The sequence below is a fragment of the Macaca nemestrina genome, chromosome 20 (genome assembly GCF_043159975.1).
Source record: "Macaca nemestrina isolate mMacNem1 chromosome 20, mMacNem.hap1, whole genome shotgun sequence".
Taxonomy (NCBI): domain Eukaryota; kingdom Metazoa; phylum Chordata; class Mammalia; order Primates; family Cercopithecidae; genus Macaca; species Macaca nemestrina.
In genome coordinates this window covers 68,179,300-68,286,089 of record NC_092144.1, presented here as the reverse complement: position 1 = coordinate 68,286,089, position 106,790 = coordinate 68,179,300, and the positions used below count along the sequence as shown (strand labels likewise).

Genomic DNA, 106,790 nt, shown 5'->3' with positions numbered 1-106,790 from the left:
AAATAGATTCTGGGGAGATGTGCTCTGCTACAAGGGTTTGTGAAAAAGAATTAATTTCTTAATTACTGTATTTTTCAAGAATCTATATTATTTTTAAAGCAAAATTAGGAATGCCTTTATTCTCTAGATACCAAGATTTTTGGACACTCCCAAGTCTGGGTCTGCTTTAGTAAACATTATTAATTTGTTCCCTTAACCGTAAACATCTAGAGGTTAGGAATACCTACTTTTCTGGGAATGCAGCCCAGCCTCATTTTCCTAGTCCTCACTCAAAATGGAGTCGCTCTGGGTCGAATGCCTTTGACAGTCCTATTGCTTCTCCTTGTGGATGTTCACTTTGTGATGTGTCTTTTCTGTGGGTCTGTTGTAGTCCATTAAAATGTTTATTAAAAGTCGGGCGCAGTGGCTAACCCCTATAATCCCAGCACTTTGGGAGGCTGAGGCGGGCGGATCACGAGGTCTGGAGTTCGAGACCAGCCTGGCCAATATGGTCAAACCCCGTCTCTACTAAAAATACAAAAATTAGCTGGGCGTGGTGGCAGACACCTGTAGTCCCAGTTTCTCAGGGGGCTGAGGCAGGAGAATCGCTTGAACTTGGGAGGTGGAGGTTGCCGTTAGCCGAGGTCCAGCCACTGCACTCCAACCTGGGAAACAGCAAGACTCTGTCTCAAAAAAAAAAAAAAAAAAAAAAAAAATTAAAAAAGAAAAATGAGAAAGCAGATTTCCATTCAAAAATGTTGCATTCAAACCGCAACAATTTTTAATTTTGTTTAATTTTTACTAAGAGCCAGACACATAGCAGGGAAGAATGTAGTTACTTGTTATTTGCTCACTCCCATGGGGCTGATGGTGTAGTCTGAGGGAATGAAGATCAACCATGACATGGCCCTTCACACAGTGTTGAAGGAGTGAAGAAGTCACCAGTGGGGATGGAGCAGCTGACTCCTGAGGGGCTCGAACTGGCCACACTCTCTCACATCCTTCTGGCCCTGTACCCTCTCTGCTCTTTGCTGGACCTCGCTTCTGAGAAGGAGCAAGTGTTAGGCAAGTTACACAAAATTATGAGAGGACATGGTTTTGGACTGAGCTCCTGCTCTAGGCCTCATGAGACCATACCAAACCAAGACAGAGTCACTTAGGCTAAATGCCACATAATCAGATTGATACTTTAAGCAGGTAGATCCCTCAACAAACCAGATTTCCAGTCTATCTGCGTCAGCATAATAAGGAAGTCCCCTCTGCTTTAATCCCTACAAGAAAAGTAACCTAGTTAGTTAACTAATTAGCCTTTTCTCTATTGTTCTGTTTCCTTGTTCCCACCTTACAAAAACCACTATTCTACCATTGCCCGGTGGGATCCATCATTCTGTTTTGCAGAGTGGAGGCTGCCCAGATTCATGAATCACAAATAAAAGCCAATTTGGTCTTTAACCAAATTTGTTAAAATTTTTTCTTTTGGCTAGGTGCAGTGGATCATGCCTGTAATCCCAGCACTTTAGAAGGCTGAGGTGGGTAGATCACCTGAGGTCAGGAATTTTGAGACTAGCCTGGCCAACATGGTGAAACCCTGTCTCTACTACAAATACAAAAATTAGCCAGGTGTGGTGGCAGGTGCCTGTAAACCCAGCTACTTGGGAGGCTGAGACAGGAGAATCGCTTGAACCCAGGAGGTGGAGGTTGCAGTGAGCCAAGATTGCGCCACTGCACTCCAGCCTGGGCAACAGAGTGAGACTCCATCTCAAAAAATAAAAATAAAAATAAAATTCTGTCTTTTGACAGATGTCTTCACTCACCTGAGCAAGCGGCAGCTGCTGTGGGAACTCGATTAGGCAGCCTTCCAGGAGACCAAATCTGTCTTCTATTGGGAGTCCCAAAAAGCTGCCAGCAGCACCCCCTTCTCTGCAGGCAAAGAAGATACTAGGAGGATCTATTGCCTTACCCTGAACAGTGGCCACCAGTGTTGGAGAGGTAGGGGCAGGTGTGCAAGGATCTATTATCTTCTCTTTAGGGGAAGCCTGTGTGTTCTTTTTTTGTTGTTTTTTGAGACAGGGTCTCACTCTGTTGTCCAGGCTGGAATGCAGTGGTGCAATCTTCACCCACTGTAACCTCTGCTTCCCAAGCTCAAGTTATCCTCCAACCTCAGCCTCCCGAGTAGCTGGGAGCACAGGTGAGAGCCACCACACCGGGCTTTTTTTTTTTTTGCTTTTTTTTTTTTTTTGAGATGGAGTCTCGCTTTGTCGCCCAGGCTGGAGTGCAGTGGTGCAATCTTAGCTCACTGCAAGCTCTGCCTTCTGGGTTCATGCCATTCTCCTGCCTCAGCCTCCGAGTAGCTGGGACTACAGGCGCCCGCCACCACGCCCGGCTAATTTTTTGTATTTTTAGTAGAGACGAGGTTTCACCATGTTAGCCAGGATGGTCTCGATCTCCTGACCTCATGATCCGCCCGCCTCGGCCTCCCAAAGTGCTGGGATTACAGGTGTGAGCCACTGCGCCCGGCCGGGCTAATTTTTATAGAGACTGGATTTTGCCATGTTGCCCAGGCTGGTCTCAAACTCCAGAGCTCAAAGCAATCTTGTCTGCCTCAGCCTCTGAAAGTGCTGGGATTACAGGAATGAGCCACTGTGCCCAAACCTGTGTGTTCATTTTGGAGCCAGTCACTGGGCTCAGCTTTCCTCCTAGTTCTAATGGTATGGAATCTGTTATTTTGATGTCCTATTATTTCCTCTTTCCTCCTCATCTTCTTTTTTTTTTTTTTAATTTTTGAGACAAAGTCTTGTCTGTTGCCCAGTCCAGAGAGCATCACGGCTCACTGCAGCTTCAACCTCTTGGGCTCAAAGGATTCTCCCACCTCAGCCTCATGCCACCATGCCCGGCTCATTTTTGTATTTTTTTTTTTTTTTTTTTTTGTAGAGATATGGTTTTGCAATGCTGCCTAGGATGGTCTTGAGCTTCTGATCTTAAGCAGTCCACCCATCTTGACCTCCCAAAGTGCTGGAATTACAAAAACGCACCCAGTCTATTTTTTTTTTTTTCTAGTTCTTGTTTATCTCCTTGATTATAAGGTAGGAGTTTGTCTATTGCAGTAGTTCTTAAAGTGTGGGTCAGGGAGCCCTAGATGTTCCTGAGATCCTTTCAAGGTATCAGTGGGTTCAAAACTAAGTTCATAATAATAGTAAGATGTTGGCATTTTCTTTTGTTGCCAGAGGGCTCAGGAGGGTCACTGGATGCCAGTGGCAGTTGGTGTCCAGGTTCTTGAAGCCATCGCAGGAAAGAATTCAGGGATAAATCAGAATAAGCAGAAAAGCCAGAAGCTTTCATTGCAAAGTGAAAGGAAACACGGGAGACAAGTGTGAGGGAGTGGTTCCTGGCTCCTGAGTCACACCCAACGTTGTCTGCATTTCTCCTTTTATGGGTGTTTAATTATGGGTGGAATGGTCACTGGTATCTGGAAAAGGAGGGGATTTCAGGCACTGTGCTCCCCCCACCCCCACCCCAGTTACCACCCCCTTTCTCCCGTATTTGGGTTTGCCTGGAAGAGTCATGGACATGTCACCCTGACCAGTTTTGGCTGTCTTCTCTCCCTTATTTTGGGTTTTGTTATTCTGTGGTTTCTTTGCCTACTGCTTGTTTTAGTTGTCGTGTGGGTTTTTCCATTCTCCTGGACTACCCAGTGCTATTCCTCTCTCACTCTCATTTTCATGGGAATATACAATACAGTTGTCCAGAGGCTGCTGGATGAGTCATATTGTAACAGATGCAATGGGGACATGCAGCTATGGGAACTCAACTGCCTTCAGTGAAGCCAGACATTAAGGAGATTTGAAAAAATATCATACAATGCCACTCTTCTCCCTATTTCTGTTTTGGAAAATGCTGTTTTTCATAAAGTAGGTGATTTTTAAAAATATGTTGTATTAGTCATGTGGGCGCTGGTAACAACGTACCACAAATGGGGTGGCTTAAACAACATAAATTTATTGTTACAGTTGTAGAAGCCAGAAGTCTGAGATCAATGTGTTGGCACAGTTGGTTCCTTCTGAGGGCTACAAGAAAGTATATGTTCCATCCCTTTCCTTAGTTTTTGGTGGTTTGCTGCCAATCTCTGGCATTCCTTGGCTTGTAGATCTCTGACTTTGTCTTCAAATGGCATTTTCCCTGTGTATGTGACAAGCTGTCTGTCTCCAAATTTCTGTTTTTATAAGGACAATAGTCATAATGGACCAGGGCTCACTCTAATGATCTCATTTTAGCTCTTTAAAGATGCTGTCTCCAAGGCCGGGCGCGGTGGCTCAAGCCTGTAATCCCAGCACTTTGGGAGGCCGAGGCGGGCGGATCACGAGGTCAGGAGATCGAGACCATCCTGGCTAACATGGTGAAACCCCGTCTCTACTAAAAAATACAAAAAACTAGCCGGGAGAGGTGGTGGGCGCCTGTAGTCCCAGCTACTCGGGAGGCTGAGGCAGGAGAATGGCATGAACCCGGGAGGCGGAGCTTGCAGTGAGCTGAGATGGCGCCACTGCACTCCGGCCTGGGCAACAGAGCAAGACTCTGTCTCAAAAAAAAAAAAAAAAAAAATTAACAGCCAATATAGGCCGAGTGCGATGGCTCACGCCTGTAATCTCAGCACTTTGGGAGGCTGAGGTGGGCGGATCAGTTGGAGACCAGCCTGACCAACATGGTGAAACCCCGTGTCTACTAAAAATACAAAAATTAGCTGGGCGTGGTGGCGCCCACCTGTCATCCCAGCTACTCAGGAGGCTGAGGCAGGAGAATTGCTTGAACCCGGGAGGTGGAGGTTACAGTGAGCCGAGATCGCGCCACTGCACTCCAGCCTGGGCGACAGAGTGAGACTCCTCAAAAAAAAAAAAAAAAAAAAAAAAAAAAAAGCCAATACCTGGGGTTCATGTCACAGCTATGCAAATGCCATTCCCTGAAGGGTCAATCAACACATCTGACTGCATCTCCTCCTCCTCTATTTAAATTTCATGAGCTTTTTGCCCCTCCAGCAGGAATTACTACATCAATGTCAAGTGAACACTACTTTCTAAAGTTACCTTCACATAGGAACTATAACCCTCTAGCAGGATTTGTATAGTATGAGCACAATTTACCTTGTAGCTTTCAATTACAATTTTTTTTTTAAAGTTATGGGTGAATAAACATTCATTTTCTTACCCTATTCCTTTCCTAGATTGAAAACTCTTTTCTCTAGAGAAGGTTCTGCCATGCCATCTGTTCTGTGTTTGTTTTATGACAGGGTCTCATTCTGTCACCCAGGCTGGAGTGCAGTGGCACGATCTCGACTCACTGCAACCTCTGCCTCCTGGGTTCAAGCAATTCTGTCCTGCCTCAGCCTCCTGAGTAGCTGGGATTACAGGCGTGCACCACTGCGCCTGGCTAATTTTTGTATCCTTAGTAGAGACAGGGTTTCACCATCTTGGCCAGGCTGGTCCCAAACTCCTAACCTAGAGTGATCCACCTGCCTCGGTCTCCCAAAGTGCTGGGATTACAGGCGTGAACCACCATGCCCAGCCCTGCCATCTGTTTTTTTTTTTTTTTTTTTTTTTTGAGACAGAGTCTCGCTTTGTCGCCCACACTGGAGTGCAGTGGCACAATAGCTCACTGCAACCTCCACCTCCCGGGATCAAGCAATTCTCCTGCCGCAGCCTCCTGAGTAGCTGAGATTACAGGCATGCACCACCACACCTGGCTAATTTTTGTATCTTTAGTAGAGACAGGGTTTCACCATCTTGGCCAGGCTGGGCTCAAACTCGTAACCTAGACTGATCCACCTGCCTGGGTCTCCCAAAGTGCTGGGATGACAGGCATGAGCCACCATGCCCGCCCCTGCCATCTGTTTTTTTTTTTTTTTTTTTTTTTTTTGAGACAGAGTCTCGCTTTGTCACCCACGCTGGAGTGCAGTGGCACAATCTTAGCTTACTGCAACCTCCACCTCCCAGGTTCAAGCGATTCTCCTGCCTCAGCCTCCCAAGTAGCTGGGAGTACAGGTGTGAGCCACCACGCCTGGCCCTGCCATCTGTTTTGTTTTTGTTTTGAGGCAGTCTTGCTTTGTAGCCCACACTGGAGTGCAGTGGCACTATCTTAGGTCACTGCAACCTCCACCTCTTGGGATCAAATGATTCTCCTGCCTCAGCCTCCCGAGTAGCTGGGATTACAGGTGTGAGCCACCACGCCCAGCCCTGACGTGTTTTTCTTTTCTCTTTTTTTGAGACAGAGTCTTGCTGTGTTGCCCAGGCTGGAGTGCAGTGGCACAATCTTAGCTCACTGCAACCTCTACCTCTGGGGTTCAAGCAATTCTCCTGCCTCAGTCTCCTGAGTAGCTGGGATTACAGGCACCTGCCACCATGCCTGGCTCATTTTTGTATTTTTTATTAGAGATGAGGTTTCACCATATTGGCCAAGCTGGTCTCGAACTCCTGAGTTCAGGTGATCTGCCTGTCTCAGCCTCCCAAAGAGCTGGGATTAAAGGCATGAGCCACCACGCCCAGCCTGCCATCTGTTTTTAATCGTGGTGTTCTCAATTTTCCATGATGCATGGGTCTTATTAATTCTGATAATACATGGCATGACCTCAAAATTTCCTTGCAGCCCTGGGGAAGTTTCCCTTTTTCTTTTTCTTACTTACTTGTTCAATGTGGAAAGTAAAAGTTCCTCTTCAAAGTTTCTCTTCTTGTTAAAGAATAAATCATAAATGTTGAAAAGCAAGTTTCTTTTATAAACTAACTTCCTTGAAGCCTCCTTGCTTTGTGCTGTTAAGTGTTTGTTAAGCCCTATCCTATGTAGCTGTTAAACATGCTCACAGGCACGTAGTGTGTTCTATGTCCTCGTACCTTAACCACGATGTTTGTCCTGGATGTGCCCACAGGCACATTCCAGCTCACAGCCTATGCTCCTTCTGTATCTGGCATAAGCAACTTCCCCTTTTCCTTTGTCTTTCCATTACTTTTGCCTATTTTGAAAAGTTTTAAACGTTAGCCAATCTAGTGTTAGTTTAGACGGTGCAGTCTGGCTGCAGCCAATGGAGACATGACACAGTAGCAGGGACAAACTACGTAAGGAATAAAAATTGCTTCCCTACTTTGATCAGGTGTGCTCTTGCCATTGTTCCATCTGTGATGAGTACCCTTTCTGCAGAAAGTAAAAACGGCCTTGCTGAGAGAATTAAATTTATGTTCGAGTGCTATTTCTTTGCAGCACCAGGGAATGAGCCTTCTGTTTCTTAATAAACATTTTACATATAACATTGAACAATCTTACTTGTAAAGTCAAAGAGTCTGTTCTTGTTCTCATTGTTCTATTTTATCAAAATATCTGCATTATTTTTTATTTGTAACTCTTTTTTTGTTTTGTTTTTTTGTTTTTTTTTGAGACGGTGTCTCACTCTGTCGCCCAGGCTGGAGTGCAGTGGTGTGATCTCGGCTCACTGCAAGCTCTGCCTCTCAGGTTCACGCCATTCTCCTGCCTCAGCCTCCCGAGTAGCGGGGACTACAGGCGCATGCTACCACACCCAGCTAATTTTTTGTATTTTTAGGAGAGACAAGGTTTCCCTGTGTTAGCCAGGATGGTCTCGATCTCCTGACCTCGTGATCTGCCCGCCTCGGCCTCCCAAAGTGCTGGGATTACAGGCGTGAGCCACTGCACCCAGCCGATCTTGGCTCACTGCAACCTCCACCTCCCGGGTTCAAGTGATTCTCCTGCCTCAGCCTCCCAAGTAGCTGGGATTACAGGCGCCCACCACCACGCCCAGCTAATTTTTGTATTTTAAGTAGAGATGGGGTTTCACCATGTTGATCAGGCTGGTCTCGAACTCCTGACCTCACGATTCACCCACCTCGGCCTCCCAAAGTGCTGGCATTCCAGGCATGAGCCACTGCACCCAGCCTTGTAACCCTTTCTTGACTCACTTTTAGATTAACAAGATGCTTTAAATATTTGATTCTGCCTGGCGCAGTGGCTCACGCCTGTAATCCCACCACTTCGGGAGGCCGAGGTGGGCGGATTACTTGAGGTCAGGAGTTTGAGACCAGCCTGGTCAACATGGTGAAACTCTGTCTCTACTGAAAATACAAAAAATAGCTGGGCGTGGTGGTGGGCGCCTGTAATCCCAGCTACTTGGGAGGTTGAGGCAGGAGAATTGCTTGAACCTGGGAAGTGGAGGTTGCAGTGAGCCGAGATCGTTCCACTGCACTACAGCCTGGGCAACAGAGCAAGACTCTGTCTCAAAAAACAAAGAATATTTGGTTCCTCTGAATATCTATCTTTTCTGCTTTGTCTTAGATACCTTCTTTCTTTTTTTTTTTTTTTTTTTTTTTGAGACGGAGTCTCGCTGTGTCGCCCAGGCTGGAGTGCAGTGGCCGGATCTCAGCTCACTGCAAGCTCCGCCCCCCGGGTTTATGCCATTCTCCTGCCTCAGCCTCCGGAGTAGCCGGGATTACAGGCGCCCGCCACCTCGCCCGGCTAGTTTTTTTTGTATTTTTTAGTAGAGACAGGGTTTCACCGTGTTAGCCAGGATGGTCTCGATCTCCTGACCTCGTGATCCGCCCGTCTCGGCCTCCCAAAGTGCTGGGATTACAGGCTTGAGCCACCGCGCCCGGCCGATACCTTCTTTCATGATGGAGACTTTATCTTTTGCTCCTTGCCTGCCACCTATATTGAAGAGGCTATGAGAAAGCAGACAGGAAGCTCCACAGACAGGCGGGGCTGCTTTAAGAGTACGCTTTGCTTGAGGGTGAAGAGGGCGAGAACCAGCTATCAGGTAAAAAGTTCTGAAATGCCAGAATAAAGCAGCCCTTGCTACAGAGCAAAATACATCAGACTGGCCGGGCGCGGTGGCTCAAGCCTGTAATCCCAGCACTTTGGGAGGCCGAGACGGGCGGATCACGAGGTCAGGAGATCGAGACCATCCTGGCGAACACGGTGAAACCCCGTCTCTACTAAAAAATACAGAAAACTAGCCGGGCGAGGTGGCGGGCGCCTGTAGTCCCAGCTACTCGGGAGGCTGAGGCAGGAGAATGGCGTAAACCCGGGAGGCAGAGCTTGCAGTGAGCTGAGATCCGGCCACTGCACTCCAGCCTGGGCAACCGAGCGAGACTCCGTCTGAAAAAAAAAACAAAAAAAACACGTCAGATTCAGTTGTCCCCTGAACTAATCTTTTAGCATGTGACTCCTTCCCTACTTAACTTTTTGCTAACCCACAGCCAGATAGTTAATGCCAGGCGGGAAAAAAAAGAAATGGGGAAAGAGTCTGAGTTTCATGGACAGACCTTTCATTAACCCACTTTCTGGTCTATTAATCTATGGCTCTGCTGGGGGCTGCCACATCTGCTGCCACAGCTTCTCCTCACCTGACCCTGTCCAGCTTTCCTCATTCTGTATGTTTGGCTATTGGCTATACTTCCATCTGCTTTTTTTTGTTTTTTGAGACAGAGTCTCGCTCTGTCGCCCAGGCTGGAGTGCCGTGGAGTGATTTTGGCTCACTGCAAGCTCTGCCTCCTGGGTTCACACCATTCTCCTGCCTCAGCCTCCTGAGTATCTGGGACTACGGGCGCCCACCACTAATTTTTTGTATTTTTAGTAGAGACGAGGTTTCACCGTGTTAGCCAGGATGGTCTTGATCTGACCTCGTGATCCACCCGCCTCAGCCTCCCAAAGTGTTGGGATTACAGGCGTGAGCCACCGCACCCTGCACTTTCTTTTGTTGTTTTGTTTTTGAGACGGAGTCTTGCTTTTCGCTTTTTTGCCCAGGCTGGAGTTCAATGGCGCAGTCTTGGCTCACAGCAAACTCCACCTCCTGGGTTCAAGTGATTTTCCTACCTCAGCCTCCCGAGTAGCTGGGATTACAGGCACATGTCATGACAGCTGGCTAATTTTTTGTATTTTTAGTAGAGATGGGGTTTCACCATGTTGGCCAGGCTGGTCTCAAACTCCTAACCTCAAGGGATCCGCCTGCCCCGGCCTCCCAAAGTGCTGGGATTACAGGCATGAGCCACCGTGCCCACCCTCCCATTGGCTCTTATCCTGCTTAAATGTGCAGTAATAGCATGCACCGTGGCTCATGCCTGTAATCCCAGGACTTTGGGAGGCCGAGGCTGGGGATCACTTGAGCCCAGGAGTTCAAGACCAGCCTGGGCAACATGGTGAGACCTTGTCTCTAAAAAAAATAAATTTAGCCAGGCTTCATGGCACATGCCTGTGGTCCCAGCTACTTAGGCTAGGACAGGAGGAACATTTGAGCCAGGTTGAGGCTGCAGTGATCCCTGACTGCGCCACTGCACTCCAGCCTGGGCGACAGAGCAACAGCCTGTGTCAAAAAATAAATATAAATGTGGCCAGGCATGGTGTCTCACACCTGTAATCCTAGCACTTTGGGAGGCCGACGCGGGTGGATCACGAGGTCAGGAGATCGAGACCATCCTGGCTAACATGGGGAAACTCCGTCTCTACTAAAAATACAAAAAATTAGCCGGGCGTGGTGGCGGGCGCCTGTAGTCCCAGCTACTCAGGAGGCTGAGGCAGGAGAATGGCGTGAACCCAAGAGGCAGAGCTTATAGTGAGCAGAGATTGTGCCACTGCACTCCAGCCTGGGGGACACAGTGAGATTCCGTCTCAAAAAAATGAATGAATGAATGCAGACATGGCCTCTTCCACTTTCCCCACAACTGTCAATTTATGCTTTTTTTCTTTTAGGGAACATGTTGCTGAGTGACCAATTTAAATTATGTGCTTGTAACCTTCTGTGAACATACTATTTGGGCTCCTGTTTTCACACCACCTGATAAGTATTTTCCATATTAATATGCTGCCAGTTCTGATTACAATCCAACCAACTGAGCAACAAAGTTTAAACATAACCAAATCCCTGAAATATTCAGAGTCCAATATTTTGTTGTTTTGTTTTAGAGATATGGTGTTGCTCTGGTGCCTAGGCTGGAATGCAGTGGTGTGATCTCAGCTCACTGCAGGTGCGACCCCCCACCATCCTCAGGCTCAAGTAATACTCCTGCCTCAGCCTCCAGAGTGCTGGGACTACAGGTGTGCAGCACCACGCCCAGCTAATTGTATTTCTTTTGTAGAGATGGGGTCTCAACATGCTGCCCAGATTGGTCCCAATCCACTGGGCTCAAGTGATCTGCCTGGCTTGGTCTCCTAAAGTGCTGGGATTATAGGCATGAGCCATTTCGGCCAGCTCAGAGTCCTTTTTTTTTTTTTTTTTTTTTTGAGACAGTCTCGCCCTGTTGCCCAAGCAAGAGTGCAGTGGCATGATCTCAGCTAACTGCAACCTCTGCCTCCCAGGTTCAAGCGATTCTTATGCCTCAGCCTCCCGAATAGCTGGGATTACACACGTGTGCCACCACACCCGGCTAATTTTTGTATTTTTAGTAGAGATGGGGTTTTGCCATGTTGGCTAGGCTAGTCTTGAATGCCTGTCCTCAAGTTATCTGCCTACCTCAGCCTCCCAAACTGCTGGGATTACAGGCATGAACCACCATGCCTCACCAGAGTCCTTTTTTTTTTTTTTCTTGAGAGGAAGTTTCGCTCTTGTTGCCCAGGCTGGAGCACAATGGCTCAATCTTGGTTGACGGCAACCTCTGCCTCCTGGGTTAAGATTCTCCTGCCTCAGCCTCCCGAGTAGCTGGGATTACAGGTGTCCACCACCATACCCTGCTAATTTTTGCATATTTAGTGGAGACGGGGTTTCTCCATGTTGGTGAGGCTAGTCTCGAACTCCTCACATCAGGTGATCCACCTGCCGTTGCCTCCCAAAATTCTGTGATTACAGGCATGAGTCATTGCGCCTGGCCTGTATTTTTTTGTTTTAAGACAGAGTTTCGCTATGTCGCCCAGGCTGCAGTGCACTAGTGTGATCTTGGCTCACTGCAAGCTCCGCCTCCTGGGTTCACGCCATTCTCCTGCCTCAGCCTCCCAAGTACCTGGGACTACAGGTGCCCACCACCATGCCCAGCTAATTTTTTTTTGTATTTTTAGTAGAGACAGGGTTTCACCATATTAGCCAGGATGGTCTGAATCTCCTGACCTCGTGATCCACCCACCTTGCCTAACTAAGTGCTGGGATTACAGGCATGAGCCACCGCACCTGGCCCCTGGCCTGTATTTTTAATAGAGACAGTTTTGCCATGTTTGCCAGACTGGTCTCAAGCTCCTGACTTCAGGTGATCCACCCACCTCAGCCTCCCAAAGCACTGGGATTACAGTCATGAGCCACTGTGCCCACCCACCTGTGTGATTTTAGAAACTGCAGACTCCTGGATTCTACTACCAGAGATTTTTATTCAGTTGGCTAGAGTGAGCATCATAATACAATTTTAGTGCACACTCCAGGCAATTCTGATGCACATGGTCATGAAGCCCCACTCTGAGAGTCATGTTTTAGCCACTTGATTTCTAGTAAAGAGGGTATGGCAGGGAAATTTCCTATCTTGGTTATTATTTATTTAGAGAGTATCTCACTCTCATAAGGCAGCAGTGTGATGGCATGATCACAGCTCAATGCAACCTCCGCCTCCCAAGCTCAAGTGATCCTCCCACCTCAGTCTCCTGAGTAGCTAGGACTACAGGTATGCACCACCATGCTAGACTAATTTTTGTATTTTTTGTAAAGACAGGATTTTGTCATGTTACCCAGGCTGGTCTCAAACTCCTGGGCTCAAGCAATCCACCTGCCTTGGCCTCCCAAAGTGCTGGGATTACAGGTGTTGGCAACTGCATCTGGCTCCATCTTGGTTATTCAGAGAGTTTCTTGCCCATGAGCTTTCTCATGTTGAATAAGGGAAGTATCCTAACTGGAAACTTTTCCACATTAACATTCATAGGGCTTCTCTCCAGTATGAACTCTCCAATGCCTGGTAAGTTGACACCGCTGGCTAAAGGCTTGCTCGCAGTGGTCACATTCATAGGGTTTCTCTCCAGTGTGCGTCCTCTCATGTTTACTAAGGGTTGAGCGATCATTGAAGGCTTTCCCACAATCAATGCATTCATAGGGCTTTCCTCCAGGATGCATTCTCTGATGTTTAATGAGTCACTACTGCTGGCTGAAGGCCTTAATACACATCACACTGATAGCTCTTCCCACTGACAGGTGTCCTCTGGTGCATGATGAGGGGAGACCTCTGGCTGAAAGTTTCCCCACAATGACTGCACTCCTAAGGTTTCTCTCCAGTATGTGTCCGCCGATGCACTACAAGCTGAGATCGCTGCCGGAAGGATTTCCCACAGTCACTACATTCATAGGGTTTCTCTCCAGAATGAATTCTCTGATGGGAAAGAAGGTTAGAGCTCCCTGTAAAGGCTTTCCCACACTGACTGCACTCAAAAGGTTTCTCACCAGTGTGAGTTCTCTGATGCATCAAAAGGTAGGAGCTCCTCGCAAAGGCTTTATCGCACTGATTGCATTTGTACGGCTTCTCCCCAGTGTGAATTTGCAGATGCCTGATGAGCTGAGTGCTTCGATTGAAGGCTTTTCCACACTGGTTACATTCATAGGGCTTTTCTCCAGTGTGAGTTCTTTTATGTGCAACTAATTGATAGCTTTGGCTGAAGGACTTTCCACAATGAGTGCACTTGTACGGTTTCTCCCCAGTATGAATTCTCTGATGGATGACGAGGTTAGAGTTCCACCTGAAGGATTTCCCACATTCGATACACAGATACGGTTTTTCTCCAGTGTGAATTCGCTGATGCGTAATAAGTTTAGAACTCTGGGAGAAGGATTTCCCACACAGGTTGCACTCATAGGGTTTCTCTCCAGTGTGTGTCCTCTGATGTACAACAAGATCATACTTCTGGCTGAAAGATTTCCCACACTGAGTACATTTGAAGGGCTTTTCTCCAGTGTGGGTTCTTGTATGTGTAACTAACTCATAGCTTTGGCTGAAGGACTTTCCACAGTGAGTGCACTCGTACGGTTTCTCTCCAGTATGAATTCTCTGATGTACAATGAGGTTAGAGTTCCACCTGAAGGATTTTCCACATTCAACACACTGATACGGTTTTTCTCCAGTGTGAATTCGCTGATGCATAATAAGTTTGGATCTCTGGGTGAAGGATTTCCCACATAGGTCGCACTCATAGGGCTTCTCTCCAGTGTGTGTCCTCTGATGTATGACAAGGTCATAGCTCTGACTAAAAGATTTCCCACAATGAGTACATTCGAAGGGCTTTTCTCCAGTTTGTGTTCTCTGGTATATGCGCTTACAACAACAGCTGAAAGAGTTTCTACACTGATTACACACAAATGACTTATCTGCAGTCTGAATGATGTTACAGTCAGAAAAAGATGAGGCCACAGGGAAGGCAGCACAGCCATCCTCACCTCTGAAGGGGGTCCCTCCAGGGTCACTTCTTTCTGTTTGTACAAGGCACAGATTCTCAGAACAGGCTTCTCTGCATTCATCACACTCATACTGACTTTTTCCAAAATGCGCTGGCTTCTGTTCATTCAGAGACACACTGTGACTGAAGAGATTTCCATAATCCTTACAGTCATCACTTTTCTTCACTGAAAAAGTTTTACCATGAAAACAAAGGGAGGAACCATAGTTGAGAGAGTCACGACCAACAATATGTTCATAAGGGTTTTTCTTTCCTGTTTCAATGTTTCCAAGTTTACTCAAGTAAATGCTCTGACACAAGGCTCTAGCATGCTGATGATTCTCACAGTGCTTCCCACCTGCTCCATTTTTCTCATGATTAATGAAAGTTGAATTTTGTTTAAACTCTTTAACCTGTGAGTTAGGCTTAGTGAAACCTGTACGTGCAGGTAATGTCATAGGTAGAAGGCTTAAAGTAGAAGGTACAGAATAACTTCCCCCAAGTTCAGGCTCACAGTGTTCTCTTTGAGGAAACAGTCTCTCTGAGGTGAGTACCATGAACCTCAAGGAGTTGTCCTGGTGTTCCCTTAACTGGTTGCTCTGATTGTGCACTTTTCCTAATGACACCAAACAGGGTGGCTCCTCCTGTACACATTGTTTCACTTCCACGTGGTGGGACAGTTCTTCCCTAGCCCGATCTTTTTCAGAATTCAACCTATTCTCCTCAAGGGTAGTCTTCCAGTCTGAAAGAAATCCAAAATGCCTGAGTTACTGGAGAAGCATCAGACGGGGAGGGGGATGAAGGAGACAACTGTGTAATAGAGGTGTCTCTGGTTTGTTTCCAAGCTACAAACTGTAATCTGTATGCACGCTGTGAAAAGCACAGATGGATCAGCAAACATGGTATCAGTGGTAAAGTGCAAAATACACACAAACATAATAAAGAAGTGACTAAGTAACACTGGTCCCCAAATAGAGGGCAAAAGAATAAGCAGGGAGGGGCCAGGTGCTATGGCTCATGCCTGTAATCCCATAACTTTGGGAGGCTGAGGCAGGTGGATCACTTGAGGTCTGGAGTTAGAGACCAGCTTGGTCAACATGGTAAAACTCTGTCTCTAATAAAAATAAAAAAATTAGCCAGGTCTGGTGGTGGGCACCTGTAGTCTAAGCTTCTCAGGAGGCTGAGGCAGGAGAATTGCTTGAGCCTGGGAGGTAGAGGTTGCAGTGAACCAAGATTGGACCACTGCATTCCAGTCTGGGTGAGAGAGTGAGACCCTGTCTCAAAAAAAAAAAAAAAAAAAGAAGAAGAAGAAAAGAAAAGAAAAAAAGAGAATAAGCAGGGAGGTGAAGATAAAAAGAGAAATCCACAGAATAAACTGGGTCTGCAGGATATAAAGCCATTAACCATTGCAAAAAATATGTATGTTCTAAGCCCCTGGACCCTGTGAATGTGAACTTTTGGGAAAAAGAACTGTTCAGATGTGATTAGAATTTTATTATTATTATTTACTTATTTAGTTTTCTAGAGTCAGGATCTTGCTGTGTTGAACAGACCAGATAGCGGCACAATCATGGCTCACTGCAGCCTCAAACTCCTGGACTCCTGTGATCCTCCCCCACTGGCCTCCCAAAGTGCTGGGAATACAGCCAAGCCACCGTACCCTTCTGTGATTAATATTTTTATTTTATTTTATTTTATTTATTTTTGAGACAGAGGCTGGCTCTGTTGCCCAGGCTGGAGCAAAGTGGCACAATCTTGGCTAACTGCAATCTCCACCTCCCAGGTTCAAGTGATCCTCCTGCCTCAGCCTCCTGAGTAGCTGGGATTACAGGTGCCTGCCACCACACCGTGCTAAAAATTTTTAAATGGGGATTTTTTTCTGGATTATCCAGAGGGGCTCTAAATGTAATCACAAGTGTTCCCATAAGAGAAAGGCAGAGGGAGATTTGAAACACAGAGGAGAAGGTGATGAGAAGACACAGCAGAAGGTATCTGAAGACTGGAAAAGAATGCTGCAACCAACAGGAGAAGGAAAAGACAGAAATGCGTTTTCCATTTGGAGCATCCAGAGGGAGCACAGCCGTATCAACACCTTGATTTCGATCCAGTGACATTGATTTTGGACTTGTAGCCTCTGTAACTTTTAGAGAATAAATTTGCATTGTTTTAAGCCAGCAGGTTGGTGGTAATTTTTTACAGCAGCCACAGTAAACAAACACAGACTCCTAACTGGTGCTTAGTCCTAGAATATGTTTCTGCTCCACTTCTGGATCTCATAATTGCATCTCAAACATCAATACTGACTTCATATTCTTAATGCACCAATTCTACCATTTCTTCACGCTGCAAACAGAAAAAGTTATTTAAGCATTCCAGAATTGACCCAATAGACTCTCCAGAAAAGACTGTATGGTCTCCGACGCAGCATGGGCAGCATGACTGGCTGCACCTGGGCTTCACTGTTTGCCACTTCAGACAGGTCCTTAGCCTCTTAGAGGTTCACTTTCCTTGCTGTAGCCAGAAGAAAGAATGTTTATCCTACAAGATTTATTTTGAGGCATCAATGAATCACTATGTGAGCCTCACACAGTGTCTGGCACCGACATTACAAAACATGGTTGATCTTGCCATCCTTGTTATTGTGGTGGTGGGGATTCCTCACTGTTGAAGATACGGAGCCTCCAAAAATGAGTGGCAGAGGCTCCCAGCTTAGGATCCTTGTCCAGGTCCTAAAGATCCCTCCTCTGCTTGTCACTCTGTTCATTATGGTTGCATGGCACCACAGTCAACACTACTGAGGCCTACGTCAAGTTCCCATGAATCACTCTCTGAGCACATGAGGACACAAGGATCCTTTGGCAACACATTAACTATACTCTGTGGCCATCCCTTGACTTCTGAGAGGATTTTCCCCTCCTCTCAATCAAAACCTCTCTTCCCTCCTGGGCAAGACCCTTACATGCACCCAGCACCCTCACACCTGGTGCCCTCACACCCAGCACTCTCATTCTTGCATTGTCCTCATCCCAGCTCTGTGGTTCCTCTGGGAAGTCACTGTGGAATCCCTCATGGGAGGATGTTTTGAAAAGAAACAATAGCCCAATGAAGGGTATTTGAGGATGAGAAGCAGGCAAGAAGTCATTGGGTGGCTGAGTTGTGTCCGGGTTTTGCCTGGCCATGGAAAATCAGGTGAAGGACATTAAATATCTTGCAGTGGCTTCTCCATTAGGAGCATGAAATGAGGAAAGAGGCTGTCTTCACAGGCCAGTCAAGAGGGATGTCTATGCCATACAGAAAGACTGACAGTAAACAGAATCCAGAATGACATGATTGAGGTATGGTATGCAGGGCATGGCCCAGGGAGGAGGGTAGATAAGTAAGTGTGGGCCTTCAGAGGAAGAAATAACAGAGGCTGCAGGCGAGAGAGTTACAAGGAAGGAGGAGCAGGAAGACATGAGACAAATTCAGATAAACTCAACATCTCCAGCCTGGGGGAAACATGAGAGGGTGCTGTGAAGATACACATGATGCATGTTGCTTAGTGAAAGCAGTCAGTCAGAAAAGGTTATATAGTGAATGACCCCAACTATGACATTCTGGAAAAGGCAAAACTATGGTGACAGGATAAAGATCCATGGTTGCCAGTGAGGCAGGAGAATAGGGTCTGGGGGCAGGGAGCCTAAGGCTGATTCATGCTGACTTCATGAATTGAATCAAAAGTAAAACCCTAAATTTCCACGCCCACGTAACAAAGGGTCGGAGGCTACTCCCTTTGCAACTCCTCCCAACTTTCTGTGTTGCAGATGAAAAATGGAAAGGACCTCTGATTGGTTCCCTCCAGCAACCCATCAGATGTCTGCACAGAGCGTAACTTTGTAACTTTACTTCAGCCTCTGCTTGGCCACCTTCCACAACCAATCAGACTGGTCATGGGCCACTACTTCATACGATATAAACCAAGTAACCAATGGGAAGTATCTAGAGAGCATTTAAACCCCAGAAAATTCTGTGGCTATTGCTTTTGAGCCTTGCTTGAGCCTGCAGGTGTATTTTTGTTTCAATACATCTATGCTTTTGTTGCTTCTTTTGTTGCTTTGTGTGTTTTGTCCAATTCTTTGTTAAAAATGCCAAGAACCAGCTGGGTGCGGTGGCTCACGCCTGTAATCCCAGCACTTTGGGAGGCCGAGGTGGGCGGATCATGAGGTCAGGAGATCGAGACCATCCTGGCTAATACGGTGAAACCCTGTCTCTACTACAAATACAAAAAATTAGCCGGGCTTGGTGGCGGGCACCTGTAGTCCCAGCTACTTGGGAGGCTGAGGCAGGAGAATGGCGTGAACCTGGGAGGCAGAGCTTGCAGTGAGCTGAGATCGTGCCATTGAACTTCAGCTTGGGCAACAGAGTGAGACTCTGTCTCAAAAAAAAAAAAAAAGTAAAAGAACAAAATGCCAAGAACCTAGACACCCTCCACTGGTAACATATTTTGGTGAGCCAGCCAGAGGGAAGCTCGAAGTTTGGGGTTTCTTTTTCTTCTCTTTTTCTTTTCCCTTTTCCATATAGGGGAACCCTTTTCTCTCTCTTTTTCTCTTTCCAACTTATGGACCCTTGGTGGACAGCACCTAAGCATGAAAGCAACTGTAAGTTTCTGGCCAGCGCCACTCTCTGGTGAAACGGAGATTTCCGTGTTGAAGAGCCTGACCGCCACCACCCAGTTCGGGTGAAGGACCTTAGTCCTTTTCCTTTTTCTCTTTTTCAGTCTTTCAGCTGCCTTTTCCTAGTAGTTCCTTGGTAACTGAGGGAGGCTGGCCAGGGTCACCCTCCAGTGTTGCCTGAAGGCCAAGGCGTATATGGGGATGGCTGCCATGCCCAGAAGGGGAAAAGACTCTTTTCTATCTTTTCCGGTTATAGTCCCTGATCCCCATCTGTGATGCAAGTGGCAGTGGCAGCTCGTCCAGGGTGAACTCACGCATGTTTCCAGTGACTTAAACCCTCTTTTCTTATGTAAAATTCTCCTTAGAGTTAGCCTGAAAGGGCAAAAGATAATGTATCTCATGCATTTGACTTACCTTCTCTTACTCGATTTATTTGACTGCCTTAAGACCTTTGGGGTCCACAAGCTTCAGTAGACATTCTACATCTCAGACTTCCACTGAGGGGATCCCATAGCTTCATGGTCATTGCTTCAGCATCAATTTGCTTGCCCTGAACCCCATAGAAATTCTCAACCCTGGCCAGGTGCAGTGGCTCACCCCTGTAATCCCTGCAATTTGGGAGGCCAAGGCGGGTGGATCACCTGAGGTCAGGAGTTCGAGACCAGCCTGGCCAACATGGTGAAACCCCGTCTCTACTAAAAATACAAAAAAAATTAGCTGGGCATGGTGGCACACTCCTGTAATCCCAGCTATTCAGGAGGCTGAGGCAGGAGAATTGCTTGAACCCGGGAGGTTGAGGTTGCAGTGACTCAAGATCATGCCACTGCACTCCAGCCAGCCTGGGCAACAAGAGCAAAACTCCATCTCAAAAAAACAAAACAAGAAATTCTCAATCCCAGTCTTTTACATACCCCTGGATCTTTCCTTCATGGAGAATACCCCAGCAACCTTGGTACTATTAACTCTGCAATGTTTGGGAACCTCCTTAGTCCTGTGAGGAATGCAGGAAGATACATCACATTGAAATTGGTGGGATACTAAAAGTCTGGAATTACACCCAGAAACCAAAGGAAAGCTCACAGTAGACCATCACCACTGGAGGGAAAACATATAAAGCAGCACTGGTGCCCACCTAAAGACAGAGATGTCTGACACTCTAAGATTGGACCCCAAAGAGAGATCCCCTGGGGGATCCAACTCCAGACCTCAACCTCTCCAAAGGGGACACCCTAGGCTGAGGTTCTGAGGAATAGTACTACACCCTCCTTAGGATTTTCTCTCTTACAGACAGTAATAGGAAGCACTCTATTCCATCTATTCCATCTGACTCCCTGCTTGGCTGCATCCTTAACAACTGGAATAAATTTGACCTGGATAATCTAAGGAGGAAACACTTGATATTCTTGCAATACTGTTTGGCCCCAACATTGTTTGGAATCTGGTGTTTGCTGTTGAATGGGAAAGTGAGATGGAATTGCATGTATCCAGGCGTTTGTGCGGCTGTGGTTTTTTTTTTTTTTTTTTTTTTTTTTTTGAGACGGAGTCTCACTCTGTCGCCCAGGCTGGAGTGCAGTGGCCGGATCTCAGCTCACTGCAAGCTCCGCCTCCCGGGCTTACACCATTCTCCTGCCTCAGTCTCCCGAGTAGCTGGGACTACAGGCGCCCGCCACCTCGCCCGGCTAGTTTGTTTTTGTATTTTTTAGTAGAGACGGGGTTTCACCATGTTAGCCAGGATGGTCTCGATCTCCTGACCTCGTGATCCACCCGTTTCGGCCTCCCAAAGTGCTGGGATTACAGGCTTGAGCCACCGTGCCCGGCCGGGTTCTATAGAATACGAAAATTAGCTGGGCGTGGTAGTACGTGCCTATAGTCCCAGCTACTCGGGAGGCTGAGGCAGGAAAATCGCTTGAACCCGGGGGGCAGAAGTTGCATTGAGCTGAGATCACACCACTGTACTCTAGCCTGGTGACAGAGTGAGACTCTGTCTGAAAAAAAAGAAAAAAAAAAAACATGCCTCAAGATAGGTTTGTTGATTGTAACAGACGTACAATACAAATGCAAGCTGTTAACAGCAGGAGAAACTGCATGTGTGTGTGTAGGACAGCAGACATGGGAACTCTGTACTTTCTCCTCAACTTACCTACAAACCTAAAACTGCTCTAAAAAATAAAGTCTATTAGCCTGGTCAACATGGTGAAACCCTACCTCCATTAAAAATACAAAAATTAATGGCCGGGCACAGTGGTTCACGCCTGTAATCCCAGCACTTTGGGAGGCTGAGGTGGGTAGATCACCCAAGGTTGGGAGATCAAGACCAGCCTGACCTACATGGAGAAACCCCGTCTCTAATAAAAATACAAAATTAGGGCTGAGCACAGTGGCTCACACCTGTAATCCCAGCACTTTGGGAGGTCGAGGCGGGCAGATCACGAGGTCAGGAGATCGAGATCATCCTGGCTAACATGGTGAAACCCTGTCTCTACTAAAAGTGCAAAAAATTAGCCAGGTGTGGTGGCGGGCGCCTATAGTCCCAGGTACTCGGGAGGTTGAGGCAGGAAAATGCCATGAACCCGGGAGGCGGAGCTTGCAGTGAGCCAAGATTGCGCCACTGCACTCCAGCCTGGGTGACAGAGCGAGACTCCGTCTAAAAAAAAAACAAGCAAAAACAACAACAACAACAAAAAAAAACAAAATTAGCCAGGCGTGGTGGTGCATGCCTCTAATCCCAGCTACTTGGGAGGCTGAGGCAGGAGAATCACTTGAACCTGGGAGGTGGAGGTTGTAGTGAGCCAAGACTGTGCCATTGCACTCCAGCCTGGGCAACAAAAGCGAAACTCTGTCTTAAAAAACAAAAACAAAAAAATTAGCCAGGTGTGGCGGTGTGCACCTATAGTCCAAGCTACTAGGGAGGCTGATACATGAGAATTGCTTGAGCCAGGGAAGTGGGGGCTATAGTGAGCCAAGATAGCGCCACTGCACTTCAGCCTGGGCAACAGAGTGAAACCCTATCTCAAAAAATAATAATAAAATACATTAATTAAAAACAAAACAAATCAAGTAAAGAGGCCTAAATGGTTGGGATGATGAACTGTTCTGGAACTGATTATGGTGAGGGTTCCACACTCAGGGAAGACACTGGAAGCCATGAACTGCACACTTAGAATGGGTGAAGTCCTTTGAATGGGGGAACTGCTGCAGAGAGCACCCAAGGAAGCTCCCTCCAAACAAGCCTCCCTCCTTGGCCCCTGGGGCCCTGCAGAGAGCTCTCTGTCCAAGTTTGTTAACTGTGAGTTGCTCACCACAGGGTCTGCTCTTACCTCGGGGGGCCACCTGCTCTGCCCTGCACAGGTCCTCTTCTTGCTCCAGCTGAGAGATCACATCAGATTTGGAAAGGAAAAGCCCTGGTCAAAGAGGGAAAAAGGACTTGCTCCTCTGCTTGGAAACCAAGAACCATGTCCTGGGTCCAAACTTCAGCCCCTAGTGCCATCCCGAGGAAACTCCCCACTGCTGGGACTACAAGTCCTGTTCCAGAGCTAGAGTGAGGGGCAACCCCTGGGACCTGCACCTGAAAGGGACCTGCTTCCAGTATCTTCCAGCCCATTCTGGAACACACTTCAGAACTTGGTACAGCTTTGAGTCCTGGGGGTAGAACCTCCTTCCATGGGCACAGCCCCTTACCCAGGGAGACAATATGCTCCCAGGTCTCCAGTGTCACCTCTCGGTACAGTGTCCTCTGGGCCAGGTCCAGCTGTTCCCACTCCTCCTGTGTGAATGCCATAGCCACGTCCTCGAAGCACACAGATGCCTGAAACAGGGCATTTGTTACTGCTCAGAGACCCCAGGTCCTCATGCCCTCATGGAGGTACCTGCTAAGGCCTAAATGTTGATGTCCCCCACTAAAATTCATACACTGGAACCTAATACCCAGTGAGATAGTGTTAAGAGGTGGGGTCTTTACAAGGCCATTAATGTCCTCATAAAAGAGGTTTGAGGGGCGCCTGTGTTCACCTCCTACCATATGAGGACACATAAAAGGTGCCATCTATGAGACAGCAGGCCCCAACCAGACCAACTCTGTTGACACACTGATCTTGGACTTACCAGCTTCCAGAACTGTGAGCAGTAAATTCTGTTGTTTGTAAATTACTCATTCTAAGGTATCTTATTATAGCAACCCAAATGGACCGGGACAGCTCCATGTATGTGGTCTGTACCGTTCCTTTTCTGGGCATCTCACCTCTTGCCAGTCACAGCAGTGGTCCTGATTTCTGGACTGGAAATGACAGGAACTCCACTAGGAGATCCTCACCCACTGCCTCTCTACAAAATCACAGATTCGAAATGAGGTAAGAAAGACGCTCTAAATCAGGAGTGGGAAAACTACAGCCTGTAGGACAAATCAGGGCTGTGGTGTGTTTTCAACAGGCTAATGCTATAGAATGAACTGTTCCCCAAATTCACATGTTGAACCCTAACCCCCAAAGTGACTGTTTAAGAAGGTGATTGGCCAGGCACGGTAGCTCACTCCTATAATCCCAGCACTTTGGGAGGCCGAGGCGGGCAGATCACGAGGTCAGGAGTTCGAGACCAGCCTGGCCAACATGGTGAAACCCCATCTCTACAAAAAATTAGCTGGGTGTGGTGGTGGGCACCTGTAATCCCAGCTACTTGGGAGGCTGAGGCAGGAGAATTGCTTGAACCCAGAAGGTGGAGTTGCAGTGAGCCGAGACTGCGCCACTGCACTGCAGCCTGTGCAACAGAACAAGACTCTGTCTCAAAAAACAAACAAACAAACAAACAAACAAAAACCAAAAGAAGGTGATTAAGATTAAGTGAGGTCATAAGGGTGGGACCCTAATCCAATAGGACTGGAGTCCTTATAAGAAAAGGAAGAGGCTGGGCATGGTGGCTCATGCCTGTGATCCCAGCACTTTGGGAGGCTGAGGCTGAAGCATCTCTTGAGTCCAGGAGTTTGAGATCAGCCTGAGCAACATGGCACAACCCTGTCCTCACTAAATATATAATAAATTCGCCAAGAATGCTAATGCATGCCTGTAGTCCCAGCTATTGGAGAGGCTGAGGTGGGAGGATCGCTTGAGCCCAGGAGTTCAAGGCTGCTGTGAGCCAACATCGCGCTGCTGCCCTCCAGCCTGGGCAATAGGAGATACTACATCAAAAAATAAAATAAGAAGAGGAAAAGACGGCCGGGCGCGGTGGCTCAAGCCTGTAATCCCAGCACTTTGGGAGGCCGAGACGGGTGGATCACGAGGTCAGGAGATCGAGACCATCCTGGCTAACACGGTGAAACCCCGTCTCTACTAAAAAATACAGAAAACTAGCCGGGCGAGGTGGCGGCGCCTGTAGTCCCAACTACTCGGGAGGCTGAGGCAGGAGAATGGCGTGAACCTGGGAGGCGGAGCTTGCAGTGAGCTGAGATCCGGCCACTGCACTCCAGCCTGGGCAGCAGAGTGAGACTCCGTCTCAAAAAAAATAAATAAAATAAGAAGAGGAAAAGACACCAGAGCACATGTGTGCTCTCTTTCTCTCTCCTCACTACATAAGGACATAGTGGGACAATGGCTGTCTGCAAGCCAGGAAGAGAGGGCCCTCACCATTTACAGGGGACCCTGTAGGTAGGTAACTACAGTGCTTTAAGGGGACACTCCCCCAGCCAGGGGTGTCCATGAGGGTTGAGGGCCCAGTGTGGCTGTCGGGGTGTAGGGCTCAGCCTCATCCATCCTCAAGGGCCTGAGGAGCACCCACAAGCAAAATGTCGGAAGCACAGACCTGGCCTGGTGGAACAGGCATGGGAGACTTGTGCTGGGTCTAGTCCAGGGAGCTCTAGGCTCATCCATGCTGGTGACAGGTGCCGCACTTTACTGCAGGGAACTGGAGCGTTTCACTGGAGCACTGGCCAGCACTGGAGCACTCCTGTGTGACAGCCTGCAGGGGCGGGTGCTATTCCTGGACCCATTTTACATCTGTGGAGACCAAGGCACTGAGAGCAAAGACCCCCACTCACCTGGGGCGGAACCAGCTTAGAACGTGCTTCCATTTCCTCCCTGCACCTGAAGAGGCTGCTGTGTGGAAGGCAGAGGTCCTCAAGAGACAAGTCTGGAGTGGAAAACAAGCAGAGATTCAGCCCCTCGGCTCCCACACACCTCCAGAGCCCACACCCACCCTAGAGAACGACGGGCTGGCCAGCGACAAGCGGGGCTTCCCAGGTGCGGGAATGGGCCTCACGCCTGGGTACAGACCTGGGCTACCTCAGGCTCAGGGGACGTGCCCAGTCACATGCTGGGTGTCTCAGCTGTGAGCCCAGACACGCAGCAGCCCCCTCAACAGTCAAGGGCAAGGAGGGGCATTTTTCCTATCATTTCATGACTAAGGAAGGGAGATGGAGGCCAGGTGTCTAAGTAATTGTGCATTTAGCATATCACAATGTATCATAAGCTGTTTTCAGAAATGATGACGATGGGGGCGTGGGGACAAGGAGGATGTGACACTCCCCAGCAGGGCGGCGCAGGGAACTTCCCTCGGCTCTGGGAGGGGGTGTTGTCCAGGGATGCCCTCCCTTGGTCTCAGCTGGAAGTGCCAGGATGCTGCCTACTGCCAGGGCACGCCTGTCACCCTCTCCTGAACTCAGTCACCAAACCCTTCCTACCTTCTGCTTGTCTAACCCCCTTGCAGCAGTCACATCACTGTCCTACTGAGAGTTCGGCAAAAAGCCTCCTGAGTGGCACCAAACCCTTCCACACCTCTGACTCCCATCACCACATCGGCACTGAAGCACACCCTCTGCAGGCTCCAACAGGTTACTCGAGACCACTGAACATTCCAGAAACGCATCCGGTATCTCTGCCTTTGCTCATATGACTACGCTCGCTCGACCTGATGGTGCCTTTCGTTTGTACAATGCTTTCTAGTTCATGAAGAACCTTGAACTCTGACCCCAAAGGCCAGCGTGGTGGCTTATGCCAGGAATCCCAACACTTTGGAAGGCTGAAGCAGGCAGGCTGCTTGAGTCCAAGAGCTTAAGACCAGCCTAGGCAACAAAATGAGACCTCCTCTCTATAAAAACATTAGCCAGGCCGGGCGCGGTGGCTCACGCCTGTAATCCCAGCACTTTGGGAGGCCGAGGCAGGCGGATTACAAGGTCAGGAGATGGAGACCATCCTGGCGAACACGGTGAAACCCCGTTTCTACTAAAAATACAAAAAATTAGCCAGGCATGGTGGCGGGTGCCTGTAGTCCCAGCTACTTGGGAGGCTAAGGCAGGAGAATGGTGTGAACCCAGGAGGCGGAGGTTGCAGTGAGCCAAGATCACGCCACTGCACTCTAGCCTGGGCGATAGAGCCAGACTTTGTCTCAAAAAAAAAAAAAAAACACGTTAGCCAGCCGGGCACAGTGGTTCACATCTGTAATCCCAGCACTTTGGGAGGCTGAGGTGGGCAGATACAAGGTCAGGAGTTCAAGGCCAGCCTGGCCAAGATGGTGAAACCCTATCTCTACTAAAAATACAAAAATTAGCTTGGCATGGTGGCCTATGCCTGTAATCCCATCTACTCGGAAGGCTGAGTTGTAGTGAGCCGAGACTGCGCCACTCCACTCCAGCCTGGGCGACAGAGTGAGACATTGTCTCAAAAAAAAAAACAAAACAAAAACACAAAACGTTAGCTGGGCATGGTCTGTGGTCCCAGCTACTGGTGGGGGTAAGGGCTGAGATGAGAGGATTGCAGGAGGCCTAGAGGTCAAGGTTGCAGTGAGCTGAGATCACACCACTGGACTCCAGCCTGGGCAACAGAGCAAGACCCTGTCTCAAAAAAAAAAAAAAAAAAAAAGGCGAAACAACTCCCATTTGGGCTAGAAGAGCAGATAAAGGCAGCCATTGCAGATGCTGAACACTTATCATTCTTCCGGTTTGAATGCTGGCATTTTTCTTGCTCCATATTCTCAGAAAAAAAATTTCCCTGGAATATCAAGTATCCAGCCATGCATTGCGGAAATCTCGCTTTCTCTGTGCCATATTTTTTTTGGCAGTTTTCACCTTTCCTTTCAAAAGCTTGGGAAACTTCTTCCACCAGCATCATCTCCTGCAGATGTTGGGGTGCTGGTCCCTGCTCTGGCCAGGAACACAGAGCCGAAGCATGGGCCACCTCACAGGAGCCTCAACACTCGCAGTTGCTGGGACGTCACCCCAGTGATGCTCTCATTTCCCAAGCAATCTCTTCAGAGAACTCTCCTGCTCTCACACACTCCTGGTGCCTGAGGCCTCCTTTCCTACGCTGAATTCTGCAGGGATACTCTCCCCTCTAGGCATGACTTCGTGGCAAGTCCTAATCTCTCTTCCGAACAGACACATAACATTCTTCAGGCAAACCAAGCACTCAAGTCCTCCAAGAACAAGTGGAAAGAGAGAGCTAGAAGTGAACAGCAAATTCAGTGCTGAAACAGAAGACAAAGACAATGCAATGCAAAGAACTGCATGTGACCTCAGTGCCAGGGGAGGACAGACAAGGCACCAACACACACAAAAGAAATGGAATGTAGGCGGGGCGCAGTGGCTCACGCCTGTAATCCCAGCACTTTCAGAGGCCGAGGCAGGCGGATCACGAAGTCAGGAGATCAAGACCATCCTAGCTAACATGGCAAAACCCCGTCTCTACTAAAAAATACAAAAAAATTAGCCGGCATGGTGGCGGGCGCCTGTAGTCCCAGGTACTCAGAAGGCTGAGAAAGGAGAATAGCATAAACCCGGGAGGTGGAGCTTGCAGTGAGCTGAGATTACGCCACAGCACTCCAGCCTGGGTGACAGAGTGAGACTCTGTCTCAAAACAACAAAAAGAAAAGAAAAGAAATGGAATGTGAATGATTAGAATTGCTATTAGATGACAAGTTTGGGGAGGAGGCATTCACACCCTACCAAAAAAGGTTTAAAATATAACATAAGCTATGACAAAAGGTTCAACTTGCAAGACTTAGAATTGGTGTATGTACACATTTATCTGACTCCCAACATTAAACTTACTCAAAAGAACAGAGTGGGCCAGGCACAGTGGCTCACGCCTGTAATCCCAACACTTTGGGAGGCCAAGGCGGGAGCATCGTTTGAGCCCAGGAGTTCGAGAATCGCCTGGGCAACACAGGGAGACCCTATCTCTACAAATATATATACATATATATTTTTTTTAATTGGCCGGGCATGGTGGTGCATGCGTGTGGTCCCAGGTTCTTGTGAGGCTGAGGCAGGATGATTGCTTGAGCCCCGGAGGTTGAGGTTGCAGTGAGTAGTGATCGTGCCACCACACTCCAGCCTCAGTTAGAGTGAGACCCTGTCTCAAACAACAAAAAGAAAGGAAAAGAGAAAGACGAGAAGGAGAAAGAGAAGGAGAAAAAGAAAAAGACGACCCCTACCCCAAAAAGGTAAATGCTAAACCCATCATTCCCTGATGCTGAAATGGTCACACTGCCACATCACACACACATTACAGGGAGTGTGCAGGGCTGGTTTAGCAAGCCTGGGTCGTCCACACCCTGCACTTTTCTTTTTTCTTTTTTTTTTTTTTGAGAAGGAGTTTCACTCTGTCACCCAGGCTGGAGTGCGGTGGCACGATCTCAGCTCACTTCAACCTCCACCTCCCAGGTTCATGGGATTCTCCTGCCTCAGCTTCCTGAGTAGCTGGGATTGCAGGCGCGCATCAAAATGCCCAGCTAATGTTTGTATTTTTTAAGTAGAGGTGGGGTTTCAGGATGTTGACCAGGCTGGTCTCAAACTCCTGACCTCAAGTGATCCACCCAGCTCGGCCTCCCAAAGTGCTGGGATTACAGGCGTGAGCTACCACGCCTGGCCGACACCCTGCACATTCTTAAGAAAGGTCTGTGCTGTGCACAGTGGCTCATGCCTGTAATCCCAGCACTTTGGGAGGCCAAGGTGGGCAGATCACGAGGTCAGGAGATCGAGACCATCCTGGCTAACATGAGGAAACCCCATCTCTCCTAAAAACATAATTAGCCGGGCATGGTGGCGGGTGCCTGTAGTCTCAGCGACTCAGGAAGCTGAGGCAGGAGAATGGCATGAACCCAGGAGGCGGAGCTTGTAGTGAGCAGAGATCCAGTCACTGCACTCCAGCCTGGGCGACAGAGTGAGACTCTGTCTCAAAAAAGAAAAAGAAAGGTCTGATCCTTGACTGGCTGCTGGCGGGTAACTTCTGAGCCCTTGGGCTATCCTGCCTGATAAAATGTCTTTGCCTGCCAGGGGCACTGGGCCATGGTGTATTAGGGGGATCTCTGGAGGGCCTGCGTAGCCAAAGTAATTTATATGGGTTCCATGCCTACATAACAGATCCCTCAATGAAAAAAACCTAAGCACCAAGGCTTGGGTGAGCTTCCTGGTCCACATGGTCATTGGAGAATTAAGCACTGTCTACGCAACTTCACTGAGCGCTGAATGAGCTGAACGCTGGTCCTGGTCTCTCCCGGACTCCAGCTTATATGCCTTTGCCCACCGTAATTTTTTTTTTTTTTTTTTTTTTTTGAGACAGAGTCTTGCTCTGTCACCCAGGCTGGAGTGCAGTGGCGTGATCTTGGGTCCCTGCAACCTCAATCTCCTGGGTTCAAGCGATTCTCCTTTCTCAGCCTCCCAAGTGCGTGCCACCACATCTGGCTAGTTTTTGTATTTTTAGTAAAGACGGGGTTTCACCATGTTGGCCAGGCTGGTCTCGAACTCCTGACCTTGGGCGATCCGCCCACCCCGGCCTCCTAAAGTGCTGGGATTATAGGCATGAGCCACCATGCCCGGCCTTGTAATTTTAATCTGTAGCCTTTCAATGTACTAAACTGTAACTGTGAATATAAGAGCTTTTCAGAGTTCTATGAGTCCTTCTGGTCAACCTGTGAATGGTCTCAAGGACCCGTACACAGTGAACGCCAGGCTTACTTAATAAGAAACAGGCCTTCAGGAATTTCGAGAAAGGTGGGCCATTTCTTCACAGCAGTCGTCCTCAACTGGGGGCAGTTTTGCCTTCAGGGAACATTTGGCCACGTTTGAAGACAGTTTCGGGAGTTTGGTGGGAGTGGAGTGGGGAGGAGGTGCAGAAGGGGACAGCTACTGGCTACCGTCTGGTGGGCAGAGGGTAGGAAGGTGTAAAACATTCTACAGCTCACGGGGCAGCCCTAGAGGATGATCTGGCCCCAAAGGCTGACTGTGCTGAGCTGAGAAACTGCTTTACAGGGAGGAAGAACCTTGTGGGCAAGGCTGTGTCAGGCACAGGACTCTTCAGCCTGAGGCCAACCTCACACACCAGCAGATGTGAAGAAACCCTGCAGCGCAGAGCGCCCAGCCCTGTTTAGTTTCACCACCTTCTCTTCCTGAACACGAAGAAAAACTCAGAGGCCAGTCAGTCAGGACACAGTAACAGCAAACGCTGAACACTCTGCCTCCCCTGACAAGGAGAAGAAACTCACCCTGACACCACCAAACCTGCATCCTGTGTCCCCTCCCTGTTCTCCCTGTCCCTCTGCATGCTGATCAGGGCTTTGCAATTTTTTTTTTTTTAACCGTGACTGTAGTGAGTTGAATGATGGCCACATCCTAATCCCTACAACCTGTGAATACGTGACCCTACATGGAAAGAAGAGACCCACATTGAAGATCTTTAGATGGGGAGACTGTTGGGGGTAAGCCTGGTGTCACCACAATGATCGCTACAGCGAGGGAGGTGGGAGGACCAGAGACAGAGGAGGAGAAGTGACAACAATGGGAGGCTCCTGAGCCAGAAACCCACACCCCCTCTGTACTGAGCACATCGCAGACCCTCAGAGTTTAATGTTTGAGTATTTACGACTTTTCCAAATTTCACCCTCACATCAGCCCTATAATGGCCACTCTTGCTTTCACACATGCCTGCCTTTCTGCATGTGTATGTTTAGGTTAAATATTCAAAAGCAGAATTGCCAGGCAGCTCCCAGAATGCTGCACACAGGTACACATGCAAAGGGAAGAACTGCTCCTTGAGCTATCCTAACGCAGTAAGAGAGGAAAAGCAGCAGTGTCACCATCAACAATGATGAACTCTGGGCTCGCTCCAAGTGCCAGGCTCCAGGCCAGGGATGTAAGTGGGACCCAGACCCAGCAAGGGCACAACCCCAGCCTGTGAGGCCTTTTCCCAGGTAGCAGGGAGGCCACATGAGCAAACAGGCAAGAATAATGAAGTGCAGTCAGCATTGGATTAAGGAAAGACTATAGTGCTATGGCCACAGGATGAGGTTAAGGGAGGGGAGGCACTCCAATGCACAGGCAGAGGCTGAGGCAGACTGGAAACCTCACCCCAGAGATTGGGAAGACCCTGGCACATCCCATGACCTGAGCATAGAGAAAGGCAAGGGCCGCAGCTAGAGAAAGTCCCATACAAGTTTAGAATTCTATCTCAGAGAGAGAGAAGGCATTGCTGGGCTTATGTAGATGTTGGCAGGCTGGAGAATATCCACTGCGGGGAGTAAAGGTGCAATAAGGAGAAGTGGCTATCACCAAAGGCCTGGACTCAAGGGACAGCAAAATGGAGAGAAGTGGGCAGATTCATTCTCTACATTGGAAGTATAATCAGTTATGCAATAGAATTGGGAGTGAAGGCTCAATAATGACATCTCTTTTTCTAGATTCAAGAACTTGGGAAAGTTTCCATCTTTTCCCAGAGTGAACAAGGAGGGGGAGGAATCAAGACATGTTAAGGCTGGACACAATTTCCAAGTGGGAATGTTACACAGGCAGTTACATTTGCCAGCCTGAAGCCCAGAGAAGAAACTGGGTCACCACAATAAAGATATTTAAGTCCACGAGACTCAGCAGCACTTAAACTAAACAGGAACAATCGAGTTACAGAGAGGGAACAGGACCCAGGACCAAGGGAACTCAATGATTTACAGATCTAATAAAGGAGGGGCCTTGTGTACACAGAAGAAAATCTGGGCCTTTTAATTTTCTGTGGGCTGAATATATTACAGACAGAAGTGTGTAGATAAATCTATAAATTATCTACTTTGACACCATACTTAAAATAATTTATTATACTCTATTTTGTCTGCCTGATCAAATTCTAAGATAAGTGTTTTAGTTTCTCATATAGTCCTTCTCATATTTCCTTTAAGTACACAATTTTTGTTTTATATCTATGCTATGGTGTCTGGCCCATAAACATTCAAGATTAATGTATCTTCTTCCTATAGCCTTTTATCACTAAAGAGATGATAAGGCCAGGCCTTAATCCTGTAATCATGCCTGTAATCCCAGGACTTTTGGAGGCTGATGTGGTTTGGTTGTGTCCCCACCTAAATCTTTTTATATTGTAGCTCCCATAATTCCCACGTGTCATGTTATAGGAGGGACCCAGGTAACTGAGTCATGGGGGCAGGTCTTTTCCTTGCTGTTCTTGTGACAGTCTCACAAGATCTGATGCTTCTATAAAGAAGAGTTCCCCTGCACACACCCTCTTGCCTGCTGCCACGTAAGGTGTGACTTTGCTTCTCCTTTGCCTTCTGCCATGATTGTGAGACCTCCCCAGCTATGTGAAACTGTGAGTCAATTAAACCTCTTTCCTTTATAAATTACCCAGTCTTGGGTATGTCTTTTTTTTTGAGATGGAGTCTCGCTCTGTTGCTCAGGCTGGAGTGCAGTGACGCGATCTCAACTCACATCAAGCCTGCAAGCTCTGCCTCCTGGGTTCACGCCATTCTCCTGCCTCAGCCTCCCAAGTAGCTGGGACTACAGGTGCCTGCCACCACGCCCGGCTAATTTTTTGTATTTTTTTTTTTTAATAGAGACAGGGTTTCACCATGTTAGCCAGGATGGTCTCAATCTCCTGACCTTGTGATCCACCCACCTCTGCCTCCCAAAGTGCTGGGATTACAGGCATGAGCCACCACGCCTGGCCCGGGTATGTCTTTATTAGCAGCATGAGAACAGACTATTACAGAGGTCAAAGCAGGAAGACTGCTTGAGCCTAGGAGTTGGAGACTAGCTTGGACAACAAAGTGAGACCGAATCTCTACAAAAAAATCAAAAACTTAGCTGGGTGTAGTGGCATACACTTGTAGTCCCAACTACTGAGAAGGCTGAGGTGGGAGGCTCACTTAAGCCGGGAGCTCAAGGCTGCAGTGAGCTGTGATAGCATCACTGCACTCAAGCCTGGGTGACAGAGTGAGACCCTGTTTCAAAAAAAAAAAAAAAAAAAAGAAAAAAAAGATAAAAGTGTCCTAATCCTGTTGAACTAAAGGTCTACCTTATCTGATATTATCTTGCCACCCATTTCCTTATTTGTTTTCACTGATGGATCTATTCTCATCCTACCACCTATTTGTCAAAGCCTGGATCATCTGACTCTTCTAAGTAGCACGTATCTTTAACTTTTTATTTTCAATTCAAAGTGTCTACTAAAACAAGAGTTCTACCTATCACATTTACTGTGAAAACTAGTCGTATTTCTGCCATTACATATTATGTTTTCTATTACTTTTCAAGTTCAAGACCAGCCTGGACAACATGGTGAAACCCTGTCTATACTAAAACAATAAAAAAATTAGCTGGGTGTGGTGGCGCACATCTGTGGTCCCAGTAACTTGGGAGGCTGAGGCACAAGAATCGCTTGAACCCATGAGGCAGAGGCTGCAGCGAGCTGAGGTCATGCCACGATTCCAGCCTGGGTGACAGAGCGAGATCCTGTCTCTAAAAAAAAAAAAAAAAAAACCAGGACTATTTTTTCAACTTGACAAAATATTTAAGCTTCTTTAATGAAAATAACGATCTATGAGAAAAAGAGGTGACAGTCACAAACAGTTCACAATAAAATAAACTGCACGGCTGAAAAATACAAAAAGGTGCTCTGTATTAAAGACATATAATCCCAGCACTTTGTGAGGCCAAGGCAGGAGGCTCTCTTGAGGTCAGAAGTTCGAGACAAGTCTGGGCAACATGTGAGACTCCGTCTATAAAAAAAAAATAATAATGAAGACATGAATCAAAACATGCTGGGGCCTATGATCTCAGCCTCCTTCCCTAGAAAATGCCCCAGGCCTTCCTACCTTTCAGAATCCACTGACCACTCAGGCTGTACTTCCTACATGACAGGCACTGTACCCTGTTCTCTGCCTGAATTCATGCATTTGATCTTCCTTGTAACCCCACAAAGACAATTATCAGCATTTACCCTGTTTTCTGAAAGAGGAAACCAAGGCAGAAAGAACTTGAGTAAAACTTAACTGAGGCCTTGTGGCTGGGGAGTGAGAAGTGGGGAGCTCCACAGCTCATGACCCTAAGCACACTACCACTCAGGCTCCCAGCCTCCCCATCCGGTATACCCCGGCCCAGCCCAGCCCAGCCCAATGCCCCTGTTCTTTTTCTTAGCATCCTTGGCTTGAGGTCCATCTCTTGGCCTCTCTGACCTGTTTGTTCTGTGTAATCTGCCCATGCCCTTGACTGCCCTCTCTGCCCAACCCTGCTAGTTTCTGAGTCCTGGGTGGTATAGGAGTTCAGGAACACCAGTATCTGCTCAGTCACCATCCCCTTACAGCTGCAAGCTCATGCTCTCACTCCCTACTTCAGCCCCCTTCCACCACTGTCCTCTCTTTGCAGACAAATCAGCCTTTTAATTCACTCCAAGGGATGACTCTGGACTCTTTCAACTTCCTGGCACACAAACTCCTGCAAGCCTGCACTCATTAGTAGCTCCCTTCAAATTCTGAGGTCAGATGTCTTCTCTCTGGTCAAGATGAATCCATAGCCCAGTGCCCCACCCCCTCTCAGCTGAGGCCTGAACAGAGTGACCAACACTTTGTTTTCCCCTCCTTATCTTGCCCATTCCTGCTCTGCTCTCTCATTCCTGAACACACACACAAACACAAATGTAGACCACACCCAAGAGGTCTGCCCAATATCCTGTGTGATACTATCCTGTCCTGATGCTCCTGGCCTTCCCTGGGGAATCTCTCACTGCCTGTGTCCATCTCTGCTCTCTAACCCTGTCCTTCCTTGTCTGGAGGCATCCAAGGGCAAGGGCTGAGAACACTCACTTTGCAACCTGCTTTCAAAGTACTGCCTCCATTACCTGCTGCTGTAGGACTCTGAACGGGCCTCTTTAACCTCTCCAGGCCTCAGTTTCCTCATCTGTAGACATCTGGAAAGACAGCAAGCCCTGCCTTGTGAGGATGCTGAAAGAACTGAGTTGCATTTACAGAGCTTAACATTGTGCTGACCTGCAAAAGGGGCACAACAGATGTATTCATAGTGATTATACTTGGACATAAAATTCTCCTTCTTTCCTCATACTAGACCTGTGTGGGGGCTGAACTGGCAGAAGTCCCTCCGGCTGCAGGGCTAGGGAAGGAGTTGCTTTCTCTTTCCTTTTCCAGTTTTCTCCTTCCCTGCTTGTGGGGTGATGTTTCCAATCTGCTCCAGGTTACCTGTCCAGCCCAAACGTCCTGGACTTCCTGCCGCTGCCATTTCCTCCTCCACATTCAGTCATGTCACCCACATGCTCCTCAACTCCCATGCAGAGACTGACCAGGAATTCCACAACTTGCCTGCACTGTGACTTCTATCCTGGCTCCACGCTGGAAACAGAAACACAGTCTTCCTCCACTCCTTCCTGTCTTTTGGCATCCCTCCTTAAACGGAGTCATTTCCACAATCAGATGTTTCCCTACTCCCTTAGACTCTGAAATCCAACCCCATGCCTTCCTCATTAGCACTGCCTTGTATGGTCCCCATCAAATATCACCCAACACAAATGCAACCCCGATCCCTCACTTACAGGCGTTACATACACATCCCATCCTGTTCACCTCTGTAGTCTCTCACTGGGGTGCACCAGCAGCGCTTAACCACTGCAGGCCCCCAACACCCCAGTTACCCCTGCCCTGCCAGGACTGGCCTTAATCTTCTCTTCACTTGAAAAATACACACGTTCTCTTCAAGGTTCAAGCTTCACGTACCATTGGAAGAAAATGTGTCCACGTCTGGAGCTGGGATGACCTCTGGGGTCCAATAGGCGCCACCTGGTGCCGCTGTACCAGGAGGCTCTTGGCTGCCACCTGTGGATAAGCCGCAGAAGATGAGCTAAGGGAGACAAAAGGAGCCAGGAGAGGCCCACTGGGTCGGCAGCCCCAGAGCTCCATACTCCGGCCTGAATCTCCAGCCCCTGCAGCCCTCGACCCAGGCCCCTTCTGTCGGGAGGGCCCACCCAGTCCTACCCCCTGCCCGGACCTGCGAGGGGGCCCGGCCTTATCAGTTCCCTCCCAGCTCTGTAGCAAGAAAGCCTCCCAACAAGCTCAGACCCAGCCGGGCGCTGCGGCAGGGAAAATCTGACTGGACTGGCCTTCCCTGTCCCTGAGGCCGGAGAGATCCCGATCCCATCAGGCCCCTGCCCTTGCCCGGCCTCGCCGCATGAGGGACTCCCGCAGGCCCTGCTCGTTTCTCCGGCACGCCCAGGTCACTTGGGGCGGCTCTGGCCTGGTCCTGCGCTCCGGCCGCACCTGGCTAACAGTGAAACCTCCGCGCCAACCTTGAGGGGGCCAGACTCACCTGCACGCACCGGGCAATGGCGCTGCTTCCGGTGGCCGGCGGACGTGCCTGCGCTCCGCGCGACGAACAACTCCCAGAATTCCGCGCCGCGGCCGTTGCTCCCGCGGGTGTATTCGTTGCCGGCGGGAGCTTGCGGTCCCGCGGCGGCGAGACGAGCTTTTTCCTGTGTTCGCGACTAGCATTGTGGCTTAGGGAGTTGCTTCCCGCGGCTCTGCTCCTTGGCGCGCCTGTGCCCTCCACCTTGAACGGGCCACGCTGGTTCTCATCCAGCAACCGAAGCCGAGACTGTGGAGGCGGCGCCCGGCGTCCAGGGCGGGACTAGCGCCTGATGGGACTCGGCGCTGTCATCTCCTCAGGGGCCTTCCCGGCGCCTTGGCCTGCTGGGGTGAGAGACGAATACTGCGCCATGAGAACGGTCCGAGGCCGTTAACCGGGAGCCCAGGGGCAAGGGAGCCCGCCACCGTCTGCGCCTGTGGCAGGGACTCGGGGACAGCCTGGGCGTGGGGTCGCGTCCTAGTGACAGAACAAGCCCCGGGTGTGCCCACTTGGAGCATTCCGTGTGGAAGCTGGAAGCACGCTAACTGGAGGCGGCGATTCGTCCTAGGTGATTGCTCAGTCGAGCCTATTTGGCTTTCTGTGGTAGCTCCTAAGTGGGACAGGGAAAAAAAATAGGGAGGCTGGCAGTTAGTGACCAAGTTCTGTTTCGTACCTATTGCTGCAGAAGTTGTGGGTCAGAGTTCTGTTATTATAAATGGTCTCACGTTCAGTCTCAGTGCGTTGTGGGCCTCAGTGTCTGAGACCCACCACCTGCTGACCCGTCCTGGCTCTTCAATGAGGGAGACCACAGGAAACTTTCCTACGAATGCCAGATAGGCGGGAACCACTGTGGCTCAGGCATCCTCAGCTCCTGGACTGTGTTTTTGTGTCTGGGGTGCATCTGTGACTAACCTTCCTTGGCTTGACTGTCTTGTGCCTGACCTTGTCAATAGCTTTACCCAACAGTCGTCACCTTTTTACTTGCTTATTTTCATACCTGGCTAGCACGACCCCGCAATTTTTAGATTCTTCCAGGAAATCTAGAATCTGACTCCCTAAGGGGGGATCTTGATGGATTCTAAGCTAATCGGAATGGACTCAAGCCTCTTGCTGTGTGAATTAGGCAAGGGTATTCTGGCCAAGGAGAAATAAGGCTGCTAGGGGTTTCCTGGGAAGGTTCCCTCAGTCTTTTTTGTGTGTGTGAGACGGAGTCTCCCTCTGTCCCCCAGGCTGGAGTGCAGTGGTGCGATCTCAGCTCACTGCAGGCTCCGCTTTCCGGGTTCACACCTTTCTCCTGCCTCAGCCTCCTGAGTAGCTGGGACTACAGGCGCCCGCCACCACGCCCGGTTAATTTTTTGTATTTTTAGTAGAGACGGGATTTCATCCCGTTAGCCAGGATGATCTCGATCTCCTGACCTTGTGATCCGCTGAGGCAGGAGAATGGCATGAACCTGGGAGGCGGAGCTTGCAGTGAGCTGAGATCACACCACTGCATTCCAGCCCAGGCTACAAAGGGAGACTCTGTCTCAAAAAAAAAAAAAAAAAAAAAGAAAATTTCAAACATACAAAAGTAGAGAGAATAGTGTAATGAAACCCCATGTTTCACCCATGCATCAATCACCCTCAACTAGTTTCATTGACTGTCAGCATTCTGCCTTTTACTCTATCCCTGCCTGCTCCCAGTTCCCAGGGTTATTTTGAAGCAAATCCTAGACACATCATTTCATCCATAAATACTTAAGAATTTAAGAATGTATGTCTAGGGCCAGGCGCTGTGGCTCACGCCTGTAATCCCAACACTTTGGGAGGCTGGGGCGGGTGGGTCACGAGGTCAGGAGATCAAGATCATCCTGTCTAACAGAAACCCTGTCTCCATTAAAAATACAAAAATTAGCCGGGCGTGGTGGCGGGCATCTGTAGTCCCAGCTACTCGGGAGGCTAAGGGAGGAGAATGGTGTGAACCTGGGAGGTGGAGCTTGCAGTGAGCCAAGACACTCCAGCCTGGGTGACAGAGCGAGACTCTGTCTCAAAAAAAAAAAAAAAAAAAGAATATCTCTAAAAGACAATGCTTTTTTCTAGAGTGGGCAAATCCAAAGACACAAAGTGTTGTCAGGGCCTAGGGAAGATTGAGGAGAAATTCCAGTCAATGGGAATTTGAGAAACTGGCTTCTTTCTGGGGTAATGAAAATGTTCTAAAATTTATTGTAGTGATGGTTGTAAAACTGTGAGTATATTAAACCATGTACATTTTAAGTGGGTGAATGGTATGTGAATTACATCTCAAGCTGTTTAAAAATCAACACCAAGACCTATTAGAAAAAAAAAAGATATAATGGGAAAAAAGAATGACTTTTTTTTTTTTTTTTTAGACAAAGTCTCACTGTGTTGCCCAGGCTGGAGTGCAGTTGCCAGGCACGATCTTGGCTCACTTCAACCTCTGCCTTCCGGGTTCAGGCAATTCTTCTGCCTCAGCCTCCTGAGTAGCTGGGATTACAGGCACGCACCACCATGCTTGGTTAATTTTTGTATTTTTAGTAGAGACGGGATTTCGCCATATTGGTCAGGCTGGTCTTGAACTCCTGACCTTGTGATCCGCCCACCTTGGCCTCCCAAAGTGCTGGGATTACAGGCATGAGCCACCACACCCGGCAAAAGAATGATTTTTTAAAATAACTACACAATCATTAATTCACCTATAATGTTAGGAATAGTTTCTTAATATTATAAAATATTCAGTGTTTAAGTTACCCCATTTGTGTCTTTTTTTATATTTTACTTATTCAAATTAGGATATGAACAAAGTTCATACCTTGCCATTTGGTTAATATGTACTGACGTCTCATGTGGATGTCGTCCACATGTGATTTTTCATTTTATTTCCATTTATTTGTGTTTTGTTTTGTTTTGTTTTGTTTTGAGACGGAGTCTTGCCCTATCACCCAGGCTGGAGTGCAATGGCGCAATCTCGGTTCACTGCAACCTCCGCCTCCCTGGTCAAGCGATTCCCCTACCCCAGCCTCCCAAGTAGCTGGGATTACAGGCTTGGGCCACTGCACCCAGCCTCAGGAGGCTGGAGCAGGAGAATCGCTTGACCAGGGAGGCGGAGGTTGCAGTGAGCCAAGATCGCACCTGGACTCCAGTCTGGGTGATAGGGTGAGACTCCATCTCAAAACAGAAGTATGAACTTTGTTCATATCCTAATTCAAATAAGTAAAATATAAAAAAGACACAAATGGGGTAATTTAAACACTGAATATGGATTCAGCCATATGTGGATTTTTAACATATTGAATGTGTTTTAATTCATTTCAGTGAATAACTTAATTCTCCACTTGACCCAACCTTGGTCAAGAGGAGCTCCTTCAAGCTTGCTCCTATGTCCTTGTGACATGACCCCAGTACTCTTTGATAGCTTCTTTGCTTTCTGGTATGGGCATTCTGCAAATGTCCTGCTTCAGCCCTGGAATCTGTTATTTCCCTGAGGAGCCTGGTTCTTTTTAGTGGGAAATGTGTTTCAGAGACCACAATCTGTGTACTAGAATGACTCATTATTACTAGCGTAGCCATTATAGACTTCTTCAATGTAAAATTACTTTTTAAGAAAAAATGTATTTTGGATTTATCCTGATATTTCTAATGAGATTTAGGATTACAGTGATTTAATATTTTTCTTTTTTTTTGAGACGGAGTTTCACTCTTGTTGCCCAGGCTGGAGTGCAATGGTGCGATCTCGGCTCACTGCAACCTCTGCCTCCCAGGTTCAAGTGATTCCCCTGCCTCAGCCTCCTAAGTAACTAGGACTACAAGCCCGCGTCACCACGCCCAGCTAATTTTTTGTATTTTAGTAGAGTTGGAGTTTCACCATTTTGGCCAGGATGGTCTCAATCTCCTGACCTCATTATCCTCCTGCCTTGGCCTCCCAAAGTGTCTGCATTACAGGTGTGAGCCACCACGCAGGGCTGCAAACATACTTTAATATGGCAAAACAATCACATACATCATGCATTTTTCACTTTGTAGCATGTTTATGTCTTGCAGAATCTGCCGTGGTCTCACGTGGAAAAATGTTTAATAAGAACTTCAATATTACATTTCTGTCTACTGTTTCCATGTCTGTATCAATAATGCAGTCGTTTGAGGAACAACTTTCTCCACATCAGTGTTTATATTATTCATTTTTAGGCTTGGTGCTTAAGCTTAGTGATTGCCTTTTGTAGGATTGTGTCGTAAGAGCAAAGAATGACCATATATTGTTACATTAAAAATGTTACCTTTGGCCGGGCACGGTGGCTTATGCCTGTTAATTCCAGCAATTTGAGAGGCTGAGGCAGGTGAATCACCTGAGGTCAGGAGTTCAAGACCAGCCTGGCCAACATGGCAAAACCCTGTCTCTACTAAAAATACAAAAACTAGCCAGGTGTGGTGGCGGGCACCTGTAATCCCAGCTACTCAGGAGGCTGAAACAGGAGAATGGCTTGAGCCTAGGAGGTGGAGGTTGCAGTGAGCTGAGATGGTGCCACTGCACTCCTCCAGCCTGCCTCTGTACTCCTCCAGCCTGCCTCTGTCTCAAAAAAAAAAAAAAAAAAAAAAAAAAAAAAAAGTTACTTTTACCTTGATGTCCAAATAAAGGGGAAGAAAATATTTTTAATGTTATGGCTGGGCACAATGCCTCACACCTGTAACCCCAGCACTTTGGGAGGCTGAGGTTGGAGAATCACTTGAGACCAAGAGGTTGAGGCTGCAGGGAGTGATGATCCTGCCACTACACTCTAGCCTGGATGACAGAGCGAAACCCTGTCTCAATTTAAAAAGTTCATTCGCCAGGTGTGGTCACTCACGCCTGTAATCCCAGCACTTTGGGAGGCCGAGGCAGGCGGATCACAAGGTCAGGAGATCGAGACCATCCTGGCTAACATGGTGAAACCCCGTCTCTACTAAAAATACAAAAAATTAACCGGACGTGGTGGCGGGCACCTGTAGTCCCAGCTACTCAGGAGGCTGAGGCAGGAGAATGGTGTGAACCTGGGAAGCGGAGCTTGCAGTGAGCCGAGATCCTGCCACTGCACTCCAGCCTGGGCAACAGAGCAAGACTCCATCTCAAAAATAAAATAAAATAAAAAGTTAATTAACAGTTTGATTCAAGAATGAGTTATCTGGTGCCTGACATGACTAGAATGCTGCCTGGAAGGACTTTCTGCACTGATTATATGTATACACTTTCTCTCTATTATGAATTATCTGGTGTTCCATAGGTCAGATAGTCTCCTGAAGGCTTTTTCACATTTAGACATTCATGTTGGTTTTTGACTATATGAATTTTTTGATGCACACACAAGAAGGTAAGAATTCTGTCTGAAAGTTTTTCCACATTGACTACATTTATAGGCTTCTCTCCAGAATGAGTTCTTTGCTGTTCAGTAAGGTGAGAATTCTTGCCGCAGGATTTTCCACACTGGTGACATTCATGAGGTTTCTCTCTAGTGTGAAATCTCTGATGCCAAATAAGTAATCAGCTACAGCTGATTTGTCACACTCAGGACACTCCCAGTTTCTCTGCGGTATGATTTATCTGATGAGCAACAAGTGAGAACTGTAATTGAAGCATTTCCAACACTGATTACAGTCATGACGCTTCTCTCCAGTATGAGTTATTTTATGTGCAACAAACCCAGAGCTGTATAGAAAGATTTGCTACCTTGACTACATTCATAAGGCTTCTCTCCATTACACTTTCCTTGATGCAAATTAAAATCAAGGATGTCACTGAAAGATTTCTCACATTGATTACAATGGAATTGTTTTTCTTCAGTGTGAGTTTTCTATTGCCCAATTAGATAAGATCTCCTGCTGAAAGCTCTCTGATGTTCCTGATGTTCCCAGAGTCTCCAGTATGAGTTATGCAATGTCTAACAAGGTGGGAGCACCAGGCTGAAAAACTTTCCACATTGATTACATTAATAAATTTTCTATCTAATAAGTTGTGATGTGCAAGTAGGTGACAGTTCCATCAAAACGATTTACCATGTTGAATACATCCATGGGGTTTCTGTCCAGGAGGAGTCCTCCCCCTTTGAGAAAGACAAGAGCTGTAAAAGAAGTTTTTCTCACATTTATTATAATCATATGAATTATTTTATCTTTTTTTTTTTTTTTTGAGGCGGCGGAGTCCCGCTGTGTCGCCCAGCCTGCAGTGCAGTGGCACGATCACAGCTCACTGCAAGCTCTGCCTCCAGGGTTCATGCCATTCTCCCACCTCAGCCTCCTCAGCCTCCAGAGTAGATGGGAAAACAGACACCTGCCACCACGCCTGGCTAATTTTGTTTTTGTATTTTTAGTAGAGACGGAGTTTCACCCTGTTAGCCAGGATAGTCTTAATCTCCTGACCTCGTGATCCGCCCACCTCGGCCTCCCAAAGTGCTTAGATTACAGGCGTGAGCCACCACGCCCGGCCAAATTATTTTATCTTTTAAGACTCTCTGGTATACAGTTAGGGATATACTGGGGGTTGTTTTTTGTTTTTTCATTTTGGCCAATAGATCTAGTGTTGTTAAAGTTGTCTGTATTTACTATAGTTATAAAATTTTCCTCCTGTATGACTTTTCTTGTGAATATTAAAGGGTAAAACATGGCAGAAATAAAGATTATTGTTGGCATGCTTGTACAGTTTATCTTTTGTTTGCTTTCTTATTAGTTGATTAAGGTGAAACTCTGACAGAAAGTTGGTGCACACTCATTTCTGCACAATTTTTCACTTCCATACTTTTTTTTTTTTTTGAGACGGAGTCTCGTTCTGTTGCCCAGGCTGGAGTGCAGTGGTGTGATCTCAGCTCACTGCAACCTCTGCCTCCCAGGTTCAAGCGATTCTCATGCCGCAGCCTCCTGAGTAGCTGGGATTACGGGCGTGTGCTACCACGCCCAGCTAATTTTTGTACTTTTAGTAGAGACAGGGTTTCACTATGTTGATCAGGCTGGTCTCGAACCTCTGACCTCGTGATCCGCCCGCCTCGGCCTCCCAAAGTGCTGGGATTACAGGCATGAGTCACTGTGCCTGGCCATAATTTTTCTAATGATTATTGAAATAAACTTTTCAAACTTTTATTCTGTGAGCCAGGTTTATGGAAATATAATATGAATTATCTGGAGTGGAAAAAAGTTGGAACTCAGGAAATAACAGAAAATTCAAACAGAAGATGACATAGACTCCCATCCTGAAATCAAATCTATGTTTTGATTTTTGGATGATTCTATTTCATTTTTGCCCAAGTGCATGCTCACTTTTACATGTCTAGAAAAACTTCATACATTGTGGCTGAGCTCGGTGGCTCACGCCTGTAATCCCAGCATTTTGGGAGGCTGAAGTGGCCAGATCGCAAGGTCAGGAGTTCAAGACCAGCCTGACCAACGTAGTAAAACCCTGTCTCTACTAAAAATAAAAGAATTAGCCAGGCATGGTGGTGGATGCCTGTAATCCCAGCTACTCAGGAGGCTGAGGCAGGAGAATTACTTGAATCCGAGAGGCAGAGGTTGCAGTGAGCCAAGATCATGCCATTGTACTCCAGCCTGGGCGACGGGACAAGACTGTCTCAAAAAGAAAGAAAAAAGAAAAACTTCATACATTGAACCTTACATTCATATTTTCTCTTAACTAATTATAGCAGACATAGCTTTCAATTTGCTACAGCCTACTTCTTCCCCCCTCATTTGCACCTCTTCCAGTGTAAAATCCTAGCATTCACCTCCCACACCCTTCTCTATCTCCAAACACTCATAAACAATACTGTAGTAAACACCCCTGAACACCCAGGATTAGTGCCTTCATTTCTATAGGTCAGAGCCTCTCCAGTGGGACTGCACAAGTTGAAGGATAAGTGTATTTTTAATTCTCTTAGGTATTGCCAAATTGCTTTCCAAAGTGAGAATAATGATCCCTATTCTTTCCAGCATTGGGTATTATCCTTTGTATTTTGCCAGTATTTTGGGTAAAAGTAACATTTCATTTAATTTGTATTCCCTAGCTACTTGTGCTTTCAGGATCTTTACATATTCTTACTAGTTATTTGGGTTTTGTTTTCTGTGTTTTGTCTCATTAATATATTTTTTTCTTTTTTAGCACTTTATAGGAGCTCGTGATAGTTTATAAATGTTAATGTCGTCTGTCATTTGTGTAACAAATACTTTTCTCAGTACACAATTTATTTCCTTTTTAAAATCTGTGGTATCTATTTTAGCATACAGAAAATTCTTTTTAGGCCAGATGCAGTGGCTCATGCTTGTAATCTCAGCACTTTGGGAAGCTGAGGCAAGAGAATCACTTGAGCCGGGCGCGGTGGCTCAAGCCTGTAATCCCAGCACTTTGGGAGGCCGAGACGGGTGGATCACGAGGTCAGGAGATTGAGACCATCCTGGCTAACACGGTGAAACCCCGTCTCTACTAAAAAATACAAAAAACTAGCCGGGAGAGGTGGCAGGCACCTGTAGTCCCAGCTACTTGGGAGGCTGAGACAGGAGAATGGCGTAAACCCGGGAGGCGGAGCTTGCAGTGAGCTGAGATCCGGCCACTGCACTCCAGCCTGGGCGACAGAGCTAGACTCCGTCTCAAAAAAAAAAAAAAAAAAGAATCACTTGAAACCAGGAGTTCAAGACCAAACAGGCCAACACGGCAAAACCCCTCTCTACTAAAAGTACAATAATCAGCCAGGGGTGGAGGTGCATGCCTGTAATCCCAGCGACTCAGGAGGGTAAGGTACGAGAATCGCTTGAACTCAGGAAGCGGAGGTTGCAGTGAGCCGAGATTGCACCACTGCACTCCAGCCTGGGTGACAGAACAAGACTCTGTCTCGAAAAAAAAAAAATTCTTTTTATGTAAATTATGTATGTCTACTCTTACTTTATGAATAGATATGAGTTTTTTGTCTTGCTTAAAAAAGCATTGCAAGCCATAGATTTTATGTTTATGTAGTCTTCTAAATTTTCTTTTGCACTTTTTAAAACATGCAAATCTGGCCAGGTGCGGTGGCTCAAGCCTGTAATCCCAGCACTTGAGGAAGCTGAGGCAGGTGGATCACTTGAGGCCAGGAGTTTGAGAACAGCATGGCCAACATGGTGAGACCCCGTCTCTATTACAAATACAAAATACAGACGGGGGTCTCACCATGTTGTAAAATGCAAAAATTAGGGCATTATGTAATTAGGGCAAATTGTAAAAATACAAAAATTAGGGCATTATGGCACGTGCCTATAATCCCAGCTACTAGTGGGGCTGAGTGGGGAGAATTGCTTGAACTTGGGAGGCAGAGGTTGCAGTGAGCTAAGATCACACCACTGCATTCTAGCCTGGGTGACAGAGCAAGACTCCATCTCAAAATATAAAAAATTTTTAAAAACACACAAATCATTAGTCTATTATGAATTACTTTTGTTTGAGGTCTGATGCAGGCATCAGCTTACCAGGAGAGCTAGAATTCTCCCAAAATCACTTTTCAAATAAGCTATCATTTTTCTTCTACACATCCATTTGTCAATTCTTATAATAACACCACTCTGTAGCAGGGCGTGGTGGCAGACACCTGTAATCCCAACTACTCGGGACACTGAGGCAGGAGAATCGCTTGAATCCGGGAGGCGGAGGTTGCGGTGAGCCGAGATCGCGCCATTGCACTCCAGCCTGGGCGACGGAGTGAGACTCTGTGTCAAAATAATAATAATAATAATAATAATAATAATAATACCATTCGGTTGAGATTATAATGGCATTTTAATATCAAGCAAGGCCAGTTCTTTCACTATTATTTTGATTATAATTTTCTTGACTGTCATAAGCGTTTATTTTTCCTTTTGATCTTTTAAATCATTTTCTTTTCTTTTTTTTTTTTTTTGAGACAGAGTCTTGCTATGTGGCCCAGGCTGGAGTGCAGTGGCGCCATCTGGGCTCACTGCATGCTCCACCTCCCGGATTCATGCCATTCTCCTGCCTCAGCCTCCTGAGCTGCTGGGACTACATGCGCCCACCACTGTGCCTGGCTAATTTTTTGTATTTTCAGTAGAGACAGGGTTTCACCATGTTAGCCAGGATGGTCTCCATCTCCTGACCTCGTGACCCGCCTGCCTCCGCCTCCCAAAGTGCTGGGATTACAGGTGTGAGCCACCGCGCCCAGCCTGAAGCATTCTTGCATTCCTGAAGCAAACTGAGTTTGAATATACTGTCATCCTTTTGATAAATTGTTGAGTTTGATTTTTTTTTTTTTTTTTTTGAGACAGAGTCTCACTCTTGTCGCCCAGGCTGGAGTGCAGTGGCTCCGTCTGGGCTCACTGCAACCTCCACCTCCCGGGTTCAAGCAATTCTTCTGCCTCAGCTACCTGAGTAGCTGGGATTACAGGCACCCACCACCACGCCCAGCTAATTTTTGTACTTTTAATAGAGATGGGGTTTCACCATGTTGGCCAGGCTGGTCTCAAACTCTTCATCTCAGGTGATCCGTCCGCCTTGCCTCCCAGAGTGCTGGGGTTACAGGCGTGAGCCACCGCGCCTGGCCCTTTTTTTTTTTTTTTTTTTTTTTTTTAGACAGAGTGTTGCTCCATCACCTAGGCTGGAGTGCAGTGGCACGATCTTGGCTCACTGCAACCCCTGCCTCCCAGGTTCAAGCAATTCTCCTGTCTCAGTCCACTGAGTAGCTGTGATTACAGGCGCCCGCCACCACACTTGGTTAATCTTTGTATTTTTAGTAGAGATGGGGTTTTGCCATGTTGGCCAGGCTTATCTCCAACTCCTGACCTCAGGTAATCCACCCGCGCCTTGGCCTACAGGCATGAGCCACTGTGCCCGACCCTATGTTTGCTCTTTCATCCCTCTGAAATTGAACTTTCTGTGTGATATTATGGAGGTCTGACTTAATTTTCTTCCCGACAACTATATACTCTCCCAGCACATTTTCTGAACATTCCCTCTTTTCTGGATAACTTGAAAATGGCTGCTTTATCATATGCCACAAATGCCATCTCTACATAGCTTTGTTGCATTGATCTGTCTCTGCTCCAGGGTCACAGTTTTAATTACTTCAGCTTAACAATATACACTTTCATTTTGGTAAGACACGCCCTACGTTGTTCTTCCTGTTCAAAATTGCCTTAACTTTTGCCATTTTCCCTTGTAGATGATGATGGTGATGATGATGATGATGATGATGATGATTATTATTTTGAGATGGAGTCTCACTCCTTGTCCAGTCTGGAGTGCAGTGGCGTGATCTCAGATCAGTGCAACCTCTGCCTCCTGTATTCAAGGGATTTTCCTGCCTCAGGATTCTGGGTAGCTGGGACTACAGGAATGCCTGGCTAATGTTTGTATATTTGGTAGAGAAGGGATTTCTCCAGGTTGCCCAGGTTGTTCTCGAACTCCTGACCTCAACGGATCCACCCACCTCCCATCTCCGATCACTGCAAGCTCCGCCTCCCGGGTTCATGCCATTCTCCTGCCTCAGCTTCCCGAGTAGCTGGGACTACAGGCGCCCGCCACCACGCCCCGCTAATTTTTTGTATTTTTAGTAGAGGCGTGGTTTCACCGTGTTAGCCAGGATGTTCTCGATTTCCTGATCTCATGATCCGCCCACCTCGGCCTCCCAGAGTTTTAGGATTACAGGTGTGAGCCACTGCGCTGGGCCTTTAACCAACTGTATTTAACTCACGTTTATTTTGGCAAATAAATAACCAAAAGGCCCCACCCCCACCCCCTTTTTTTGAGACAAGGTCTCCCTCTGCTGGTCAGGCTGGAGTGCAGAGGTGCAACCATAGCTTACTGCAGCATCCAACTCCTAGGTTCAAGCGATCCTCCCAAGTAGCTGGGACTACAGGTGTGTGCCACCATGCCCAGCTTTTTTTCTTTCTTTTTTCCCAGATATGCGGTCTTGCTATGTTGCCCAGGCTGGTCTGGAACTCCTGGACTCAAGCGATTCACCCGTCTAGGCCTCCCAAAGTGCTGTGATTACAGGCCTGACCCACAGCACCCGACCCGAATGACCCCTTTTAAATCAGTTTATAAATTTTGAATTTTAACGCATAGATTTAAAAAAATTATTCAGCAGGCCGGGTGCGGTGGCTCACGCCTGTAATCCCAGCACTTTGGGAGGCCTAGGTGGGTGGATCACGAGATCAGGAGATCAAGACCATCCCGGCTAACACGGTGAAACCCCGACTCTACTAAAAATACAAAAAATGGCCGGGCGCGGTGGCTCAAGCCTGTAATCCCAGCACTTTGGGAGGCCGAGACGGGCGGATCACGAGGTCAGGAGATCGAGACCATCCTGGCTAACACGGTGAAACCCCGTCTCTACTAAAAAATACAAAAAACTAGCCGGGCGAGGTGGCGGGCGCCTGGAGTCCCAGCTACTCGGGAAGCTAAGGCAGGAGAATGGCGTAAACCCGGGAGGCGGAGCTTGCAGTGAGCCGAGATGGCGCCACTGCACTCCAGCCTCGGCAACAGAGCGAGACTCCTTCTCAAAAAAATAAAAAATAATAAAAATTATTAGTCAGTAAATAAGACTGAGGGTCCTGGATATGGCAAAACACAAACTGGTGTGGTAAGCATCTCGATATTCCCCCTGCTGGGAGTGCCTGGAGATGCGTGGTCTCGGCAGAGCTACTCACATTTCTTTCAAGTTTCTGCTCAGGACACAGCTGGAGTCCCCCAGCACCCCTGCTATCATCACCACTACCACAGCTGAGTGATGCGCCGCCTGACTCTTCACCAAGAGTCCATGGCCAGGCCAGGCCGGGAATCTAGGATGGGAAGGTGCTGGGCCATTCCCAAGGCGGGAACGGGATGCTTCTCACCTGTGATTGACGGGCAGGCCAGCACAGCGCTTGTGCGCCTGAGCCTGATGAGGAGACCCCGGCCGGGCCTGGCGGTTGCACAGACCAACCTCCCTAGGGCCCCAAACCCCTGGGAGCCTGCGACCACCCAGCTCCAGTCTGGGCTCTCACTGTTACTGGAAAGAGTCCCGATCTAGACTTCAAGAGAGGGTTTGTGGCTCTTACACAAGAAAGAATTCAAGTCCAGTCCATAAAGTGAAAGCAAGTTTATTAGGAAAGTAAAGGAATAAAGAATGGCTACTCCATAGACAGAGCAGCCCTGAGGACTGCTGGTTGCCCATTTTTATGGCTATTTCTTGATGATATGCTAAACAACGGGTGGATAATTCACGCCTCCCCTTTTGATATCATATAGGGTAACTTCCTGACGTTGCCATGGCATTTGTAAACTGTCATGGCGCCGGTGGAAGGGTAGCAGTAAGGACGACCAGAGGTCACTCTCATCGCTATATTGGTTTTGGTGGGTTTTGAGCGGCTTCTTTATTGCAAGCTGCTTTATCAGCAAGGTTTGTATGACCTGTATCTTGTACTGACCTCCTATCTCATCCTGGGACTAAGAATGCCTTAACTTACTGGGAATGTAGCCCAACCGGTCTTAGCCTTAGTTTACCAAGCCCCTGTTCAAGATGGAATTGTTCTGGTTCAAACGCACCTGACACCACCCTCCAGGTGGAAGACGGGGTCCCCAGGGGGCAGGCGGGCCTCCACAGATCCGGGGCCATTCATCTTCGCAGGGCCGCAGCCAGCCGCGGGGCGCCCTGCTCCCAGGTGTAGCCAAAATGGCCCTGAGTCTGTTTCCACCAGGCTGGGGAGGGGCGCGAAGAGGCGCAAGCTGCTGATTGGGCCAGGCACAGGCACACGCAAGAAGCGGTTTGGGGGAGGCAAGAATCTGGTTGGGCAAGACAAGGAACTAACCGGGCAGGCGAGACGCTGATTGGATGAGGCAGGTTGCTTATTTAGCAAAGCATGACTCTTACTGGGCATCGTGTGTCGCCGGTAGGTCGTAGCGGTGCGATGATTAGGTAGGTCAGTTCGGGCGGGCCGCGCGCGCGGGCTTTGGGGACTTGTGGTTTCTGGCCTCCAGCGTGAACTGGTGCGATGATTAGGTAGGTCAGTTCGGGCGGGCCGAGCGCGTGGGCTTTGGGGACTTGTAGTTTCCGGCCTCCAGCGTGAAGCGGTGCGGTGATTGGGTAGGTCAGTTCGGGCGGGCAGAGCGCGCCGGCTTTGGGGACTTGTCGTTTCCGGCCTCCAGCGTGAAGCGGTGCGGTGATTGGGTAGGTCAGTTCGGGCGGGCCGAGCGCGCGGGCTTTGGGGACTTGTCGTTTCTGGCCTCCAGCGTGAAGCGGTGCGGTGATTGGGTAGGTCAGTTCGGAAGGGCCGAGCGCGCGGGCTTTGGGGACTTGTCGTTTCCGGCCTCTAGCGTGAAGCGGTGAGGTGATTGGGTAGGTCAGTTCGGGCAGGCCGCGCCCGCGGGCTTTGGGGACTTGTCGTTTCCGGCCTCCAGCGTGAAGCGGTGCGGTGATTGGGTAGGTCAGTTCGGGCGGGCCGCGCACGCGGGCTCTGGGGACTTGTCTTTCCGGCCTCCAGCGTGAAGCCGACTGTGGGCTCTGGAAAGTCGGCGGTTGTGTGCACTGGTGCTTGAAGCTTAGCGGGGCGACGCTTCGGGAGAGAGGCAGAACCAGCCTCCTAGAGCTGTGGGCTCGGCTGGGTCGCGACTCCGCCATTAACCCCCCCGCCAACAACCCCTCCGCCAACGTCCCCCTCACTTGTCGTCCTCCCTCCGGCCCTGGTCAGCCTCCCCCGGGCCTGCAATCTTTGACGCACTTCGAGGCGGAGACCTGGCCTTGGAAAGCACCCGGGGAGCCACTCCGTAGCCTGTGCAACTAGGATGGACCCTCCTCGCTCGGACCCATGCTGGCCATGCTGAATAGCCCTGCACATTCTCACAGCAGTGACAGGGAATCGCGAGCTATGAGGGAAAGGCAAAATCATTTCGCACAGCATCAAATACCACAACCCCAAGTGTGGTTTTACACCCTAAGAAAGAAAGATCACACTATTGGAGGATAACTTTTGTGTGGTGCAAATGTCAGTGATTTTGTTTATGTTTTTGGATGCACTGTAGTCCACTGAGGCATTTTATTTGTAAGCATTACACCCCTAGAAAAAGAATCCCAGGATTTTCCCTCTTGTGTATTTTTGTCTTGATGCTTCGTGGTCCATGATGCCGGCTGAAGTCAATACAATGAAACCAAATTGGCGGGATGAGAGCAGATTATTCTTCCGTTTTTCTAGAACTTTGAGTACATCAAATCTGGGGCTGATCATTCCACACTTGTTTAACCTGCCTGTGAGGTTCACAACAATTTCCCCAGTTCTGTGATAATCAGTGATGTCAGATTTACCAACATAACCATGCTTCATCATCACAATTAGAAACCGGAGAATGTCTTTGGAGCACCGCCTAATAAGAATCTTTTTTTTTTTTTTTTTTTTTTTTTTCTGAGACGGAGTCTCGGTCTGTCGCCCAGGCTGGAGTGCAGTGGCGCGATCTCCGCTCACTGCAACTTCCGCCTCCCAGGTTCACGCCATTCTCCTGCCTCAGCTTCCCGAGTAACTGGGACTATAGGCGCCCGCCACCATGCCTGGCTAATTTTTTTTTATTTAGTAGAGACGGGGGTTCACTCTATTAGCCAGGATGGTCTTGATCACCTGACCTCGTGATCCGCCCTCCTCGGCCTCCCAAGGTGGTGGGATTACAGGCTTGAGCCACAGCGCCCGGCCCGTCATGTACCTTTCCACTGGTGTACTGGATATATGGAAGGTGGACCCTCCAGGCATTAATCCTCTTTCCGACAATCACAGACCCAGTGAGCAGCAGAGTCAGGATTTAAACCACATCTAATACTTGTGTCTAGTGTGTCAGCTCCCACACGTGCAGTCCCTCTCCCTGCCTTCCTCTTCCTGTCTTGCAAGTACAGGTGGGGATACACAGTATTTAAAGGTAAATGCTGGCATACTTGTAGACCTTCTTATCCAGAGTTGGCCACTACACTCTCCTGCCTTTCCTAACCTTGCTACTCTCCCTTCAAGAGATGGAGTTTAACCCCCTTCCCACTGAATCTGGCTGGCCTTAGTGACTGGCTTGTAAAGGATAGACTGTCCTAGGGTGACACCATGTGACCTAGGCTGGGTCAGAAAAAGCCATGCTGTTTCTGCCTAATTCTGTTGGAACCCTGGCTCTTCGGATGAGAGAACCCAACACAACTGAACTCAGCCTTAGAGCCACCTCAAGCCCAGGTGCCAGCCATGAGATGAACCTAAGTATTTTTGGTCCAGAGTTTTATGTTTTTAAATGTTACACAGAACTCAAGAGCAAAGGTGGAGCCTAGAACAAGGAATGGAGCAGGTCATATACTATGGGCTATGTGACCTGGAGAAAGAATGTGAACTGTGGGCAAATACATGCTCTAGTACTGCCAGTGTCTTTTTGCTTAAGTGATGGGCTCCTGGCCAGAGCAGTTGCCTTCCTTGTGATAGTCTCTCAGGAAAAATGGAAACACAAACCAAATGAAGCTAGGCATGGTGGTGCATGCCTGTAGTCCCAGCTGCTTGAAAGGCTGAGCCAGGAGGATCCTTTGAGCCCAGGTGTTTGAGGCTACAGTAAGCTATGATTCTACCTCTGCACTCTAGCCTGGGTGACAGAGCGAGATTCTGTGTCAAAAAACCAAAAGAAACATGAATATTCCCGGGAAGCCCCACACTTGCCTGGGGTTTCCAGCCCTTTGGGTTTAAGTTTTCCTTACCTCCACCTAACCATGTCATGACAACCCCCTAAGGAATAGAAAGATCTAGTCATCCCAACTCACATAGTATCTTGTGCCCAAGGTGCTGCAGCCTTGCACAGAATCTTCTAGAACTGATAATCTCCCTCCTTGTGTTTTAATGTTCCTTAAATATTAATCATTACTATAGAGATATTTAAGTAGGCAGGAAATACACAGGTTCTACACAGAAATAGATCAATAGTTTATTTATCCACACAATCTTTTAATCCTTAATTCATATACATAAATACTGTGGTACTGTGGATATAATATCAGTGCAGATTATTAATTACCTGGCTTTTTAAAAGTTATTATATAACATTTCAGATTTTATTAATCTCACTTTTAATGACTAAATGAGTGAACAAACAATATCAAGTGAATGGGAAATCTTTTTTCCAACTAATGTTAATAACTCTTCACTCATTTTATTTATTCATTATGTGCTGGGCAGTCTCCTCAGTTGTCCTTTGGTTTTGGGAATGTCCTCACTCAATGCTTCCCTTTCACATTCAGTTCTGATTCACAAGCAGGCCTGTGCACGTTATATTGTAGGGTCAAGCTGAAAAGACAAAGTTTCTTCAACTGGATTGAGAGCTATGAGGTAGGCTGTTTCTTCTTTCGCTTTGTCCTATTGTGGGTTCTCTGGTGCCCGATAAGGTGTGAGCTCTGGGTGAAGGCCTTTCCACATTTGTTGCATGCATATGGGCGCTCTCCGGTGTGAGTCCTCTGATGTCTGATGAGGTGGGAGCTCTGGCGGAAGGCTTTTCCACAGTCCTGACACTTGTAGGGCTTAGCTCCAGTGTGAGTCCTCAGGTGCTGGGAGATGGCTGAGCGATCATTGAAGGTCCTCCCACACTCATGACATTCAAATGGTCTCTCTCCAGAATGAACTCTCTGATGCTGTGTAAGGGAAGAGCTCTGAACAAATCCTTTTCCACAGGCTTGACACACATAGGGCCTCTCTCCTGTATGAATTTTCTTATGCACAGAAAAGTATCTTGGGTTCCGGAATATTTTACCACATTCACTGCATCGGCAAACTTGGCTCCCCTTGTGAATTCTTATAAATGTAATCTGTTTAGCACTCCGACTGAAGGTTTTCCTGCAACCATTGCCTTCCTTGGCCTTTTGCCTTTCATAGCTCTTCTGATGAATTTTTACACGTGAATTATGTTTCATGCTTTTAACTTGTGAGTCACATTTGCGCAGTTGTTTTCTAGGAGGAATTTTCTGGAGGAAAACTTGGTTTGTGTTAAGAGCACCATTGTTTACCTGGGACTCAACGCTGTCAATTTTCTGGAGCGAAACTTGGTTTGTGTCAAGAGTACCACTGTTTGCCCGGGACTCATGGTTGTCAAAGTGCTTCTTCTGAGGAAGGTCTTTTTCCTTAGCAGACTCCACCTGCTTCAACACTGTTTCTTGGACTTCCTGGACTCCACCCTGCAAGGTATCTTCTAATGTAGAGGACAAGGTACAATCCCTTGAGGATTCTTGCACTTTCAGGCTGGGGGCTGGTTCTTCCTGAGGAATGTCAGAATTTGGAGCTAACTCTTTATTTTCCAATGTAGTCTCCCACCCTGAAAAAATAAACAAAAGATGTGGATACAACAGGGAGATGTGCTGGGATGGGTCTGAGAGCATGAAATGCATAATTAAGTTCAAAAGTCAGGATTTTTTTTTCCAAGTAGAGTCATGCAACCTGGAGAGAGACTGAAAAGCAATGAAGCAGCAGGGAGGGGAGTACTGACCTTGGTGAACAAGGGACAGAAAGGGTAGGGAGTATCCTCTGAGCTCTTCGAGTTCCTGTTCTCTTATACTGCCTCAGGAGATAGACAGCAAATCACTCCTTCACTGGACCTAAGGCTGCTTCTGGCCAACCAATGCCCCCACCCCTGTAAGTCTACAGTTCTACTTAACAGACCCTGGACGGAGCAAGGGCCCCTTGAGGGAATGCCCAGTGTGGAGTCCAGAGAAGGTAAACACCCCTGACTTGGGGCTCCTGTGGCCTACCAGCCCTGAGGTGGGTGAAGAGGGGGCACAGCCTTACCCACAGAGACCAGGTGCCCAAAGGTCTCCAGCATCACATCGCGGTACTCAGTCCTCTGTGTCGGACCCAGAAGCCCCCACTCTTCCCGGCTGAAGTCCACAGCCACATCCTGGAAGGTAACTGGCTCCTGTAACATCACACGTGTGTCTATGCTCAGCAAGAGTGTCAGAGGGTTGTCAATGAGGGCAGAAGAAAGGCCAGCTGGGAGGTTCTGACAGAGCTCACTGTGCTAGAGACTCTCTTGCTTTGGGGATTTGATCAGAGACACCAACCCAGGGCCCACAAGAGTTCTACTAGGTCCAAACCAGGGTCTGGGTCTCAGGCTGGGAGGCAGAGCCCTTGCTTCATAAAGAGCTCCAAGTGCAACAAGCAAACAACTCCATCCTAACGGCTCTATCCAGCTTGCCCAGTGCTGAAATCTTCCCACTGCAGAGGGTTCTCCATCTATTAATACTGTCTTCCCACTTGGTGGAAATGACAACCAAGCCCCTGCCTTTGTCGACAGGGCTGACCTGGGGGAGGGCAGCCACCTTGGCACAGCCATGACTGGTCCTTTCTGGGGAATTGACCAGGACTTTAGGAAGAAGAGGTTCCCCCAACCCTGCTTTACCAGGATCTGAGGCATTTTGCTTACATGGGGCAGAATCTGCCTAAGAAGAAAGGGGAGTGGCCAGGCACAGTGGCTGACACCTGTAATCCCAGCACTTTGGGAGGCCGAGGCAGGTGAATCACTTGAGGTCAGGAGTTCGAGACCAGCCTGGCCAACATGGTGAAACCCCATCTCTATTAAAAATACCAAAAATTAGCCAGGTGTAGTGGTGGCTGCCTGTAATCCCAGCTACTCAGGAGGTTGAGACAGGAGAATCACTTGAATCTGGGAGGCAGAGGTTGCAGTGAGCTGAGATCGCGCCGTTGCACTCCAGCCTGGGCAACAAGAGTGAAACTCCATCTCAAAAAAAAAAAAAAAAAAAAAAAAAGGAGGAGGAGGAGGAAGAAAAAGGAAGAAGAAGGAAGAAGAAGAAAGGGGAGAAAGCAGAGCCATGAAACAGGTTGGCCAGAGATTCTTCCCATCACCTGGGAGCACCTGGATGTAGCCTTCCTTGCCTGAAGCCTACTAGAGAAAACATGAGAGCCAATAAATTTACTTCTACGCTTGAGCCAGTATGAGCCACTTGCAGTGCAAACAGCTCTGACCAATGACACATACATACCACTACCCTAGTGGTCAGCACATCAGAACCAATCTTTTTCACCCACACCCCAGCTCTGGGTTATTCTGAAGCAAACCCCAGATACCAAAGATAAATACCTAAGTATGCATTTCTGAATGAGGGCTCTCTTGTTCTGACCTGCATACAGATGTGCCTGCCTGTGGTAGTTCCACCTCTCAAGTCTCTGTAAACACTTAGTTCCTTCCCTTTTGCCTCCTGCTTTCTCAACTCCTGAGTCACCATGCCTTGTCCCCAGTGACGCCATGGTGGCTGGAGGGCAGGGCTGCTCTTCATACTCAGATTGCTTCAGCACAGACCTAAGAGCTCACAATCTCAGAATGCCCCAGCCTGTGGGAGGTCTTAGGAAAGCCCAGGGCAGAGTGGATGCCTCAGGGGTGGGCCTGCCTCACAGGAGATGCTGTGACCAAAAAAGGGCGACACTCCCCGCTTACCTCAGAGAGCACTGTCACTGGGCAGATGGCTGCATCCTCCTGCTTCTCCTCCTGCTGGGCAGTGACCTCAAGGCAGCAGGTGGTGCCCTCGGCAGGTTGTCCTGCAGGAAGTACTGGGAGGAGACACCAACCAGAGGAGGTCAGCAGGTGTGGGGACCCTTGGGCAGGGCAAGGGTGGCCTCTTTGCAACCCATGGGGCCACCGCACACCTGCATTGTACTGTGACTCCATGACAGCCTCTGTTCCTATCCTCCCTTCTCACCAGCTCAGCTCCCCTCACAGCACGTGCCTGAGTGCCTGCACCTGGATGGGCCCAGGATGGCTCATCCTCCAAGGGTCACGGGCACCAGTGTCCTCACTGCTGAGACCACTCCTTCCGTTTCCGAGGGCGGCTGAGGGCCCCAGCCCCTCCTGTGAGGCAGCTGACTGACACCTCCTCCTTAGAGTCAAAGCCCCTGTTTCCGGCCTCCAAGCCCTCCACCGCGCCTATTCAGGCACCTCTTCCTTCCTCCTTCTCTCCTCCCACCTCGTGGAAGGTGAGACTGTCCCCGGACCCACAACATGCAGCCATCTTGAAGTGAACGTCACCAAGGCTCCTCCACCTAAGGAAACAACAGCTCCACCCAGGCCGAGGACGCCTCTAACCACGGCTCCTTCATTCCAACCTTCCTCACATGACCCCACATGGTCCACAGGCTTCCACAATGCTAATCCACCCCCACCATCAAGGTGGGCAACAAGATGACTTAGGCTGGCCCACTGGGCCATCCCTTTCTCTTGGCCACAGTGATTAGATCTGGGATGAACACAGCCTATAGCCAGATGATTGGAGCCAACAAGGCTTTAGCTGGAACATTTGGGAAAGAGAAATCCCATGCAGGCAGACAGCCTGCCCATGAGTGAAGCCAGTGGAGAGCAGAAGAGGTAAGAATGAGACACAGAACAAGTCTGGAGGACACTACTGGAGCTCCTGGGTCCAGCCCTGCCTGATGCTCGAGCACCATGGAACTTTTTCAATAAATTCTCCTTCTCCCATGAGCCATTCTGTGCAAGGCTTTGCAGCAGTCACATCCAAGAGTCCCAGCTAACACAGTGATCACATAATGTGAGATTCTCAGGGTTCTCTGGAAAGCCTCTTCCCACTGTCTTCTGTGGCACTAATTTATTTCATTCACCCCTGAGGTTAAACAAAGGGTGAATTCACTGACTTTCACCTCATTAACCCTACAACTGTCTCCTTGGCACCTAACTAACTAGTTTCCTATTGCTGCTATAGTGAATTGTCACAATGCCAGCGGCTCAGATTAATGCAAATGTATTACCTTATGGTTCTGGAGATAAGTCTGGTTTGTGCCTCACTGGGCTAAAATGAAGGTGTTAGCATGGCTGTGTTCCTTTTGGAGGCTCCAAGGGAGAATCCATTCCTTGCCTTTTCCAGCTTCTAGAGGCCGCCCCAAACACTTGGCTTATGGCTTCTTCCTCTATCAGCTGCTTCTATCATTACATCTCCTCTGACCCTCCAACCTCCCTCTCCTAAGGGCCCCTGTGGTTATGTTAGATCCACTCAAATAATCCAGTGCATCTCTCCCTCTCAAGATCCTTAAGTTACTTGTTTCTGCAAAGTTCCCTTTGTCATGTGAGGCAACTTATTCACAGGGTCCAGGAGGCAGGACATGGACACCTTTGGGGCAATTATTCTGCCAAGTACAGCACCCCAGACTTGGTGCATCTGACACAACTCATGCAAGTGCCTGCCCTGCTGCCTCGGATACCTGCATCTCCAGGATGCCCTGGCCTCTTAGAATCCCACCATCCCCCTGCAGGATACCTTCCCCTTCCCCGCAATCACAAACGTCAACCAGTCAAGTCATTCGCTCACATCAGAAACCTCTTCTGGGCACCTGTGAATGTGGAAAATGGAGGTGAGCAATGCAGAAGCACGCACACTCTGTGAAACTCAGCCTGATGAAGAAACCAAGTCTTGGAGTTTTACTTCCAAATACACACTCCACACGTGTACTCTCTCCCCAGTCGGCCATCACCATTGTTCCTATCCGAGACACCACCCATCAAAGGGCATGGCAATAGCTGCGGGTAGCCTGTGTGTCCAGCCTCACTCCCATCCTCTGTCCACCATCCACCACCCATGCAGCCTGGTGGATCTCTAAAGGTCAAATCCAGTGGTGCCACCAGTTTCTGGAACGCAGGGATCGAACCCTACTGTTTTAGAAGAACATTTTGCTTTGCTTTAGGACTAAAATCCCCACTGGCTGTGCCAGCTCCACCCTCTGCTCGCTTCCATCACAGACATACCCGATTTTTCTGAGTTTTGCATTTACTGTGATCCCTTCCATCTTGGTCCTTACAGGCAGTGCTTCCCTCTACATGGCACATCTTTCCTACCCCCTTTCTTTACCCTGGCCAAGTTCCACTCCACACCAGGTGTCAGCTGCAGACCTTCATGAACCTTACCATCACCTCGAGCTCCTCGCAGCCCCAGCATTTTTCTATGCATTCTCATTTGTCAAATCCCTGTCTCTCCTGCTACTGCAGGCTCCGTGAGCTCAGTAGTCCCATCTATCTTATCAAGTGCTATAGGGTTTATGGTGCAGCAGGGATGCCAGAGGGATGAAAATGAAGCACTTCATCTGTGTGCATCCATCAGAAGCCCACGAAGGGCTAAAGAATGCAGGGGTTTCAGTGGCTCTGACTCAGGAACACGTGGGGAACGTGGATGTCCTCAGTCTGTATGGAGTGGGCACAATCCTTCCCACGACCTTCCCAGGAAGCCTGGAGTTCTTATCTCCCCTACAGGGTCCTCCAAGACACCCTCATTAAGCTGTCCCTCTACCCACCCTTCCACTTACCTTCCTCCTCAGATATCCAGGTCACACCCTCTACCAGGGCCACCACCTCTTGGCAGTTCTCTGGGTGCTGCGATTCCACCCATGTCCGTAGCTTCACAGGCAGTGCACCTAGGAATTGCTCTAGCACCAGCAGCTCCAGGATCTGCTCCTTGGAGCGTGCCTCAGGCTGTAGCCACTGGTGACACAGCTGTCGGAGCTGGTCCAGGGCCTCCCGGGGACCTGTCATGTCCTTATAACGGAACTGCCGGAACCTCTGGCGAGCGGCCTCAGGGTCACCTGGATGCTTGCCCTGCTGTTGGACCTCCTCACTGGGGGCATCTGGGCTCAGGCTTCCATCTTCAGCATATAGGGCCTGGATCTGGGCATTCCGGGGACCAGCCACCTCCTGGTTCAGTGTGAGGACCTCAACAACCTCAATGTTCATCAGGGGACTCTCAGCAGGAAGAGGATCCAATTTAGGGTCCAGCTGGAGCTCAGAATACTCTGTAAATCAAAAGCAGAGCAAGATAAATGAGAATAAGCACATGAAAAGATGCTCAACATCATTATTCACTAGGAAAATACAAGTCAAAACCACAGTGGAATATACTTCACACCCACTGGGATGGCTGTTACCAAAGATGATGGTAACAGGAGAGGATGTGGAAAAACTGGAATACTCATACACTGTTGGTGGGAATATAAAATGCTGTACCGCTCTGCGAAACAGGTTAGCAAATCCTCAGAAGTTAAACACATAGTTATCCATGACCCAGAGATTCCCCCCAAGTATATATAGCTAAGAAAATTGAAAGCATATGCCCCCAAAAACTTCTATAAGAATGTTCACTGAAGTGTTATCCATAATAGCCAAAAAGTACAAATAATCCATTGTCTATCAACTGAGGAATGTATAAACAAATTGTGATCTATTCATACAATGAAATATTGGCAATCAAAAGGAATGAAGTACTACTAATATATGCCACAACACAGGTGAACCTTGAAAACATCATGCTAAGTAAAATAAGCCAGACACAGAAGGCAACATATAATATGAAATGTCCAGAATATACAAATCCAAAGACAGACAAGTAGATTAGTAATTGTTAGGAACTTGAGAAATTGAGAGGATTGGTGGGAGACTGCTAATGGGTATGGGGTTTCTTTCTTGGGTGAAGAAAATGTTCTGGAATTAGATAGCAGTGAAAGCTGTACAACCTTGTGAATATATTTAAAAACACTGAACTGTACACTTTACAAGAATGAACTTTACAATGTGTGAATTATATCTCCATATAGCTGTTATAGAGAAAAGAACAAAAGGCAATGAGGGTTGAGAAGGGATCTGTGACACTGTACATGTATCCACAGTCACAGGAAAAATAACCTTCTCCAACCTCCACTGGGGACAAGAACGAGGATATCTGGGAAAGGTAGGGGCTCTGGGTCCTGGCACAGAGTCCACAAGAGCACACTGCTAAACTGAACTCCAGGACGGTCCTGAAATGCTGAGGAGGCAGCACAAAACAACAGGAAACAAGAAAGCCCACTAAAACTCCCCTCCAAAATGCTAATTCTAAATAATCTGGCCAGCAGAGTGGCTCACACCTATGATCCCTGCACTTTGGGAGGCCGAGGTAGGAGATTCGCTTCACGCCAGGAGCTTGAGACCAGCCTGGGTAACATAGTAAGACCCTGTCTCTAAAAATGTTTAAATTAGTCGGGTGTGATGGCATACACCTGTGGTCTTAGCCACTTGGGAGCCCGAGGCAGGAGGGCTGCTTGGGCCCAAGAATTTGATTTTACAGTTATCTATGATTGCACCACTGCACTCCAGCCTTGGTTACCAAGCCTGACATTGTCCCTAACAAATGAAGCCTTAAAAACAAATATAAAAGCATAAATAACTACAGATTATGACTTACTTCTGATATTTGTAGTGTTTAGTGGCAACGACAAGAACAAACCTGCAATTTCACCCTTGCTGTTGTGAGTATAAATGGTTAGTACAGCCGGGCGCGGTGGCTCAAGCCTGTAATCCCAGCACTTTGGGAGGCCGAGACAGGCGGATCACGAGGTCAGGAGATCGAGACCATCCTGGCTAACACAGTGAAACCCCGTCTCTACTAAAAATACAAAAAACTTAGCCGGGCGAGGTGGCAGGCGCCTGTAGTCCCAGCTACTCGGGAGGCTGAGGCAGGAGAATGGCGTAAACCCGGGAGGCGGAGCTTGCGGTGAGCTGAGATCCGGCCACTGCACTCCAGCCTGGGTGACAGAGCGAGACTCCGTCTCAAAAAAAAAAAAAAAAAAATGGTTAGTACAATTTTACCAGGAAGTAGCTCAGCATGAACTAGCAAAGCCACAGCAAGGAACCACAAATACTTGCACTGGATGAATCTACTGGAGCTATTCGTAGATGAAGATAGGTATAGAGGCACCAAGGGAATGAATAAAAACACCACAGCCAAACCAAATATAGCTAACACAGCACTGACCCACAACCTCTGGCAACAAGCACAGGTCAGGACTTAGATGACTGCCAGTATACCCTTTTATTGCTCCCCGCCAAGCCAATAGGGTTCTCCACTCAGAACCCTCCCCTATAAATGCATGTCTTCTCACTCCCTACCTGCCTTTGACCCTCTCTACAGAACACAAGGGACCATGGCTGGCTCCCTACTATACCTGGCTCTGAGTCAACCTCTGCGTGTGCTCATCTGGACGGCCTAGGTCTTTATTTCCACAACATACAATTCCTGCCCCGTGCGGTGTGTTAGGACAAAGCTGGAAGAACAGGTAGTGTTGTAACACAGTTTAAGAAAATTGTTAAAAACTCCCTTGTAAGCAGTAAAACCTGCACTAGTTTTAGCGGGATTACTACAACGCAGAAAAGCGGTCGCAGGGCATAAAATTACTAGTGTGCAACAGCTGCAGCTACGTTAAAAATAAAAAAGCTCCAGCGGAAGCATCTTTCAGAGCCCGGTGGCCGCCTGCACAAGACCCTCCTCGGCCCTTGTCTCCGTCATCGCGCACTCAGGAATTCGAAGCCACAACCATAAGCTAACCCTTTCGCCCAAATCACCGTCCACACAAGACTCGCTCTCTCTGCCAGCGAAATGGGTCGACGCCTCTAACCCCGCCTCCCGGACCCGGAAAAGCGCCCAGAACTACGTCACCCGCGGGCACTACAGCTCCCAGCAGCCTCTGAGACACGGGCTTCCGGTACCGTTCTCCCCACTACCGGCTGACAGGGACACGTCCTGGGCCTACATGGGGCAACGGGGCAGCGCGGCAGGAGCTTCCACGCCTGCCTCACTTGCAAGTATTTCGCCGGACTTCGCGGGCTGGGGGAGACCTTCCGCTGAGGCCACAGCAGGCGGCTCCCAACCCCTTCCCTCTCCCGTTCCTCGAGTACAAGCCCTGGTCTGTCTGGGCTTCCTGTCTGCGCGCTGCACAGGTTTGACTGGAGGTGCCCACTGCTGGCACGGGCCCAGGTAGTCAGCTCCGCGCTGGGATCCGCCCAGAGCCAGCGGCCGCGCCGCCTCCTTGCAGCCCACGCCGTCCTTCCAGCGAGGTGGCGCAGTTGTAGAGCAGGACCTGAGCCACGCTTTTAATTCTTGACCATTCCTAGTCTACGCTTGAAGTGATTTTTCTTCTTGATAAGATTAATCAGACACACTTGAGCACCTATTTCCAACCTCTTCCCCCAAATAAGCTTTTGAGGTATTTTCATTTTGGGGGCTTGCCCGCTCCCGCTTATTTATAACTGCTGTGATCTATATTTAATTCCCTTTCTGTTTCTTAGGACTTCTGGGGACTTATTTCGCCCCAAATAACTTTTCTTCATTTGAGGGCATACTTCATTTATTTTCTCTCAATTACAGCGTTTTTTTGTTTTGTTTTGGTTTTTGAGACGGAGCTTCGCTCCTAATCGCCCAGGCTGGAGTGCAGTGGCGCGATCTCGGCTCACTGCAACCTCCGCCTCCCTGATTCAAGCAATTCTGTCAGCCTCCCGAGCAGCTGGGATTACAGGTGCCCGCCGCCATGCCCAGCTAATTTTTGTATTTTTAGTAGAGACGGGGTTTCGCCATGTTGGCCAGACTGGTCTCGAACTCCTGACCTTAGGTGATCCGCCCATCTCGGCCTGCCAAAGTGCTGGGATTACAGGTGTGAGCCACCGCACGGCCCAATTACAGCTCTTAAAGCTTGACTTTCTCCTGAGAAGCAGCTGGGGATAAGATTTACTGGCGGCCCAGCAGCACTGGACTAAATGCCTAGGACATGGGATATGCACCAACTGAATCTTTACTTCCTGGGGGGGTCAGTGGCAGACCAGCACTGGGCCGCCAGCACTATTTTAGGTAATCATGTATGACACTTAAAAAATCTTAACATGTTACTTCATAAATTTCTAAAATTTTCTTTCTGTATTCCTTAATTGAGGGATTTTAGTGCCTTAGCCCCTAGGAAAACTGTTGGATTCTTCTACTCCACCCCCCCCCCAACTTCTTCTTTTTTTTTTTTTTTTTTTTTGAGACAGAGTCTTGCTCTGTTGCCCAGGCTGGACTGCAGTGGCCGGATCTCAGCTCACTGCAAGCTCCGCCTCCCGGGTTTACGCCATTCTCCTGCCTCAGCCTCCCGAGTAGCTGGGACTACAGGCGCCCGCCACCTCGCCCGGCTAGATTTTTGTATTTTTTAGTAGAGACGGGGTTTCACCGTGTTAGCCAGGATGGTCTCCATCTCCTGACCTCGTGATCCGCCCGCCTCGGCCTCCCAAAGTGCTGGGATTACAGGCTTGAGCCACCGCGCCCGGCCCCCGACTTCTAATGTACTTACTTCTGCTTTAATCTTGATCATCAACCCATGAGGCACCACACTCTGTTCTGTACACAGTTATCATAAAGCACCTTTTGCGTGCTGTGGAACCAAGGACACCACAGTGAACAAGACAGGCCACGAACCCAGAAACTGGTGGGGAAGTGATGGACTCATTCTGTGCACCTCAGTCCTCCACATCTCAACCCAGACTATCCCAAGACCTTTAGGACAATCCTTACCACTGTCTATTCCAGGAAATTAGCTGCTCCACTTCATGGAGAAGAAAATGGAAGCTCTTAAGTTCACCAGTAGGCAGAGGTGGAACTGGATTCTCATTCCACCCATCTCATTCCACAGACATGACTGACCCAACCCACTCATGTGGAGCTGCATGATCCCTATCAGCTGGAACTCCAAATGGCTTTGAGCGCGGCAGCTGAATGAGCCCGTAGCAACGCAGTCCCCTCACCTACAACTGTCTAATGGGTTATGAAACAAATTCACTGAGGCTCAGAGCAAGGGGTTTAATCAAGAGATTAACTTCTTGAGCCTGAGTTTCTTCAGCCAAAGTGATTAGATACTGTCCAGGCACAGCATGTGGTAAGGGCTGAGGGGAGCTGCTACTTTCTCTCTCTTGACACTATTTTCTTCTCTCAGGATATTTCTACCTCTCTGCTGCTTCCCTTCCACGGTGACAAACAGGCCTTAGGCAGCTGTCTTCCTCACAGTGCTGTTTCCCAGTGAATGCTGATTAGCCAGGTATACTAGTCCAAAAGACAACAAAAAGCAATGATCTTTTCAGCAGCTTGTTGTGGGGGAAGAGTCAGAAGAGTACTTACCCTCAGCTCCCCTAATCCCTGGGCACAGTACTCCATCACTTTTCCTCCTTGTCCGGAAAGCTCTCAGCTTTCCTGTTCTCTCTCATCATTCCCTCAGTGCCACTAAGCTCCCTGTTGGATTACCTTCTGCGTCTGTCTCCTCCAGTGGACCACTGAGGCTGCCAACTGGGACTTGTGGATCTCACACCCCAAAGTAGAGCCTAGAGGAGGATCTGCCAAAGGCTGCTGCTGATCTTGACATCACTCAGTTTTCGAATCAATGACAGTACCACCATTTCACGAAGGCTGCCCACAGTCACAGGAAGCAAATGTACAACCCATACACAAAAGAAATACACCTGGCACGGTGGCTCACGCCTGTAATCCCAGCACTTTGGGAGGCTGAGGCCGACAGACCACAAGGTCAGGAGTTTGAGACCAGCCTAGCCAACATGGTGAAACCCCATCTCTACTAAAAACACAAAAATTAGCCAGGCATGGTGGTGTGCGCCTGTAGTCCTAGCTACTCGGGAGGCTGAGGCGGGAGAATCGCTTAAACCTGGGAGGCTGAGGTTGCAGTGAGCCAAGATTGTGCCACTGCATTCCAGCCTGGGTGACAGTGCAAGACTCCATCTCAGAAAGCAAAAAAAAAAAATAATAATAATAATAAAGAAATTCACGTTGGGATAGGCTAGGAACCCTGCCCAGGGTTGCGGAGTGGATGATATGGTTTGATTCTGTGTCCCTACCAAATCTCAGGTTGAAAAGTGATGCCGTGTTGGAGGTGGGGCCTGATGAACCATCAAGAATGGCTTAGCACCATCCTTCTGGTGATACGTTAATTCACACGAGATCTGGTTGTTTAAAAAAGTGTGGCTGGGCAGAGTGGCTAACGCCTGTAATCTCAGCACCTTGGGAGGCTGAGGTAGGTGGATTGCTTGAGCCCAGGAATTCCAGACCAGCCTGGGCAACATGGCAAAACCCCATCTCTACAAAAAATTAGCCAGGTGTAGCATGCGCCTGTAGTCCTGGCTACTCAGGAGGCTGAGGTGAGAGAATCGCTTGAGCCCAGGAAGTCGAGGCTGCAGTGGGTCATGATCGTACCACTGCCTAGGTGAAAGTGAGACCCTGTCGGCCGGGCGCGGTGGCTCAAGCCTGTAATCCCAGCACTTTGGGAGGCCGAGACGGGCGGATCACGAGGTCAGGAGATCGAGACCATCCTGGCTAACACGGTGAAACCCTGTCTCTACTAAAAATACAAAAAACTAGCCGGGCGAGGTGGCGGCGCCTGTAGTCCCAGCTACTCGGGAGGCTGAGGCAGGAGAATGGCGTAAACCCGGGAGGCGGAGCTTGCAGTGAGCTGAGATCTGGCCACTGCACTCCAGCTCGGGCGACAGAGCCAGACTCCGTCTCAAAAAAAAAAAAAAAAAAAAAAAGACCCTGTCTAAAAAAAAAAAAAAGTGTGTGGCACCTTCTTCCTCTCTCTGGCTCCTGCTTTTGCCATGATGTGCCTGTTCCCTGCCTTCCACCATAAGTAAAAAGCTCCCTGAGACCTCCCCAGAAGCCAACCAGATGCCAGTGCCACCCTTGTACAGCCTGCAGAACTGTGGGTCAATTAAACCTCTCATCTTCATAAATAACCCAGTCTCAGGTAATTATAGCAATGTAAGAACGGCCTAACATAGTGGGCAACAAAGGAGTTGGGTTCCAAACCCTGTTATTTCATGCCCTTGACACTACAGGGGTCTCCCACAGCCAGCATCTTACTTTTCCTAGAATAAGGCCTTTCATCCAGAGATCCACATGTGCACCACCCTCCTGCCTGGTATAGTCTTCCCCAACATCTTCACCTGGTTCGCCTTTCCCATTCAGCTCTGAGCTCAAATGTCACCTCCTCAGAACCATCTTCCTGCTTAGTTCTAAACTACCGCTGTCCACCCATATCTCGCTTGTCCCCCAGCAACATATCCCATTGTTTCCTTCTCTTTCCAACAGATTACCATCCCAAATATCTGATTAATTTATCATGTCTGTCACCCTATCTAGAGCAGTGCTGTCCAATGGAACTTTCTATAAATGAGATGTTCTAATCTGTACTGTCCAACATAGTAGCATTAGCTGCAGGGCCAATAAGCAGTTGAAAGGTGCCCAGTGCGACTGAGGTAATGAATGGGCAAGCTCATTTCTGTTGATTCAGTCAGCCATGGAATGGATGTAGGCCCAATGAAAGCAGGTGTAAGACCTGCCCCACTCGTCACTGTGATCCAGTCCTGGAACAGTACCTGGAATCCTGGCAAGTGCTCAAGTAATATCTGTTGATTCAACATAGCTTCTTTGTAACATGAGAGCACACATAGTTTGCACCCCACTTGCTTCTTTTCAGCCAAGCCCATGTCAGGGACTTGTATTTCTGGTCCCATGGTAAAATGGCTCCAGCAGCATTTCTCCAGAGGTTGATGGCTAGAATGACTTCAGGACACTACTGCTGAAACACATCAGTACTTCTAGCCTTTTTAAGCCCTCAAAGTAAGTTAATACTTCTATTTATCAAGTATTCCACACTCCAGCACTTATGACTTTCTTCAAATAGGTCCTGCTCATCTTTAATAATTTATTCTTTGGTGTAACTTTTTAAAGGTTTTAATATCTTTTGTATATCCAGGTCAAATTTGATATTCCTGGTGTAAACCAAAGCTTGTTCTTTCTTTTTGAGATGGAATCTCACTCCTTAGCCCAGGCTGGAGTGCAGTGGTGCGATCTCTGCTCACTGCAACATCCGACTCCCGGGTTCACACCATTCTCATGCCTCAGCCTCCTGAATTACAGGTGCATGCCACCACGCCCAGCTAATTTTTTGTATTTTTAGTAGAGACGGGGTTTCACCATGTTGGCCAAGCTGGTCTTGAACTGCTGGCCTCAAGTGATCCATTCATCTTGGCCTCCCAAAGTATTGGGATTCAGCCACCCCAGTACACGTGTGAGCCACCATACCTGGCCAAGCTAAGCTATTATTATAAATTTATTTTGTAATGTCATTTTGCTGAATCTTTTTTTTTTTTGAGACAGAGTCTTGCTCTGTCGCCCAGGCTGAAGTGTAATGATGCAATCTCGGTTCACTGCAACCTCTGCCTCCCGGGTTCAAGCAATTCTCCTGCCTCAACTTCCCAAGTAGCTGGGATTACAGGCGCCCTCCACCACACCTGGCTATTTTTTGTAGTTTTAGTAGAGACAGGCTTTCGACATGTTTGCCAGGCTGGTCTCAAACTCCTGACCTCAGGTGATCCACCTGCCTCGGCCTCCCAAAGTGCTGAGATTACAGGCCTGAGCCATCGTGCCCGGCCAAATAGTATCATTTTAATAGTATTTCAGAGGTGTGCACCCTGGCATGCACAGCTAATTTTTAAATTTTTTGTAGAGCCCAGGAATTGCTATGCTGCCCAGGATGGTCTCCAATGCCTGGCACCAGCAATTCTCCCACTTCAGCCTCCCAAGGTGTTGAGATTATAGGTGTGAGCCACTGCACCCAGCCCTGTCTTTAATGGGAAGTTAAAAAATCTCCACTGCTCAGGGCAGTACTCAGATGCAAGTAGTCAATTTGTTCTTAAAAAAAACAAAAAACAAAAACAAAAAAGAAAGTTAATTTTAATGTTTCTCCTAGGACTAATTTTGTCAACTCTATACTTTTCCAAAAATCTTTCCATGTTTTGTTTGTTCATTCCTACACTCAACAAATAATTACTGAGCACCTATACTGTGTCAGGAACTGGACCAGGAAGCAGTGACACAACAGGAAGGAGCTACCATTTCCATTCTCTGAGCACAGTTATGGGCAGCACCTCCAAAAATTAATATAAAATTCTAAAGAAGTCTCCACGTTTTTCCACTGATGATCAACTGACACACAACCATATTTGTGTGTTCGCACTTGACTGTGTATTTTTTTTTTTTTTTGAGACGGAGTCTCGCTCTGTCGCCCGGGGTTGGAGTGCAGTGGCCAGATCTCAGCTCACTGCAAGCTCTGCCTCCCAGGTTCGCACCATTCTCCTGCCTCAGCCTCCCGAGTAGCTGGGACTACAGGCGCCCGCCACCTCGCCCAGCTAGTTTTTTGTATTTTTTAGTAGAGGCGGGGTTTCACCGTGTTAGCCAGGATGGTCTTGATCTGCTGACCTCGTGATCCGCCCGTCTCGGCCTCCCAAAGTGCTGGGATTACAGGCTTGAGCCACCGCGCCCGGCCAGTGTATTTTATTTTTAAATTTTTAAATTTAAATTTAAAATTTTTATCCTAATCCTCTCTGTACTGTTCCAATTTTAGTATAAGCCAAAGCAAGCACTTGAATGTAATTTTAATAGTTTATATATATTTATATATTAAAATGTCATATACTTTAAGTACACGCATACGGTTTCAAATCAGTCATAAAGAGGTTTCTCATTCTTTGTAACAGCTGTGCAAAGTACTGTAACTAAAAACTACATGTAAAATATCCATACAGGCTCTTTTCCCCTATATAGGTTTACTGTTTGGTTATTTATTCTTTACTTACTCAAAGTCATTTTGGCATTTTGTCTACCCACAAAATAAGTTCTTGGAATATTATTTTCTTCTCTATTTCTGATTTATTATTATTCTTTTTTTATTCCCTTAAAGCCATTGTTCCTCTTTCTATAGGACTGTTGATGGTATTTTTCTTTCCCCCAAAAAATGTCTGCTTCAAACACTTGGTTCGTTTGTTTTCCTTCTTAATTACTAGTTAAGACATTTCAGGCTTTGAAGTTATCCCTGAGTACATGCCCTGAAACACAGGGAGAGTGGTCCCCAGATAAGAGGGTCACAATTTACATAAATCTTAGAGATCAGATATGTGGGAGGTGGCACAGAATGTAAAGTGTTCTTCAATAAAAGATCACAAAGCATGAGATCACTCTGCTTCACTGAATTCCAGCCAAAACATGTTTGACAGCCACCCAACATTCCAGACTCAACCTAGTTGCCAAGAATGTGGGCCCTGCAAAGTTCTTTGTAGCACTCAAAGTGAAGATTTTCCTGGCTGGGCGCAGTGGCTCACGCCTGTAACCCCAGCACTTTGGGAAGCCAAGACGGGTGGATCACGAGGTCGAGACCATCCTGGCTAACATGGTGAAACCCCGTCTCTACTAAAAATACAAAAAAAAAAATTAGCTGGGCGTGGTGGCGGGCACCTGTAGTCCCAGCTGCACGGGAGGCTGAGGCAGAAGAATGGCGTGAACCCGGGAGGCGGAGCTTGCAGTGAGCCGAGATTGCGCCACTGCACTCCAGCCTGGGCAACAGAGCGAGACTCCGTCTTGGGGGGGGGAAAAGAAAAAAGATTTTCTTTTACCCTCTCTTACCTACCCTCTTGTTTCAAAGCCTTGCCTTATATTCAGTCTTCTTTGAAGACATATTCTTGTCTCCTGCAACTTCTTCAGACATCTATTCGCTCAACAGTATGTACTGAGCTCCTAGTAATTCAGTCATTGTGTTAGCAAATGGGGACATATAGAAGGAAAAGAACACCTGCTCTCATCCATATTTTAAATATTTGTTCTAAATGTTCAGGTCAGATAATAAGCAAATTAGAAGAGACAAGACTAACTACATTTACATACTTAGTGTTTTATGTAGGCTTTGCCTTCTCTACAACATGATATAAAAATAGGATGAGGGGCCGGGCGCGGTGGCTCAAGCCTGTAATCCCAGCACTTTGGGAGGCCGAGGCGGGTGGATCACGAGGTCAGGAGATCAAGACCATCCTGGCTAACATGGTGAAACCCCGTCTCTACTAAAAATACAAAAAACTAGCCGGGCGTGGTGGCGGGCGCCTGTAGTCCCAGCTACTCGGAGGCTGAGGCAGGAGAATGGCGTGAACCTGGGAGGCGGAGCTTGCAGTGAGCCGAGATCGCGCCACTGCACTCCAGCCTGGGTGACACAGCGCGAGACTCCGTCTCAAAAAAAAAAAAAAAAAAAAAAAAATAGGATGAGACATTTCATTTTTATTATTCAATGGGGTTCTTTCCAGTGTGCATTTTTTTCGTTCTGTCACATAAGTTGAGAGTTAAGGCTGGTTATTTGTCTGCACAGATTACATTCACAGGATGTTTGCCCATATGAGTCCTCTGATGCTGAAAACAATGAGGACTCCTACTGAAGGGGTTCCCAAAATGCTGTGTTCAGAGAGGGACCCTTGCCAGTGAGTTCTGGGACACCCGAAGCCTTTCCAACCCTATGTTCTTAGGTAATCTCTAGTACAACTTCTGTGATGCTGAATAAGAGAGCTATGCATGAAATCTTTCCCACAGCAATTATATTCTCATGGTTTCAGAAGCTCTTCGATGCAATACTCAATGTAAGAACTTTTCCAGTATGAATTCTCTCAAGATAAGACTGAGTTAGGCCAGAAATCTTGCCTCACATGATCATCTTTCTGAGGTTTCTTCCCTGTGTGAGTTCTCAGATGTTGAAAAGTTCGTGAAAAGGACTTACTTCATTTGGGGTGTTTGCTGGTTAATGTCCCATGAAAGATGGCAAAGACATTAAAGAGGGCAAAGACAGGCCGAAAGTGAATGTTTTCAAACTAAACACATTTATTCCATCTTGTTCTTGGATAAAATAATGGTATGCCGTTGATCACTCCATGGCCTGTGTGACCTTCTCAAGCTATACAAAGGATGGGATCTCAAGAAGAATTTGGCTTTCTTCCTCCCAATAAAACACTCTCCTCATCACACTTATTTTTTCAGACTCACGTTTGGTCTATGTTTCAAAAAGCTGCCAAGTTCTTATTTGTAGGACTCATTTCCTACTTAACTTTGTTTTCTTTTCTGCAGTGGCAGGATCCCAGCTCACTGCAACCTCCACCTTCCAGGCTCAAGCCATCCTCCCACCTCAGCCTCCCAAGTAGCTGGAACTATAGACACACACCACCATGCCTGGCTAATTTTTGTATTTTATGTAGCAATAGGGTTTCACCATGTTGCCCAGGTTGGTTTCAAACTCCTGAGCTCAAATGATCTGCCCACCTTGGCCTCTCAAAGTGCTGGGATTATAGGCATGAGCCGCTGTGCCTGGCCCCTACTTAACTTCTTGAGAAGTAAAAAATGTAAAATGCCCTGCAGGGTTTCCTAAATCATGACCTTCGTAATAGTCTCTTCCCTGCATTCCTTTCCTAATGACTAAACTCTTAACAGTTTACATCTCAAGTGTTCCACCCAACAGCCACATATATGGCAATGGTTCTTGAAAGGAAATTAGAGAGAGCTGAAGATTTGAGGGCCGCCTAATTTATTTCCCTACATTGCTTATTGTCACAGCATCATTCCTCATTCAGTGCTTTCCTGAGGAGGAATGCCATTTGTCCTAGCATTTGTTTCCCTTGTACTTAAACCAAGGGTCCCCAACTGCCAGGCCATGAACTGGTACCAAGCTGCACAGCAGGAGGTGAGCAGCCGGCAAGTGAGCATTACCACCTGAGCTCCGCCTCCTGTCATATCAGCAGTGGCACTGGACTCTCACAGGAGCATGAACCCTATTGTAAACTGTGCATGTGAGGGATCTAGGCTGCATGCTCCTTATGAGAATCTAATGCCTCATGATCTGGGGTGGAACAGTTTCATCTCAAAACCATCCCTCCCCACCCCAAGGTCCATGGAAAAACTGTCTTCCACAAAACTGGTCCCGAGTGTCAAAAAGGTTGGGAACTGCTGACTTAACTGCCGTTCTTGCTATCATGGGAAGCTGGAGAAGCACACAGGGTGAGTTGTCAAAATGGTCCAAGTCTAAACTCAATACCAATTCTGTGCATTAATTAGAGGCACAGCCATGCCATTGTTGGGAGAAACCGACCACTTTAGAAGACAGTTCTCTCATCTCACACTCACAGTAAAGCATTCCATTCTAAACACCTATGACTTCCAAACGGATGTTTTTATGTGCTGTGTGGATGTCCTTCTTAGGTATAAATAGGTGTATTCGACTGACTTTGGAAACCTTTGAGTGTCTCCATGGTGCCTTCTCATTCATTTGTCATTCCAAGAATCAGTTAAGACATGGGATAGTTCAAAAACTTCAATCAATGTGAAAGCTATTGAGTTATCCATACTATTAGTGTGTGTGTGTGTATATATGTATATATATTTTGTATTTTGTTTGTTTGTTTTGAGACAGAGTCTCACTCTGTCGCCAGGCTGGAGTGCAGTGGTGCCATCTCGGCTCATTGTAACCTCCACCTCCTGGGTTCAAGCGATTCTCCTGCCTCAGCCTCCTGAGTAGCTGGGACTACAAGCGAGCACCACCACGCCCAGCTAATTTTTGTATTTTTATTTATTTATTTATTATTTTTATTTATTTTTTTGAGACAGAGTCTTGCTCTGTTGCCCAGGCTGGAGTGCAGTGATGCTATCTCGGCTCACTGCAAGCTCCACCTCCCGGGTTCACGCCATTCTCCTGTCTCAGCCTCCCGAGTAGCTGGGACTACAGGTGCCCACAACCACACCCGGCTATTTTTTGCATTTTTAGTAGAGATAGAGTTTCACCGTGTTAGCCAGGATGGTCTCAATCTCCTGAACTCGTGATCTGCCTGCCTCGGCCTCCCAAAGTGCTAGGATTACAGGTGTGAGCCACCGTGCCCGGCCAAGTTTTTTATTTTTAGTAGAGACAGGTTTCACCATGTTGGCCAGGATGGTCTCAATCTCTTGACCTTGGGATCTGCCTGCCTCGGCCTCCCAAAGTGCTGGGACTACAGGCCTGAGCTACCGCACATGACCTTTTTTTTTTTTTAAGACAGAATCTCTCTTTGTTGCCTAGGCTGCGATACAGTAGCATGACCTTGGCTCACTGTACCTTCAACCTCGTGGGCTCAAGTAATCCTCTCATCTCAGTCTCCCAAGTAGCTGGGACTGCAGGCATGTGCCCCGACACTTGTTTTGTTTTGTTTTTTTGTGGTACAGAGAGAGTCTTACTTTGTTGCTGACACTTTTCTCAAGTAATCCTCCCACCTGGGGCCTCCCAAAGTGCTGGGATTACAGGCCTGAGCAACTGTGCCCAGCCTATTGTAAATTTTTGTTTAAAATTATTTCAACATAGGGGCCGGGTGTGGTGGCTCACGCCTATAATGCCAGCACTCTGGGAGGCCGAGGCAAGTGGATCACCTGAGGAGTTCGAGACCAGCCTGGCCCAACACGGTGAAACCCCGTCTCTACTAAAAATACAAAAATCAGCTGAGCATGGTGGTGCATGCCTGTAATCCCAACTACTAAGGAGGCTGAGGCAGGAGAATTGCTTGAACCCGGGAGGCGGAGGTTGCAGTAAGCTAAGATCACACCAGTGCACTCCAGCCTGGGTGACAGAGTAAGACTCCATCTCAAAAAAGAAAAAAAAGATTAAAAATTATTTCAACATAAAAAGTAAAAAACAGGCCAGGTGTGGTGGCTCACACCTGTAATCCCAGCACTTTGGGAGGCCCAGGTGGGAGGATCACTTGAGGTCAGGGATTCAAGACCAGCCTGGCCAACATGGTGAAACCCTGTCTCTACTAAAAAATCCAAAATATCAGGTGTGGTGGCAGGTGCCTGTAGTCCCAGCTACACAGGAGGCTGAGGCAGGAGAATTGCTTGAACCTGGGAGGTGGAGGTTGCAGTGACGTGAGATGGGGCCACTGCACTTTAGCCTGCGTGACAGAGTGAGACCCTGCCTCAAAAAAAAAAAAAAAAAAAAAGGTAAAAAAACACAAAAAGCACAGAAAACAGAAACCCCTTATTTCCTCTCCTCAGCAAAGTCTAGGTCTTTACCAGACATCCCCACATCCTTGGCTAATGCCAAAAACTCAGAAATTATTTTTCTCCCTTATCTCACACACTCTCTCTCTCTCACACACACACACACACACACACACACACACACACACAATTTTTGAAACAAAGGCTGGAGTGCAGTGGTGCTAATATAGCTTACTACAATCTCAACCTCCCAGGCTGAAGTGATCCTCCTGCCTCCACACCTGGCTAATTTTTATTTTTTTGCAGAGACTTGTATTCACCATGTTTCCCAGGCTGGTCTCAAACTTCGGGCCTCAAGCAATCTTCCTGCTTTGGCGTCCCAAAGAGTTGGGGTTACAGGCATGCGCCCACCTGGCCCTTTTATCTCATGTTTTATATACATTTTTTGTATATATATATATATTTTTGAGATGGTATCTTGCTGTGTTGCCCAGGCTGAAGTGCAGGGGAACAATCACAGATCAATGCAGCCTCAAACTCCCAAGCTCAAGCACTCCTCCTGCCTCAGCCTCCCAAGGAGCTGGGACTACAGGGATGCAGCACCACATCTGGCTTATTATTTTTATTTTTAGTAGAGAAGATGTTTTGCTGTGTTGGTCAGGTAGTCTTGAACTCCTTAGCTCAAGTGATCCTCCCACTTCAGCCTCCCTAAGTGCTGGAATTCCAGTCATAAGCCATCACACCTGGTCCCTTTATCGTATTTTTAAAAGAAGCGATGGACACATACAGGCACAGTCCTGTAGTCTCAGCTACTCAGGAGGCTGAGGCAGGAGAATCCCTTGAACCTAGGAGGCAAGAGGTTGCAATGAGCCAAGATTGCACCAATGCCTGCCAGAAGCCTGGGTGACAGAGCAAGACTCTCCAAAAAAAAAAAAAAGGCCAGGCGGCAGTGGCTCACGCCTGTAATCCCAGCACTTTGGGAGGCCAAGGCAGGCGGATCACGAGATCAGGAGATCGAAACCATTGTGGCTAACATGGTGAAACCCCGTCCCTACTAAAATTACAAAAAATTAGCCGGGTGTGGTGGTGGCCGCCTGTAGTCCCAGCTACTCAGGAGGCTGAGGCAGGAGAATGGCGTGAACCCGGGAGGTGGAGCTTGCAGTGAGCCGAGATCGCGCCACTGCACTCCAGCCTGGGCAACAGAGCGAGACTCTGTCTCTAAAAAAAAAACAAGAAAAAAGATATTGACAAAAAGAATGTTCAGTTGGACCTGTATCTTCTGTGGGTTCCACATCTGTGAATTCAACAAACTCGATTGAAAATATTTGAGAAAAAAAAAAAAAAAGAACGATGTGCCAAACATGGTGGCTAAAGACGGTAATCTCCGCACTTTGGGAAACTGACACGGGGAGGACTGCTTGAGGCCAGGAGCTCAGTCCAGCCTGGGCAACATGGTGACAAAAAAATATAAAAATTAGCCAGGTGTAATGGCACACACATGTAACCAAGCTACTCGGGAAGCTGAGGCAGGAGGATGACTTGAGCCCAGGAGTTCAAGGCTGCAGTGAGCATGATCATGCCACTACCCGTCAGCCTGGGTGATACACAGAGTGAGACCTCAACTCGAAAATATATATAAAGGATGGCTGCAAATGTACTGAACATGTGCAAACTTTTGTTCCTTGTCACCATTCCCTAAACAGTATAACAACTACTTACGCAGCATTTACATCGTATTCGGTATTATAAGTAACCTAGAGATGACTTCAACTATATGGGAGGATGTGAGTAGGTCATATGCACACCATTTTATACTGGGGACCTGAGCATCTGTGGATTTTGTTATGTGCAGGAGGTCCAACTTTACATGCGAAATATGTTAGACACAGTCACCTATGAGAAATTCTTGGTGGCCTGTTCTTTCATGCCTCTCAATTATTCGCCTAGTCCCACTGAGTTCACCTATGAATCACACACACCTGACTCCCCCAATGTGCTGTTACTCTCAGGCCACTTATTACCACATTAGCAGGTATTACCAGGTGTAACTGCGGGCCCTGCCTGCCTCCAATCTGTGACATACCACAATTCTTGCTTCACAAGCCACCCCAAGTGAGCTGTGCTGTGAAAAGCAGCGTCACATCCCTTCATTTTACTTGCTCCTAGTCCACTAGGCTCGAAGGGCCCCTCAAAATGCCAAGTTCTTTCCCATCTGACAGTCACCTCAAATGGTGCCTCCATGCCTAGAAGCTCTCTTCACCACTAATCCTGTATGTCCACGGACTTATTTTCCTTCAGGAATTGGCTTAAATCTCACCCCTGCAGTGTCTCCTGACTAGGTCTTCCAAAGTAATTCCCCACTGCTCCCCCTCTTTATACCAGGTTCTTTTCCTTCTCAGTACATTTATCACTGTATCTGTGTAACATGTTTGTAAAAGGCCATGACTGCTTAGACCATGACATCTAAGATGGTAGGGATTATGTAAGTGCTTTGGTTTATCACCAAAGTTTTTAGTGAGTATATTGCACGGGACAGAAAAGGCCCTCCATAAGATCTGTGAGGTGAGAGAAGAAGAGGAAGGACAGCATCTAGTTAAGGACTCTTTCTGTGACAGAGCAGAGATGAGTTGGACACCCATCACCTCAGGCCTAGGCTGCAACAGTACCTCCTGATGAGCCTCCCCTCATGTGGCCTCTGACTCTGGCACACCAACCTGAATCTGTCACCTGTGGAGCCAGCTCTCCCAAGATGTGTGGCACCCACAGTGCCCCAGACACCAGCCAGATTTAGGATACTACCAGATCATCCAGAAGTGTATGGCCTGGAGGTTTGCCCATTCAGAACATGGGTCCTGAGCTCCAAGAAGGATGAAATGCAGACCTGTCACAGCCTGAGTAATCCAGAGACATAAAGACCAAAAGGAAGATCAGGAGGCTGGGCTGGGCGCGGTGGCTAACGCCTGTAATACCAGCACTTTGGGAGGTCAAGGTGGGCAGATCACAAGGTCAAAAGATCAAGATCATCCTGGCCAACATGGTGAAACCCTGTCTCTACTAAAAATACAAAAAATTAGCTGGATGTGGTGGTGCACACCTGTAGTCTCAGCTACTCAGGAGGCAGAGGCAGGTGAATCACTTGAACCTGGGAGGCGGAGGTAGCAGTGAGCCGAGATGGCGCCGCTGCACTCCAGGCTGGTGATACAGCGAGACTCCTTCTCAAAAACCAAGGGGCACAGAAACCACTGCAGGCAGATACAAAGCACTTGCATTGCTGGAGACCTTGCAGGTGAAATAGTTTAGTGACCTCTTTTGCTAACAAAGATTTTCAGTGAAGGGAACGGAAGGAAAAACTTTGAATGTGGAAATGAAAAACAAAATATTAATGCTGAGCCGGGAAGCTGAAATACAAAGAAACCAGAAAGAGGGCCCAGAGAAAGGCTGGGGGTGGGGGAGAGTCACAGACTCTAGCCCTCTATTCTGTGGCAAACAGGTCATCACCAAGGATGGGAGTTAGGTGAGGATGTCACAGCTCAGTACTGCCAGAAGTGGGTAGTTCTGATGCCGCTTGCATCACAGCACAGAAAACAAAGAGAAGGGAAAGCATCCAGTGTGCTCTGCATTCAGCACACTGATAGAAAAGCTGACCAAGCAAACACACAAAGAAAACCACCTCCCCAACGTAACTTATGAATACTGACACAAAAATCCTTTAGAAATTCAGGACTCCAGCAGCACGTTACAAAAGCACTTCTATAAATATTATACTCCTATGTTAACTGCTCAAAGGAGAATCGTGTGACCACTTTAGTAAGCTCTAGAAGGGAAATAGGAGATATTACCGATTTTCATTCATTAGAAAAGACAAGATGACTATTTGTTAATCCAGATAAAACTGATTTGAATCAAAGCAGAATCCAGCATCAAACTCATCAAAACCCAACTTTTCCATTTAAGTCAGAGACTAGATACCAACTCTTCACACTCTGAGCTTCACACGATTTTGGACATACTACCCACAATGAACACAACTGCATGATGTAACACAACTGTTACAGATGATAAAAACACTGGCCAGGCATGGTGGCACATGGCTGTAGTCCCAGCTACTCAGGAGGCTGAGGCACCAGAATTACTTGAACCCAGGGGGTGGAGGTTGCATGAGCCGAGATCACACTGCCCTCCAGCCTGGGTGACAGAGGGAGACTCCGTCTCAAAAAAAAAAAAAAAAGAGAGAGATAAAAGAATTTTTTTTCTTTTTTTGAGATGGAGTCTCGCTCTGTCGCCCAGGTTGGAGTGCAGTGGCATGATCTCGGTTCACTGCAACCTCTGCCTCCTGGGTTCAAGTGATTCTCCTGCCTCCGCCTCCCAAGCAGCTGGGACTATAGGTGCCCGCCACCACGCCCAGCTAATTTTTGTATTTTTAGTAAAGACGGGGTTTCACCATGTTGGTCAGGCTGGTCTCGAACTCCTGACCTCGTGATCTGCCCACCTCGGCCTCCCAAAGTGATGGGATTACAGGTGTGAACCACCGTGCCCGGCCAAAAAAGATCAAAGAATTTACGAGCATGACAGGTTCATCTGGAACAACTATGCAAGACCATGAGGCAGGATTAACTTGACCAGGTAACAGTAATAATGAAAACCTAATTAAATGTAATACACATCCCAACAGGATTTTCTCAATGAACACTGACAAGCTGAGAATAAGTGTTTATCTGGAGAAATAGATGGCTAAAGCCAGCTAACACTTTTTTTTTTAATAACAAGGGGAACCATTATATATCAAAGCACAGTAACATGGCTTTTACTCAGACAGAAAAGATGAAGGGAGAGTCCATAGAGGCCAGTATATAAAGACAGCTACTTAGTCCATAACAAATATGGTATTTCCAGTAAGCAGAGGATGAACCCCATCCATATATAAAAGGACATTCCAGATAAACTGAACTAAAAAAAAAAAAATTTAAGTGATGTAATCCCAGCACTTTGGGAGTCTGAGGCAGGAGAACTGCTTGAATGCAGCAGTTTGAGGTATTTAACAAATACCACAACACACTAAAGTGTTTGGATAATCTACCTATATATGATACAGAATCTAGAATAGAAATAAAGACATATTTGAAAAGAAAAAGAAATTATAAAACTTCTGTATAGAGACTACAGAAAGACAATACATGGTCTGGGATATGATATTTCAATATTCACATCCAGAACATATAGAATTCCTACAAATAAAAAAGAAAAAAATGGGAAAATACATGAACTCACAAAAGAAAAAATACAAACAGGCCATAGATTTATAAAATATGTCCAACTTGGTCCATTGTGAGGAAAATGTGAACTACATTGAACACATTGTATTTATCCCATCAGATCTGCAAACCTTCAAAAGACCATTACAAATTGCTGTTGACAAAGAAGAAAAAGAGCTGTCATTTACTTCAGCAACTCTATGTATTCTGAAGGATTTTAAATTTTTTTTTTTTGAGACTGGGTCTCACTGTCAACCTGGTTTGAGTGCAGTGGCACGATCATAGCTTACTATAACCTCAAACTCCTAGCCTCAAGCAATCCTCCTGCCTTGGACTCCCAAATTGCTGGGATTACAGGCACGAGCCCTGTGCCTTGCCTATTTTAAAAGATTTATGTTTGGCCGGGAACGGTGGCTCAAGCCTGTAATCCCAGCACTTTGGGAGGCCGAGACGGGTGGATCACGAGGTCAGGAGATCGAGACCATCCTGGCTAACCCGGTGAAACCCCATCTCTACTAAAAAATACAAAAAACTAGCCGGGCGTGGTGGCGGGCGCCTGTAGTCCCAGCTACTCGGGAGGCTGAGGCAGGAGAATGGCGTAAACCCGGGAGGCAGAGCTTGCAGGGAGCTGAGATCCGGCCACTGCACTCCAGCCTGGGTGACAGAGGGAGACTCTGCCTCAAAAAAAAAAAAAAAAAAAAGATTTATATTTTTATATATATATATATATTTGTACTTTTTTTTGGGGGGGGGGATGGAGTCTTGCTCTGTCACGTAGTGGCATGATCTCTGCTCACTGCAACCTCCGTCTCCTGGGTTCAAGCGATTCTCCCACCTCAGCCTCCCAAAGTGCTGGGATTACAGGCGTAAACCACTGTGCCTGGCCTTAAAGGATCTGAGATGGTAATCTGTCACTACCAGATTTTTAGTTTACAACATTGGTTGATCCTGTAGTTCCATTTTTAGAAATCCAACCTACAGAAAAACCAACTCATTCATGCAAAAAAAAAGTATGCAAGGAGGTTTTCTGTAGTAAATTTAATGTCCATCAAAAGAAGAAAAATCAAATGTGGACCACACCAAAGCTGTTAATAAAGCAGAGGTCGGGCACAATGGCTCATGTGTGTAATCCCAGCACTTTGGGAGGCCAAGGTCCGTGAATCACTTGAGGACAGGAGTTCAAGAACAGCATGGCCAACATGGTGAAACTGTCCTTTACTAAAAATACAAAAATTAGCCTGGAGTCATGGTGCACACTGTAATCCCAGCTACTGCAGAGGCTGAGGCTGGAGAATCACTTGAACCCGGGAGGCAGAGGTTGCAGTGAGCTGAGATCATACCACTGCACTCCAGCCTGAGCAACAGAGTGAGACGCCATCTCTCAAAAAATAAATAAAATAAAGCAGACCAGACAGACGCGGCGACTCATGCCTGAAATCTCAGCACTCTGGGAGGCTGAGGTGGGTGGATCACTTGAGCTCAGGAGTTCAAGACCAGCCTGGGCAACATGGTGAAACACTGTCTCTACAAAAAAAAAATTAAATGGGCATGGTGGTACTTGCCTATAGTTCCAGCTAGTTGGAAGGCTGAGGTAGGAGGACAGCTTGAGTCCAGAATGCAGAGGGTGCAGTGAGCTGAGATCATGCCACTGCACTCCAGCCTCGGTGACAGAGTGAGAGCCAGTCTCCAAATCAAAAAGAAGCTGAACTGTCTGTATTATAACACCCTCAAAATGTGTATATATATTCGCATACATTCACATAAGCCTATGTAAGAAAGTCTGGCTGGAAATACACACCAGGGTTACCAGTGGTTATGAGGGGAAGGCAGAGTAGACAATGCATGTAACAGACTACGGGAGCCCCTACTGTCAACACAAGTATCACCTGCCACCAGCAACAGGTTCACTTTCAACCAAGCAGGACACTGCTGATTCTGGGGCCAGAGAAAAACTTAAGAGTTTGGTTCTGCAACTGCTCATCACAGCACCCCATCTGGGGTATCCCAATGCCTACTGCTTTTCCAAGATATGGGTCCCTGACTAATCAGTTGGCCCCTTCCCTGTGGGGGCTTCCCATGTCTGGTTCTCACCTGGAATGGTGTCTTGAGGAATTCCTCTCTCCACTGGCCAGAAATCTTCTGCCTCCTCTAACTGAGATACCACATCTGGTTTGGAAAGCTGATGTTCTGCTCAAAGGAAAAGAGACAGGGCTTGTGGGGGTCTGTGTTCGGGAGAAAATGCTATCCTACTGCAGCACAAGCCATCTCCAGCTTCTCCCCTGCTACGGCATGACATACGTGACTTCTGGCCTAGAGCGGTGAACACAACTCCATCCATCCCTGTTGTTGGCTTTCTAAGACTCCTTTGCCAAGCAGCTAAGGGGCCCAATTCTGGTCAGCCAGACACAAAGACAGATCGGTCAGCTGGGAAAGCTTTTGCTTTCTGGTTCAACATGACAGCTATGAAAGAGACTTGGCTGGGGCTACCCCTTCTCCTTGTTTCTGCCTTGAGCATAGATGCAATGCTTGGAGCCACAGCTGTGCAATGACTAGGGGGAACATGGAAAGGTTCACAATACCAGAGTCTGAAGGGACAGGCTTTTTTTTTTTTTTTTTTTTTTTTGAGACAGAGTCTTGCTTGGTTGCCCAAGCTGGAGTGCTGTGATCCAATCTCAGCTCACTGTAACCTCCTCCACCTCCCAGGTTCAAGCAATTCTCCTGACTCAGCCTCCTAAGTAGCTGGGGCACCTGGCTAATTTTTGTATTTTTAGTAAAGACAGGGTTTCATCATGTTGGTCAGGCTGGTCTAGAACTCCTGACCTCAACTGATCTGCCTGCCTCAGCCTCCCAAAGTGCCAGGATTACAGGCGTGAGCTACCGTGCCTGGCAGGGACAGGCTCTTTGGTGCTACTCCTAAACCGTTGGGACACTGGCATCACATTGTCTGGAATTTCTGTGGAGTTGTTTGTTTGTTTTGTTTTTTTAAATAGAGACAGGGTCTATGTTGCCCATACTGGTCTCAAACTCCTGGGCTCAAACAATCCTCCTGCCTTAGTCTCCTAAACTGAGCCACCATGCCTGGCTGGAGCTCTTGTTACAAAAACAATAAGCATCCACTATTGCAGCTGAAAACATCCCCCACAGACCCATCTCCCTGGTATTCAGGGAGGGATGGACTAGGCAAGGCTTCAGAAGTCATACTGAAAAGCTGCCCTTTTCCTACTGGTGCCCCTGCAGTCTGAACCCAAGCAGACACATACTTCAGAGGTGCTACACAGATCCTTATTGACCTGGAGGCCAGCCTTACCCACTGAGACCAGGTTCCTGTAGTTCTCCAGCATCACTTCCCTGTACAGGGACTTCTGTTTGAGGTCCAGCAGTCCCCACTCTTCCGGGGTAAAACCCAGTGTTACATCTTCAAAGTTCACTGGTTCCTAAAAATCCAGATTCTTGTTCAGCCATGGGCCATCCGCATCCATGACAAAAGAAAGACAGGGGAGGCTGACCAGGCCAGTGAAAGCACAGAATGGTCTACAAGATGACCCAAGGGCATTCTGACAGTCTCATCCTGAGTTCCTGTCTTTGTCTGAAACCCCAAGCAAACCCAAGCTTGACTCTATTCAGGTTATAATAAGGAGAGCAACACATGAGTCCTCTGTAGCATATGAAAACCTGTCCATTTATTTTATTTTATTTTATTTATTTATTTATTTGTTTGTTTTTGAGACAGAGTCTCACTCTGTCTCCTAGGCTGGAGTGCAGTGGTGCAATCTCAGCTCACTGCAGCCTCCGCCTCCCGAGTTCAAGGGATTCTCCCGCCTCAGCCTCCTGAGTAGCTGGGATGACAGGTGCACACCACCACGCCCGGCTAATTTTTGTATTTTTAGTAGAGATGAGGTTTCACCATGTTGGTCAGGCTGGTCTCGACCTCCTGACCTCGTGATCCGTCTGCCTCAGCCTCCCAAAGTGCTGGGATTACAGATGTGAGCCACGGCACCCGGCCCTATTTCTTATTCATTTGAAAATTCTGACTTTGAGAGTGGTGCGTATGCCTCCTAGGGAATTCTCTGAGCTGAACCATCACACCCAAGCTGTCAGCCCCTACCCAGGGCCCTGATGCTTCTTTCTATGTCCTTCACCTGTCAGGGATCCATCCTCACCTGTCTTTTCTATTTGTTATTGAATTCTGCTGCTGTCACCTCTTGCTCGATGCCAATTTATCTGCTGAAATCTAAACATAAGCCTGATCTCTGCATAGACCTGTCAATGACTCTTTGGGAGGCCGAGGTGGGCGGATCACCTTAGGTCAAGAGTTCGAGACCAGCCTGGCCAACATGGTGAAACCCCGTCTCTACTAAAAATACAAAAAAAAAGTAGCTGGGCATGGTGGCACACGCCTGTAGTCCCAGCTACTCGAGGAGGCTGAGGCAGGAGAATCACTTGAACCCAGGAGGCGGAGGTTGCAAGATGGCGCCAGTGCACTCCAGCCTGGGCGACAGACGGAGACTCCATCTCAAAAAACAAAAAAACAAACAAAAGTCCTGTCAATTACTCTTCCCAGTATAAAGGATACAAGGAAGAGCCTTGACCTGGCCTTCAGAAGCCCCTACAATCTGGTCTCTATTCTAACTACACCCTTGGAAAACCAAACCACCTGCGGTTCCACTATCACGCAGGATCTCTCATGCCCAACCAATCTACCCCTCCCCGAGGTGCTCTGGGGGACGGGGGTATCTCAGGGAAGGTGGTATCTCACCACCATCCGCATCCCCCCAGGTGCAGCAGCGGACACAAAAGCCGAAGGAAGCCTCTACTCACACAGGACCAGGCCGTCGGAAGCCTTGAGGCCATAGTTTCCTCCTTCTCAATGTGTCTCTGGTGGAAGTGGGCAGAGTCCTGAGGAAACCGAAGTTGGGAGGGAAGGGAGAGGCGTAAGAGCTCCGCTGGGGAGCTACCCCAGCCTCCGCCCAGGAACGGCTCCCTCAGCGGGAAATGACAAGTCCAGCCAAACTGGAAAACGCCCAGAGTGAGTCACAGGACTCCCACAGTACTGGATAGCACCAGTTTTCCCCTCCCCGAGAGGACACCGAGCCTCCTCTGTCCCGCGCATCGGAGGGGATCGCCTCCCTGGCCCAGACCCCACGCTCCCGGAGGCGATCTGTTCTCTCCACCCCGGCGCCCCGAAACCACTGTCTCCCCTCGGGGTTCCGGGTCACCGACCCCATCCCACAGAGCGGCGGGAGGACTGCAGGCACGGCCAGCTCCGGGTACCCGAGCTCGGCGAGAAATGCAGAGGACGCGCTCGCCCCCAACTAACGGTTCCGGACCCGCCCAGCGCAGCCCCCGACGGACGCATGTTTCGCGCGGCACTCACCCGGCGCGCGCCGCACAATGGCGCCCGTCGGCCGGCGGCGAAGTGCGTCAGCCCGCCGTCCCGGACTACAACTACCAGATGCCCCCGCGGCGTGCCAGCTCGCCTCACCCAGCGGCGGCCATCTTGACCGGCCGGTTAGGGGCGGCAGGCGAAGCCAGGGAGGGCAGGAGGAGGGCAGTCGTCGATGTCCCTCGGCGGTCCAGCTAGGCAAGGGGAAGCCTCTGATGAGGGACGCTAGGCCGCAGGGCCCCACACTAATGTGGGCGGCGACCCGAGTTGGAAGAGAGTCGTGCCCTGCCACGAAGGCGACCACTCTTGGGGCAGAGCAGAAGCTGGAGATAGGAAAGGAGCTGGACAGGGGTCAGGCCGGAAGTGCGGAGTAGGTGATGCTTAGTTGGTGGCGGTGGGGGCGGGATTATGACGTCCCTTGGGAAGAGGAAGGGCGGGTAGGGCCGGAAGTGCAGGGGGCGGGCCTAACTGGCCGTCCATCTCGGTGGAGGGGCGGGGACAGGGAGGGCGGGGAGAAGGAGGCGGGGCTAGGGTCCACGCAACTTTTAGGGAAGGGGGCGCGACTGGAGGACGGAAGTCGCGGGGGGGAGTGGGGAGGTACTGTAGTTCCACCAGTTTCAAAGGCGAGAAAGAAGGCGAGGACTGGGAGAGCAGGAAGTGTGCAGGAGTTGGGACTGACGGCACCTATGTTTCTGGAAGATGGGTCCTGCCTAGAAGTGAGGGTGGACAGGGCCAAGTGTCCACTCAAGGTCAGGGAGGGGAGGGAAACTCGGAGGACCGGAAGTGTGATGGGAACGTGGCCAAATGTCCACCCTAGTTCTGGGGATTAGAGGAAGGGAGTAGGAAGGTCAGGGGTGTGCAAGGGGAAGGAGGGAAGACTAGGTGGACCGTAAGTGTGATGGGAATGAGGCCAAACGTCCACCCTAGTTCTGGAGAGATGATTAGGGCTAACTGTACCCCAGGCATTGGGGAGGAGGAGCAGTATTCTCTGCCCAGTGTCCCCCTGTGGTCCAGTTTGCCCCTGGAAGCTGAGGTTCTTATGTCTAGGGAGAGGAAACTGAAGTCTCTAACTGTCCAGGACCTGGTGTGTGCCACCCATCGTTGGGCCCAGGGTGCTCTCATCTTCCTTGGAAGCTCAGGACAAGGAGGTATTCTCTTGGCTTCCTCAAGGACCGACATCTGGTGTTTTCGTATCTTCCTTAGGTCCCAGGTCCTGGTATGGTCTTGTCTTCTTGGGATCTGAGGGCCTTGATGATCTCTCTCGGTGCTCAGGGCACTGTGCACTCTTTCTTGATATTTCCTGGCAGGTCTCAGCAGTCCTCTGCCTCCCTCTGGTGGTCCTGTACATTGCCTGCTAAACTTGTTCCACGGGTTGTTAGTTTTTTTGGTTACTGTGGAGGATCCAACCTCAGGCTACACGTTGTTTAATTGTTGTTGCTGTTAGTGTGTTGATTTTGGCATAGGAGTATTTACTCAGAGACTGCAGATATCTTACAGTCTAATAACATTTCCTTTTTTTTTTTTTTTTTTTTTTGAGACGGAGTCTTGCTCTGTCCCCAGGCTGGAGTGCAGTGGCCGGATCTCAGCTCACTGCAAGCTCCGCCTCCCGGGTTTAGGCCATTCTCCTGCCTCAGCCTCCCGAGTAGCTGGGACTACAGGCGCCCGCCACCTCGCCCGGCTAATTTTTTGTATTTTTTAGTAGAGACGGGGTTTCACCGTGTTAGCCAGGATGGTCTCGATCTCCTGACCTCGTAATCCGCCCGTCTCAGCCTCCCAAAGTGCTGGGATTACAGGCTTGAGCCACCGCGCCCAGCCAACATTTCCTTGGATTTTTCTTGTCTATTATAGATATAACACTATCCCCAATTAATAAGTAATTTGATATCTTCCTTTTCCATACTTCAACTTTAAAAAAGTAACATTGTATAGTCCTAGCTAGTATGACAGAGCTATGTCAAGTAGTCATGTTTACTAATAGTCAGTCTTGTTTTGTTCCGGATTTGAATAGGGATACGTCTAACCCTTCATATTCAAGTTTGATGGAGGCCCTTAATCGCAAGGAAGCAAACCCCCTTAGAAATTCTTTTTTTTTTTTTTCTTGAGACAGGGTCTTGCTCTGTCACCCCGGCTGGAATGCATTGGTGCAATCACAACTCACTGCAGCCTCCGCCTCCTGAGCCCAAGTGATCCTCCCACCTTAGTCTCTCAAATAGCTGGGACTACAGGACAGGTGCACGCCACCATACCTGGCTGACCTTTTTTTTTTTTTTTTTTTTTTGGAGACAGAGTCTTGCTCTGTCGCCCAGGCTGGAGTGAGGTGGCACAATCTCGGCTCACTGCAACCTCCGCCTCCTGGGTTCAAGTGATTATCCTGCCTCAGCTGCCCAAGTAGCTTGGACCACAGGCGTGCACCACTATGCCTGGCTAATTTTTGTATTTTTAGTAGAGACAGGGTTTCACCGTGTTAGCCAGCCTGGTCTCGAACTCCTCACCTCAGGCAGTCCGCCCGCCTCAGCCTCCCAAAGTGCCAAGATTATAGGCATGAGCCACCCCGCCCGGCCTCTTTTGTATTTTTCTGTAGAGACAGAAACCTCACCATGTTGCCCAGGCTGGTGGAAATTATTCTAATGATTTCTTTCTATTTATGTGGTATAGGATAAAACCTGATTTTTGATTAAAAGAATTTGTTTTTGATACAGGGTCTTGTTCTGTCACCCAGGCTGGAAAGCAGTCATGGCTTACTGCTGGCCCAACCTCCTGGGCTCAAGTGTTCTTCCCATATCAGCTTTCCAAGTAGCTAGGACTGACTACTGGTGTGCATCACCACACCTGGCTAATTTTTAACAAATATTTGTGTAGAGATGAGATCTCAGTGTGTTGCCAGGGCTGGTCTTGAATTCCTGGGCTCAAGCAATGCTCCTGCCTCGGCCTCCCAAAGTGCTGGGATTGCAGGTGTGAGCCACCATGACTGGCCAAAGATGTTTTGTTTGTTTTGAGATGGAGTCTCGCTCTTTCACTCAGGCTGGAGAGCAGTGGCGCGATTTTGGCTCAACTGCAACCTCTGCCTTCCGCGTTCAAGCGATTCTCCCTGCCTCAGCCTCCTGAGTAGCTGGGATTACAGGGCGTGCCACCATGCCTGGCTAATTTTTGTATTTTTAGTAGTGATGGGGATTTGCCATGTTGGCCAGGCTGGTCTCAAACTCTTGACCTCAGGTGATACGCCTATCTCGGCCCCCCAAAGTACTGGGATTACAGGCATGAGCCACCGCACCCAACATAAAGACAGTTTTAAATAAGTATATTATTGAAGATTGATTTATGAGAGCCATTTTAATTCAACTTTTAATAATTGCATACTCTTTTCCTGTTTAGCAAATTAAATATGCTGTTTCTTGTAATTTGTAAAAAAAAAAAAAAGACTTCTGAAGAAATGTTAACTATTAAACATGTAAAATGTTGAAAAAATGTTATTCATCATTGTTGGATTTAGACAGTGCCTTGATTGCTTGTTCAAAACCTTCTGGGCCAGATGTATTTTGTAATTCACAATCATTTGGATTTTAGTAGGATGGTAATGTATTTACACCATACAGTATATAAATCCCTAAGAGGTTTGGGGTAGCATCTGACCATCAAACACATGAGTATATCTGTAGCAAAATACGAGAATATTTACACTAGGTAGCAGAGAGACAAAATATAAATAGCCTTGTTCATATAAATTTTGCAGACTCATAACAGGGAGACATTTTCTGTTAGAAAATATCTGGAATTTTGAATTGCACAGAAGGCATTATGGATCATAAGTGAAAATGCGTGTTTTAGAAATAGTAGTTATTTCATTCAATTGCAAAGTTTAATTTTTACTTTTTCTCTCTTAATATAGTCCACATAGGGCCAGGTGCGGTGGCTCACACCTGTAATCCCATCACTTTGGGAGGCTGAGGTGGGTGGATCACCTGAGGTCAGGAGTTCGAGACCGACCTGGCCAACATGGTGAAACCCTGTCTCTACTACAGGGGGCTCCATCTCAAATAAATATATATATATTCCACATAGTCAGACATAGGTTTATTGAGATACTGAGTTATTTAAATATATTAATATTCTTCTATATGCTTTTTTTTTTTTGAGATGGAGTTTCGCTCTTGTTGCCGAGGCTGGAGTGCAATGGCACTGCAACCTCCACCTCCGCCTCCCAGGTTCTAGTGATTCTCCTGCGTCATTCTCCGTAATAGCTGGGATTACAGGCAGATGCCATGACGTCCAGCTAATTTTTGTATTTTTAGTAGAGACGGGGTTTCACCATGTTGGTCAGGCTGGTTTCGAACTTCTGACCTCAGGTGATCTGCCCATTTCGGCCTCCCAAAGTGCTAGCATTACAGGAATGAGCCACTGCCCCAGCCCCATATGCTTTTTTAAATCAATGGTCTTCTATTGGTTCAAATTAAGCAACATATGACTAAGAATAAAATATGTAAAGCTATAAGTTGGCCCAAACGATTATGACAGCTGGACCATTATGGCAGCTGGTGGTGTTCGACTGAGTCCTAAACCAGCTGTGCAACTGAATCCTGGACCCAGGATTTGATTTCCACTCATCATTCTCTGTCTCTCTTTCATCACACACAGCATCTCAAATTGTTCCATGTAAAGGGGGACACATTTTAAAATCGTTTTTAAAAAGAAGAAAGATGTGTCTTTCTGTCTTTGAAGTGTGAGCATTGAGGACACCTCTGTGAACTTCTGAGAGCTTGGGAACGTATTGTAAAAATTAATGTGCATTTGAACTATAAATTATTAGTATCATAGCTTTGTTCCCAGAAGAGAGGCTCTTTGGTTACCGCCACTCATTCATTCTTTGCCTGTTTTCCCCAACATCAAAAGTAAGCTCACCATCAGGATGATCCACACTGGACATAGCACATGGGGGAAAGGCTAAGACGTTGGGCTCTGAGCAGAGGCTGATCACAAACAACCTCCAGAAAATGACCTGCCTCGAAGAGGAATGCAGGAAGTCCACAGAATGCCGGACAAACCAGTGAGGCAGGTTTGGAATAATCTAGTACACACCTTTGCACCCTGTATCTGTTAAGGCATGTTTGGTTGGAAATAAATAAAAACCCAAATAACCAACACCGTTTTCTCACAAAGAAAATCTGCAAGTATAGGTCTTTCCTGGTGCTAGTTAAGCTGCCCACTGAAGTCACAGAGGAGGAGGCTCACTCTTTCCCTCTTGCTGTCCTTAGTGTGGGGCATCTTTTCTTTAGGCCAGTAGGATGTAGACAAGGAACAAGCCAGCCACACACCTCCTGCTAGTCCTGAACACAACCCATCTCAATATTTCTCTGCCTTGGGAATAGACCTTTTTTTCTCTGATGAGAACTGACTCCCATCTTTCTTGAGTCTTTTTCTTATTTACTCCTCTGTTCAACAACCATGGAGGATACACACATCGAAAATGAAAGAAATCTGCTCTCAGCAGTATTGAACATTTTCCAGATATTCTTGTTACTACAAATAAAGTATGAGACCAGGCTCATACTTACAATCCCAGCACTTTGGGATGCCAAAGCAGGAGGATCACCTGAGCTCAGAAGTTCAAGACCAACCTGAGCAACATAGCAAAACGTCGTCTGTATTAAAAAAGCAAAAAACTTAGCTGGGTGTGTTGGCACACTCCTATAGTCTTAGCTAGACAGGAGGCTGAAGTAGGAGGATCTTGAGCTAAGGAAGTTGAAGCTGCAGTCAGCCCTGATTATGCCACTGCACTCCAGCCTGGGTGACAGAGCTTGACCTTGTCTTAATAAATAAATCAATTTGATATGAAATAGACCTAAGTGCTGTAATAATTGGGAAAGGAAACCTAAAAATGCATTTATTAACATTAACATACTTTAAAAACCCAATTGAAAAATTAAAAAATCAAGATTACAATAAGCCAGGCAGAATAAAAAAGATGGACAAATCAACACCATAAAGCAATGCACAAAATCTATACCTGCAATGGGTATATTGAAATGGAGGTTCCTTTCACAATAGAATCATAAAAACATAAAATGTCTGAAATTAGTTTGCTGGGAAATGTGAAGATAAGTTTTGGAAGAATTACAAGTAAACTGACATAAATGAAAATGCTTATCAAGTTCGAGGATGGATGGCCAAAGAGTAAAGTGTCAGTTACCCAAATTCATCACTAGATACGATGAAAGAGCGCATAGGATTACAACAGAGCCTTTTGGGAGGCTTGACCCTTGAACTTTCGTTTCTGCTTCTCCCTCCTCCAGTGTGAGAGAAAGAACTGATTGCTATTCTTCACATAACCAATTGGCTTCAAACTCATCTTAAGGAGAAACACCTGCAGAAATGACTGGTTCAGGCGTGTTCTTTGCTTTTGCCAAAATTTAGACTTCAGATCCATCAATAGCATACAGTTCTTATCACAGAGCTCTTTAGGGGCCATGGCGAGGGAATCATTTTGTGGTTCAGCAGGTTGACACAATTTATTTTGAATGGAAGTGTGTGATTCTGGGCACCTATTTTCACGCAGAGAGGACCCATGCCACACTCTATGAAGAACAGAGAAAGAGAGAGAGACAGCACCCACATCTGCATGGATCTCTTTGAGTCCACCACATCCCAGAGAGTGCTTCCATGTCACATCCTTGGACCTGTGGAATATCTTCTTTCCATTGTTGCAGCCCCTTGGCTGTGCCTCTGAGGCTACCAGGCCCTTCCTTCTGACTGTAGTGGCCTCTGCTCTGCATGAGATGTCTGCCTTACAGGAAGTGTCTCTGAGTCAGGGCAGCAGGGGCCATCCTGAGCCGGCAGAACTGGTTACGTGTGATGGCTGCTTCTAGGAGACCCCAAACCGTGGCTCAGCAAGACCAAACGAGAATTGAGAGCAGAAGCTGGTGGAGAGCAAGAAAGGGTTATCATGTAAGGTGTAGTTTTGGCAGAAGTGACAGCACACCACCATTCATTATCTTAAATTTCACTGACTGGACACAGTGGCTCACATCTGTAATCCCAGTACTTTGGGAGGCTGAGGTGGGTGGACTGCTTGAGGTCAAGAGTTTGAGACCAGCCTGGCTGATATGGCAAAAACCTGTCTCTACTAAAAATACAAAAATTAGCCAGGTGTGGTGATGTATGCCTGTAATCCCAGCTTCTTGGGAGGCTGAGGCATAAGAATTAATTGAACCCAGGAGGCAGAGGTTGTAGTGAGCTGAGATCATACCACTGCACTGCAGCCTGGATGACAAAGCAAGACTCTGACTCAAAAAAAAAAAGTTGTTTTTTTTTTTCATTAAGTCCAGGCTGGGCGCAGTGGCTCATGCCTGTAAGCCCAACACTGTGAGCCCAAGATGGGAGGATTGCTTGAGCCCAGGAGTTCAAGACCAGCCTGAGCAACATACTTGCCCAGTTGTTTGTGTGAGATTCCATCTCTACGAAAACAAACAAAAACACGAGTTGCGCATGGTGGTGTATACCTGTAATCCCAGGTACTCAGGAGGCTGAGGTGGGAGGCTCGCCTGAGCCTAGGAAGTCGAGGCTGTAATCGCACCACTGCACTCCAGCCTGGGCAACAGAGCAAGAGACCCTGTCTCAGCACAAACAAAAATAAAAGTCACAAAACAAAAAATGTAATTAAATCCAGATGTAAGGGCTTCTAGGGCTGACTCCTGGGCTCAAGTATGAGCTGTAGCCAGGCACTGTCCATCCTTTAACTCAGCCCTCCCCAGTGTATGGCCTTGGTTTTTTCGGAGGCACACATCTTTGCAGTCTTAAGATGGTGATTGCAGTTCCAAGTCTAGCATGTAGCCATCCAACATTTGGCTAAAGAAGGTGGCATCAGGAAGTGTATTTGTTTTCTATTGCCACTGTAACAAATTACCAAAACTTTGTGTCTTAAAACAACAACAAATTTGTTGGCTCACAGCTCTGGAAGTCAGAAGTCCAAAATGGGTCTTACTAGGCTAAAATGTCAGCAGGACTGTGGTCCTTCTGGGGGGTCTAGGAGAGAATCCATTTATTGGCTTTTTCCAGCTTCTAGAGACTACCTGCACTCCTTGGCTTATGGCCCCTTCCTGCATTTTTAAAGGCAGCAGTGTAGCTTCTTCAAATCTCTCATTCCATTATCACATCATCTACTCTGATTCCTGCTTCAAGTTATACAAAGACATTTGATTAAATAGGGCCCACCCCAAGTAATCCAGAATAATCTACCCATCTCAAGAATCTGGCCAGGCATGGTGGCTCATACCTGTAATCCCAACAATTTGGGAGGCTGAGGCAGGAAGATCGCTTGGGCCAAGGAGTTCGAGACCGGTCTGGGCAACAGAGCAAGACCCCTGTCTTAACAACAACAACAAAAGTAGCTGGGTGTGGTGGCATGCACCTGTGGACCCAGCTACTCAGGAAGCTGAGGCAGGAATATCGCTTGAGCCCAGGAGTTCCAGGCTACAGTGAGCCATGATCACACCACTGCACTCCAGCCTGGATGACAGAGACCCTGTCCCTAAAACAAACAAAAACAGATCCTTAGTGGCATCTTCAATGTCCCCTTTGCCATGTGAAGGTAACATATGTATAGGTTCCAGGGTTTGGAATGTGGACATCTCTGAAGGAAAGGGGGCATTACTCTCCCTACCACAAAGAAGTAATACAACATTTTGGCTGTGCGCAGCAGCTCATGCCTGTAATCCCAGCACTTTGGGAGGCTGAGACAGGTGGATCACAAGGTCAGGCATTCAAGACCAGCCCGGTCAACATGGTGAAACCCCGTCTCTACTAAAAATACAAAAAATTAGCCAGGCGTGGTGGCGGGCGCCTGTAGTCCCAGCTACTCGGGAGGCTGAGGCAGGAGAATCGCTTGAACCGGGAGGTGGAGGTTTCAGTGAGCCGAGATCACACCACCACACCACTGCACTCCAGCCTGGGCAACAGAGCTAGACTTATTCTCAAAAAAAAAAAAAAAAAGAAGGAATACAAAATTTTCAGAAGACTTCTCTGTTGTTGACTTGCTCTGACCCTGTTAGCCAGGATTAACACATGCATCCATGTCCTGGCTGTGAGAAAAGCTGGAAAAGAGTGTAGCTGGTTTTTTTGTCATCCATAGAAGGCGCCGGACTGTGCTGCAATGAAGGTGGGTGGCACAGCCACAGTAGCTGGCACAAAAGTCAGCTTGGGTGGAGCCCATCTACCCCAGAGACCTCTCCTCACATTAAGTTATAAGGCCACAAACCAGATCTGGGCGGAAGTTTCTGGACTTGCTGCCAGCAAAGATCTGGAACTGAGGGTCGACAGCTCATGCCTGCAATCCCAGCACTTTAGGAGGCTGAGGCAGGAGGATCACGTGAGACCAGGAGTTAAAGACCAGCCTGGGCAACATAGTGAGACTCCATCTCTACCAAAAAAATTAAAAAATTAGCTGGGCATGGTGACATGTGCCTGTAATCCCAGTACTCAGGAGGCTTAGGTGGGAGGATTTCTCGAACCCGGGAGATTAAGGCTGCAGTGAGTTATGATCAGGCCACTGCACTCCAGCCTGGGCAACAGAGTGAGACCCTGTCTAAAAAACAAAAAACAAAACAAAACAAAAAATCTGGAACTGAGTGAAGTCCCAATATCCAGGGAGCAGCTAGCTACCAGGACATGGGGACCCTGGTGTAGGATTGAATGGGGTGCTGGAAGGGAAAGATGGCATTCCACTGAGGTAAGGGAGAAGTGTAAGCTCTCCCTTGGGTATAGGAGGGAATCCAGAATTTCAAAACATGAGAGAGAGAGAGAAGAGACAGAGACAGAAAGAGACTGAGAAATTGAGAGAAAAGTCTTCATGTGAGGCTGTGCGGTGGCTCACGTCTGTAATCCCAGCACTTTGGGCGGCCAAGGCAGGTGAATCACCTGAGGTCGGGAGTTTGAGATCAGCCTGACCAACATGGAGAAACCCTGTCTCTACTAAAAATACAAAATTAGCCGGGCGTGGTGGCACATGCCTGTAATCCCAGCTCCTCGGGAGGCTGAGCAGGAGAATCACTTGTACCCAGGAAACTGAGGTTGTGGTGAGCTGAGATCGTGCCACTGCACTTTAGCCTGGGCAACAAGAGTGAAATGCCATCTCAAAAAAAGAAAAAAAAAAAAAAGATTCATTTATGAGACCTTTCCACTCATCCCTTTCCTCAAATACACCCCAGAGCATCCTCAGAACACCCCAGATACCCTTTTGGGCAGCTATGGGTGAAGTTGCCCGTCAATCTCAGCTCCAGGGGATGGCCCACTGACCTCATTCTGTCTCCGTTGCTGCAGTGATTAATCCACGGGCATCGAAGCACTGGTCCAAGCCAGTCAGTGCAAGGCACCCTCCTGTCCATGACAAGTGTCAAAGCAATGAACATGAACGGAGAGTGAAGCCCAGGACTTTGATTAAAAGTTAGGAGAGTGTGTTAGGCTGAAAAATGGCCCCCAAAGATGTCAGGCCCAAATTCTGGGAACCTATGAATGTTGCCTTATATAGGGACAGGGGCTGCATATGTATTTAAAGATCTTGAGAGGGGAGATGATCCTGGATTGTGCATGTAATCACATGTATCTTTACAAGAGGGAGGCAGAGACAGATGAGACCGCACATACGCAGAAAAGGAGAAGGTGATGGGACTGTGGAGGCGGACACCAGAGTTGTGCAGCCACAAGTCAAAACATGCCAGCAGGCCGGGTGTGGTGACTCACGCTTGTAATCCCAGCACTTTGGGTGGCTGAGGCAGGAGGATCACCTGAAGTCAGGAGTCTGAGACCAGCCTGGCCAACATGATGAAACCCCGTCTCTACTAAAAATACGAAAGCTGGCTGGGCACAGTGGCCCACGCCTGTAATCCCAGCACTTTGGGAGGCTGAGGTGGGTGAATCACAAGGTCAGGAGTTCAAGACCAGCCTGGCCAACATGGTGAAACCCCATCTCTACTAAAAACACAAAAATTAGCCAGGCATGGTGGCAGGTGCCTGTAATCCCAGCTACTCGGGAGGCTGAGGCAGAGAATTGCTTGAAGCTGGGAGACAGAGGTTGCAGTGAGCCGATATCATGCCACTGCACTCCAGCCTGGGTGACAGAGTGAGACTCCCTCTCAAAAAAATAAAAATAAAATAAAAATAGGCCAGGCATGGTACCTCACACTTGTAATCCCAGCATTTTGGGAGTCCAAGGCGGGTGGATCACGAGGTCTGGAGTTCGAGACCAGCCTGGCCAATATGGTGAAACTCGGTCTCTACTAAAAATTTAAAAATTAGCTGGGCATGGTGTTGTGCGCCTGTAACCCCAGTCACTGGGGAGGCTGAGGCAGGAGAATGGCTTGAACCCAGGAGGCAGAGGTTGCAGTGAGCTGAGATTGTGCTACTGCACTCCAGACTGGGTGATGGAGCAAGACTCTGTCTCAAAAAATAAATAAATAATAAAATTAAATTAAAAATACAAATACAAAAATTACCTGGGTTTGGTGGCATGTGCATGTCATGCCAGCTACTTGGGAGGCTGAGGCAGGAGAATTGCTTGAACCTGGGAGGTGGAGATTGCAGTGAGCCAAGATCACGCCGCTGCACTCCAGCCTGGGCAACAGAGTAAGACTCTGTCTCAGAAAAAAAAAAAAAAAAAGGAAAAAGCCAGCAGCCACCATAAGCTGGAAGAAGCAAGGAATGAATTATCTCCTGGAGCCTCCAAGAGAAGTACAACCTGTCCAATAGCTTGATTTTGGCCCAGGTATGGATTTCATGCTTCTGGCCTTCAGAAATGAGAGAATCTATTTGTCTTATTTTAATATTTATTTTATCTCTTGTTTTAAGACACTGAGTTTGTAGTGATTTGTTACAGTGGTGATAGGAAACTAATACAGAAAACAAAGCCCAGTCTCTTGAAAGAAGCCGAGCCACATTGGCCGGGCGCAGTGGCTTACGCCTGTAATCCCAGCACTTTGGGCAGCCAAGCCGGGTGGATCACCTGAGGTCAGAAGTTCAAGACCAGCCTGGTCAACATGGTGAAACCCTGTCTCCACTAAATAGACAAAAATTAGCCAGGCGTGGTGGTGGGTGCCTGTAATCCCAGCTACTCAGGAGGCTGAGACAGGAGAATCACTTGAACCCGGGAGGCAGAGGTTGCAGTGAGCCGAGATCGTGCCATTGCGCTCCAGCCTGGGTAACAAGAGTGAAACTTCATTCCAAAAAAAAAGAAGAAGAAGCTGAGCCATATTGCTGTCAATGGGAGCCAATTTAAGAATAATCAATATTGCAGACCGCTGATGGGAAAGGTGGAAGGAAACTAAGTATTTGAAGACATTGTTGAACTGCTGGATCATACTGATCCTGAAGCTATTCTGGCTGTCTAACTCTCCAGGCATGTGAATAAAAATTATCTGATGAGGTGGGCTAGTTGCTACCAGCCCAGCAAGCATCCTGACTCATAGCACAGCAGCGGCAGATTCATTTGCTTTATCTTTTTTTTTGAGACTGTTTAAAATGGCAGCATAAGTCCTTTGGATCCCATCATCCCATCAGCTTGATATAGGTCTCTCTCTCTCTCTCTCTCTCTCTCTCTCTCTCTCTCTTTCTTTCTTTCCAGACGGACTCTCGCTCTGTCACCAGGCTGGAGTGCAGTGGTGCAATATCAGTTCACTGCAACCTCCGCCTCCTGGGTTCAGGTGATTCTCCTGCCTCAGCCTCCCAAGTACCTGGGACTTCAGGCGCTCGCCACCATGCCCAGCTCATTTTTGTATTTTTAGTAGAGACAAGGTTTCACCATGTTGGCCAGGATGGTCTCCAGCTCTTGATCTCATGATCCACCCACCTCGGCCTCCCGAAGTGCTGGGATTACAGGCGTGAGCCACTGCACCCGGCCAGCTTGCATATAGTTTTAAAACTGTTATTTATTTATTTATTTTTGAGACAGAGTCTCGCTCTGTCTCCCAGGCTGGAGTGCAGTGGCACGATCTCAGCTCACTGCAACCTCCACCTCCTGGATTCAAGCGATTCTCCTGCCTCAGCCTCCGAGTAGCTGGGACTATAGGCATGGGCCATCTCGCCTGATTAATTTGTGTATTTTTTAGTAGAGTCGGGGTTTCACCGTGTTGGCCAGGATGGTCTTGATCTCCTGACCTCGTGATCCGCCCATCTCAGCCTCCCAAAGTGCTGAGATTACAGGCACAAGTAACCACGCCCGGCTGTTTTAAAACTTTTAAAATTAAAGTTTAGTCCAGGCATGGCGACTCACACCTGTAATCCCAGCACTTTGGGAGGTCAAGGCATTAGGATCACTTGAGGTCAAGAGTTCCAGACCAGCCTGGCCAACATGGTGAAACGCTGTCCACTAAAAATACAAAAACTAGCCAGGTGTGGTGGTACTTGCCTGTAATCCCAGCTCCTCAGGTGGTTGAGGCAGGAGAATCACTTAAACCCAGGAGGCAGAGGCTGGAGTGAGCAGAGATCACACGACTGCACTCCAGCCTGGGCAACAGAGTGAGACTGTGTCTCAAAACATTAATTAAATTAAAGTTTGTATGTAAACTTTATATACATAAACTATATAAACTTTAAACATATATATACATATATATAGGCATAAAGTCCAAATTGTCACAGCTTGATGAGATTTTTTATGTATGTCTAAATATATAAATATTTAATACCCATATATAAAAATCCATCACACAGGTCAACAGAAAATATCTTTCCAAAACCCTGTACCACTTCCTGGTTAATATCTCCCAGAGTTAACTACTATCCTGATTATCATCCTAAGTTTGTTTCTGTCCTCAAACTTCCTATCAATGGAATCATATAGTCTATGGTTTTCTGTGTCTGGCTTCTTCCAGTCAGCACAATGTGTTTGAGAGTCATCTAAGTTGCTGCATGTACCAGTAGTTCATGTTTGGTAAATTGCTGAGTAGAATTCCACTATGGATGGACCACAGTTTGTCCATTTTATTATTGATGGACTGCTGGGCTGTATCCAGTTTTGGCCGCTTATGACTAATGCTTCTACGAATGTCCTTTTAGATGTCTTTTGGGGACATGGCTCATACTTCCATTGTGAGAAATTACTATTATGTTCTCTTGTGCAATTTTTCCAGAAAGAATACAAATTTTGAATGCTAACAGGTCTGTAGTGCTTACTCTCTCCTCATATATGTGAATGATATATTTGCTGAGCATCAAATCCTGAAATCAGAGTCTTCTTGTTTCTGGAATCTTCACTTACCTTCTGATGTCCAGGGTTTCAGAAGAGAAACCAATGCTGCTTATCTCCTGTGCCCTTTGTAAGAGATTTTCAATGAAAGTTGGGAAGTTTGCACTAGTTTTGGAGTATGGGTACTTCACCAGGCTACGATGTCTTTTTAACCCTGCCAAGACACTGGACATGCCCTTAGAAATGTGAACATACATACAACTTTTTCTTTTTTTTTTAGACGGAGTTTTGCTCTTGTCACCCAGGCTGGAGTGCAATGGCACAATCTCGGCTCACTGCAACCTTCGCCTCCCGGGATCAACGGATTCTCCTGCCTCGGCCTCCAGAGTAGCTAGGATTACAGGCATGTACCACCACACCCACCTAATTTTTGTATTTTTAGTAGAGACAGGGTTTCACCATGTTGGCCAGGTTTGTCTCAAACTCCTGACCTCAGGTGATCCTCCTGCCTCGGTCTCCCAAAGTGCTGGAATTACAGGTGTGAGCCACTGTGCCCGGCTAACATACAACTCTTTATGATGCCTCTATTTAAGTAAGTAGCAGAATGCCATTGGCAAAGTATTGGCAAGTTAGTATAAAGCTCTCTGATTTGTTTGGAGTGATAATATTTGGATTATGCAGGAAAAAAACTGATAGCATATCCTTTAGCCCTCATCTAGGACTATCATAAAATCATACACATAATGACACCCATGACGCTAAAAGGTGTATGATTTCTGCACCACTCTTCAAGGTTGGTGGTTCTTCTATTCATATGTGATGTAGAAAAATAGAAAAGCTGTTGCCATTGATAACATTTACATGTGATTACCTATGACAACCATTTCTCTTCTTTTTTCATTTTTTAGACAGGGTCTCATTTAGTCACCCAGGCTGGAGTGCAGTGGTACCATCTCAGCTCACTGTAGCCTTGACCTCCTCAAGCAATCATCACTTCCCAAGTAGCTGGGACTACAGGAATGCACCACCACGCACAGCTAATTTTTGTATTTTTATTAGAGATGGGGTCTCTCCATGTTGCACAGGCTAGTCTTGGACTCCTGAGCTCAAGTGATCCACCTGCCTTGCCCTCCGAAAGTGCTGGGATTACAGGTGTGAGCCACCGTGCCCAGCCGTGATTATCTATGGCAACCTTTTTTTTTTTTTTTTTTTGAGATGGAGTCTTGCTCTGTCGCCCAGGCTGGAGTGCAGTGGTGTGATCTCGGTTCACTGCACCTCCACCTCCTGGGTTCAGCTATTCTGCCTTAGCTTCCTAAGTAGCTGGGATTACAGGCATATGGCAGACATTTCTTTTTCTTTTTCTTTTTCTTTTGAAATGTAGTCTCGCTCTGTCCCCCAGGCTGGAGTGCAGTGGCGCGATCTGGGCTCACTGCAAGCTACGCCTCCCAAGTTCACACCATTCTCCTGCCTCAGCCTCCCAAGTAGCTGGGACTAGAGGCGCCCGCCACCGCACCTGGCTAATTTTTTTTGTATTTTTAGTAGAGACGGGGTTTCACCTTGTTAGCCAGGATGGTCTTGATCTCCTGACCTTGTGATCCACCCGCCTCGGCCTTCCAAATGCTGGGATTATAGGCGTGAACCACTGATCCCGGCCGTGTATATGACAGACATTTCTATGAGACATTGTTTATCAGGCCTAGACCCTGAGTCCCCATCGAATGGGTGTTTCTATGGCAAATTAGGGACATATGTAGAGTAGAACTTATCCCTGCTGATCTGTGGCTGCAGGGAGTCACAAGTTTGCAGTCTGGTTACATTCAGGTACTTAAGAGTTAAAAAACAGATGGTGGCTTTTGCCTCCTTTATAATTTATCCCTGATGTCAAATAAAATGGAATTCCAACCAATAGCTTTTCCACATTGATTTTTTTTCAATGAGTTTTTCTAATTTGTATGAATTTCCTGGTGTCAAATAAGGTAAAAGCCATGGTTGAAAGCTTGCCAACACTGACTACATTCATAGTGTTCTCCAGTATGAGTCCTCTTATGTTCAATAATATGAGAAAAACTCCCAAATGCTCTTCACGCAAATTACATGTATGGGATTTTCCTCAGTATGAGTCCTCTGATGTCACATCATAAGGGCTAGGCTGCATCTGAAGCCTTTCCCATGATGACTATATCCATCGCTTTGCTCTCCAGTGTGTCTTCTGTGATTTTTGAGTAGTGGAGGAGCAAAGTGTAAAACCTTTCCCTGAATGATCACCTTCATAAGGTGTCTCTATAGATTCTTACCTATAGGGTAAAACTGTTCACTTCTTTAGAAGAATTTCCTAAATTCACAGCAGATATATAATTTCCCACAAGTATAAATTGTCTCATATTGAATAAGGTATAATTTGTGTCTACAGCCTTTGCTACAGCGATTACATTTATAGTATTGCTGAAACATAAGTTCTGAAACATACTGAAAGAAATATTTCTCCATAAAGACTCTCCAACACTCAACACCTTTGTAAGGTCTATTTACTGAGAGAGTTTACTCATACGCCACTGGGGTTGAGCTCTGTTTAAAGACTTCTCTACACATATTACATTTATATGGTCTCTCTCCAGTATGACTTCTCTGATGTCAGAAAGTATTTACCATAAACAGGGATTTCTCACAATTCAGAACATCTGTAGGGCTTGTCACCTGTGTGAGTGCTCTCAAACCAAAGATGAGAGGAGCTCTGAATAGACTTTCCCACATTCCTGACATTCAACTGAACTCTCTCTAACCTGAATTCTCTTACATTGACTGAGGCTTGTGCTACACTTAAAAAATTTACTACGTATATTTCATATATAAGGCTTTTCTGCACTGAACTATTTGCAAGTCTAAGAAGTTGAGTGTTTTGACCAAAAGCATTCCCAAAATCATGATTTTCAGGGTTTTTTCCCTGTGCATTTGTGGTTTATTAAATCTGAACTTTGTTTTACAATGAATCATGTATGTAGTGGTGTTTTCTGATAAGAATATTGATTAGTGGGCTTGGCACGGTCGCTCACACCTGTAATCCCAACACTTTGGGAGGCCAAGGTGGGTGCATCACGAGGTCAGGAGTTCAAGACCAGCCTGGCCAAGATGGTGACACTTCCATCTCTCCTAAAAATACAAAAATTAGCCAGGCGTGGTGGCAGGTGCCTGTAATCCCAGCTACTTGAGAGGCTGAGGCAGAGAATTGCTTGAACCCAGGAGGTGGAGGTTGCAGTGAGCCAAGAACATGCCACTGCACTCCAGCTTGGGTGACAGAGTGAGACTCTGTCTCAAAAAACAACAAAGCTGGGTGCAGTGGCTCACGCCTGTAATCCCAGCACTTTGAGAGGCCGAGGCGGGCGGATCACGAGGTCAGGAGATGGAGACCATCCTGGCTAACATGGTGAAACCCTGTCTCTACTAAAACTACAAAAAATTAGTCGGGCTTGGTGGCGGCGCCTGTAGTCCCAGCTACTCAGGAGGCTGAGGCAGGAGAATGGCGTGAACCCAGGAGGCGGAGCTTGCAGTGAGCCGAGATTGCGCCACTGCACTCCAGCCTGGGTGACAGAGTGAGACTCCATCTCAAAAACAAAACAAAACAAAATGAAACAAAACAAAACAGAATATTGTTTAGTGGAAGAAGGCTTGAATTCTACTTGACATTAGCTGCGCATTTCTTATTATTGCAGCCTCCCTCCCGAATCAGTGTTGCTCAAGCATCATTTGTTCCACTCATCCCTCCTGGTCTTCCTTCTGCTTCTCTTTTTTTTTTTTTTTTTTTTTTTTTTGAGACGGAGTCTGGCTCTGTCGCCCGGGCTGGAGTGCAGTGGCCGGATCTCAGCTCACTGCAAGCTCCGCCTCCTGGGTTCCCGCCATTCTCCTGCCTCAGCCTCCCGAGTAGCTGGGACCACAGGCGCCCGCCACCTCGCCCGGCTAGTTTTTTGTATTTTTAGTAGAGACGGGGTTTCACCGTATTAGCCAGGATGGTCTCGATCTCCTGACTTCGTGATCCGCCCGTCTCGGCCTCCCAAAGTGCTGGGATTACAGGCTTGAGCCACCGCGCCCGGCCTTTCCTTCTGCTTCTCTAAGTGGACCTTACAGTCCTGGTTTCTTCCAAATGTGAAGAAATGAGTTCATTCTTTGTGAATCTTTCCATTTTCAGGATGGCATTTTTGTTGTTGTTGTTGTTTTTGGTTTTGTTTGTTTTTGAGACGGAGTCTCACTCTGTCACCCAGGCTGTAGTGCAGTAGCGCAATCTCGGCTCACTGCAACCTCTGCCTCCTGGGTTCAAACAATTCTCCTGCCTCAGCCTCCCAAGTAGCTGGGATTACGACACACACCACCATGCCCAGCTAAGTTGTGTGTGTGTGTGTGTGTGTGTGTGTGTGTGTATATATATATATATATATTTTTTTTTTAAGTAGAGACGGGGTTTCACCATGTTGGCCAAGCTGGTCTCAAACTCCTGACCTTGTGATCCACCCACCTCACCCTCCCAAAGTGCTGGGATTACAGGCATGAGCCACCATGCCTGGCCTGGGATATGGTTTTAAGATAAATGTCTTCCTTCCTGGTTATCTCTTTACTTTTGATGATAGTTTCACAATCTGGAAAAAAATCAGATAAATTTTTACACTTCTACAATTGTTTATTGAACAAATAAATTATGGCTTGTTCAGTCTATTTAAAAACCATAATTTTAAGAGCTGGAGAGAAAATGCTGGGATTCAGCAGATCCAAAGCATGTGGATTGGTTTCCAAATCTGTCTCGCCAGGAGTGATTGAGCAAATAAGAATAAGCCCAGTCTCTCCAGGTGGCTGATGAGAAAACAGATCAATATCTGCTACTAGTCACTCCTCACTCTCTTTTCTTGTCTTGTCTCGTCTTTTTTTTTTTTTTTTTTGAGATGGAGTCTCGCTCTGTCGCCCAGGCTGGAGTGCAGTGGCATGATCTCGGCTCACTGCAAGCTCCACCTCCCGGGTTCACACCATTCTCCTGCCTCAGTCTCCCGAGTAGCTGGAACTACAGGCGCCCGCCACCACGCCTGGCTAATTTTTTGTATTTTTAGTAGAGACAGGGCTTCACTGTGTTAGCCAGAATGGTCTCAATCTCCTGACCTCGTGATCTGCCCACCTCGGCCTCCCAAAGTGCTGGGATTACAGGTGTGAGCCACCGCACCCGGCCCCTGTTTTTGGTTTTGTTTTTGTGACAGGGTCTCACTCTGTTGCCCAGGCTGGAGTGCAACGACACAGTCTTGGTCACTGCAACCTCTGCTTCCGGGGTTCAAATGATTCTCCTGCCTCAGCCTCCCGAGTAGCTGGAATTACAGGAGAGCACCACCATGCTTTGCTAATTTGTTTTAGTAGAGACGGGGTTTTATCATGTTGGCCAGGCTGGTCTTGAGCCACCGCACCCGGCCTAAGCTGTATGTTTTGGGGTAATTTCTTACAAAGCAGTGGATAATTAACACAGAACCTCTCCCTGTTCCTTGCCTTGGGACTAAAACACATGAGACTAGCTTTAACAAACAGGATGTTAGCTCATGTGTGTGAACAGAGGTGTGAGGTATGCCCCCCAATAAACCTTTTGCAGTTCCAACTCCATCTCAGTATCTACTGATCCTTAACTGTGACGCCTGGAGAAGCCAGACAGAAAAAAAATCAGAGGAAAAGGAAGCAGGGAGCTGTTACATAAAACTTAATGCGCAGCTGTGAGACAGACTCCAGCACAGACATGGGTGAACTATATGAAGTGGCCAGTCTCCTCAACAATTGGGTAGCTAATGAACAGACTTACAGGACATGTGCAAATATGCTGGTTATTAAGAACATGCAGGCCGGGTGCAGTGGCTCAAGCCTGTAATCCCAGCACTTTGGGAGGCCGAGATGGGCGGATCACGAGGTCAGGAGATTGAGACCACCCTGGCTAACACGGTGAAGCCCCATCTCTACTAAAAAATACAATAAAACTAGCCAGGCGAGGTGGCGGGTGCCTGTAGTCCCAGCTACTCGGGAGGCTGAGGCAGGAGAATGGCGTAAACCTGGGAGGAGGAGCTTGCAGTGAGCTGAGATCCGGCAACTGCACTCTAGCCTGGGCGACAGAGCGAGACGCCATCTCAAAAAAAAAAAAAAAAAAAAAAAAGAAGAACAACAACATGCAAGTTAGGCCAGGCGTGGTGGCTCAAGCCTGTAATTCCAGCACTTTGCAAGGCTGAGGCAGACAGATCACCTGAGGTCAGGAGTTTGAGACCAGCCTGGCCAGTATGGAGAAACTCTGTCTCTACTTAAAAAAAAAAAAATTAGCCAGGCATGGTGGCGTGCACCTGTAATCCCAACTACTAGGGAGGCTGAGACAGGAGAATCACTTGAACCTGGGAGGCGGAGGTTGCAGTGAGCCAAGATTGTGCCACTGCACTCCAGCCTGGGCGACACAGCAAGCCTCCATCTCAAACAAACAAACCAACCATGCAATTTAAATGAACAATACATTTCAATTTCTGGGTTGTATACTGTGACAGAAAAAAATTCTATGGTGGTACCTGTGGCACTTCCTATTGTGACACTATGATTAGTTTAGGTTATCTGGCAAAGCTGAGGGATTTTGCAGATGTTCCAAAACAGTTGAAAGTCTTTGAAACAGGGCTTGGCCGATGGTAGTGGCTCACACCTGTAATCCCAATACTTTGTAGGCTGAGGCCAGTGGATCACTTAAGGCCAGAAGTTTGAGACCAGCCCGGGCAACATAG

The 106,790-nt window shown here is 47.6% G+C and overlaps 2 protein-coding genes across 13 annotated transcripts; both read right to left on the bottom strand.

The window, feature by feature from the left end:
* Positions 1-3,292: 3,292 nt before the first annotated feature.
* Positions 3,293-37,111, bottom strand: LOC105488056 (zinc finger protein 544). Of its 7 annotated transcripts, none has more exons than XM_071088121.1 (7): positions 36,571-36,709; positions 35,982-36,080; positions 35,061-35,164; positions 25,024-25,115; positions 22,680-22,806; positions 22,319-22,402; positions 3,506-4,189 (listed from the first exon to the last, which is right to left on the bottom strand). In XM_071088121.1, the coding sequence occupies exons 4-7, from the start codon at positions 25,054-25,056 to the stop codon at positions 4,140-4,142; spliced, it is 294 nt and encodes a 97-aa protein (XP_070944222.1). In that variant the 5' UTR covers positions 25,057-25,115; positions 35,061-35,164; positions 35,982-36,080; positions 36,571-36,709; the 3' UTR covers positions 3,506-4,139. The 7 variants fall into 7 exon arrangements, with proteins under 7 accessions (XP_070944220.1, XP_070944222.1, XP_070944221.1 ...); XM_071088120.1 differs by having other exon boundaries at positions 35,096-35,164; XM_024794812.2 differs by lacking the exon at positions 3,506-4,189 and adding an exon at positions 12,290-15,091.
* Positions 37,112-53,475: 16,364 nt separating this feature from the next.
* Positions 53,476-86,249, bottom strand: LOC105488059 (zinc finger protein 274). Of its 6 annotated transcripts, none has more exons than XM_011751740.2 (8): positions 85,851-86,249; positions 85,295-85,372; positions 83,784-83,910; positions 82,568-82,663; positions 59,878-60,360; positions 57,011-57,123; positions 55,348-55,474; positions 53,476-54,877 (listed from the first exon to the last, which is right to left on the bottom strand). In XM_011751740.2, exons 2-8 carry the CDS (start codon positions 85,325-85,327, stop codon positions 53,895-53,897), a joined length of 1,962 nt encoding a protein of 653 aa, XP_011750042.2. In that variant the 5' UTR covers positions 85,328-85,372; positions 85,851-86,249; the 3' UTR covers positions 53,476-53,894. The 6 variants fall into 6 exon arrangements, with proteins under 6 accessions (XP_011750042.2, XP_011750041.2, XP_011750043.2 ...); XM_011751739.3 differs by lacking the exon at positions 85,851-86,249 and adding an exon at positions 85,697-85,818; XM_011751741.3 differs by lacking the exon at positions 85,851-86,249 and adding an exon at positions 85,748-85,771.
* Between the last annotated feature and the right edge of the window lie 20,541 nt (positions 86,250-106,790).

Coding starts and splice junctions, on each gene's coding strand:
- LOC105488059 (XM_011751740.2), bottom strand. CDS start 85,327: ATGGCCTCAAGGCTTCCGACGGCCTGGTCCTGT. Junction 83,911..85,294: donor TTCCGACGGCCTGGTCCTGT/GTGAGTAGAGGC, acceptor CTGGATTTTTAG/GAACCAGTGAACTTTGAAGA. Junction 60,361..82,567: donor TCCTCAAGACACCATTCCAG/GTGAGAACCAGA, acceptor TTTGATTTACAG/AGTATTCTGAGCTCCAGCTG.
- LOC105488056 (XM_071088117.1), bottom strand. CDS start 36,752: ATGCTAGTCGCGAACACAGGAAAAAGCTCGTCTCGCCGCCGCGGGACC. Junction 36,081..36,580: donor GGAAGCAGCGCCATTGCCCG/GTGCGTGCAGGT, acceptor GCTTATCCACAG/GTGGCAGCCAAGAGCCTCCT. Junction 25,116..35,981: donor GGACACATTTTCTTCCAATG/GTACGTGAAGCT, acceptor TTTCCACTCCAG/ACTTGTCTCTTGAGGACCTC.